The 121896-nt window shown below is 48.5% G+C and overlaps 6 protein-coding genes, 3 long non-coding RNA genes and 1 pseudogene across 12 annotated transcripts; 6 read left to right on the top strand and 4 right to left on the bottom strand.

Moving 5' to 3' along the window:
* Positions 1–334: 334 nt before the first annotated feature.
* LOC120685910 lies at positions 335–27275 on the top strand. The gene is made up of 2 exons (XR_005679867.1): positions 335–957; positions 26952–27275. It is a non-coding gene; the product is annotated as an uncharacterized LOC120685910 (long non-coding RNA).
* Positions 27276–28659: 1384 nt separating this feature from the next.
* Positions 28660–29123, bottom strand: LOC120684675. Its single transcript, XR_005679405.1, has 3 exons — positions 29068–29123; positions 28821–28994; positions 28660–28712 (listed from the first exon to the last, which is right to left on the bottom strand). It is a non-coding gene; the product is annotated as an uncharacterized LOC120684675 (long non-coding RNA).
* A 9020-nt stretch (positions 29124–38143) lies between these two features.
* Positions 38144–38878, bottom strand: LOC120685084. Its single transcript, XM_039966924.1, has 3 exons — positions 38700–38878; positions 38413–38610; positions 38144–38332 (listed from the first exon to the last, which is right to left on the bottom strand). The coding sequence occupies exons 2-3, from the start codon at positions 38527–38529 to the stop codon at positions 38144–38146; spliced, it is 306 nt and encodes a 101-aa protein (XP_039822858.1). The 5' UTR covers positions 38530–38610; positions 38700–38878.
* A 5447-nt stretch (positions 38879–44325) lies between these two features.
* Positions 44326–47679, top strand: LOC120686461 (3-ketoacyl-CoA synthase 6-like). 2 transcript variants are annotated; one of them, XM_039968676.1, is made up of 4 exons: positions 44326–44514; positions 44991–45915; positions 46283–46495; positions 46981–47679. In XM_039968676.1, the coding sequence occupies exons 2-4, from the start codon at positions 45043–45045 to the stop codon at positions 47296–47298; spliced, it is 1404 nt and encodes a 467-aa protein (XP_039824610.1). In that variant the 5' UTR covers positions 44326–44514; positions 44991–45042; the 3' UTR covers positions 47299–47679. The 2 variants fall into 2 exon arrangements, with proteins under 2 accessions (XP_039824610.1, XP_039824609.1); XM_039968675.1 differs by having other exon boundaries at positions 44326–45915.
* Positions 47680–52446: 4767 nt separating this feature from the next.
* LOC120686878 lies at positions 52447–54835 on the top strand. 2 transcript variants are annotated; one of them, XM_039969071.1, is made up of 4 exons: positions 52447–52605; positions 52686–52784; positions 52889–53329; positions 53550–54835. In XM_039969071.1, the coding sequence occupies exons 3-4, from the start codon at positions 53152–53154 to the stop codon at positions 54425–54427; spliced, it is 1056 nt and encodes a 351-aa protein (XP_039825005.1). In that variant the 5' UTR covers positions 52447–52605; positions 52686–52784; positions 52889–53151; the 3' UTR covers positions 54428–54835. The 2 variants fall into 2 exon arrangements, with proteins under 2 accessions (XP_039825005.1, XP_039825006.1); XM_039969072.1 differs by lacking the exon at positions 53550–54835 and having other exon boundaries at positions 52889–53489.
* Positions 54836–58688: 3853 nt separating this feature from the next.
* LOC120686021 lies at positions 58689–60450 on the top strand. Its single transcript, XM_039968180.1, has one exon. The coding sequence runs from the start codon at positions 58827–58829 to the stop codon at positions 60204–60206; it is 1380 nt and encodes a 459-aa protein (XP_039824114.1). The 5' UTR covers positions 58689–58826; the 3' UTR covers positions 60207–60450.
* A 143-nt stretch (positions 60451–60593) lies between these two features.
* On the bottom strand, positions 60594–62800 carry LOC120686020 (hexose carrier protein HEX6-like). Its single transcript, XM_039968179.1, has 3 exons — positions 62464–62800; positions 62048–62373; positions 60594–61886 (listed from the first exon to the last, which is right to left on the bottom strand). The coding sequence occupies exons 1-3, from the start codon at positions 62771–62773 to the stop codon at positions 60822–60824; spliced, it is 1701 nt and encodes a 566-aa protein (XP_039824113.1). The 5' UTR covers positions 62774–62800; the 3' UTR covers positions 60594–60821.
* Positions 62801–63815: 1015 nt separating this feature from the next.
* On the bottom strand, positions 63816–66560 carry LOC120684525 (annotated as a pseudogene).
* Positions 66561–67081: 521 nt separating this feature from the next.
* Positions 67082–69993, top strand: LOC120686838. Of its 2 annotated transcripts, XR_005680404.1 has the most exons (4): positions 67082–67467; positions 67678–67918; positions 68771–68867; positions 69021–69993. It is a non-coding gene; the product is annotated as an uncharacterized LOC120686838 (long non-coding RNA). The 2 variants fall into 2 exon arrangements; XR_005680403.1 differs by having other exon boundaries at positions 67082–67918.
* A 31426-nt stretch (positions 69994–101419) lies between these two features.
* On the top strand, positions 101420–102859 carry LOC120685083. The gene is made up of 2 exons (XM_039966923.1): positions 101420–102612; positions 102826–102859. The coding sequence occupies exons 1-2, from the start codon at positions 101420–101422 to the stop codon at positions 102857–102859; spliced, it is 1227 nt and encodes a 408-aa protein (XP_039822857.1).
* The last annotated feature ends 19037 nt before the right edge of the window (positions 102860–121896 follow it).

The raw sequence follows: 121896 nt of genomic DNA, 5'->3' as shown, positions 1-121896 counted from the left end.
TATTTAGGCGTTACAAATATTTTTTATTTCTCCATGAACTCACCATGGCGCATGCAGTCAGAATATTAGTTGTCTGGTACGATAAAATATCATTAGCCTGTTCCAATAGGTAAGACATGTAGTTTAACACATTTCAGAAAACTTTCTTCACCAGTTGCTATCTCCACAAGAGATGATGTTTGACAGTAGACTATAGTAGTAAGCTAAAAAAAAAAGAGGCTACCAAAACGCGTAATATTTATTTATCAGTTATCTTGTTAGAGCACTGCAGATTTCAGAATCAAGTGTGATCAGTCCAATTTAATCCAGTTCCAAGGACAACTGAACACCAGCTGGTGTTTGTACTAGAGGATTTATGCTATCAAGTGGTTCATATTTTAGCCATATGAATAACTTCAGTTTAGGTAATACCAATATTTTGAATCAGGGAGACTCTGTATACCATATACCATTATTGATGCATCAGGAATAATCACACATCCGAGTTGGAGTGCATGCCTTACATACTGAACCGTGTTTGCCTCCTTAAATAATAGTTTTTTAAACTTCTATTGGTTCTTTCTCCATTGTTGCAACTTATACATTTTCTATATTACCAACTTCATTAGCAACTATGCTCTTTTCAGGTGAGACCTTACTTTGGATGAAGAAGGGCACTAGGATTGAAAGCTCAATATAATTCTAGGTGAGCTTAGCATATGTTCATATCTCAGTCTCAGATTTGAAATCATTATTTGGTTTGTTCACACTGCAATGTGGAATCAGTCTCACTAGGAAGTAGATATTAGTTGTCTTCTCTGATTGCTGGCTTAGGATTGTGATGGCTCTTGTCCAATTTTTAGTTTGTTGCATATCGACAGCCACGAGTTTGTGCATTCCGAATGAAAATTATTATGATGTTCATCTTTGGATCAGGTTGTTGAATTCGGTTATAACTTCAGGGAGACAAGATCTGAGGTGAGCAGCCAACCCCGTTTGGATTAGTAGTTGAAACCTGATGATATGATTACCACCATTGTGCTTCGGCTTAGTGTTTCCCTATATATGATCCCCTTTTGGATTAGTAACCAACTTCCTTTAAATTAGTAGCTGAATCCCTTTGGATTAGATTGGTTACTTTACAGCACATCAATTTGTTTAGTGTTTTTTTGTTGATATGATTACCACTCAAGGAGTTCATGTGTCGCTGCGGGAAATGGGCGACTACTAAACTACTCGATTGCTCATTTGTTGTGCGCTTGATCGGATATGGTCTAGCACGCAAAGACTCGAGGATTTAGACTGGTTCGGGCCGAATGTGCCCTACGTCCAGTATGGGGGGTGGTGTTCTTGCTCTATTGCTCTCGAGCCCGGGTGCTCAAAGTTCAGAGGGGAGCTTACAAGCTGGTCAAGCAGTGTTGAACTTGAACCTCTGGGAGTCCAACGCTTTCCTACGTGGGGGGCTTTTCCTTTTATAGTCCAAGGTAGGGCCCCTATTTACATATATCTAGCGCTGTGTCTTGGCACCGTCGGGGTGTCCTTCGTCCTTGTCAGTCGTCGGGGCCCACTCGATCGGTCGGGAGTGGGCAGGCATGATCCTGGCGATCTTTCTGGGCAAGAGATGACCCTAGCGATCTTCTTGGGCGGCAGGTTGCCCCGATGTTGTCCCATCCCTGCTCAGTCGGGGTGGCCTGGCCACTCGGATGGTTGCTCGGGGGTCACCTCCGGTCTTGTCCATCTGAGCCTATGTCTGCGGGGCTATCTTGTGCCTCTCTCGTGTAGCCCCTGTCAGCTGGACGGCGTGCCCGGCGAGGGGTGCCTTACCGAGGCCTGGCTAGGGGCGTCCGGTCACGCTCGCTGGCGTAATGAGATGGCGTGTAGGGCCAACCATCATTACGACAGGAGGTGGCAGCGTCTGTTGATGCCCCCTCCCGTTGTGTCACAGGGCCCGCGCGAGCGGCACTATCCTCTTGTCAGAGAGTCCTACTGCCTAAGCCCTCTCCGCAAGATAAGGGAAGCTGGCGTCCTGGAGCCTTCACAGGGCCTGTCTTGGTCGGTACGCCTGCTAGGGGGCGCGGCGTTCTTGGAGCGCATGTCCCGGGTCATCCAGCATGATTCTGACCCAGGGTGCTGGGTCGGGGGGCCGCCACGCATCCCGGGAGGTCGGGCTCTCGGAATCGTTGGCTTATGAACGAAGGCAGCCCCTCACGCCGGTTAGTGGGCCATCCCGTTCATGGTCCAGTGAGTCTGCTGGGCCTCCCTTCACACGAGTCGGGTCTGTCAAGGATCCCGGGTTTACACCCCCTTCAGAGGCCCCCGAGCGGCTCTGCAATTTTAATAATCATGGAGCCGCTGAACTCGGTCTTGATGACCCCTGACCGGGGCGTCCCATCCAACTGCGCTCTTAGCTTTCGGCGTGCGCCAGTGCTGGCGTGACGGGGTCTGGCCCGCCTTGATGGCCGGCTGAAGTGCCGTGGAATCTTGAGGCCGGCCGTCGCATCTTATCGCTGTGCCGCGGACGCCTCGTTTTCCCCCGTTCGGGGCTGCCTCCCATTGGTGGGTTGTGCAGCGATCAGGTCCCGAGTGGCGCGGCGGTTGCTTGGTAGGCTGGCACCATTCCGTCGGCATTTAAGAGTGGGATCGATTAGGTGAGGGCTTTTGGTGTACCCCGTTTGGCCAGCCCGCTGACTGCTGGGGCCGTTTGTGCCCACGTTTGCCTATAAATAGGGGTGTCGTGGACACATGGTTCCACACAAGTAAACGGATCATGGAGATCCATTTGGTAGTTCTCTTCCAAATGCCCCACACCCGTCCTCAAGATGAGAGTGGGCATGGCTTACGTTTCTGGTGTTAGAAGAATGGTTGCGAACGGGGGGGGGGGGGGGGGAGGGGGGGTCCTCCTCAGGCGTGAACTCGTCAACGAGTTCATCCCGCCAACCGCTGCCCGGCGCTGAGGAGTTCGAGGGCTTGCTACTGGAGTTAGGCAAGCCAGGCCAATTGTCTGCCAGCTCCCTTGCCAATCGGCGAGGGGGGCTCCCGGCTTCTGGTGGCCTCCTTGGACTCTCCTCGGTGCCGGTCTGGAGACTTGGTGGTGGTGTGGACCTTTCCTGCCACGGGGGTCGCCCCCTGCTTTCTTCTTGCGGTTGCCGCTCCCCCGAGATCTCGGGTGGGCACCTCACGCGTCGGCGACGCGGAGCCGCAGATCCGCTGCCTCGTCTTCTAGCTACAGCTGGAAGGCGGCACAGCTTGGCGCTGTGCTTCGTGGTAGCGGGGGATGGTCACGTGCTCCTCTCTCATCAGGCAGGGTGGTCTTGCAGCCACAATGGGTCTCCGCGCCTCCCTTCAGGGGCGGGCGGCTAGTGTGGTGCGACTGGAAGGCGCCGTTGCCAACGCAAGGAGATCATGGCCCGTCTTCCAGTTGTCTGAGGAAGATACCCAGAAGCAGCGCCGGCGGGGAGTTCGGGCTAACCTCAGCTCCATTAAACTCCCCCTCGTCGGCATCATCTGCCTCTACCTTCGTCAGGGGCTTTTTGGTGCGGTAGATGCTAGGAGAAGGCTTGCGAGGTGCTACAAGAAGTCTTGCGACATTCTTTGGCCATGTCCTCTAGCTTGCCAGGTAGCCGTCGTTGCCTTAGCCCCCTTTTGTTGCTCCCTTAGTGGGAGTAAATGGATTTGATCCATTGTATCCGCTGTTTCCCCGAGTCGAGAACAGCCAGCTTTCGTTTGTTATAACGGCTTCCAGCCAATTGTTGTAAGGAGATGATTGATGAAATAAAGTTAGCCCTAGGGCATTCTTGTTTGTTTATTTTACCGCACTGTCTTTTCGTTTTCGTGCCTCAACGATGAATGACTCCACTGCGACCGGTAGCGATCGGAGGAGGTGAACCCTACCACTTGACCTAGATGGCCTGGAATGCCGGGTTCGGTGAGCTCGGTAGCGGGTACGCCCATTTAAGGACAATCCAAGTGAAGTCCGACCCTGCCGCGGACGATCGGGTCGATGGAGCCCCATTGGGAGCACTCCACTACTCTATAGCCCGCATCCCAGTCAGATACTCGAGCCGTCAGCCAGCTCGCGGGGCCTAGTTGGCCTCCCCTCTGGAGGGGATTCCGTGGGACGCTAGAGGCTGGATCGGACAAGAAAATTTGAGACGATCTGACTGCAGCCGGGGCAGGTCGGGCTTGGGCCGCTTGGTGCTCGTCTTGGTTTTTCTTCCCTGGCTCTTTGAGTCAAGGTGGCGCGGAGCCCTTGGTGGACTGGCCTTCGAACCTTGAGATCGAATTGTGCGGTTGCGATTCGTAGGTGGCATGAAAATGGTTCGCCATCTTCCTTGCAATTGGAAACGAATTGACGATGGGGATTTAATTTAAACTGTGGAATACGCACCCGTGGAGCCGATGCGTCGCGCCGGTTGCCGCGGAGAGGTCCTTTGGTGGCGGCTCGTGTCTCGAGGCGTCGCTTCGCTCGGGAACCGCCGCGGAGTGATGACGATGATCGCCTATTTAACCCCTGCCTCCTGTCGCCTCGTCTCCGTCGACATTATTGCCTGCCAGTTCTCGGAGAAAAAATAGAGAGAAGGAAAAGGCGAAGGCGCAGGGGAAAAGAGGAGGAGGAGTGCTAATTGCCTTCACCGTCGTCGTCGATCTTCTCCCGATGGCTGACGTCAAGCGCCCCCGCGATGAGGGGTTTAGTGCTACACTGCGCGGTCTACCGCGGGTATGCCGCGAGCTCTTCCGGGGGAGGTATTTTTCGACGCTGTCCTCGTTCTTCCGTCCTTGCATTTCACCTTGGTATGTTCGTGATGGTGTTTGCGCGGTGGTAGGGTGCCGTCGATGGGTCCTGGAGCGTGGATCGCAGGACAAGGTGGTGTTGGGCCGTCCGGTGGCCCCGTCGTCTCTGACTCCTCTTCGTCCGACGAGCCTCCGGCGCGGGCGGCGCTGGAGCGTCTGCTGCTGCCGCCGGCGGATCGGCTTCGTCCTCCATCGCGCCGCCGGCGCCGGTCGTCGTGCCGGTCGTCGCGCCGCCGTCGGTCACAGCCATTGTAGCACCGGGCTTGCCCCCGCCGGGCTCGCCCGTAGCGTCCGCCACCTCCTCAGAATCCGGCTCTGCAGAGGTCCACCCGGACATACCAGTTCTGCAGCGGGAGTGCGACTTGGCGCGTGGTCGCTACTCGGCCGCCTCGGTGGAGGTTGAGCACCTGCAGGAGAGCGTGCGGGCGGTCGAGGTGGCTCGGGGGACTGCCGAGGAGGAGGCGCGCGCGGCGAGGGATGCTACCGCTGACGCCCAGGCACGGGCCTTTGGTGAGTTATATTCATGATCGCGCCTCCCGTCCCCTGTTTTTTCTTGCAACTCATACTTTTTACCCGTAGTGCTGGAGGTGGAGTTGGAGGCCCTCCGCCGTGAGGTGACGGACTTGTAACACCGTCTCGGCGAGGTGGAGGACCAACGCGAGGCCCTAGAGGATGGCACGTTCGCTGTCTTCCGTGTGGTGGAGCCGCAGGCGCCCATGTGCGTGGATCAGCTCCATGCCCTCCCCGAGATCATCCGCTCGTCGGTGAGGCTGGGGATCCATCGTGGTGCCGCCGCTGCATTGGCCTCCGTCCGGCTGCGCACTGGGGTGCACCTCGGGGGAATCAACCCCGGCTTCCCGGAGACCTCCAGCGCGGCGGTTCATCGGCATGCCATGCTGGACTTCACCGGGTTCGGGCGGCTCGTCGCGGCAGAGATGGACGTCGACGACCTCCTGTGACGCGGCGCGGACCCGGAGTTGGACGGCCCGTAGGGGCCCGGCGGGACGGCGATGGAGTGTGGCGCCGGCCGGCGGCCAACTTTTTATTTTGTTTAGTTATGAAAAGTATGTAAGTGCTGTGCCCCAAGCCGTTCGTGCGGTCACCGTGTGTGTGGCCCCCTAACTATATTTAATTTCGTGTTTGCTTCTCATTTTTTGCTCCGTTTTCTGTCTCGCTTGGGTTTGTTTATATTTTATTTTTTTTGAAAATGTTTTGGCTTTTGCTTTTCGATTTGGTTACGAGAGTTTCTGTATGTTGCGTGATAAGAGAAAATTGGTGCGTGCGTGCTGGACAGTCCATCCCAGTGAGGCCCCTGAGCGCCTTGATCTGAGAGTGCTCAGGGCAAGGGGCTGTAGAGGCGAGAAACAACAAAAAATGGGATGGTCGAAGACCATGGTCTGGTCCCCGAGCACGTCGAGCCAAATGTGGTTGGGTCGGGGTGCTAGAAACCAGAAAACTAGTGTGTGTGTGTGTGTGTGTGTGTGTGTCTATGTGTGTGAGCATGAAAAAAATGCAGGTGTCCGGCCCTCGAGTGATTCCGGACCAGGAGTGGCCGGTTCGGGATGCCGGGTGAGTGCACTGTGTTGTGTGGGGAGAAAAAATCGACAGGTGTCGGGCCCCCGAGTGATCCGAGCCGGAAGTGGCCGGGTCGGGGCACTTGGACTGAGCCACTAGTGCTTCTTATGGGAAGAAACACCGTAACTATTCTATGTTCCAAGAGTTGGTCAGAATGTTACCGTCGGAGTCTTTTAGCTTGTAGGTGCCTGGTCGTATCACCTCTGCAATGCTATAGGGTCCTTCCCATGGCGCCGAGAGCTTGTGCTTGTCCTTCGTCGACATGACCCGTCGCAGGACCAAATCTCCGACCTATAGTGTCCGCTCCCGTATGTGCCTCTCGTGGTACCTGCGTAAAGTTGTAGCGAGCCGATCTATGTAGTGTTGCTAGCCTTGCTTCCTCTAGGACTTCCATGGCATCTCTTTGGGCTTCGGATGCCATTTCTGGGTCAAAAGCTTTGACTCTTGGCGCACCATAGTCCAGATCGGAAGGCAGCACGGCCTCGGAGCCGTATGTTAAGAAGAAAGGTGTTAGTCCTGTGGACCGGTTAGGTGTGGTTCGCAAGCTCCAGAGTACTGCCGGCAGCTCTTCCACCCAATGACCCACAAACTTTTTGAGCATGTAAAAAATGTGCGGTTTGAGCCCTTGGAGAATTAGGCCGTTAGCTCTTTCTACTTGCCCGTTTGTGCGCGGGTGTCCGACCAATGCCCAGTCGATCCGGATCCTGTATCCTTCCGCGAACTCTTGGAAGTAGTGACCTGTGAAGTTGGTCCTGTTGTCGGTGATGATGGAGTTGGGCACGCCGAATCTGTAAACGATGTCCAAGAAGAACTTGATGGCCTCCTTGGAGTCGATCGTGGTCATCGGTTTTGCCTCTATCCATTTTGTGAACTTGTCGATTGCGACAAATAAGTGGGTGAACCCTCCTGGTGCCTTCTTGAGTGGGTCGATCATGTCTAGACCCTATTGACGCAAAATCAACACACTGGAATCTGGGGGCACCATTCGCCAAGCCTCAGAATGCGGACCAAGCGTGCCAGTCAATTTGACCTGTAAATTGACAAGAAAACAGCAAACCGTCAAATTCAAGAGTGTATCAGTTGGATTTCTGAATCACTCTTACGTGGGGTATCGGCAAGGCTCTGCCGATACAGAAGGCGACAAAAGATCGTGTAAGATAAGCGTGTAATAAAAGTGATCTACTACGGATCGGCAATGAGCTGTCGATGCCGATGAGCAACCAAACGGCTAGATCTAAAAGCCGACACGTGCCAGATAACAATGTACAAACCCATGAATGTATGGATTTGGACAAAGCTAAGCTTATGATTCAATCTAATCAGCTTTATAATGTTTATCGTGATAAATAAGGAGCTTACAGCCGATTAAACAGATCACTAAGCCGGGTCGTTTGTGAATTAATCTAAACGAGAAAATAGCGATGCGCCCAGAGATCAAAGCTTAGATAAATTCGATAAATTTTGAATAGATCTGAACAAAGTGACAGCGATGCGCCCGAAAACTAAAGCTCAGATTTACTTGGTAAACGAAAACTTACCAGCAAACCAAGTCGCTCGAATGTGAGACGTCCTTGATCAGCTTGAAACAGCTCGCAGAAAGAAAAAAGATAGCGAAGCCACCGGCGAGAAAGTAAATAAGTAGTAAAGTTTTGTTTGTTGGATGTGTATCAATCTTTACAATAGTTCGGGGGTCTATATTTATACCCCACGCTAACACAATCATAGCCGATTACGGCAAAGCATGATTCTATTCTAGGGAATAAAAACTACTTCTAAAAATAAGATAACTCTTGCCAAATTGAAGCTAAAATATCTGATTAACTCTCCCCCTCTCCGTTCAGCAAGATCTATGACCGTGGCACACGACCGACCCTCCAAATTCACCGATCGTACAGCGCAGAACCTTTTCTCCTTTGCAACACTCTTCCTTGACACGTGCTAAAATTTGGTGTCATCACATGCCTCCCAATTTCGGAGTAAAAACGTCCTTTTTGCTCTGAAATTAAACCTCATCATGATTACGCTGCCGAACGGTCTTCTCACTTATTGCCGTCTCGCTTCCCGTGTGGGTGGCAAGTAAAAATCTCTTCTTTGCCCTCAACCTTTCACCTTCTCGTCCGCACAACGGGAATTTGTCAATTCATCTCCCGTCTTTTTTCCCATGCGTCCCTCGATTAGACCCAAGAGTAAAGACCATGCCGGTGCACGCAACCGATTCATCTTCCCCACCTTGGGCTATAAATCGCCCCATCGGCACTGTAGTCTCCTCATCGGCCAGAGCTCTCTTTGCCTTACTCTTCTTCAAGCTTCCAAAAACCCTAGCCTCCTTTTTTTTCAAGTCATATGGCCATCAACAAGCGCATCGACGAGGGCTCCTCCGCCGCTCCGTCCCCGTCCGGGGTAAGACCTTGTCTTCTTTTCCGCCAATATACTATTTCCAATTTGCTTCTGACTATCTTTTCTTCTCTGCAGGTACGCCGCCATGGAGCTCCCTCCCAACTTCCGGGTCCTAGATGCAGGTACCCAAGATTACATCTGTGACCACCTCCGCCAGCTCAACGAAGCCCGCCGCGACCTTGACGGGGCACAAACGGATCAGGTCGTCGTCCGCGGTCATCTCACCAACGCCGACACCAGGGCTGCCAGTAAGACTTCCAACCATGTTTTTCCTCAGTAATCTTCTCTAGGCTTCTAATCTATTTCTTCTCAGACCTGGAGTCGCAGGTCCAGAATCTCCTGGACGCCGCCCGAGTCGCCATCGACTCGGTGAATGCTAGGGGGAGCACCGTCGTCGCACGCCTCCGAAACATCCCGGCTCGCGTCACGGAGCTCGCCGAGCAGGGGGTCCACCGGGCGTCGCCAGGGCCATCGCCGTCGTCTCCCACATGTCCGGGGTGGACTACCGGCAATGGGAGCTGGTCTTCCCTGAGCAGGGAGAGGTGCAGAACGCCTTCGATGAACTGGTTGACGATGTCAGCCTTCCCGCCGACACCATCGTCGCCGACGTGAGTCTGGAGGGGGTCATCAGCAACCTCTTCGGAGGCGAGTCAGATTAGGTTGTAGCATGTAACAGCCTTTTCTGGCTCTTTGTAAATATAATCAATGAACTGGCTTCCCCTGTTGACTCCTGGTCTTTTATCTTCGTTGTGCTTTGTACTGATTTCTGTCTTGCAATCGCACCGAACAAACCAACACCTTATTGCGATCCAAAATCAGACAGAAAACCAAGTCAAACCCAAATCATACGTTTTGGATTAGACTTTTTGATCTAAGGGCGATATATGTCATATCGGCTATGAAAACTCTTGAACGCATTGCAACACGATCAAGCCTTTCCTTACTTTTGCGCTAAAGGCGATACACTCTTTGTATCGGCTATTTTGAATCCAACCGATCTCCTCATGTAATCGGTCATGCATCTACCCAAACACTTGGGTAATATTTCTTCAAATATTTGCTATTAAGCGCACTGAAAAACTCTTCTTCTTCTAAAGTTTACAGAATGTATGCATTCCCAGGAACACATCTACTAATCTTGTATGGTCCATCCCAGGAGACCATTTGCCGAATTTGGGATCTTTCGTTCCTATCGGCAGGACTAGTTTTCACACCAAGTCTCCCTGGTCAAAAGATTTGGCCTTAACTTTCTTGTCATACCATCGGCCCACTCTAGCTTTATTAGCTTCGATGCCGATGAGATCATTCAGCCGATGCCCAGCCAAATCTTCCAACTCATCTTTTATCATTGCAGTATAATCATCGGCTGTCAACTGATCTTGGAATGTAACCCGTCTGGAACCAAGTCTAGTTTCCCAAGGAAGTACAGCTTTATGTCCATAAACTAGCTGATGCGGAGACACTTTAGTAGCCCCATGGCAAGACATTCTATAGGCCCACAAAGCTTCATTAACAGTCGTATGCCATCTCTTCGGCTGTTCTTCAATTTTCCTCTTAATCAACTTGATGATCCCTTTATTAGAGGCTTCTGCCTGACCATTGGCTTGAGCATAATATGGAGAAGAATTTAACAATTTAATTCCCACACTTGTAGCAAACTCTCCAAACTCCTCTGAAATAAACATATTGCCTTGATCGATCGTAATAGTTTGCGGAGTACCAAACCGATAAACAATATGTTCCTTCACAAATTCAATCATCTCTTTGGATGTCACCGTCTGCAGAGGAATTGCTTCAACCCATTTGGTGAAATAATCTGTTGCTACTAGTATGAACTTGTGATTTTTACTGGATGGTGGATATATCTGCCCAATCAAATCAATTCCCCATCCTCTAAATGGCCACGGCTTAATGATGGAATTCATAGCCGATGCCGGTGCTCTTTGTACATTTCCAAATTTCTGACACCCTTGATAATCTTTGTAATAATTGAAACAATCTTCTAACATGGTTGGTCAAAAGTATATGTTCCTTCTGATCACCCATTTCATCTTATATGCTGATTGATGCGAACCGCAGACACCCTCATGTATCTCTCCCATCAAGACTTTAGCCTCTTCTTTGTCAAGGCATCTAAGTAAAACTCCATCAATCGTCCAATAATACAACTCCCCTTCAACCAACACATATTTAGTCGCCTGAAATCAGATTCTTCGGATTATTTTCTTGGAGGAATTTTCTAAATATTCCACAATCTCTTTCCTCCAATCATCGGTGGGCAAGTCCAAAGTCATCACACCTTCTATAGGCTGATAACCAGAAGCATGCTGTGCTAGCCGATTAGCATCTTCATTGTAAAGTTTAGGTACATGCTCGATGGTTACTCTCTTGAATTCTTTCAACAATCGGCAGCATTCTTCATGATAAACTCGTAGGATATCATCTTTGCACTCATATATGTCGATCAACTGATTAACCACCAGCATGGAATCCCCAAATATTTCAACTGCATCAGCTACGATTTCTTGTAGCAGCCGAATTCTTTTAAGCAAAGCTTGGTACTCAGTCTGATTATTAGTAGCAGTAGGTTCTATCGAAAAAGACAACTCAAATGTTGCCCCCCGAGGTGACACCAAAACAATGCCAATACTAGATCCAACTCCACATGATGAACCAGCAAAGAATAATATCCATGGAACTAGATCAACAATCTCTAACTCTGGCCCACAATGCTGAACAACAAAATCGGCCATAACCTTTCCCTTAACTGCTTTAGCCGATTCATATCTCAAATCAAACTCAGACAAGGCCAGAATCCACTTTCCAATTCTCCCACTCAGAATCGGCAAAGAGCATATATTTGATAACATCATCTTTGCTTACCACAACACACTCAGCCGATAATAGATAATGTCTAAGCTTGGTAGAAGAAAAGTATAAGCAAAGACATAATCTTTCAATAGGAGAATACCTGGTTTCAGCATCCAAGAGTCTTCTAATGAAATAAATCACATGCTCTTTTTCTTCAAACTCTTGAATAAGGGCCGATCCAATAGCACGCTCATCAGCCGATAAATATAATTTAAATGGCTTGTGCATCTGCGGTGGAACCAACACAGGAGGCGATGTTAGATATTGCTTGATTTCATCCAACACCTTTTGCTGTGCTTCTCCCCATACAAATTCCTGATCGGCCTTCAACTTCAATAAAGGACTGAACGGCTGTATCTTACCAGATAGATTAGCAATAAACCTTCGAATAAAATTAATCTTGCCGATTAGTGATTGAAGTTCAACTTTTGTCTCTGGAGCCACTATTTTATTAATGGTTGTGATAGTCTTCTGAGTAATCTCGATTCCTCTTTCATGTACCATGAACCCAAGGAACTGACCAGCCGACACACCAAATGCACACTTGTTAGGATTCATCTTCAATCCATGTCTTCTGGTACATTTCAAAGCTTTGCGTAGGTCAGCTAAATGCTCTTGGTACCCTTTGGACTTCACAACAACATCATCAATATAAATTTCAACAATCTTGCCGATGATTTCATGGAAGATGTAGTTCATAGCCCTCTGGTATGTTGTCCCAGCATTCTTCAGACCAAAGGTCATGACAATCCATTCGAACAAACCAACATGTCCTGGACAACTGAATGCAGTTTTATTAATATCTTCTTCAGCCATGAATATTTGATTGTATCCAGCATTCCCATCCATGAAACTGATCACTTTATGCCCTACAGCAGCAACCACTAACATATCGTCAACTGGTATTGGGTAACCATCCATCGTCGTAGCTTTGTTGAGATCTCTGAAGTCAATGCACACACGTAGCTTCCCATTCTTTTTATACATAGGAACCATATTGGATATCCATTCAGCATATCTGCATTGCCTGATGAACTTTGCTTCTATCAACTTTGTGATCTCGGCCTTTATGTCTGGTAAGATCTTCAGATTGCACCGTCTTGACCCTTGTTGATGTGGCCGATATCCAGGTTTGATAGGCAAACGATGTTCAACAATAGACCGATCCAAACCTGGCATCTCATAATACTCCCAAGCAAAACAATCTTTGTATTCTTTTAACAGCTTTACCAACTCTTGTTTATACTCAGGATCTAATTTAGCACTAATAAACGTCAGGCTTGGCCTATCTCCATCTCCAATGTCTACTTCCTCCAATGCATCGGCCGACGTGAACCCGTGCCCCAACTTCCCTTCATCTTCTAGGAACTCATCCATTAGGAATGGTTGGGAGAACTGACTGCTTGGATTAGTAGAAGCATGGAGGATACATTGACAGATGTAGCAGATGGCTCTGAATGTTGTCCTCCATCGGCCTTTGGCTTGATACGCCAAACTTCAGATCTGACTCCCCTCCTAGGAGCCTCTCTTCTTTCTTCTTCTAGTGCTTTTGTCTGACGCAGCCTTTGAACTCGTCTCTTCTGTGACCTGGTCAAACCTCTCGGGCACCATCGAGGCTGATCAATATTGTCATGAACAGGCACTCTCTCCGGATCTCTACGGTGAGGGTATTCATCTGGCAGTTGAGCAGCAGCAGCTTGTTCAATCTGCTCATCAGCAGAAATCCTTCCTCATGCAGGATCATGTAGCATGGTCCTACCCCCCCAGCCGATCATGCACTGAAACCCTGCCCCCCCCAGTCGATCATATACAGAGATGTGTCTATCATCACCTCTCTTTCTAATGATCGGCCCTTGAGGCCTCTGGTCGAAACGTGGCTTCTTGAATGACCAGTCTTCACGATAGAATCCGTTGCACTCTGGACAATTATCCACTGTTGGCAGTCAACCCTTCTCCCCAACAGTACACAAAGAAAGGACACTTCCAATGCCCTTCACGTCGTCATGTAGATTCTTCCCTGTACTGTCTACTTTCTTGATCATGCTGGAATTTATTCAACAGCATCTGAGATGTGACCTTCTTCTTAGGCACCACTGATTCCTTTCTCTGTTGTGGCCCCTTACCTTTAGCTTCATCGGCCGTCATCTATGCTTTGGGGTCAACAGCACCAGATTCCTTGGCCGATTGTGATGTGAGCATCTTTGTTTGTAAAGCATTACCCTTCTTTCCAGCATCTACCATGTTTGCTGGAAACATATGCCCATCAATCTTCATCGGCTTCTTAGGTGTTTCAAACTTGAGCCTACCATGCTCTATAGCCGATTGTATTTGCTGACGAAATACCTTGCACTCTTTGGTGTCATGAGATGTCGTATTGTGCCACTTGCAGTACTTGATATTCTTCAACTCTTGATCTGTCGAGATCTTATGGTATGGCTTCAGCTTGATCTGACCCTCTGACAGCAACAGGTTGAAGATCTTGTCAGCCTTGGTAATATCGAACCCATACTTCTCGGGTTCTTTGTTACCGATAGGACATGAGATTGGCTTCTTATTGTTCTGAACCCATTCAGCCGATCCCACCATCTGATCAATATCTGAATTAGAAGAATCTGAGTAGTCAACAAAATTAACCTTTTTCTGGAAGTTGCTCCTCTTCTGTTCATATGGTCTTGCCTCCCCAGTCATCATGTTAGCCTCTTCTATAGAACTCTTGAGAAGCATACTTCTGCTTGATGTGTGGCAGGAGTCCTTGGAAGGCAACCTCTGCTAGCTGTTGATCAGATAGAACCAGACTAAAGCACCGGTTCTTGACATCTCTGAATGAAGGTAGCGATCGATTCATCATTTCTTTGCCTCAAGTTAGTCAGATCGGTCAGCTTCATCTCCTCTACACCAGAGTAGAAGAACTGGTGGAACTGCTTCTCCAGATCGACCCAGTATATGATGGAATTAGCTGGCAATGTAGTGAACCATGTGAAGGCCGATCCAGACAAAGACATAGAGAACAAATGCACTTTTAATGCATCGTGTTGCGTTGCCTCTCTACACTGCACAATGAATCTGTTGATATGTTCCACTGTGGAGACTTCCCCCTGTCCAGAAAATTAGGTGAAATCTGGAAGCTTGTACTTGTGGGCCAATGGTAGTTGATCGTAAGCAGCTGGGTATGGAGTTCTGTACATCAGATTCTGCTGCTTCGGCTTCAAACCAAACTGATCTCTCATAACCTCAGCAATCTTGGATGTCCAGTTGATCTGTTGGCCACTAGCCGATGCTGCCTGTGGTGCTGATGGAGTCAACGGCAAGGTTGCTGATGCTGGCTGGACGTTTGGCGAGGTCATCGGCTGAGCAGCCGGTGGAGCTTGTGTAGGTTGCTGAGGGGTTGATTAGATGGTGATTGGTACAGCACCATCTCATTGCTATGACTATTCTGCGCCGTCTTCTGATTAAGCTGTTGCTGTGCAAAGCTAGGCATATTAGGCACATCCACATGGCGCAGCATACCAGTCGTAAGATCTTGGAAAACCCATGTGACCCCGTTGGCATGAGGGAATCTATTTGCCAGAACTTCTGTTGGAGACTTGGGTTGCAGCATCATCGCCAGATACTCATCGCCAGATACTATTATTGAGGTGTCGGCCATGGAGCCGACATGTTGCTTGGGCTTGCTGGCGAAGGTACTGATGTAGGTGTAACCGCTGGTGCGGTATCTTGAGGCTGAGTCAGCTGTGGAGCCGTCGCACTGCCTTGCTGGTTCATCGACTGAGAAGCCGATGTACTTGACGGCTTCGATGGAGATGGAATCATAAATTCCGGAGGCATACCAAGTCCAGTAGCTAGATTCCAACCAACTGGGTATCCTGACATGAAATTCCCCTGTGCATATGTAGCCATCGGCGTAGCATTGGTGTACACAGGAGGAATCTAAGTTGATGCTACCGTACTGATCGGTAGTGCATCTATGACACCCTCATCAGCCGGAGCTTGAGAATGGATCTGTGACGTCCCAGGAGCCGATCCAATAGGAGAGAAGACCATCTGACTACCCTGATAGTAAGCTGGTCCCACAAAGCCAGGTGTCCCTCTATCTTGTAGCGCCTTGAGCACAGCGTTGTGGACGTGGTTGGCTATGATTGGAGCATGATTTACAAAAGCATGTCCAATCGCCTGATTCATCTGATGAATCATTCTGTCCTTCTGCGCTTCCTCATATGGTACAAAAGTGGGAAAATTGAACTTTTTTATTACCTCTCCACTTCTGTTGGTGCTAAAGGACAGAAGGCACTGCTGCTCAAAAGCATCTGTGATTGCTTTAACTTCTGTCTTGTGTTCTTCCTTCAACTTCTCTTTATCGATCGGGATCTGATTATTTCCCGACACTTCTGCCTTCTCTGACATCTTGATGTTTCTTGTCCCACAGGGCGTGCCAAAAGATGTGTTGACACAAAATCAACACACTGGAATCTGAGAGCACCGTTTGCCAAGCCTCAGAATACGGACCAAGCGTGCTAGTCAATTTGACCTATAAATTGACAAGGAAACAACAAACCGTCAAATTCAAGAGTGTATCGGCTGGATTTCCGAATCACTCTTACGTGGGGTATCGACAAGGCTCTACCGATATAGAAGGCGACAAAAGATCGTGTAAGATAAGCGTGTAATAAAAGCGATCTACTACGGATCGGCAATGAGTTGCCGATGCCGATGAGCAACCAGACGGCTAGATCTAAAAGCCGACACGTGCCAGATAACAAAGTACAAACCCACGAATGTATGGATCTGGACAAAGATAAGCTTATGATTCAATCTAATCGGCTTTATAAGGTTTATCGTGATAAATAAGGAGTTTACAGCCGATTAAATAGATCACTAAGTCGGGTAGTTTGTGAATTAATCTAAACGAGAAAATAGCGATGCGCCCAGAGATCAAAGCTTAGATAAATTTGATAAATTTTGAATAGATCTAAACGAAGCGACAGCGATGCGCCTGGAAGCTAAAGCTCAGATTTACTCGCTAAATGAAAACTTACCAGCAAACCAAGTTGCTCGAATGTGAGACGTCCTTGATCAGCTTGAAAGAGCTCGCAGAAAGAAAAAAGATGGCGAAGCCGCCGGCGAGAAAGTAAATTGCAAGTAGTAAAGTTTTGTTTGTTGGATGTGTATCAATCTTTACAATAGTCCGGGGGTCCATATTTATACCCCACGCTAACACAATCCTAGCCGATTACGGCAAAGCACGATTCTAAAAGGAATAAAAACTACTTCTAAAAATAAGATAACTCTTGCCATACCGAAGCCAAAATATATGATTAACTCTCCCCCTCTCCGTTCAGCAAGATCTTTGACCGTGGCACACGATCGTCCCTCCAAATCCACCGATCGTACAGCGCAGAACTTTTTGTCCTTTGCAACACTTTTCCTTGATACGTGCCAAAATTTGGTGTCAAAATACCCCATATGGCGAATGGCCATATTATGGGGAATGGTGTGAAGGGCTTGGGCTGGCAAGTGGGTTTGTTTGGCGTACAACGGGCAGCCTTTGCATGCACGGACGATTTCTTCCGCGTTGCGCAATGCTGTTGGACAATAGAATCCTTGTCAGAAATCCTTTCTAACCAGGGAGCGTGGTGTCCACAGATCCTGGCGTGTATCCCGAGAAGAAGCTCCTTGCCCTGGGCAATGGGGATGCACTTCATGAGAATGCCAGTCTCGGAGGGGCTGCATTTGTAGAGTTCGCCGTCGATTACAGCGAAGGTTTTGGCTCATTGGGCTACCCGGCGGGCTGCGTTGCATTCCTCTGGGAGGACTTTGTGTAGGAGATAAGCCAATAGGTTGGCTCTCCAGTCCGTGCTGTCTGCCTGGCCTAGGTCAGGTTGGCTCGCTGCCAAGCATAGTCGGCCCCTCGGGTATTTGGTCGGGGGCTGGGTCGGAGGAAGCGTGCCCTGTTTTTTCCGCATGCTCTGTTTCCTCTATTTTTGAACTATTCATAGCTGGCTGCTTCTCTCGCGCTGACGGAGCATTCAGGTCGTTGACAAAAACACCACTGGGCACCGGCTTGCGCTCGGCGGCCATCTTTGTGAGAGCGTCCGCGTCGGGGTTCTGCTTCCGTGGGATGTGGTGGAGCTCCAGACCCCAGAATCTCCCTTCTAGCTTGCGTACTTCCTAGCAGTATGTGTCCATGAGAGGGCTCTCGCAGTTAGAGTTCTTCATGACCTAGTCAATTACCAGCTTGGAGTCGCCATAGACGTACAGACGGGTTGCCCCGATGTCGATGGCTATGCGGAGGCCGCTGATGAGTGCCTCATACTCTGCGATGTTGTTGGATGCAGGGAAATGGAGGCAGACCATGTACTGGAATTGCCTCCTTCTTGGGAGATCAGGACGACCCCGGCCCTCGCGCCGGTTCCCATGACTGATTTGTGAGGTAGAGGGTCCAGTACTCGTGAGGGATTTCTGGGGTCGGGGCTTGAACTTCCATCCACTCGGCGATGAAGTCGGCCAGGGCTTGAGACTTTATAGCCGTGCACGGCACGAACTTGATGTCATACCCCATCAGCTCGACTGCCCATTTAGAAATTCGTCCCACGGCATCGCGGTTGCGAACCACTTCGTCGAGTGGGAATGAGGTGATGACCGACACCTCATGCTCGGTGAAGTAGTGTTGCAGCTTCTTGGCCGCCATGATGACGGCGTAGAGGAGCTTTTGTGTTTGCAGTTATTGTGACTTGGTGTCAGTCAGTACCTCGCTGACGAAATACATGGGGTGTTGGACTTTGAGGGTGTGTCCCTGCTCTTCCCTTTCTACTACCAGAGCGGCGCTGACCACATGGTTAGTGGCTGCCAGGTAGAGCAAAAGGGGTTCGCAGGGATCCGGTGCCATGAGCATCGGTGGAGAGGATAAGAGAGCCTTGAGGCGGTCGAGGGCCGCCTGTGCCTCCTCTGTCCAGACAAAGGTGTCGGATTTCTTGAGGAGTTTGTACAGCGGCAAGCCTCGCTCTCCCAGCCGGGCGATGAACCGGCTGAGCGCTGCTAGGCACCCAGTTAACCTATGGACACCCTTGACACCACAGATGGGTCCCATGTTGGTGATGGCCACGATTTTGTCACGGTTGGCTTCAATGCCACGCTCGGACACCATGTACCCGAGTAGTTTGCCCTTAGGCACACCGAACGTGCATTTCTCGGGGTTCAGTTTGATGTTGAACCTCTTGAGATTTGCGAACGTGGTGCTAAGGGTAGTGACTAGGTCGTCCGCGCGCGGCGTCTTGACGACGATGTAGACCGCGACCGTCGCCCGAGGTGGGTCCAGCCGGTCAGGGTCGAACAGCGGGTTGATCTGGTCGGAGAAGCAGGCTTGCATGCATCGCTGGTATGTTGCTCCAGCGTTCTTGAGACCGAACTGCAATGACATGTAGCAGTATGAGCCGAACGGCGTGACGAAGGTTGTCGCGAGCTGGTCGGATTCCTTCATCGCTATCTGGTGATAGCCCGAGTAAGCGTCTAGAAAGGATAAGATTTTGCATCCGGAGGTGGAGTCGATTATCTGATCTATTCTAGGCAAAGGAAAAGGGTCTTTGGGGCAAGTCTTGTTCAGGCTAGTGTAATCAACACACATCCTCTATTGACCAGTTTTCTTTTTTACAAGGACTGGGTTAGAGAGCCAGTCGGAGTGGTAGACTTCTTTTATGAAGCCATCAGCTAAAAGCTTAGCTATCTCCTCTCCTATGGCCCTGCGCCTCTCGTCGTCGAAGCGGCGCATTCATTGCTAGATGGGCTTGGATCCCGGCAATATGCGGAGCTCATGGTCGGCGACCTCCCTTGGGATGCCCGGCATGTCGGACGGCTTCCAGGCAAAAGTGTCCTTGTTGGCACGGAGGAAGTCGACGAGCGCGTGTTCCTATTTGGCCGACAGCTGGGAGCTGATCTGCACCATCTTGGCTGGATCGGCGTCTGTAGGGTCGAGATGGCGGACTAGAGGGGGGCTGAATAGTCCTTTCTAAAACTAATTGCGCTGGCTAATCGAAACTTATGCAGAATTGAAACTATTCGCTTAGCCAAGACTTCACCCCTCTAACTATGACTCTAAGGCACCTCCAAAAAGATCCTACACAAAGCAAATGGAGTGCCAAGCTATCAAGAGCTCTCCTAACAATTATAATGCCAAGCCACACAAGCCTAAGCACTAGTACTTCACAAACCGGGGAGAGCTCCTACACAATTCTAATGGGCAAAAACACAAAGCCAAACCTAAGTTCACTAGATGCTCAAGGACAAGGATACACAATCCAAATCAAAGAGCTCAACTTGCTTACCTACACAATCTAAGCAAGAGCAACTAATTAAGCTACACAAGCTAGCTAGTTACACTAGGATCTCTACTTCTAGCTACACAAGCAAGAAGATGATTAGCAAGCTACACAAGCTAACTAATCACTAGAGAGCAACTACACAAGCACAAGATATAGATGAAAGTAAATACAAGGCTTGTGATTTGGAGAATGCAAACCACCGAGAAGAGAAGACAAAATTGACACGGTGATTTTTATCCCGAGGTTCACTTGGTTGCCACCAAACTAATCCCCGTTGAGACAAGCTTCAAACTTGCCGCCGATCCTCTTGCTAGTGGTGACTCTCAAGTCACACTATCCCACGTGGAGTGCTCACACCGAGCTCTAGCACATGATCCAGCCGAACCACATGTTGCTCTTCATGTCTCGCTCAACTAGAGTTGCTCTTTGCGGCTCCCGCGGGGTGAGCACAATACCCCTCACAATCTCTTCTCCGAAGCACCGCACAATCTTCTTGCGGGCTTCAACGGAGCCTCTTGCCACCAAGCCGTCTAGGAGGTGGCAACCTCCAAGAGTAACAAGCACACCAGCTTGCAACACGATCACCTAGTGCCACTCGATGCAATCTCTCAAAGCATTCGCACTAGAATCGCTCTCTCAATCGATCGGATGATTACTATCAAGTTAGAGTGAGTAGAGGGCTCTCAAGCACTCTCACAAATGGACACCAAGTCCCCAAGGTGCTCAGCCACCTCAAATGGCCGGCCACACCTTCTATTTATAGAGGGAGGCCCCAAACTAGCCGTTACCTCAAATCCCCGTCGAAACAGAGCACTCGCGGACTGTCCGCCTCACAAAAACTGGATTGTCCGCCATTCAAACCCAACGGCTAGATCTGTAAAGATTATGTGTCAGAGTCGACCATTAGAGCCCTTCGCAGATTGTCCGCGACCAAGGGGCGGACCGTCTGCCATTCAGATACTCCAAACACTCAGAGAGACAGTGTCTCTGGACAAACTTAAAGTTTGAGGGGCGGACCGTCCTCCCTTCACTCTTAAAACCCACCAGAGACCTAACACGTCTCTGGTCAATTTGTTAAGTGACCTGCGGCCCGTCCGTGCCCCTGGGCCGGACCGTCCGCAGTCCAACCATTCAGCCCAAGCCAGAGAAACAACCTCTCTGGACGATTTCTTTAAAACACCTGCGGACTGTCCGCTCCCCAGTGGCGGGCCGTCCACAGTACGGCCTTCAAGCCCAAATAGAGCTGCAACCTCTCTGGACAAAATTGAAATATACTGGCGGACCATCCGCCCAACAGGGCCGGACCATCCGCCCGTCATTTCTTTTTCCCACAAGTTGATCAACAACAACTCCAACACCTTCTCCTTTGCAAATGTGCCAACACCACCACATGAACAACACCATGTGCATGTGTGTTAGCATTTTCACAATCATTTTCAAAGGATTTTACTTGATCTCACCACGCCACTCGATTCTAGCGACATCACAATGTTAGATCGCTCAAGTGGCACTAGATGACTGATATGCAAACAAGTTTGCCCCTCTTGATAGTATGGCCATCTATCCTAAATCCGGTCAATCACTTCTCTACTCAACCTTAGACCGGTGAAATGAAATGCCCTACAAATCATAGCTTTGCCTTGCGCATTCCATTTCATCTCCATTCATCAACTCCATCCTCCAAGTGTTGATGCAACCAATGCACAAACACAATCATGAATGATATGATCCACTCTATATCATCACATGACCTCTTTGGTTCATCGATCTTAACCTTGCCCGCTCTTTACCGTTGCCTCGGTTCATCGGCGCCAAGTCTTGCCCAAGCTTCACAGCCTCGCGGTCCATCGCTTCAAAGCCTTGACTTGCCCTTCTCCATTGCAACCAGTCCATCAAGCCAAGCCTTGTCTTGATCTTCACCACCTTAGTCACATGACTCCATGTCATGACTCATATACAATGAGTTCCTTCATCACACTATATGAGCATAGCATCAACCCTTAGTCATTTCTCCTCCATGGCATATGTTGCTCATACTAGTGTCTTTGTGTGGACTAATCACATGTTTATCTCAACATAAACACTTATAAGTCCACCTAAGTTGTCACTCAATTATCAAAACCAAACAAGGGCCTTTCAGCGTCATCGACCACGACTGACTTGGTCTCATCGTTTGAGATGAAGGCCGGTGTCTGGCTGGGCTTGCAAGGGTCAGGGCAGCACTCGGGAGTGGTGGCGCGAAGCTGGCCAAGCTCAGCCGAGTTCGCCGCAGTGGTGGCGAGGTCGAAGTATTCGCGGCTGCTGATGTAGGCCTGCTCGAAGGAGCCGCTCACTGTGATGACCCCATTCGGGCTCGGCAACTTGAGCTTGAGGTAGGTGTAGTTGGGCACCGCCATGAACTTGGCGTAGGTGGGGCGCCCGAGAATGGCATGGTACGCCCCCTTCTAGTCCACCACCTCAAATGTGAGGGTCTTGGTGTGGAAGTTGGTTTTGCTGCCGAATGTGACCGGCAAGTCGATGTTGCCACCTGGGTACACCTTCATGCCCGGCAGGATGCCGTAGAAGGGGAAGAGAGATTCCCGCAAGCAGGCTCGTGGGATTTCCATGGCTTCCAAAGTGTCCATGTAGAGGATGTTGAGGCAGCTGCCTCCGTCCATTAGCACTTCGGACAGGCGCATGTTGCTGACGACGGGGTCGACGACGAGAGGGTAGCTTCCTGGCCGAGGAATGCTGATCGGATGGTCGTCCTAGTCGAAAATGATGGGCGTGGATGCCCACTTCAACTTTCTAGGAATGGAACTTGTGGCAGCACATACCTCGCGGAGCCGAACCTTCTGCAGTCGCCTGGAACACTCGTCCTCCAGGCTGCCGATGATCACCAAGCACCGATCCACGTCCAGGAACTCTCATTCCGACGGCTTCCCTTTGTCCTGGTCGGTGTCGGGCCGCTTGTTGCGGCCGTCGCCGTCGGTCTTGGCTGTCCTGCGGAGGAGGCGCTTCATCATATCACAATCCTTGAATTTGTGGTTTACCGGGTAGCCATGGTTGGTGCATGGCTTCTCCAGGAGCTGGTTGAAGTGGTCGTTTCTTGGGGGGCGCTTGTCTTGGCGCTCGGTTGCCGCAACCTCGCCAGTGGCGGGAGTTCGACGATTCTTCTTGTTTTTCCTATCCTCGCGGCTTGAGGAAGGCCTGTCGCGGCCATGCCGCTTCGCCTTTGCCGTGTGCTGATCGCGCTCGAAGACGGCCCCGACCGCCTTCTCGCCAGAGGCGTGATTGGTGGCGGTCTCCAGGAGCTCGTGCGTGGTGCGCGGCTTCTGGCACCCCAGTTTGTGGACCAGTGTCTTGCAGTGCGTCCCACTGAGGAATGCGCCGATGATGTCGGCGTCGACGACGCCTGGGAGCGTGTTGCACTGCTTGGAGAAGCGCCGGATGTAGTCGCGCAAGGACTCGCCGGGCTCCTACTTGCAGTTCTTGAGGTCCCAAGAATTTCCAGGGCGCACGTATGTGCCCTGAAAGTTGCCGATGAACACCTTCCGGAGGTATGCCCAGCTACCAATGGAATCGGCGGGCAAGAACTCCAGCCAGGCACGGACGTTCTCTCTCAAGCATATTGGGAGATACTGGATGATGAAGCGGTCCTCGCTTGCTCCTCCGGCCCGACATGCAAGCCGGTAGTCTTCCAACCACACGCCGGGGTTCGTATCTCCAGTATATTTCACGATGTTCACCGGTGGCCGAAAGCGCTGGAGGAAAGACGCCCCCCGGATCGCCCTGGAAAAGGCATTTAGCCCGGTGGGGTTCGGGCTCGGACTCCGGTCGCAGTCCATGTCGGGATCGCAGGGGCGTCCCCCTCGCCGGAGCGGTGAGCGCTCTAGGTTGGGCGCGTATGCCCGCGCGTCTTCTGCTCGGGCGGCCGCGCGGTCGACGTCGGCGTGGTGCCTAGCCTGCTGTCAGCCTTGGATCACGTTGTGTGTGTCGTAGTTAGGACCGACGCGGTCGTGAACCGGTGGCCTCGGCGGGAGAGGGGCAGATGCCGCCGCCGGGGAAGGCGCGCCGCCCATGTCGGAATGCTGTGCTGGTGGGGGTACTGCACCTCGGATTGTTAACTCCCACGGTGACTCGCGCCGCCAGCGGGACACGAGGCAGCGGCCTGTCGGCGGTGCAGCGAGGAGCTCTCCGCTTGCTAGACGGCGGCGAGTTCCACCATGTTTCTCACCTGGCGGTGAAGGTTCCTATGGGCCGGATCCTCCGGCTCTGGCAGCGTCTGCAGAAGGATCACAGCTGCTGCGATGTTCTGGCCCGCACGGAACTCTTGCGGGAGTTGCATGCGGGTGTCGTTGATGATGTCGTGGTTGACCCTGCGTGCACGCTGACGCACTGAACCCACGGGGTTTATCCCTTTTGACTCGGAGGGAGCCCGTGGAGGCTGGTCCACGGGCGGGGGCGTCTGTTGGCGGCGACGAAGGTCTTTGCCGTGGGCCTGCGCGCTGGCGAGTGCGCGCTCGCGGTGGTCCACTGGGGTGTGCGTCTGCTCGAACGGCACCACCTACGGCGGTGGCTAGTTGTCGGCCATAGCACACATGCGCGGCAGCACGGATGTTACCTTCAGGTGGTTGTCTCCCGTGCTGGAGGAATCACTCAGGGGATCCTCGAAGCACAGGAGGTCGTGGACGGAGTCGGGGTAGCTCTCTGTTGTGCCCACGAATTGGGACGTGGGCTGGAACCTTTGGGCGGCCTTGCGCACCTCTCGAGCGTAGACGCTCGCGGCATTGCGTAGACCGAACGGAAGTTGCTCTGAGAACGAGAGGGGTGTCGGGAGCGGAGGTCTGCCCGCGAGCTGTCGAGAGACGTTGGCCAGAGAGAAGAGGACCTGGTTGACGTCCTCAACAGCGGGGTTGGAGGCCATCATGAGTGCGATGCGGCAGAGCACCGCACGGGTTGGATGTGATGGCCTGCGCTTCTTGATGTGCCAGCGAATTGATCGCCGACGCCTCGGATTGCGAGGCTTGGGAGGAGAAACGGGCTCCTCTGCGGCCGCCGGGGCGGCTTCCTCCTCGTGGAGGCGCAGTGCACCGAGCTGGTCGGTGAAGAACTCCAGACTTCCGAAGCGGAGGGTCTGGGAAGGCGGGAATGGTGGAGGCGCCCACGATCCGTCACGGGGGATTGCGGGGAACTCCAGGGAGCCGAAGCGGATCGTCTCGCCACGGCTCGCAGCCGGGGTGGTGAATGGGATGATCGAAACCATCCGATCGCCAAAGCAGTGAACGCACAAAGCGGTCCCCACGGACGGCGCCAAACAGTCGCTGCGGGAAATGGGCGACTACTAAACTACTCGATTGCTCATTTGTTGTGCGCTTGATCGGATATGGTCTAGCACGCAAAGACTCAAGGATTTAGACTGGTTCGGGCCGAATGTGCCCTACATCTAGTACGGGGGGTGGTGTTCTTGCTCTATTGCTCTCGAGCCCAGGTGCTCAAAGTTCAGAGGGGAGGTTACAAGCTGGTCAAGCAGTGTCGAACCTCTGGAATTCCAATCCTTTTCTACATGGGGGGCTTTTCATTTTATAGTCCAAGGTAGGGCCCCCATTTACATATATCTAGTGCTGTGTCTTGGCACCGTCGGGGTGTCCTTCGTCCTTGTCAGTCGTCGGGGCCCACTCGATCGGTCGGGAGTGGGTAGGCTTGATCCTGGCGATCTTCCTGGGCAAGGGATGATCCTTGCGATCTTCTTGGGCAGCGGGGTGCCCCGATGCTGTCCCATCCTGCTCAGTCGGGGCGGCCCGGCCACTTGGATGGTTGCTCGGGGGTCACCTCCGGTCTTGTCCGTCTAAGCCTATGTTTGCGGGGCTATCTTGTGCCTCTCTCGCGTAGCCCCTGTCAGCTGGACGGTGCGCTCGGCGAGGGGTGCCTTACCGAGGCCTGGCCGGGGGCGTCCGGTCACGCCCGCTGGCGTAATGAGATGACGCGCATGGGCAACCATCATTACGACGGCAGCGGGCAGCGTTTGTTGACGCCCCCTCCCATTGTGTCGCGGGGCCCGCGCGAGTGGCGCTGTCCCCTTGTCAGAGAGTCCTGGTGCCTAATCCCTCTACGCAAGATAAGGGGAGCTGGCGTCCTGGAGCCTGCACAGGGCCTGTCTTGGCCGGCACGACTGCTAGGGGGCGCGGCGTTCTTGGAGCGCACATCCCGGGTCGTCTGACATGGTTCTGACCCGGGGCGCTGGGTTGGGGGGCCGCCACGCGTCCCGGGAGGTCGCTCTCGGACTCATTGGCTTAGGAACGAAGGCAGCCCCCCCCCCCCCGGTTAGCGGGCCGTCCCGTTCATGGCCCAGTGAGTCTGCTGGGCCTCCCTTCACACGAGTCGGGCCTGTCAGGGATCCCGGGTTTACACCCCCGTCATCATGATTCTAGCAATTGCAGCATAACTAGGAATCTTTGCTCTGATCAAGATATTTGGTACACTAATCAGTAATAGTTCTAAAATCTATGCTTTTGCTACATCGATAAACCAGTTCTTTCCTTTTAGTAATACTGATAAGGCCTCCTTGCACTGCGTCTGTCTAGGCCTGCTTAAAAAATGTTTAGAAATCTTCAAGGCAATAAAATAAATACATGCAAGTGTGAGCTGAGTAGTTAAAAGAGAGTAGAGAAGGAATTGCCTAGATAGATACAAATAATTTGTAGTATTTTGAACTGCGATCTGATCTGCTTATTCCGATTTGAGCAGTTAAATGAGTCTTATGCTTTTGCTATTTCAACATTTGGACCCAAAGGTACTCGTAATGTGCTATGCCCGTGGTAAATACAATTTTTGCCTTAGCTGATGCTTTTCTTTGTACTTAAGTCCTAGTCTTGTTTGCTGAATTACTTTCTGGTGGATAGGCATCCTTAGCTGTTCTACACTCCTGTGCAGTTCTTAACTGATTGCACATATACTTAAGTCCTAGTCCTGTTTGCTGAATATGTATGTCTCATATTTGGTTAATGGTTGTGTTATGGTACTTATAATTGTTGCCTTTCTTACCAGTGAGCAGGGTTCAGCAGCAAAGTGAGAAAATGGATGACCAGCAAAGTGAGCTAGAAGATTTGAAGATGAAGTTCCAGGAATCTGAAGCAGGAGAATCATAGGGGACAGATTGAAGCTAGAGGAGAGACTTTTTGGCCCTGAGGTCATAGGGCTGTCTTGTCTGTTATCTTTTTGATTTTGGGCTATTTATAGTGACTTGACAAGTAATGTTGGCTATGATATGCATAGGGATCTGATAGTTTTTGGACAAGTGGTATCGGGTTTTAATAAATATTCTGTGAAGTGGCCAGTGTTTTGAATGAATATGTTGTTTTGAATTGATCTGTCCAAATCAAATAATAGGATTGAAAAAATAGGTTCAAATTGATAATTTCAATATTTTATGACGAATCAAATCGTCATAATAGAGATGCCACATGGCACATCTACGGTCATCCAGGCACATAGTTTTGTGACGTTTCTTGGTATTGATTATGATAAACAATGAGTGTCACAAATTAGTGACGACAAAATAATCGTCATAAAATTTATGACAAAAAAAGATGTTTTCGTCGCATAAGGACTTTTATTACATGGTATCGTCGCATAAGGACTTTTATTACATGGTATCGGCGATGAAGCGATTTTCGTCATGCAAGCGTCACAGATTATGAAACATAACGAAAATAGCACTTTCAGCCACTGCTGGAGAAAGGCACATCAGTGCCGCTCACAGGACGGCTTAGTGCCGGTCCCTGTGGCCGGCACTAAATGGCCGGCACTAACGTGACAGACGTTAGTGCCGGCTACTCTGACCGGCACTAACGTGCGTATGTTAGTGCCGGTCCGTAATACCAACCGGCACTAACGTGTCCGAACCCGCCTGAGTCCTGACAGCAAGGTTAGTGCCGGCTGGTATAACTAGCCGGCACTAAATGTTTTTTCTTCTTTATGTTTCTTTTCTTTTCGTTTTTATACATATGGCTATGCGTATTTCTACCGTATGTGACTACATAGTCGTACTATTTGCATTGCACAGTATTATTAGAACAACATATTACACTAATATTATATATATATTTGTCATGTATGGAACACTTAGGAGTTCAAAAGTACATGAGATATTACAAATTATTGCTCACATCAACTATAATAACGTATCAGCTTCCTCGTCGTCGGATCTTCTTTGGCGACGCTTAGATGGAGATCGCCATGAAATTCACCCTTAGGATTTATGACTTCATCGAGTAGAAATCCGCATATAGCTTCTTGAATTGCCCTGATCCGAGCGATTTCAATGAGTTCTTCTTTCATCCGCCAACGCTGTCACATTTTTCGATAAAAACATGAGAATAAAAAATAATGAATTAAAATAATGAGCAGATGTGATTGTGCTCACGTACATTGAATGCCTCCACTGTCATTTGCCCTTTTTCACTTGCAAAAGAGTTGATCCACTCGCATACGTAGTATCCACATAAGTTGTTTCCTTGGCCCTGTCTCCAACACTATGGACAAATGTGAGTTACGATATAAAATTTTTCTGATGTTTATTGCGAATGACATTAGTAGCGAGAGTATATTCATACCAGAAAATCAGTCACCCAATGAAGAGGCTCGATTTCACTTATGGGCAAGCCTATGTGTTTGTGGAGGTAGCGACTCCATGCAGTATTTACCACCTCGATGATATCTTGGTACTTTGATTTATCTTGCCTTAACGAGTCGTACACCAAGACCTTGTGCTCCTCAATCCGAATACAAAGCAATATCCAATGAAAGCTGTGCATATACATACGCATAACCAATTAATGTTGATTATAATAGTTATTAAACAGTATTATTAATACGAAGGGATTGAAAAAAAAAGGCTAACAAAGAACGACTCACTGATGGTTGTATGGCAAGAGAATGAAGGGACACATGCTATTCTTACGCAACCCCCTGTATATAACATTGACTATGTCTCCAGGATTTAGCGCTAGCGATTTCTCGTGTATAATATCGGGGTCGAAGAACCCGACGTTATGGAAGTTCTTCTTTCGGCAAATTTGAATTTTTGACCTACGGGACACAAGAAAAACGGGGATCAGTCAACACACAAGGCTAAAATAATGAAACGAGAGACAATACTTACATGCACCATACACTGACGAGGGACTTGTGAAGGGCATCTTGATGGTATAAATCGTAGAGTGATGCAAACTCGATATATACATCATCTACCCCCCGCCAGAAATGCTCATCTTTAATCCGAGCCGGGAACATCTCTAATTTACTAGCTTTAGATTGCACGGCATACCATTTGTGTAACTCGGCCATTCTCGTTGGTAGGAATGGTAGCAACTCTGGCCATATCAAAGGTTCACCAAGTACAAATTTTTTCTTGCCGCGGGCATTCTGTAGGGCCTCCCCAAGCAATTGAGCCCTTGTTAGATCAGTTTGCAATATCATCCCAGCCATGGTCAACGGATCTCTTGATTCATCGGGATAGTCTTCATGCGGCACTATCAACGGAGGGATCGATTGTTTGGACTGCTCTCCGAGCTGGGGAACGGTCTTTGCATTAATCAGCCGATTCTTGGGGTTGTTGTAGCACTTTCTGATCTGCCGATCATAATCCGACTCTCTTTCTTTCTCCTTGGTGGGATCTTTAATGAAGTGTTTAACAAAGTGTGCCTTTGCAACCGGATCTATTTCTGGCTTCTTGTTCGCAGCCTCCCTCAGTAGCTTGCGCTTCAGCAAGAAAGTTTGAAACGATTATTCTGCCTCTTCCTCTTCTGGAGCCTTCTTTTTCTTCTTTCTTTGCTGCTTTTGAGATGGCTGGACCGAAGGTACCGTGTAAGCCTTCTGTCGCTGACTCTGATTCTGTTGTGCGGCTGGTGATGATGCCGGAATTGGCTCGCTTTGTGCGGCTGGTGATGGTGGATCCATGCTGGGGTCCCGTGCAGGCGGTGGAGAAGGTGGGCCAACACTAGGATTCCTGTCAGCTGGCGTTGGTGATCTTTGCCTTGAGCACCGAGCGGAATCTGTGTCTGCTTGCACCAATCTTATGTCGCACTTTGGCCACGCGATCCATGTGTGTACGGCATGTTGTAGTTCTATTTCTTCAGGACTTATAGGGATCGGGAGGTCCATGTCTTCCCAGCGTTCTTCAGTAATTCGGTCAACAAAGACTCTGGCGAATCCTTCAGGAATCGGCTGGCAATGTATTGTCCCGCACTCTTCTTGGACTTCCGCATAACCCTCAGCACAAACTTTGAGCTTTTTCCCATAAAGAACCAGAAGCTCACATTGGGTCCTAACGGTGATGTCGTCAATGGGGTCCCTCGGCCTGTCGGCACCCAAATTAGGGTGCTCCGTGGAAGCAACACTGCTATGACGCTAAGAAGGGGGGCTGATCTCCACATTGGCAGCTGGTTGGTCCGAGCGTTGCCCAACTGCTGCCTCAAGTGACCTTATCCGGTTTTCTAGGCTATGGATCTTCTCAGCCACTACTGCCTTGCTTCTGCATCGGCTTCGGTAGGTTTCGAGATCTCCGGAAAAGCCATATTTCCATGGAACTACGCCCACGTCTCGGGTCCGTCCAGTGTGTTCCGCATTCCCAAGAGCGTAAGTCAGCTCGTCATTCTCTCTGTTGGGCTGGAAGGTTCCTTCTTCGGTATGCCTCATTGCGTCCTCGAGTCTTTGGGCAGCCTCTCTTAGTACGTCGCTAGTCACAAACATTCCAGTGTCGGGGTCTAGTGTGCCTCCATGAGCATAGAAGTAATACCTTGCTCGTTTGGGCCAACTCAAGGTTTTCGGTACGATTCCTTTTACAATTAAATCATTTTCCATCTTTTCCCATTTCGAAATGGCAACCTTATAACCTCCGGGCCCAAGTCTATGGAAGTTTTTCTTTTTGCTAGCATTCATTTTGCCTTGAATCGAGGCTGCCATGCTGTCAGCACTGTGCTTGTAATTCACGAATTCATTCCACCACTCTCGTTGCTTCTTCCAGACTTTATCAAAATCTGATGTGAGGCCCTTGTTGACAAAGTTTGCCACCAATTTTTTCTTGAACGAGGCGAACTGAATTGCCATCTTCTTAAATGTCCATCCCTTTATTTTGTCAGCTTTGCCTGGGGGAAAGTTGAAGTGCAACGACACCTCTTTCCATAATAAATCTTTCTCTGAATCTGGCACGATATCTTCAGGTCGATCAGAGACTTTATTTCTCTTCCAAAGCTTATACTTTATGGGGACGGATTCCCTAACAAGATATCCCAATTGATTTACAAATGTCGTCTTAATTTGACCAGGGGCTAGTGGCTCGCCGGTTGCTTTGTTGATCTCCGTGATGGTCGTACATCCTACCATCTTCCTCTTGGAGCCACGTTTCCGTTTAGGCTTCGTCGATCCTGATGCCTGAAAGAATCGCAAATTTATCAAGCGGGTTGCTAGCAACTAGTGGACGTCACGGCAGGTATGCGTAACCTTCATAGCCCGCAAGCAAGGGTTCCAGATCGAAAATTATCATGATATTAGGTAACTTATTGACCGAAACATTCATAAGAATTTTTAGCTGGAGCATGACTCCTTACACAAGGACTGAAATCATCAACAAAGCTAGCAACATAACACAAATAGTTCGCAGCTGGGCCGCATGTGTCACAAACAATATCTTGCTCCTAACATATATATTGACAAAACGTTTATCCTGATGCTTGAAAGAATCACTAAACTTTTATACCGCGGCTTCCTCGACATTTTCTTCTTCCTCCCCACTAATATCTTGCTCCTCGTCGCCATGATTATGCAAGTTTAAAAATTGGCTTCCATCGTTCTCGTCCTCATCAAACTCTGGAGCTTCGTACGCAGTACTATCACGAATGAGGTCGTGCATTAACTCGTCTTGGTTGTCCGTAGGATCCATTTCCAGTAACTGAAACAATAAAAAAACAGCAAGTAAATAATATAATGAATCAAAGGTTATCCTGTTTCTTCCTTTTGATTCCTATTTTAGTAAACTAAGCATAAAGCAAGTAAATAATATAATGAATAGTCGTGTTGTATTATAGAAGAGATAAGAGAGAAAACACTCAGATAGTTAGATTCAATTCAGTCAAGCAGTATTTGTATATTTGCACATCTTAATTTTCAAGGTTCAGGTCATGAATTTTTCCTCTTGTTTTTTTGTCCTTTAGGTTTGCAAATGTGAAAGCATCTTATTCCACACCGTACAAAGCTACCAACAGATCTGAGCTTCATTTCAAGTTTAAATTAAAATAACAACTAGAAATAGGTATGTTTTTTTCGACAGACGTCGCACACCATGTAATCAACTAATAATAGTTTAGGTGATTTTGAATAACTAGTGCCTGCAAGCCAGTGCTAGCGTGGAGCATATATAGCAGCCAGGCCACGTTTGTCGATTGGTCGGACTCAACTAGTACTAGTACTCTTTGATACCTGTGATAAATATTATTTTGCACATAGCTGTAAGCCATAAACTAAAATGACAGAGTCTGTAATTTCGGAGAAAAAAATATCCAAGAGGGCAAACCATCTTTTTAGCTTCATATGTTGTTGACGGCAGTTCATTACCCTCAGGAAGCATGTTCTTTACAATCTTTAATAGCTCACCAAATCCCTTATCGGTTACACCATTAGTTGCCTTCCATTTCAGCATCTCCAGCGTGGTACCCAACTTCTTTTGCTCCGGTTTGCAATTAGGGAACAACGGCCTTTTGTGATCCTCCAACATCTTCTCGAACTTTAATGCCTCCTTCACAGTCTCACTGTCTTTCTGTGCATCAAGCAACGCCTGACCTAGCTCGTCAGGTGGCTCCTCTTGTGCAACATTTGCTTCACCCTCGTCCATTGGTTCATCTTGAAAGCCACCTGCTTCATGAATCCATGCCCAATCTGGAAGATTGTTATCACCATCGTCATCTTCTTCATTATCTTCCATCATAACTCCAACTTCGCCGTGCTTAGTCCAAAGGCTATAGTTACTCATGAAACCATTCAGTCCAGGTGATTCCATAGAGTATCTCTTTTTCGGAATTCCTTTTTATTTTCGCAAACACTGCATGAACAACACATTAAACCCTTTGGCGACCTATTTGCCATTGCCGCCTTGAGAAAAGAATCTAAACCCTGAATCCACACCGAGGTGCTCCGGCTTCCGTGCATCCATTGCCGGTCCATCTGTACAAATTAAAAAAAAATCATGCTCATTATCCCTAAAAACAGGTTACTATGATGTAATTCAAAAAATGTAAATGTGTCATAGACCACCTATCTAGTAAATTTAAACTAAATAGCAAAATAAATTGGCACAATAACATATACACATGTCACCATGAAATAATTCAAAAAAACCTCATTCTAAATGTGTGATAGTCAAACTATATAGTAATCATTCTCTAAAAAGCAACAAATCAATTCTACCTTGCTCAATTTAATGAACAAATTAATAAATCATGCTCATTTTTCCTCATCCTTAAAATCCTTAAAATTTTGCATAATAACATATACACATGTCCCCGTGAAATAATTCAAAAAAATTACTCTAAATGTGTCATAGTCAAACTATCTAGAAAACCTTCTCTAAAAAGTAACAAATCGATTCTATTTTACTCAAATTAATGAATAAATTGGAAAATTATGCTCATTTTTCCTCAACCTTAAAATCATTATTTTCTTTATCTAGAAAGCATGAAACAAAGAATAAACACCGTGAAAGAAGAGTGGAAGAAGCTACTAACCTTTGGTGCACTTGGATGGGTGAAATCCTCACAAATTTGGGGGAAAATGGGCAGCACCTCCCCTCTAACACACCATGAGAGAGAGGAGGAGCTCGGCCAAATGAAATGGTCGGGCTGGGGAAGAAGGAGTGCCTGGCTTATACGGGGCAAGTTAGTGCCGGTTGGTGGCTTTAGCCGGCACTAAGTGTGGACGTTTAGTGCCGGCTAGAACTAACAGCCGGCACTAACATGTAATTGACCAAGTTAGTGCCGGCTAGCATTCCCAGCCGGCACTAACGTGGCTTCTGACCGTTGTGGCAGACGGACTGACCGTTGGGGGATGGCACGTTAGTGCCGGCTGGAGTTTCTAGCCGGCACTAACGTGCCCACTTTGTACGGTTCATGCACGTTAGTGCCGGCTCCTATTTGACCGGCACTAACGTGCTGGTACCAAAGTACCATTCTCCAACAGTGAGCGATATAAATGGAATGTCAGAGAAACTCACATGTGTTAGTGTATGCATGCGTACTACGTAGATAGCAACGCTGGAGAAAACGTGCCGGTTTCAGTGCGTGCATAGTCATGCAACGGTACGTAGGATGGAGCAAACAAATGCTTGCACGTGCTGTACAGCATGCGGCCGCTACGGTCGCTTGCATGTGGGACCACGCTGCTCCTCTTCCTTGTTCCTGGACAGGCAGCTCTTGTGCAGTTCTTCTTTTAGAAATGGTACGGTGCCCTTATATATGTTACCTCTCACTACTACAGATTTGGCCTTTTGTCCCGGTTCCAAACTGGCTTTTGTTCCGGTTTTGAAACCGGGACGACATGGCTTCCGGGACAAAAGCCTCGACCCTAAAATTTTTTTGCACCCCGCGGGATTCGATCCCAAGATCTCTTGCCTAGCGTATGGTTTCTTTGCCAACTCACCTAAGTAGTACATATGACTCAGTATATAATAACTTCCTTTTGAATTATCACGTGGAGGGGCCTTTTGTCCCGGGTGGAGCCACCAACCGGGACAAAAGGGTCACCCTTTACTCCGGGTTGGTGTTACCAACCGGGACAAAAGGGTTAGGCCTTTTGTCCATGACCTTTTGTCCCGGTTGGTGGCTCCACCCGGGACAAAAGGCCCCTATCCTCCCGCTGGCCCGGCTAGCCGTTGGACCCGGGACAAAAGCCAACTTTTGTCCCGGGCCCAAAGGCAGCCGGGACAAATGGCCTGAAACAAAGGCCTATTCTGTAGTAGTGTCTGGTACCTAATTAAATCTTGCTGCTTTAATGTGGTTTGTGTCTCCTTAGTGATAAGAGTTTATATGCCTCAGGGTCTTTTGTGGGAAGCATGCATGCGCTTGTATGTCTTGTTTGTTGGCTGTCCTTTTCTGCTCTCATCTCGTTCTACTAGCTAGTTTCTCTGCTTACCGTGGTCCCTTCACCATAATGAGTGTTTAGCTCCTCAAGCACATCAGGCCAGCACGGGGTCCCTCTGGCGGCGGCGGCCGGATCCGCGCCCTCCCGAGCACATCAGGCCAGCAAGGCGACCTGGTGCTTGTGGAGATCCGCCGCAGCCCTTCCCTCCCTCGATTCGACGCGGTGGCGCCCTCCGGCCGGCCCAGGCGCTCGCCGCTGCGTGCAAGGCTGGCCGCACTGGAGCGGGGGCAGCGCGTTGATCCGTCGGCGGCGGTGCGAAGCAAGCTGCGGGGCGGCGCGAAGCTGCGGGATGGGAGCGGTGGCGCGGACGCGAGGCGGTACGGCCGTAGCTTGTGGGATTCGACCCGGCTGGAGCTCCGACTGGATTTGCGCGCGGCCTCGCCGCACATCCTTGCCACGCTCTCCCTCGTCGCGCTCCCCTCGCCGCGCCCCTCTGCCGCGTGTCCTCGCCGCGCGTCCTTGCCGGGTCCTCCCTTCCGCGGCGGGGCTCCGTCCCTCTCTCCCGCGGCGGGTGGCGCGGCCTCGACGGCAGGGCTCCGGAGGCGGCGGAGGTCGTCGACGAGCGCCCCGCGCTGCTGGCCACTAGCGGCGCAACAGAGGGGGAAAATGCGAGAGAGATGGAGGTGAGCAGAATGAGGGGATGGCCAACCTAAGTGCAAGCCACCCTGCACTAGCTGGATACGCTCGATTTGGGCGTTTCTAGCAATGCAGCCTAAGAGAGCACTTTTGCACTGGTGAAGCCAGGCTTAGAGGCCTATGCAGGGATCCAATCACTCGTGAGCTGCATTGTGCAAGCCTGGCTAGGGCCTAAGCCACCTATCCAATCACACCCTTAGTTTCCATCTTTACCAGAAAAGGTATGCGGCATTGCCTCGCAGGCCAGTATGGGACCACTTTATTGTAATACATTTTTTTGTGAAGATATTGTAATACATTTACCTCATTAATAATTTATTTGAGTACAACTTAAGTACAAGTATTGGTTTGCTTGCTGTATTTCCGGAAAATAAAGGCCAACATTAGAGGAAGTGGTTATTCCAATAGATTGCAACTCGTTATATAGTGTATACAATGGTTTCCTAGTATTCAACTCTGAGTGACCAAACTATTCCTGAATGGGAGCACCTAACGAAGATTAGGTTCGATGAGCTTGTTGCACCAGGGGTTCGTAATTGTGCCTGGTTTTTGCGTTACATTAATTAGGCATGTTCGGTGGAGCTACCTGCGGCTAGGACTACGCTTTCCACTAACTGCTAGTTGTGGTAGCAGCTGCAGCGGTAGCCGTATCTAGCACAACCGAACACCACTTGGGTAATATTCACTACCGGAGACCACGAGTTCGCCGTGTGCCCGAGGCACATGGTGAAGAACCGTAAGCACACGGCGAAGACTTCGCCGACGGTGGCCGACGGCAAAGCGCCGACGGCAGCTACAAGGACGGCGAAGCCCTTGTTTGCCATGTGTCAAAAGTCGCGCACACGGCGAACCTTTTCGATGTGTGTATATATAGGCGCACGGCAAAAAAAAGCGAGAAGACGCCGTCCGGGCTAGCTAACGGCGTCGGCGTCTGTTCGCCGTGTGTCTGCACCGTGGACACATGATGAACTTTCAGACTTCACCGTGTGTCCTTGGTTCTGGCACACGGCAAATCAGTAAGTTTCGCCGTGTGCCTAGCTTATGACGCACGGCGAATTATGGTTAGTTCGCCGTGTGCACGTTCTAGGCACACGGCGAACTAGGTTTCCAGGGTAGTCACATGGTCACTTTGCCGTGTGCCTAGTCCCTGGCACAGGCAAAGTGACCAAACAGATCCTATTCTTTTTGTTTTTCACGTATAAAGGACCCCATATCACAACATATATATCACAGGCATTACATATTACATATATATCACAACTAGGCGGAAATAACTTCAAACACATCCAGAAGTCAAATGCAAAGTCCAGAAGTTCACAAATACATATCTAGAAGTTCACAAGTCCATAAATATTGAAATAAACAAGTTTATGGCTGTGGTGGGTCGTCGAACGGTGGGGCGCCGCCGAACTGAGGCGGGAACAACTGCTGTGGGAGCGTCGGTGAGATGCCCGGCGACAATTCTGGCGTATTCGATGCCGCCGATAGATTCTGCAAAAAAAGTAAGATAGTAAATTGCAGGTGAGATAAAAACCAAGTTCTCAAGTTATAATAGAGCACTAAAGGATCAGATGTAGGTCCCCTAAATCGTTAAGTGAGTAATGTAAGTCACAATCTCTAAGTCTAAAGTTCTCTAAGTATCTAATACTTCAAAAAAAACTAAAGGGTTTTCAAAATACTCACCGGAGGAGTAGTAGGAGGAGGAACCATAGGGAATTGCATGGCTGGGATGGGATTACCCATTTGGACAGAAAGACCTCGAATGTAGTTGTACATCTGGGCCGTCTCGGCCGCCTGCTTCTGCTCGTTCTCTTGTCGTATCCTCCTCTCTTCTGCCAGTGCCGCCTCGTACGCCGCCTGTTGCGCTTGCATTTGGTGCTACAATAGTTCATGATAATGTTACAATGCAAAGAAAATATACGTACAAAACGAATGAACTATGAATAAATAAGAAATAACCTGAAGTTCCTGCACTTGGAGCTGCGACGCGGACAGCCGTGGCCGTATGGCCGGGCTATTGGCCGTGCTCCTCGCTAGAATCTGGGAGAGGGTGGGAGTGCTGGCCGTGTCTAAAAGGCCGTCGCCAATGTAGTAGCGCCCATGTTTCTTGCCTCCTCCCACCCTCATAATGACTTCTCCATCAAGGGGCTGGGTCCTCGGATCCCAGTCTGCCCCATGGACCTGTCTTCCCATCTCTATGTACGCCTGGATACGACTGTGGATGGACGGGTTGCTGTACGCCGAGGGCGGGTCGTCAGGGTTGTAGGTGACGTTGGATGTCGCCTTGCCCTTGCGGGCTAGAGCCCATCCCAGGAACGGGGGGCACTCCTGGCCTTCATGTGAGGACGACTGCGAAAAAGGAAGAAGTTGATTACAAATTATGCTGAATTGAACGTTAGATTAGAGAAATGAGTCTATGTAGTGTGTACCCATCTAGCCCTGTACTCGTCGTTGTTGAGGCTGCCTTGATGGTGCGCTAGACCTGGCATCAGCAATCGCCGCTGCCGGCCAGCGTCGTGCAAAGCCTGCCACTCGGGGTCGAACCACTTGTCCACTATGCGCTCCCAGCACACGGTGTCATTACGACACCACCACGCAGGAACCTACACTTGATCAATTGCATGACATGTAAGAAAAGAGACATTTAACGATGTTTTTCGTCTTATAATAAATTTGAACTTACCTGTAAATATTGCTCTCGAGTCAGCTTCAAATCCCTCGCCTCAGACTTCCCGATCTTCTGCTTTAGGAAATGTGCACAATAGTTGATGACGCACTGGACTTGCGCCTCATAATGCATGTCCTTCACGAGTTTAACGCATCGATTGTGAGCCACAATCGCCGCCCGCTCCTCATATCCCTCATCACACCTGTAAAAATCCTGCATATAAAGACGATGGATCATGTCATCATTAACCAAATGTTCAATAAATGTGATGTATTCACCATTTTTTGCCGGGAAAAACTTACCCAGAGCTCGCCCTTTACCCGCTCCGCCTTGTTCTCAAAGGCTCTGCCGCTCCGATCCAACTGATCGTTGTTGGCGGCGATGTAGTGGTCCCACGTCCAGGCCGGCTCGTACCGTCCTTGATAGTGGACCAGGCCTGGGAAGTGCTCCCTGCACAAAAGACCCAGGATGCCGTTGACCTTGCGTTAGTGAGCACCGCCACTGAGGACAGTCCAACTCCTGCAAAAGTGATTAAGAGAAAATATTAGTTTGTACTGTGATTTTCGAGTTAGAAAATGAAAAGGTAGTAATAACATGTCAAATTACTTACATATCCCTGCACTGTTGAATCAGCGGGCGCAAGGAAACAGGTATCGGCCTATCTGGGAGTCGCGAGGGACCTCGCAACCAGACAGCCGGCGTAGAGGTATCCTCGGCCGTGTCCTCCTCCTCAGACGACTCCCCCTCCTCCTGCGCGTTCGCCTGCCACTCCTCCTCCCGCTCCTGGGCAGGCTCCTCCTCCTCCTCCTCCTCCTCCTCCTCCTTAGACGGCGGTACAGGCGAAGGCTCTCGACGCTTCCTGCCTCCACCCTTCCCTCCCCCCTCTTGGGTCCACCCTTCCCTCGACCCTTGCCTCGCCCCAACTCGGAACCCCTATCGGAGCCCTCACCAGCATCCGAGTGTGGCATCATTCTTCTGTACAATGAGGCGATCGATCGTTGAAGTCCGCCGCCCGGCATCTTTCTTCAATCACCTGCAATTAAAAATAGTAAACCAATCAGCACATATATACAAAACGATCTTATAAAGAGAAAGAAAAAATGCGACATAATTAAAAAGTAACATAATTAAAGAAAATAAATCAATTAGTACAGATCATACATGTATTAGAAATAATCATCTTCATCGGGATTAGCGGGATCATATGTCTCATCATCACTATCACGCAAGTCGAGAAGTTCAAGCCCGTGCTCTAAAGGTGGAATTTCATCCTCATTATCATCGCCTAATTGTAATCGCTCAAGTAATTCTAGGTCCTTCGCATTACGAACCTCCTCACCAGCGTCCTCGTTATCAACCATTTCATCATCGTGTACTTCCATTTCGATCACTCCGGTTAAGTCTATCTCAAAATGCCCTTCAAGCCCATCTTCTTGAAAGAACTCCCCGTCATATGTGTTTGGGTCTATATTGTAATCCTCATTATTTGGAATAGGTACTTTACCGTGTGGTGATACCTTGTACACAATGTCCCAACCCATAAGACGATCGTCGGTTTTGCACGGATATGAGAGATAATAAACTTGCGTGGCTTGTTGAGCCACAATATAGACATCGTCTCCTGGATACACTGATGACTGACGAATTTCGACTAGGCCGAGATGAGGGGTCCGTCGCACTTCGTTAGGATCAAACCAATGGCATTTAAATATGACAGGCTTAAGAGGTTTGCAACCATGAAATGTGAGTTCATAGATTTCTTCAATTATGCCATAATACTCGACCCCATCAAGAGCTGTCGTACAAACTCCGGAATTTGTTGTTCTTCGATTGGGCCGACTCTGCTCGTGGCTTTTTGTGTGAAAGCGATATCCATTTACATCATATCCGGAGTATGATAAGACCCTATAGGCACAACCATTGGCAACCTGTCTCAACTCGGGACACATAGACGCATCATTTTGGGCCTGCAGGTAGAAGCATGATGGTTTGTCATACTATTCGCATGGAAAAGGAACTTCAAATGCCTAACAAGCATAATGGTTTGTTATACCTTGTGTTTGAACCAAGAAATGAAATCGGGGGCTCTTTGTCCCGCACCCGACTTAAGAAGGGCGTCAAGTTCCTGCGGGGTTGGAACTCTTCAGCGATGCCAGAATTGTTGAGTAAATTCCCTATATAAACGAGAGGTAAAGGGGGTTGGATACAGAATAGTTAATACTCGAGGAAATAGTTTGTTGAGGACTTACTGTATGTACGGCTCGACTTCCACTAGGTTCGTCAACACATACATCATGATAGTACGCAACTCTTCATTGACCAAGGCCTTAGGAGTCGCACCACTTGCACTTCCAAGTTGCCCTTTGAAGAGGCTGAGGTCCGTTTCATTTTCGCCTTCATTGTAACGAGTGGGTGGATTATGCACACTTGGAAGGGTTTCACCATAGTATTTTGTTGTATAGTTGGAGACCTCATCCAGAATGTATGCTTCTGCAATGGAAGCTTCTATTTTGCATTTATTTTTACATTTGGTTCGAAGGATCTTTTGTTGTCTCTCAATTGAGTAGCACCAACGGCCCTGAACAGGCCCCCCCATCCGTGCCTCATACGGGAGGTGCAAAATCATATGCTGCATCGGATTGAAGAAGCCGGGTGGAAAGATTTTCTCCAACTTACACTCTCCATGATAAGCATATCCATAGAACAGAAATAACACACTTCGACTAACACTCATGCTCAAGCTCAAGGTCAATATATATATAGCATATATCATCACAGGCAATACAATTTTCTACAAGCTTAATCAAGATGTCAACAAGATTATTTAGGTCTTTAAAGCTATCATCTTTTCTCAAGTCATCAATATAGTTATCAAGTTGCATTTCAAGTTGCACTCGCAGGGTATCTGTACTTTCAAGCTACCATGATTAATTGGGCTACCAAATTACCAATCTAGAACATGCACTCGCAGGGTATCTGTACAAGAACACAAGAAGCAAGCTAATTACCTTGCCTTTGCACGCCGCAGCACGACCACGAGGTTCCAGCGGGCGGTGGCAGAGGCAGAATCGCAGTCCCAGACCGCGGCACGCGCTCCCGCCGCAGAGATGTCGCCGGCCGCCGGCTGCCGCCCAGGCGCCCACGGCCCACACCCGCGCGCTCCCAGTCCTGGGCTCGCCGTGCCCCCGGCCACCACCCGTCCGCGCGGCCGCCGCCTGTCCGCTGCCTCGTCGGCCTCCTGGGCCCACCGGCAGGGGCGTGCGCCACGCGCCTCCTCCTACTGGGCCCGTGGGCGGCGGCGCTGGCCAGCGAGCGAGCCCAGCCGCGGCCCGAGGCACAGGAGGCCGACGCAGCCCGGGGCGCGGGCCCTCCGCGCGCGAGCACAGGCGGCGGTGCAGGCACACAGCAGCCGGCCGAGCGCGGCGCGGGCTCTAGCGGCGTGCGGACCGGGCAGCGCAGGGGCGTGGGCGGGTGCTCCCGGGGGCGGCATGGGCGGGGGTCCGGCGGCGTGCGGACCAGGCGGCGCAGGGGCGTGGGTGCGGGTCGAGCAGGTGGGTCTGGCAGCGGCGTGTGCGGGGGCTCCCGGGGGCGGCGTGGGCGGAGCTCCGGCGGCGGCGTGGGCAGGGGTCCGGCGGCGGCGTGGGCGGGGGTCCGGCGGCGGCGGGGCGACGGCGCGGCGCGTGGGGCGAGGTGAAATGCGGGAGTAACTGAGGGAGTGGATGAGGAAGAGGGAGTCCGAAACGGCTAAGTGAGTGGGTGGTTCGCCGTGTGCCAGATCTACGGCGCACGGCGAAGTCAATATTTCGCCGTGTGCCTGATTCAGGGCACACGGCGAAGTAATAAGTTCGCCGTGTACCAAATTCCAGGCACATGGCGAACACGACATTTCTATATTTCATGTATGCAAATGAAACTTGTATTCTTTTAAATTTTTCAATGCCATTTTCCAAATTTGTTTTGAAATTGAAAACAAGACCTTAAAGTTCACTAAAGAACATGAATATAATTTTTTCACTCATGTTAAATCATTATTTCATGTACTAATAGTTCAAATTCAATTTATATCAATTAGAGTTGTATAAATACGTTAAAATTATCAAACGGATCCAAAAAATGCAAAAAATTAACATGAAGTCATTTATGTTCTCTATTGCCCATATAAAAAGTGTAGAAATCAAATTCAAATTTCAACGTGTTTGCCCTACAACCTTATACCGCGTTTTTCTCCGTTACCCAGATCTTCTTCGGGAAAGTTTGAGTTTATAAGCAGCGTACGTGCCAAACACGTGCAGAACTCCCTCAATTTTTTACCATAGATTCTATGTAAGAGAGCATAAGAAATCGACAAATCTCATAATTTTCAGACTTTGTTTGAATTTTATAAAATTTTACAACTATTCGGTTCTACGTTCACGAGAACTTTTTGTGAACACCATTTTCGAAATGACAATGTCAACTACGACATGACCTCTTACTGTGCACTCAGAAACACGAATATCATTTTCTAAGAATTTTCTTCTATTATTTTATGTACTTGCAGTTCAAAATTTGACTCATCCGAAAAATTCGTTTAACAGATACATAATATTTATATATAGTGAACATTACGACAAAAATACCAAACTTTAATACAAAGTACCAAGCAATATCTCAGAAGTGTAGAAAAAAATTTGAGTTTGAAAATTCAAAATTTTCAAACTGTTTGCCGTGTGCCTAGAGAAAGCACACGACGAAGTATACTGTTTGTCGTGTGCCAAGGTGTAGCACACGGCAAATTAGCATGTTTGCCGTGTGCCCCTTGCGGCACATGGCAAAGTTGAGCGCCGTCAACCTCCGCCGCCCCTCCGTCCACCTCCGTACGCCAACTCCGCACGTGAGTGGCACGTGCACGAAGTTTGCCGTGTGCTTTGACGGTGGCACACGGCAAAGATTGTAATATGCCGTGTGTTTTATTTTTGCCGTGGGTTCCATGTATTGGCGCACGGCAAATAGGAAATTTTGCCGTGTGTGTGGTGTTTGCCGTGTGTTTTATTTTGGGCTCACGGCAAAGTGTCTGTTTGCCGTGTGCCCGTATTTTAGCACACGGCAAACTATTTGGCACACGGCATATTACCCGTTTCCGGTAGTGATTTATATGTGGGGTAATATTTATGTGTAGGCAAATATATAATTTTCTACAGCATTGTAAGAGCATCTCCAAGAGTTTCCCTAAAATCTACTTTCTAAATCATCATTTAGAGAGTCATTCAAGTAAAAGTCGTTTTTCATATCTTTGTTATTTTCAACTGCTTTTCTATATCTTTTATATAGTCTAGAGAGCTATCCTTACTTTCCATCTTTGGCTAGTATGAAATCCGGAATTGAGAATATTTATATTTGAATATTCAATTAAAGAGGCTGTGGTAGGGTAAATTTTCATCAAAATCTCTATTCTGATAAATTGGAGGATATGAAGAGTCTCTTGGACACGCTCTAAGGCGGGTAAAATCACTCAATTATTTTATTTCATGCGTCGAACAAGGATGTACTTAGCTTGGTCGTACACTTTTTTTTTCGTCAGGATTTATGTCAATTCGTTATCCCCGTATAGTTTGTTTTGTTCCGAAGTCATTGTTGCACTCTGGAACAACGATCTACGTGGTATTGGCATACAAGGGTTTTTCTGAGCTTGTTTGTATATTTGTGCCTTGTTTAGTTTAGGCCAAATTTTTGGGCATGGAATCTTACAATTTTGGAGTATTAAATAAAGTTTATTTACAAAACTTTTTGCAGGGATTGATTGTAAATCACGAGACGAATCTAATAAGCCTAATTAATTCATGATTAAGCCATAATTAGCAGATGGTTATTGTAGCATCACTGTTGCAAATCATGAATTAAGTAGGCTCATTAGATTTGTCTCGCGTTTTACAGCTCATCCGTGCAAAAAGTAGTGTAAATAGACTTCATTTAGTACTCCATGCATGTGTCTAAACATTCGATGTGATGTTTTTGGGTGTAAAAACTTGATCTAAACAAGGCCTTGGTACAGTGCAGTGGCACTACTTTCACTTTGGAGCTACCTTTTAACCTACATTTACGGCGCTTTGTTGTGGAAGCCAAGTGGATTAACCCATGGTACGTTGTTTTTTTTTTGCATGCAATCATATAAATATTTTATAAATGAATTGTAGAAGCATTTTAAATCTGAAAAGTTTTCGCTATTAAAAAGTTTAAGATTTAGAAATGTTGATAAACTTTCGTTTGCAATGCTTTTAATCTGAAGACTTTCCAGTACGTGTTCAAATTGTAAGTGTATCTTCTATTCTAATGTAATATTTATGCAAGCGAATTATAATAGAGCCTTGAATTTCAAAATTTGTTCTGCAGCAAAGTTGTTGTTTTGGAAATTTTGAGCAATTTTTGCATTCGATACTTTTAAATTCGAAGCCATTTCTATCGGTGTTCTAGTTGTAGGTTCAACAAATCTTATATGAAATAAAAGATGAGCTGAGCATTTTGAAATATAGGTACTAGTACTTTTCAAGGGCCCACTCATGGTTAGTCGTTGCCATCCCACAACTAACCCCCTTCAATTTATGCCCCTTAAATAGTCCTCACTCCCTCCGATCCTCGTACTGAGCTTAACGAATAGAGCCATTCTACATGGCCGTGGTAGCTGCCGCCGCTATGCTTCATCCGAGAGCATGGACACCGGTCGTCAGCTACGGCGGCGAGCTCGCCAGCTCGCTGACTAGTAGCCCAGTTCGCGTCCTGATGGCGGCCGTGATCCTGTGCGCCGGCGCCGTGGCGGTTCTGCGGCGCGCACGCCGGCTGCGGGACGTGTACCTCGTGGACTACGGCTGCTTCCTGGGCGAGCCACAGCACCGGGTGCCGACCGCGACGGCCACGGAGCACGCGCGCCTGATGCCCTACCTCGTCGACGGCGAGAGCCTCGACTTCATGCTCCGGCTGCACGAGCGGTCGGGCATCGGCGAGGAGACCAGTATCCCGGACTCCCTGCGCTACATGCCGCCCGACCGCGGCGTCGCGGCGTCCTGCGCGGAGGCCGAGCTGGTCATCTTCGCCGCCGTCGACAGCGCGCTCGCCCGGGCCGCCCCCGCCCTGCCGCGCGGTGCCGCGGACATCGACGCGCTCGTCGTCGCCTGCAGCTTCACCACGCTGGCGCCCGAGTTCGCGGACCTCGTCGTGAACCGGTACGGCCTGCGCGCCGACGTGCGGACCGTGAACCTGTCCGGGATGGGGTGCAGCGGCGCGCTCATCTGCGTCGGCCTCGCTAAGAACCTCCTGCAGGTGGCGCCGCCGGGGACGCGCGCCCTGGTCGTGACCACCGAGCTCCTGTCGTCGATGTTCTACCCCGGGACCAAGCGCGAGATGCTCGTGCCCAACGTGCTCTTCCGCATGGGCGCCGCCGCCATCGTCATGTCCAACTCGCCGGAACGTGCCCGATTCCGGATCGGCCATGTCGTGCGCACGCTCACCGCCGCGCGGGACAGGGACTACCGCTGCGCGTTCCAGGTACACGTAGGGGAGGACCCAGCATGTATCAACGAAGGTCGAAGGGTATTTAAATGAATACCCATTATTATTAAAAAACTTTACGTGATGACAAACAAAAATAGCTTAAAATTTTTCAATGTTCATGAGAAACAGATTAAAAGCAAAGCTTTTATTATTAAACTGTCACCCTTTTCTTGCAAAGATTTTCATAGCCCTCATACACTCACACACTCAAGCAGTATATATATATTAATATATATATATATAGACACACACTCAAGTCAAATTAAAACCATTTAAGATAATTTATAGTGTCAAATAAACTTTAATTTTTGTACCTTCTAAAAATTTTGAATATCTATATCTCCAAACCTGGGCGCGCCAGGAGGAGGACGACCAGGGAGTGACGGGCATCAACCTCTCCAAGGAGCTGCCGGCCGCCGCCGCCAGGGCGCTCCAGGAAAACCTACTCGCCTTCGCCCCCGCCGTGCTGCCGGCGTCGGAGCTTCTCCGGGTGGCCTTCTCCTCCCTCCGGCGCAAGTTCCTGGGCGAGGCCGCGAAGCGCTACCGGCCGGCGTTCGGGCGGGCGTTCCAGCACATAGTCACAAAGTTCCTGGGTCGATCGGGTCGAGGAACGGGGTCGAGGGTCGAGGGTCGTCATTTTATAAAATTGTGGTACGAATGGGGTATACATCTATGGAACGATAAATTATTATGTGGGACGCGATCCTGATTCATCGGGGTCGATATCTTCGGGTCGATAAAGACAAAAACTATATATGTGCTACTAATGAAGAAATTAATCTGCACAAGCATATAAGAAACATATAAAAGAGTACATTTAGACCATGCTACACGTACTCAGCTCATTGTCTAACAAAAACCACACCAATCCACTGTCCTTAACCTCATTATCCCAACTAAATCTGCTAGCAATGGGGCTGCGACCCCTTTCAAACCGGGACACGATCCAATCTTGAATGGGACACTGACCCTCTTCGACCCCGACCCTCGAATCGGAACGACGTTCCCGGGTCGAGGGACGAGGCATCGACCCCGAATCTTGTGACTATGTTCCAGCACTTCTGCATCCACCCCGGCGGGAGCCGGGTGCTGAACGAGGTGCAGCGGGGACTCGGCCTCTCCGACGGCGACATGGAGGCGTCGCGCATGACGCTGCACCGGTTCGGCAACATGTCCGGCAGCTCGCTGCTGTACGAGCTGGCCTACATCGAGGCCAAGGGCCGGATGAAGAAGGGCGACCGGGTGTGCATGATCGGCTTCAGCCCCGGCATAGACTGCAGCAGCGTGGTGTGCGAGTGCATCAGGCCGGCGGCGCGCCCCGACGACGGACCCTGGGCCGGCTGCATCCACCGCTACCCTGTCCCTTGGAATCTTTAGCCATGGAGATCTTCGTTCGCCACGGGTGGAGATTTGGCAATATATTGTTGAGCTCTTGATGAAGAACTTCTGTTTCAATTCGCTTGGTGTGAACTTTGTTTGCTTGAGACTGTCAAGTCTAGTGAAACTCTGGAATAATCAAACATTCTTGGATGTAGAGACCGGGGTATTTTATTTTCTTAATGATAGAGCTCCCTTTATATAAAAAAGTAGTATCATGTATCATACTTCTCTTTTACATAAGTAGTATCATATAACTTCTTTTACACAGGAGTATACAATAGTTTATTCGTATCGTCTGAGTACTACATTTCAGTCCTGTAAGCTAAATTTGGAGCATGCATGATGCTTTTAATAAAAAATGGAGTACGTTCCTCACAATGGCAGTAATACCAGAAATACAGGTAAAAACAAGTACAGAGTAGTGCGTACATCACTGAATGAACTAGCGGAGTATGGTCTTTCTGGTTGCGGCTTTTTTTTCAGTAATGTTTTCTGGTGCTTTTTTAATGAAGAACTACAGCACGGTGTAAACTTAAGTTTAACCAACTAGCTAGTCAAGCAAACAAAGGAGCAAATAAAGGTTGGCTTAGTGATGTTCAGCTTCTTTCAACTTAGTTAAGCATGAGAGTATGAGACACGTTTGCTAGATAAGAAATACAGGAAGATGCCTAGCTAGTTAAGCATCAGTCACTACCGGAAATCGCTAGTTTGCTGTGTGCCTAAGTTTTTGCCGTGTGTTTTTTGTCGAGCACACGGCAACGATGAAAACGCACGGCAAAATCCACGCTTTACCGTGTGTTTTTTTGGCACACGGCAAAGTATATAGTTTGCCGTGTGTTTTTTTTTTGCACACGGCAAAGTATATAGTTTGCCGTGTGTTTTTTCGGCACACGGTAAAATCATAATTCTTTTTCTCTTCTCACCTCGAAACTTTTTCTACCCTCCACATACAACATGTAGCACTCCATGTTAAAATTTGACATATTTTTAAATCTTTTTGCTATATTTAACAAATTAATTGAATGTCAAGCAATTTTTTGAATTAAGTCAAATTTGAACTACAAATGGTTCAAGTAATAGAATAAAATGAGTGAAAAATGATATTCATGTTATTTAGCCCAGTTTGAGGCCTTACACATGAAATCAAAAGAAATTTTCAACATCTTGTCCAGGAAACACGTCCACGAACGTGTGTCCGAATGATTTGAAATTCTAAAAAAAATAAATGAAGTCTGAAAACCATGAGATTTGTCAATACCTCGTTATATCATATGTGGAGCCAGTGGTAAAAAATTGAGTAGGTTTCGTAATTTTTTCACGTACAATGATTACAAACTAAAACATCATCGAAGAAGAATCAGAGAATTGAGAAGGATGCGGTTAGGTTTGAAGTGAAAGTGACGGTCGAATTTGAGTTCGACTTCGAGAGTTTTTCTACTCTTCACATACAACATGTGGTACTCCATGTTAAAATTTGGTATATTTTTGTATTTATTTGCTATATTTAACTAATTAAACACATTTCAAATATTTTTTGGAAAATAAAACTTTGTTGTGGGCCGGAATTGGGCACGGCAAAGCCAGCCCAAATTCGGCCCATTCGTCGCCGGCCATCAAAACCCTAGCTATATTTCCACCCCCTCCCCCCTTCTCCCTGCCGCCTCCCTCCCCCGGCCCTCGTCGCCGCCTCCCTCTCTCTCAGCCGTCGCCGCCGCCTCCCTCTCTCCTCCTCCTTCTTGCCTCCGCCACCTCCCTCCCTGCCCTCCAAGCCCAGACGGCGGCGCCGGCGCATGGACGCCGGAGGGAGCTCGAGGCCGGACGGCGGGATCTACGGCGGCCTCCTCTACCTCGGCGGCGGTGCATCGGCCTCGAGCACCCTCCGGTGGCGCGGCCTCGAGCTCCCTCCCCGGTGCGCCGAGATCCGCCACGAGCTTTGATCCCTCCACCTGTGCAGCAGCGACGGTCCAGCGGCGCAGTGCGCCGCGCGGAGATCCAGCGGCGACGGCCAGGGGCGCGGCGGTGGTGGCAGTGGGCGGTGGCCGGAGCTGGCGGCGCGGCGACAGCCAGGGACGCGACGGTGGAAGTCCAGCGGTGACGGCCGGGGGTGCGGCGGCCGAGGTCCAGGGGCGTAGCTTCAGAAGTCCGGTGGCGCGGCAACGGTCTGTCGTGTGGTCTTTGCCATGTGTTTCACATGGCAAAAACTTTGCCGTATGGATAATGGACTTTGCAGTGTGCAACTGGCACACGGCAAACTTTGTGTCTCCCGTAGTGAACCCACTAACAGGTCACTCTGCTTCAAACAAGAATAATATATTTCCTCCATGTTCTAATATACAAAACCACTATTAACTTTTCCTGGTGTTTCTTAGCTTTGACCACTATTTTTTTGTTATAATATAGTTGGAATATCTAACAGAAACATGGTATTACTTAGTATTTGTAAGGAAAAGTCTACCTATATGGCTTTTATATTTTGAAACTAATTAAATATGCTTTCAAAACTGACGGGGGGTTGGGGGGGGTGGCTGCCGCAGCAGCCCAGGATGATCCATCCTCCTCACATCAGGCTTTATGGTGGAATGCTCTATGGCAACCGCAAGTTCCTCCGAAGGTGCGTATTTTTCTGTGGCGTGCTATCAACAACTATCTGCCAACTAAAGCTGAACTGAAAGGGTGGCACATTTAAGGAGAGTTTCTACCCTGCTTGTGGTCATCCGGTGGAAGATCTATATCACATTGATGTGCAGTGCCCTCCCGCGAAGCAATTAATTCTTGAAGGTGGCGCATACAATCACAGATTCACAGGATGTAAGCTACCCGACCCGCACCCAGCATCATGGACTTGTGATCTTCTCTCAGCAAAGGTGTGCTCCCAGGCTGATGCAGCTCTCATCATTAGTGGAACTTGGTCACTGTTGAATGGAAGAAACTACAGGAAGCATGGTCGTAGGGAGGAGGAAACGGAGGGACACACAACCACTGCCCTCCTTGGGGATGACGTAGGTGTCTGGCCATCCTCGGACCAAAATATCATTCCTGGAAGAAACCGTCAAAATGACTCGGAGTAATGTTGGTTCCTGATCGAAAACTCTCATGCCCAGTTGCTCATAATAAATCGATGCTGCGACCGGCGAGCGCAACAACGTTGAGTCGCCGACGCAGCCCATTCGAGCCTGCAGGCCGACGGACGGACGTAGCAGTGCAGGACCAATTTCCCGTTCTATTGGACCTTGTTTAGGTGTAACATTCAGAATTCCAAAACTATCACATCCAATTTGCGGTGCAATGCATGAAGTATTATATCCAAAAGAAATAAAAAACTAATTGCATTGTTTGCTTATAAATTGAGAGACGAATCTAATAAGTCTAATTAAGCTGTAATTAAACATTAAACTGCTATAGTAACATATGCTCTAATGACAGATTAATTAGGCTCATTAGATTCGTCTCGCAATTTATAGACAGATTATGTAATTTATTTTGTAATTAATCCATGTTTAATACTTCAAATATGTTCCAGCATATCCAATGTAACATTTGCAGCTTCACTTCTTGGCATCTAAATCGTCAGTTCTTCATTGGTCACCACTCACCAGCATTTCTAATTTAGTTTTTCTATCTATAGTTTAGTAATGGAGAAAATTGAATGTGGAAGATATAATCGAAGACTTCGTTTTCTTCGATGAATTAGACGTTAAACTATCCATGAGAATAATTTATTCTCGAATCCTTTAGCATGAATGTTTATGGTAGTTATATGATGAGGTCTGAATTTATTTGATTATTTGTATTTTAATGTCTAAACATGAGGTCCCATTTATATTTGTTGACCAATAATATTTATTTAGTAGATTAACTAAATAAAGCAAAATGAGCATCATTATGTCTATCCACAAAAGTATTTTAGATTTAGCTTGTAGATTTACCTACTTGCATATAGTTGCACCAGACCTGAATAGTCGGACAAATGAGAAAAAAATCAATGGTATTATACATTTAAAAGTAGACTAGGCAAATATGCTCGTGCGTTATTACAGATAAAATTGATATAAGTATTTGATGGTCGCCTATGCATTAATTTGTAAAAATCAACATAATCGAGTCATGGACGGAAGGCTAGTCCAACTTACATATGAAATGGATTGAGGCACCTGTTAATGGCACAAGGCGAGCTAACCTAAAAATTTAGGTGGAAACATTATATGCTTTATTAGAAATAAGTATAGATGTAGACTAAGAATAATATTCCATCATTTAGTTTTTCCAGATACATATTTTTACAATATATTTAAATAGCAAAGTTTAGGTATCTAGATAAGTCAAAACTAGTAACTGACATGTGGGCCTGCCTCCATATGTGTCCACATCAGCGAAACTCCCTTTCCAAACAGCTAAATAACCAAATATTTGCTGTTTTGATAGCTAGATAATTAAAGATTCCTGATTTGAAAGTTGGATAGTGAAAACCAACCTGCGATAGATTGCTGATAAAAAATGGACCTTTTTCAATCTAATATGGGACATTTGGTAAAAAAAATATATGTTATTGGACTCGTGCATTCAGTGGTAGGCGACGTTCCCGTCGACAACGAGGCGTCAGTGATGACTTCGTCAATCTCAAGGATTTGCTGGCTCGGTCTCCGAAGATGCTCATAGGGTAGGATTTGCGTACGTGTGTTCATAAGGTGTGAGTGTGCGTGCGTTGTGCGTGTCTGAGTTGTACCGTGTAATCTCAAAAAAATTACTCGAATACCAATATTCCATATCCATATCATGAATTCATCTTTGAGTATCTTTAAATCTGGATAGGACTATCTATTTAGTATATGGATTTTTTTCCCGGTAGACAGAGTGACAGAAAATATCTATCCAGCTTTCACCTTAATTATATGTTGTAAACGTATTCTTTCTTCGTCAATAGTAGAGAGATAAGCATCCCTCTTTACTACTAATATGAGAAAAAAATTATCCTAGGAATTATTACAAAATTTCAGCACATAGTATATCTTAATAACATTATTATAGAAAAAATAATATTAAGATAAGAATATAAGTAGTTCCTGTAATACAAAGAAAAATCTTTCTGAGTACGATGGGCCCACATGACAGTCATTGAGGAGCCATCGATCCCTGCTCCCATTTTCTTAATTCCCGATCCCGATACGAGCTCGTCTCCCCCTCTCCCTCCCCTTCCAGAGTTCCATCCCACCCGATCCCACCGCCAGTCCGTCCGGGACTCTCCTCTCCCCAAGACCCCAACGCGAGGAGCCCAGGCGGCCATGGACTCCAGCACAAGGAACTCAGGTTAGAGGCGGCTCCCGAGCCTACACATTTGCATCTCTCATGGTCTGTGCCTTGACTGGTTGTCGGTGGCGGTCGAGCAGGCAAGGTGTTCGACAGAATGCCTCCATGCTCGTCGAACCAAGAAACCCAGCGGCGGCTCGGGTCATGGACGGCGGTGGATTTCGGCGCCGGCACATCTGGTAAGCTCCTTCATCCCTGCATTGTGGGTGCGTTTTCTGCGGTCGTATCGTCTGTGGTGTTTGCTAGAAAGTGTGACCAAAACGGCCGCACTGTGGTTTTGCAGGCGAGGTGTTAGACGAAACACCCCTTAAGAGGTCAAAGCTGGAGACTGACTTGGCGGTGGCCTCGTGGGCGAGCCTCCCGTTGGACATCCTGGTCGCCATTATGGGCCTCCTCCCGTGCTTCGCAGACTGAGCGAGCGTGGGCGCCGTGTGCCGCCACTGGCGCTCCGTCGGGTGCTCCAACATCCTGCTCGGCCTGCACCCTCCGCTGCCGGTGCTGGTTCTTCCCAGGTTCAGGCTCTGGTGCTTGTGTTCTGGGGTGCCGATGAGGGCCACTTGGCGCGTCCAGATGCCGCAGGAGGTGGCAGCAGATGATGTCCGCTGTGTTGGCTCTTTCCAAGGATGGCTTGTGGGCGTGGCTCCTGTCAATGATCGTGGGGCCTATTACAGAAAATTCGATGGCGAGTGCTTCATGGTGAATGCTTTCTCACACAAAGTGGTGCGTCTGCCACCAGTGGCGAATCTAGAATTTGGATTTAGGGGGGGCTGATCTTCCTCTTCTTCTTCCTTCACCCTCTCTTTTCCTTCTTCTTCTTCCTCATTTTCCTCTTCCTCCTCTTGATTCATGCTTGAAAATTGTAGGCGGGCTTTGGGGGGGGCTCCATGGGTTGCATTGGAGTAGGGGGGCTGGAGCACCCCCAGCACACCCCTGGCTCCGCCGCTGTCTGCCACATCTGAGCACTTTCAAGCATGGGCTTTCTGGTTACTCTCATAAGGCTCTCCCCATTATCCCGGTCAACAATGGCTTCGGTGAGGTGTACTTCACAACCAATGACACATATACAATGTCGCTCCGCAAAGTGGTACTATCTGCTTCACCTGACTCAGGGTCCAAGTGCATCGTGGTTGCGTCATCATTCCACACCATTACACATACAGTTGCTCTCTGGCAACCTGGGATGAAGTCTTGGCATGTTTGCGATGGCCTCCCAATTGTTGGGCCCAAAGATTTTGCCTTCTACCAGGGGAAGCTGTACGTGCTCTTGAGGTTCATTCCACGTCTCTATGCCTTTGAACTCAAGGAGGATGATCGTGGGGTCGTTGTCTCTCGTGTTGAGCATTGTGGGATTGAGCCACTTCATGAACACCGTGTTCAGGATCCTGGTTTATTGAGTTGCAATATTGTGGTGTGGCGTGGCAACCTATTATTAATCATCAGAAGGTATGATACTACTGATAGGTTCGGTCCCAAGCGCGCCCTTCATCAAGTTGAAGTGTTTGCACTGGACTTCAGCACAAACCCTTGTGGACTCACAGAGATACACAGCTTTGATGGTGATAGTATCTTTGTTGACTCATGCGGCTGCAATTCCTTTCCTGCTGGTCTGTATGATGGAGTTGAAGGTGACCTTGTCTACTTTGTCGATCAGTATAGTAAATATGAGTATGAGGGCGATTGTTTCAACCCTTCTTATGATACATTTGTGTACAATGTGAGAAATGGTACAACAAGGCCTTTTGCTGTCAAGTTATCACCACATAACTTTGGGGCACCAAGGGGTAAGCTCGATGTCCCGTTGTGGTTGCTAACCTCCAAATGAGCTGCTGCTGAGCAAATCTGTTTAGGCGCTTTTGGTGCAGCCTTTTGCTGCCTGCGTTCTGAATATTATGGTGCTGCCGTGTGGCATCTCCATTTCTAGCTGCATATGTTATGAGGGATGTCAGAATTGTAGAACTATAATTCTTGAATGCTCATATGTCTCCAGTGCTTCTACATGCAGAGTGTTAAGTGGCACATCTGATGTTGTTCTGTTTCTCTTTTCTGCTTTCTATGTCAGTGAATACACCAGTGCTGTCTATGACTGTATGTGTATGAAGCATTGCTGGAATATTATGCTAAGAGTGGTGGCATGCTGTCTCTTTGAGCGTGATCTAATCAGATAAAGATATTGTGTAAATGGTTGGAATAAACTTGCTTCCTTTTTGTAATAGAACAGGACATTGCCATATTAATATGAATCATGAGTACATAAATCTTTTTTTTTCCAAAGCGGTTGGTTTGGTTCATACTAATTAAAAGTGAATATTGTTCTGTCATGCTCTACTGAATCATTCACCTGTTCATAAAAATGCCAACGATATTCAAACTAGAATCGAATCACACTGGCATGGAAGCAAATGTAAAAAAAAGGTACGTTATCTACTTTGTTCCTGATTATTGCACCCCTCGTGATAGATTTGTGTACGACATGAGAGAGAGGGTGGTATGATGAAGCCCTTGCTGTCGAATTATTAGGTTGCAACTTTGCAGGAACTTGAGTTCAATGGGCAGCTGATTTCATTTTGTTGGTCCTGGCAAATGGACACACCAGCAACCCACCACGATTGGACCCGGGGATATTTTTGCTGGAGACACTACTATAAAAGAGCCAATCAGCACTGGTTGCTATGCTAAGGGCCTTAGGTACCGATTCTTGAAACCAGTACTATGAAACCGGGACTAACAGTCTCGGCCTTCGTCACTAGGTAAAAACAACGGGTACCTAAGGCTCTCTTTGGTACCGGATGGAACCTTCATCTAGTATCAAAGTATTTTTTGTTAAAAAATATATTAAACCGGGAAGAGGCTCGCAGACATGTGATTTTTTCACGTGAAATACGCATGTGCAACCTCTTGCCTTGTGCGTAGCTTCCTTACCATCTCATCACACAACAATTGTGATTGAGAGGGAGATATTTTTGTTTTGAAGTAACCAGTGGAGAACCTTTAGGTATCACCCGGTACCAAATTGTTGTGTGATGGGTATCGGATGGTATCAGCCTTTGGTATCGAGTGGTGTTACCAACACCACTAGGTACTAAAGGATCTCCTTAGGCTGTCCACAATGGCAAGAGCAAGAGCAAATTTGCTCTTGCCTCGTTTCCCACGCCCTCTCTGTCTACAGTGCCAAACAGTACATCTACAGTGCCAAACAGTAGATTTACTCCTCCATTTCCTCCTATCGCTGTGGACGGTCTTAGGCTCCCATCCATCCCAAAAGTACCAGCATGAAGAAAAACGGGTACCAATGCTACTTTTGGGTGGACCTTTCGCTTGTTTTCTACTAGTGAGAAGCATGGGCCAGCTACCAGGTGCGGTTGTGCCAACAGCGCATATGGCAGCAGACCGTGCCGTCTCCAGAGCTTCAGATATTGGAACCTTGCGAAACGGCTTTAGCCCGGTTGATGGATGGCCGGATGTGGTCTCACTAGCTCGGGAGTTCCAGCTCCCGTTTCGCGCAAAAAAAAAATTGCATGTTCTCATAGGCGATGGGCCATTGTGTACGGATAGAGCAGGGCCGAGGCAGACGTTTGTAGATCTTGTCTCGAAGCCTCTTCATCTGAGGCAAAGGTAGCTCAATGTTAGAGAAGATCTTGACGCTAAAGGAAGCCGATCTTGCACTTGGCTCGAATGAACTGGCCGCTCCCGAAAAGAGAAAGGAGACTGATCTTGATGTAATGGCCAATTGGCAATGCTCTAAATTGAACTCTAAATGAACTTGGTTAGGGCTTTGAACTGTAAGGGCAGAGTGATTTTTCCAATAAAGACTCTGTGGATAATTTGAATGCAGAGCTCCCAACTACGAAGCTCTTTTCTAGAGCGAGTCAACAATTTGTGGATCCTTCTGGTGAAATAAATGTAGTATTAGTCCAACCAATGTTCGAGGATTCTCTTCATCTTACACGAGAATGTCTCCTTAATACCACGGCACGGGGACGTCCCCCCCCCCCCCCCCCCCCCCCACACACACACCCCCCCAACCCCAACCCCAACCCCAACCGCGCAGGTCAACTACATTTTTTTCAGCTATTGGACCCCTGAATATTCTCTTCTGCAACTGACCGATTGCTTTGGATGAAGTCTGAGTGGGTGAACTTTGCATGATGGAGAAGTAACCATTGCGTGGTTTACTCCCTCGTGAATCATGAGTATGGAAACGTACAACATATGACTCATGAGTGTATCAACGTCCAACTTGTGATACAGGGTGAAATCTATCACAATTCAGTTCTTGCTACTTTGCCCTTTATAAATTTGATTGAGTTCACAGGCTCACAGCTCTATACCCAGTGTGAAATGTGGTGGCAAAATAACATGGCTTCTCAATAGACACTTAAAGATGGTGGTGGAAACCGTAGAGCACAGCTCATTTGATCAGCTCCAATAACTTGTGCAAAGGCGCCGAGAGCCTTGCTTTTGTCTGTCTCCAGGAAATTTCATTCAACATTTTACATTTCTATTTCATAAAGAAAGGTGTGTTCCAAACACATCAAACACAGTCTTTCCCACTCACGACACGGTAGTAGGTGGCAAAAAATCATTACCCACCGCCGACCATTTCCACCACATTCGTACAGTTCGAATATGGAAAGGTGATGTAGGGCTCCATTTGGATGTCAATATTGGAGGGTACGATATTGAGTTGAGTTCAATACCAAATCAACCATTGATTCGAATTCAGTTGTTCGGAAGACCACTAAAAGAAGTCTCAAAAGCAGCTAAATTCAATTTATGTTTAGATGTACACAACCCTAGGATTACCATTTTGGCATGGCAGATGATCAATAGTCCAAGGCGAGCACAATGACCCTCCTCACCCCTTGTGCACGAGTTCTCATCTAGCCGACGAAAGAAGCCTACCATGGATGCAAGGAAGAAGAGAAGGGGGCCGCGACTGTGGCTGTGAGGAGGAAGAAGAGGGAGCCGCAGCCATGGGAAATTCTCATGATATTTTTATGCATTTTTCTCAAACTAGAAAAATAATAATTAAAGTAATCTAATATATTATTTTAGTGTAGGACTTGAAGTCATTTATCATGATGCAAAATTGGGGGAAAATAACTCAAATTATATAAGGAGATAAAATAGAAGAATTTCATTAGGGAACAAAACGAACCAATCCATATTTCACGTAGGAAAAAGTCTACACAACCCCTACCTATCGGCAGTCGCCTACTTAACCCCCAACCTATAAAATTGGGTATTTCACACCCCAACTTTTCCAAAATCGGACAAATAACTGGACACATAACACTAACACTGCAGTGAGTCTCATAGTGAAAACATAAAAAAGATTGTGTGCAATTTAGAACCCATGATTGGTTCATGTTTTTCTTCTATTACATGTGAGCGCAAAGACGCTTACATTACACTTTATAATAGTTTCTTTAAAAGAGAGGAGTAGGAATTTTTGTCGTACTTGTTTTATTGTTCGGTCTCTACAAACTTAGCAGTATTGAAACAAAGATACGTACAAAGTATGATAATCACAACACAATCATGAAAATTCCTTTCTCTAATGAGACTGCTGGCCAACAAGACAGAGAACGGCAGTAGGGGACCCACGAGTGCAACTATGAAAAATGGGACCCACGGGTGCAAGAAGCCCTGCGGAGGCGGGGATGGACGCTGACGCCAACACCTTACTCCCCCCTGTATTTTGCTGCGTATGCTAGGGAGTGTGCACTCTGTTTTTTCGAACGAAGTATTTTAGTTGCACTGTGAAAACAACATGACAAAATATTTTTTAAACCATAACAAGATAATTTCTGTTCTGGAGTTCTCGATGCAAAAATAGACTGGCTTTTGTCCGAAAACAAATTTAAAAATTTAAACGGACACGATATATATGAACCACATGATCGTTGCAGCATGGAGCTTAGCCATGTTTCAAGTTTTCATTTTGAAAATTATGAAGGTACAAGTTAAAGGTAGTAATAATATTGTAAAAGAATGGAATTATGACGGGTGCAAATTTTGGTACAATTTTCCTTTCCAATAAAGATAGCGGGCCACAGGCCAGGGACTGAAGAGCAGCCAAGGCCCACGAGTCAGTCCAACAAGCAGCACCGCATCCTTGCCCTTTTTCACCTCGACTTCCCAGGGGCAAAGGATCCGGGACAAGCGGCTCATCTTCCCAGGGGCAAGGATCCCAGGCGCCGCGGCACCCTCCGGCGGCCATGGATCCGGGCAGAGGAGGCCCAGGACCGAGTCGAGACCCACCCCTACACGTCCGCACCCCTCCCTGGCGCCGGGGCGCGCCTTCACTGCCGTCGCCGTCGGTGGCCTTGGTGCAGGCAAGGCGTTCGACGGAATGTCCCACGTCTCCTGAGCCTCCAGGGCCCCAGCGCGGATCGTGGGCGGACCTCCCGGCCGACATCCTCGGCCTCGTGGTCGGCCGCTTCCCCCGCGCCGACGACCGCGCCAGGCTGCGCTCCGCCTGCCGCGCGTGGCGCGCTGCGGCGCGCGCCCACGGGCGGCCGCCGCCGCCGCTCCCGCTGCTCGTGCTCTCCGACTTCGCCTTCTCCTGCTTCTGCGCCGACGGGGCCATGACGGGCGCGCGGAGCATCCCGTTGCCCTCACGGGAGATGGCGGTGGACGTTCGCTGCGTCGGCGCCTTCCAAGGGTGGCTTGCCGGCGTGCAGCTCAATAAAGGTCGCTACTTTGGTGACGGCCGGTGCTTCTTGATGGACGCCTTCTCCCGGGATGTTGTCTGGCTTCCGCCACCTTCAGTAGCCACCCATTCCATTGACCAGTACAGCAGATCTCTCCCCATCGCCAATGGCTTCGGTGCGGTGCATTGCACAGTTAATGCCGCACAGTATGTGATGTCGTTCTGCAAGGTGGTCTTGTCCTCGTCACCCGACCCTGGCTCCAGGTGTGTTGTGGCTGCCATCTCTGTGCACAGGAGTGCTGCTAAGCTTGCTCTGTGGCGGCCTGGGATGACGTCGTGGTGCGTGTGCCATGGAGGCTGCATTAGTAAGTTCAGTGATATCACCTTGTACCAGGGGAAGGTATACATGTTCAGCAAGGTCACCTTGAACCTCTCTGTCTTTGACATCTCCGAAGATGACAGTGGCCTGATGGTTTCTCGAGTCGAGCGCTGTGTGATCAAAGTGCCTGAGGTCCAGGGTAGCTATGGACAGAGGTGGAACATGGTTGAGTGGCATGGGAAGCTGTTGCTGATTGTGACATACCTAGGTGCAGAAGGCTGGCACAACATTTGTAAGATTGGGGTATTTGAGATGGACTTGAGCACAAACCATTTCAGATTATCTGAGATTAACAGCTTGGATGGCGACTGCATTTTCATCAGCCCATGCAGCAGCAACTCATTCCATGTGTGTCAGTATGATGGAGTCGAAGATGATCTTATCTACTTCGTTGATGGTGGGCCTGGTGGCCTCTTCCCTGCTAAAAATGGACCCCCTTTTCATAGATTTGTGTACAGCATGAGGGATGGTACCATGGCACCATTTGCTACAGAAATACCAGATGCGAGCCTCCAGGCACTTGATGGCAGTCTGATGAATCCAACATGGCTTTTTCCTTCCGAATGAACTGGTGCAGATCAAATCTAGTCCTAATGAGTATGAATAGATAAGAAGCCCGCTTATGCTTGTTGTGAGGCGCCAGGCTGTTCTGTTTGTGACTGAGAACATGTGTATGCTGTTGTTTCATGTATGATTCCGGTCATGCTTGTCTGAATTTGACGGCTTTTAGTATTTAACTTATATGCGCACTTCCTTTTAAAATTCCTTTGTAGATTGTTAGTGGCTATGCATTGTTGTGTTTTAACTTGAATTTGGCGATGGCATCTTTTGCCCAGGAATTGAATCTCTGCACTTTAGCCTGAATTTGTGCTGTGTGATGCACCTCGTGCTTACTCTAGTTTCAATCTCTGTTACATGTCTGAATATAGAAGATCATGTTTTGTTGGTCTAGCCTTTGATGATGCATTATGATATCTCTGTCTATATATCCAGTTTGAATACTACAATCAGCAGATTCTTGTGGCTAGTTGGACAACTCATGCAGTTTCTGTAAGAGCTTAATGAATTCTTCATGTGAGATGAACACCAGAATGCATTAGCTCTTTCCTGGCCCTCCGATCTACAACCCAGATGAATTTGCACAGCCCAGAGTTTGTACTGTTCATCTAGCTAGAGTTTTTTTCACAGCTTGTCGCTTGCCTGCGATTCATCCACACCCACAACCCTCCCCCAGAACCAGTGCTCCCTCCACACCTTGCCGACCTGCTCGATGGGCATCCCCTTCGTCTCCGGCAAGAACAGGTACACGAAGCCCGTCATCACCACGATCCAGCCGGCGAAGAAGAAGAAGAGCCACGCCCTCATCCGGCACAGCATGGCGAGGAACCCCTGCGCGACGAAGATGGTGAACACGAACCCGGACGCCACCGTCACGCTCTGGCCTGCCGACCGGATCTCCAGCGGGAACACCTCGGTGGGCACCAGCCACGTCATGGGGCCCCACGACCAGCTGTAGCCTGCCACGTACACGCCGATGAGCACGAACAGCGCCGCCGCGTAGCCCCGGCTCATGCCGCCCTCGTCGCCGAGCTCCACCGCCAAGATGGCGCCGATCAGCAGCTCGGAGGCCAGCATCTGGAGGCTGCCGGCGATGAGCAGCGTGCGCCGCCCGAACCGGTCGATGGCGAACATGAACACCACCGTCGACGCCGTGTAGATCGCCACCGTGATGATCGTCGAGAGCAGGGCCAGGCTCTCGCCCATGCCGACCGTGCGGAGCAGCACCGGCGCGTAGAACCCGACGGCGTTGATCCCGGTGAGCTGCGTGAACGCCGGCATCAGCACGGCGATCGCGAGCTGCGGCCGGTACCTTGGCTGCGAGAGGATCAGCCGGAGGCCATCGCCGCCGGCGCCGCTCGCCGCGACGATGTCGTCGAGTTCGGCGTCGACGGCGTCGGTGCCTCTGATCCTCTGCAGCAGCGCTCGCACCTTGCCGCGGTCCGCGCCCTGCTGCACGAGGCTGTTGGGCGTCTCCGGCAGGAAGACGGCGCCCAGCGTGAAGAACGCGGCGGGGACGCCGGCCAGGCCCAGCGACAGCCTCCAGCCCCAGCCGCCGGTGAGCTTGTCGGCGCCGTAGTTGATGACGTTCGCGGCGAGAGATCCCAGACACAGGGTGAGCTGGAAGCCGTTGCTGAATGCTCCTCGGAATCGTGCAGGGGCCATTTCAGACAGGTACAAAAGCACTGCCTGCAGAATTCGTTTCAAGAATCTAAATTGTTTATTTCTCCAAATTAGTTTGATATTTGATAATGACATCGACATATATAGTTGATTTGAATTCAAATTGATTTCTCTTTCTTTTTACAGAATCTTCTGGGGGAAAAGAAATCTAAGGCACTTATTCTGACCTGATTGGCGAAGCCAAGACCGACGCCGAGCAGCGCCCTGCCGAGGATGGCCATGTATACGTTCACGGCGCCGCCGCTGACCGCCGCGCCGGCGAGGAACGCCACCCCGCCGACGATCATGGACGGCCGGCGCCCGCGCCTGGCCGTGAACCACGACGAGAGGAGCATCGCGGTGAGCAGGCCGGCGATGTACAGCGACGAGGTGAAGAGCGTCAACAGCTGGCTGTCGAACTTGCAGTAGTTGCTGACGCGCACGTCGCCGTGCATCCGCCGGTACACGTCCGGGAAGAACTCCCTGAGGAACGGCCCCATGGATGACACGCCGCCTGGTGTACAAGTGCAAAACCCTTCACAATCAGTCACTCCAAAGGTGAAGAACTCACCAGATTTTGTGACATGGCCATGGAGCATGGTACCTGAGGTCCCGAGGTCGTAGCCGAAGATGGCGCCGCCCAAGGCCGCCGTGACACAGGACAGCACCACGAACAAGGTGATCCTCCCGCCGTACTGCCGATCATCGCCGCCGCCGCTGCCGGCAGCATCGACGAGACCGACGGCCATGGTCCACAGCTGGTGGTGAGCTCGGTCAGTGAGGCTTCGGGCCCATGCTCTTTGGACTCTGTTGACCAGCTGCTGGCTGCTGTTGCCATTTGCAGTCAAGCTTTGATGCGCCATTGTTTGGAGCTTTGTATGTGCCGGCCGTCGGCAACCTGTTTGTTTATGCATTTTTGTACGAATTTTCCCAGGCGGCGCTTGACTTATTGGTTGCAAGAGTTTACGCCATAATCATGATCACACACGTCGTTGTAGTGCCTTCAAAAATATCTGAAAACTGAGAAGTTTTTCTTTCCCATTACTTCAATTATATCGTTCATTTTTTGTCACTTTCATCCTACTGTATATATGTACTCCGCCACTACATGGCAAGGGTATATGACAATATTCATATCCAATATGTATATTTGACCACTAATCATTTTAAATATATGTGTATGAAATTCAATAGAATTGTGAAATCATGAGAAAGTTTCAAGCCATATATACAAATATGATTTTGCATGTTCTCAAAATAAATATCTTACTCATTCTGGCTCCAAATATAAGTCTAAGGATATCGGCGCGGTCTATAAATATATATGAAAATATATTCCCTTGTTATCATGAATAATACAGTTGTAACATTCAAAATTTGTTCCACAAAGAAAGAATGCAATTGTGGATATCATACTAGCTTGGTGGGCCCATCGTATTTAAGCCCTGCACGGTTGCTAGGATTAGCAATATATTGTGTTATTAGGTCAGTCTCAATGGGGTTTTATGGAGAGTTTTATAATATTAAATTCTATACCACATCACCAATTTTGCTGATCACATGGTGAGGAGAGAGAGAGGAGGAAGTTTCAAAGATGAGTTTCATCCTCATAAAACTCAGTCGGCACAGCTATCTAGTTCTCAGTCTTGGTAAATGTGCTATGAAATTGTGCATTGAGACTGACCTTAATGGGAATAGGATTCAAGTAGTTTACTTGCTCATGTAAATTAATGGTAATTACTTACGAGCATCAAAGTCATTAGGGCCTCCAAAGAAAATCCTAAAATTTGCCCTTTTTATAAGAGGTAGGGACTTTTTATATAAGGGATAAATATCATGGTGATGAGCCTGGCTTATGCTATCAATTTAGAATTAATTAAGTTGGTGATGATTAAAGCTAGAAAAAGTTTTGACTTCTATAACAATGTTAAATAGACATAAATTTTGGATTAGAAATATAAAATATTGTAGATAGTAAAATCTCAAAAGTTTGGCTACATCGTATAAATCTCATCAGACCAACTTAACAATTCAGTGCACTGTGAAAATGTACAGTATAACATCTAGTTCCAAAAGTCCTTCAAAAGGATCAAATATTGAATATCCTTGTCTTAAAAAATACTCCACAGCAGAAGCCTTTTTTTTACAGCTTCTCACTTGTGTGTGCTTCATCCGCCCCTAGTACCCTTTCTCCAGAACCAGTGCTCCGCCCAGACCTTGTCAATCTGCTCGATGGGCAGCCCCTTGGTCTCCGGCAAGAGGAGGTAGACGAACGCCGTCATCACCGCGATCCACCCGCCGAAGAAGAAGAAGAGCCACGCCTTCATCCGGCACAGCATGGCGAGGAAGTACTGCGCGACGAGGATGGTGAACACGAAGCCCGACGCCACCGTGACGCTCTGCCCGGCGGACCGGACCTCCAGCGGGAAGACCTCGCTGGGCACCAGCCAGCTCAGCGGGCCCCATGACCACCCGAAGCCCGCCGAGTAGACGCCGATGAGCAGGAGGAGAGCCAGCGCGTAGGCCCTGCCGAGCCCGCCCTCGTCGCCGAGCTTCGCGGCCATGACGGCGCCGATGAGCACCTCGGCGGCGAGCATCTGCGCGCCGCCGGTGAGGAGGAGCGTCCGCCTCCCGAAGCGGTCGGCCGCGAACATGGAGGCGAGCGTCGCGGCGGAGGAGATGACGACCAGCGCGATGGTGGACAGCAGCGACGGTACCGGCCATGCCGATGCTGCGCAGCAGCACCGGCGCGTAGAACCCGATGGCGTTGATCCCGGTGAGCTGCGCGAAGGACGGGATCTGGACGGTTATGGCCAGCTGCGGACGGTACCGCCGCCGCGTCAGGAGCAGCCGCAGCCCGCCGGCGCCGCGCTCGACGATGTCGTCGAACTCGGCGTCGACGGCGTCGGTGCCCCTGATCTTCTGCAGCAGCGCCCGCACCTCGCCGCGGCCCTTGCCCTGCTGGACGAGGCTGTTGGGTGTCTCCGGCAGGAAGACCGCGCCGGCGGTAAGCAGCGCGGCGGGGACGGCGGTCAGGCCCAGCGAGAGCCTCCAGCCCCACCCCGCCGCGATCTTCGCGGCGCCGTAGTTGACGACCGTCGCGAGGAGAGCTCCCAGGCACAGGCTGAGCTGGAAGCCGTTGCTGAACATCCCCCGGTAGCGCGCCGGCGCCATCTCGGACAGGTACAGCGGCACGGCCTGGTTGACGAACCCAAGGGCGTGTTGGAAATAAACCCAGCGCGATCGTGTTCACGGCTGGGGGGGGTGCGTGTGTGCGTGTGTGTGCGCGCGGGTGTGAGCTCGGGTCCGGCCGTGTGTGCACGCCGGGACGAGCGGAATGCGATCATGTGCGGCGATCGTCGTGGCGTGAGTGGAGTCGAGATCGGGGGTGATCGAGCTCGTTCGTGCGAGCCGTTGAGGTAGTTAGAGCGCCTTGCGAGCCGTTGAGGTAGTTAGAGCGCCCGCATTGGCCGCAGCGTCTCTGTTCCGTGGCGTGCGCGCAGCGAGCGCATCGTGGGCGCCATGGCAGAGCCACGCGGGCCGATCGGCGATGATGGAGGGCTGCGCGTGGTCGTGGGCGCGTCCGTCCGGCTATATAGCCTCCTTGTAACCCCTAGATCATGCTACCGCGGTGAATTGGAAAACGGCGTTCGGCGCCGAGCGTTTGAGCGCGAAGTTCCCCTGTGTCACTGTTCATCTTCTTCTTCCCGCCGAGACAAATTCGTCGCGTGTGTGAGTGAGTTCGTCCAGCGATCGGTTCGGTGAGCTTGAGTGTGAGCTGGTGCGTCGATTGCGCACCAATTTCCTGGCCGGGGATCGCCGGAAGAGTGAGTTCACCGTCGACCCCCCGGCGGAGCTCTGTTCGCCGTCTTCGCGGTGCAAGGCTGAGCTCCAACACGCCGACGCCGAGCAGCGCGCGGCCGAGGATGGCCATGGACACGTTGGCGGCGCCACCGCACCGCCGCCGAGGACCATGGACGTGCGGCGCCCGCGGCGCGCCGTGACCCGCGACGCGAGGAGCACGGCGGTTAGCAGGCCGGCGACGTAGAGCGAGGAGGTGAAGAGCGTCAGCAGCTGGCTGTCGAACCGGCAGTAGTTGCCGGCGCGCGCGGCGCCGCCGGCCTTCATCCGGCGGTACACGTCCGGGAAGAAGTCGCGCAGGAACGGGTCCATGGACGACACGCCGCCCACGGTGCCGACGTCGTAGCCGAAGATGGCGCCGCCCATGGCCACCGTGACGCAGGACAGCGCCACGAAGCACGAACGCCGTGACCCCGCCGCCGTACCGCCGCCCCGCGTCCTCGCCGCTGCCAGCGCTGGCGGCCGTGAAACCACCGACGGCCATGGTCGCGCCGCGGGGAGCTAAGCGCTGAGCTTCGTTAGCTCGCGGTACGGACGTCGCGGGGAGCGCGCCCGCACGGTGACTGAACTCTCGTGCTGATCTTCCAGGGACGTGCAGTGATGCCGTTTCAAACTTGGGAGCTGTCGCTAGCGCTGCAAAAAATGGAAAGCTTACTCTACTGTTGAGTGCGTGTTTGCAGCATAAAGATGAGATATCAGGGAAGCAGATGCCAACATGGCCATCAGGGTATCGGAAGCAGAAAGGGAAATACAGAGCAATCAGGAGGGAAAGCAGATGCCAAACTGCTTTTTTCCATCGTGCTTATGCCACGGTCCGATTCCGGCGCAGTCATATCAAAACTTTGGTGACTTTTTTCCCCAAACATACAGTACAGACAAAAACACTCACAAACACACACCCACATCTATGAATACACATAAACAATTCTACTCCTATAAGCACCTTCTAGAGACAACGTGGAATTCCACATCTCATGGTGCCAAAGCTGAGGCCCTCACTGCCTACTTCTCCATCCTCTGGACGAAAATACTGCACCGACTTGGAACTTCGATATCAATCGGAATGGTTAAAACCTGCCACTGTTTGCTCTCCTCCCCGCATTTCACGTGAAAAATAGGACGCGTGGCGTTCATCCAGAGCTTTCGCTACTTTGCAAAAAAGTTCTTCTCTTTTTTAAAATTTACAGATCAATCCAGTATGCCGGAATGTACAGTACCCACGTTCATAAATTTTTCATGCAGATACTCAATGTAATATTTATTATCAAGCAAAGAAGAATGTTGTCGTATTTGCAAAACACCCCAATGTACTTTTTCGTTTACCCCCTCCCGCAGCCCCGAACCCTAGCCCTCTCCTCCTGCTCTTGCTCCCCGCTGCGGCCCTCCCCCTCCCTCTCTGCTCTCTCCCTCCGCGCCGCCGCCTCCCCTCCCTTTCTCCCTCTCTGCCAGCCTTGGTCGCCCCTCCCCGCCGGCGCTCCTCCTGCCTTCTGCCGCCGCTCGCTACCATAGGATCCAGATCCGGCGCGAGTTTGGCTGGGAGGGAGAGGAGGCGATCTTGGCTAGATCCGCGATGGCCTGGCAGCTCGGGAGCCGCGCGGCTCCTCGACCTCCTCGACGTGGCTGACACCGGCTTCAATGCACGGGCAGCGCTCCCCTCGCCGCGGCCACCGCCGCACTCCGCGTCACCTCTTCTATAGCCCCGATGACCGTATGCCCCTCCGTGCGGAGCTCGCGTCTTGGAGATAGAGTAATCTTTGATCCATGTTTTCTTCTTGTACAACCACGATAAGCATTGGATCTGACTCCAATCTTCCCTTGCGGTGGGCTATGGCCCTGTGCTTTCCCTCTCCATGGCCTAGCACATCCGCTCCGGCCCCATGGTTCCGACTGTAGCGGCGCTCCCCGTATCCTGCCCCCGCCGGTCCTGACACCTCTCCGGCAACGTTGGCCTCCGCAGGCTCACGCGCAAGCAGCCTCGCGTAGGCACCGGTGCGACGGTGCCAAAGGACAGGATAAATACAACGCCCTCCATGGCTATGGCCTACAGTGGCCTTCACCTGGCATGGTGCCCTCGAGTTGCAGCTTCTTGCCGGCCAAGTGGAGCTACTGGCCAATGGCGGGGAAGAGATCGTGTAGTCCCGCTGCCGCAGTTGACGCCCCTTTGCCAACTATCGTGTGTGGAGTCCAATAATGCTAAGGTTAGCTAAGAATCATCGTAATCTGTTTGTTCCAATGGTGTACATCAGTAATAGATTATAGGAATGGGGACATGTTAGTGCAATAGAAAGAATTATATAAATACAAAAAAAAATTCAGTTATGTTTGCTTCTTGTTTTAATTGCCTTGAGTTATTTCAGACATTGAGGTGCAGAGGAGATTTCTTCAGATATATATACTTTAGGATAACATGAGTGCGGCATTCTATAAAATGGGAACAGTTTGATGGCAGATAGACCTGGGTGGAGAATGACCCTTGTATAATATATCGTATATGTTATCTTTCTGTGGAAAGGGTACCTGTTATTTTCTTGATAATAAATCGCATCATTTCAAAGCTTTTATCACATATCTATAGGCTGCTTAAGCAAGGAAACCTAGAAATATTTCATTGTATTAAGGCATCCTATGCTAATAACAACAGTGTTGATTATTTGTTGTGTTTGAATCAATGTTCTTATGGCGTCGCCTAGGCGTCGCCTAGGCGACAAGGCGCTCCCCTGTTTTAGCCCGCCTAGGCGTTTTAGCCCGCCTAGGCGGCTAGGCGGTGGTGACTTGCCACAACTCGCCTTAACGCCGTAAGAACATTGGTTTGAATACTCTTCTAAATTCACATTTTACTGAGGGCACATTTAATGTTTGAATACTCTTATAAACTCACACTTTACTGTGGGCACATTTAGTCTTAAATATATGCTATTCTGCTAGCATAATGTGGTAGGAAAATGATAGTTGACTCCAAGTTGTCACTTTGCAATCTCCAAATTATATAGGAAATTATACTATCATGTCCTCTATGCAAAAATGATTTCCTTCTTTCACCAAACTTTCAGGCTTTGATAGTTGTTCTGATAACATATCCAAGAATGTTGATTAAGATCATCTGGAAGAATGAGCTACTCAGCGCTAGCGCCCCCGGGGCATGAGCAGGTATGTGTCCCCTCTCCCCCTCCTCACTTCCCAATGGCACTGTCTTGCTTGTACAACTCGTTGGGCCTCTAGGTCTTTTTGATTCCTGCTAATTCGAACTCTAGGTCCAGCAAACAGACGACGTGATCTTTGTTGGGTTGCTGAAAATTTCAGGTGTCGCGCCTTGCTGGGTATTATTGTCTCCTGGAGCTACTCTGGTCGGTCGTGATGGACCAGATAGCACTAGAGATTCTCTTGGCCTCCTTTCTTCTTAAGCATGCTATATTTTTTGTTAAATTAGGTGTGACAACTGGAATCATGTTCTCTTCTGGTTGATAAATTAAATTGGATGTTTTGGTGCAGAAATAAAAAAAAGTCATAGTTACCGATTACCATCTTTCTTTATAAATGTCTTGCTCTTTCAGGTGTCTTTGCTACTTCTTTTAATTGCTGAACTATTTCAGACATTCAGGAGCACATGAGATTTGTTCAGACATCTATCCTTAGCTCCTCAAGTACTTGCAAACAACTTGAGAATTGTGCATACTCATGCTGCCCTAATGGAACATTCAAACTAAAGAATGTTCACTTGCACCACATGGATATATTGTGAGGATTTCCTGTTTTTAAAAATTAAATATTGTATATGTTCGTCCATCAGATGAGCAATTGTATATGTTCAACTGATGACTTCTTTACTTTTTGCCATTCACATTGGTGCACAGGAAAATACAGTACACAAGAAAGAGGTTGGCCTCACTAAAATGATAATTTTAATATTAGTTTGCCCAAAAAAAGTATACTGGAAACAACTACTCTATCAAATGAGTTTTGTTAATGTATACAGGGGCTCCAAGTTTTATGAGGTCTAGAACTGAATAGTTTTTTGTGCCTGTACATATTGATGACAAATTTACTTCATTCAATTTATTTGTACGCAGCAGGTGAAGGTGATCATGTTCTGTCCATTTGATTCCGGAATCTCATTACATATGCCTACAGTGGGAAGAAACTCATATTGGTGTATTTCTATTTCTACATATGCCATTGAATACTGGATATCAGCATTATATACTCAGAAATTTCTGCTTCAAAGTATCATGGCATACATGTTGATTATATTGATGAGCTACAACATGATTTTATTTCTCCTGCTTGAAGTTCCATGAAACCAGTAAACTGTGTTTACAGTTTAATACTAAATCCACTTTCACTTATCTTTTTGTCTGATTACCCTGTCAGCGTGTAACGAACATGGCACCATTTATGCCATTTCGAGTGATTTTGGTGATCGAATGACAACGCAATCAATGGGACTAAAGATTTTGTTAAGTGAACATTTCTAGATCCCAGGGATGAAGTAAAAAGGGTCATGCAAAGCAAAACACGAAGAAAGAACTCAAAGAAACGCTGAATTGGACGAGTTCTACTGAAATCAGTAGCACTGGAAGAACCGATGCATACAACATCGGTGCATCCGATGGTTGTCGGAAGATCCGACGCCCTGGCTATGGCACAAGCCTGTGCGCCTCTGGAGATCAAGTGAAGAAAGAAGTGAAGCACCGGATGAACCGACGGTGTCAAGAGAGGCATCGGTGCATTCAACGTACTATGTTCCAGAGACGTTGTCAAGCGTGCAGCAGCCAAGCCTTCAGCACCGGTTGAACCAGTGGTGCGTCGGAGCAAGGCGTCGGTGCAATGACGTCAGCAAGGGCAACTGCTACTTGATGATCAAGAGGCACCGGTTGAACCGACACTAAGTCATCGATTAAACCGGTGGTTGCCAACTCAGCTGCAGAAGTGTCAGAGCTGCCAACAGCTACTTCAGAGCGCAGAGTGACCAGAAGAACCGACGCCCTATGCATCGGAAGTTCCGATGCCTACGCAAAAACTGGCTCACGGCTAGTAACGGCTAGTTCGAGTTGGTGGTCTATATATATGAGCTCCCCTAGCCATTTGAAGTTTGCTGGAGTTGCTGAACATCCCACACACACCCAAGAACATCTCCAAGCCATCCAAGAGCATAAAGATCAAATCCTTAGTCCTTAGCACAAGCTTTGTGAGTGTTAGTGCAAGGTTAGCTCTTGAGTGAGTGATCAAGCAAGGTTTAGATCCTTGTGCTGTGGTTCTAGAGTGAACCATTCTTGTATCTTGGTGCGCCGGCCATCCTTGGAGGTTTGTAACACCCGTATTTTCAAATTAGGAGCCTAAATAAATTTAATTAGGTTTGTTAAAGGTTCGATAAGAGTTTGTTTAATTTATTTTGATTTTAGAGCATTTGTCGGGAATTAAATAAAATATTTAGCCATAAAATAAATGTAAGGAAAATAGGTTTGTGCATCTCATGCTGGTTTGCATTTTTATTTGCTTGTTGTTCAACTTAAATTCAAATCTTTGAGTTTGAATTTAAATTGAAAGTGTTGAATCGTTTCAGAAAATGAAAAGGGTTTTCTTTTTCCCCCTCACCCCTTTCAGCCCGGCCCACCTTTTCTTTTTCTTCCTTTCTCCTTTTTCCTGCGGTCCGTTTTTCTGCCCAGCCGTTTTCCACGCCGGCCCGTTTCCCCGCCTCTTGGCCTAACCGGCCCAGCGCCCCCTCCCCTCCCTATCTCACCGCCAGGTGGGCCCCGCCCGTCGGGACCGTCTTCCTCCCAGACCGAGCCGGACTCAGGATCGAGTCCGACCCGGCCACGCGCGCCGCAGCGTTTCCCTTGGGCCCGCACGATAAGGCCCGCGCTCCGCTCCTATAAAAGCAACCCCGTGCGTCCCCCTGGAACCCTAAACCCGAAGCTGCAGCCGCCGCCTTCGCGAAACCTAGCTTGCGCCACCATTGCTGTGCCAGAGCTCGGAGCCCCGCGTCGTGCAGCCGTCCCGCTTCGCCTTCTCGCCGACATCACAGCCCCGAAGCTTCGCGTCGAGGTGAGGGAGCTCTCCAGCTCCGTTTTCCTTCTCCCTCTCGCTCTGTTCGCCCGCTTTAGCTCGCCGGCGCCGCAGCTCCGCGTGCGCCGCCGCAAGCCGCTCCGCTGCCCTAGCGCCCTCCCAAACCCCCTAATTGAGTTCGCGAACTCGCGAGCTCGCTAACCGTGCAAGCCGCGCTCGAAAAGAGCCCCGGACGGCCGTTCCGGCCAAGTTCGGCCATCCCGCCGCCGCGTACGCCTCGCCGCCGGTCGTTTGCGCCGCCACCGGCGCCGCCGCTCAGCCCAACCTTCGGTGACCGTCGGATCTAAATCAAACGGACTAGATTAGATCCCATGCAAGTCAACTAAGTTAGAACCGGTCAACCATGGTCTTTTTGCACTTAAGCCCCTCTATTTTTCCAAAATTAACCCGCCGTCCACTGCTATTGAAAAGTATTTACGGAAAAGCCCTTTCTTTTATGTTCTAGCCCCTGCGTATAAGGTTTAATTATGTTTTGGTCCTTAGATCTTGTTTTAGCCATAACTTTCTCGTTTTAGATCCGTTTTCGATGATCTTGATGCTCACGCGATCGTTGCAATGAGTAGAATAGTTTAGTAACCTCTTTCTGTACTGTATATGTTGTCTGGTGTACTGTTTCTTATTGTTTGTACTTGTTTGTTTGTATGTGCGTGTGCGATGCGATAGACGATCCGCAGTTCGAGGAGCAGCAGCAAGATCAAGGCTTCGGAGGACCGGACTAGCAGCAGTTTGAGGAAGGCAAGTGGACCCTTGATCATGTTTTTGACCCATGAAATCACCAAATTTATCACATTTACTTTTATGTACATGCATGTGTCTATAATATGATGGGAACCGAGTTAAGGACATGCCTAGTATTGTTTACCTTATTCCTTGATCAACTTCGGTTTAATTTCATGTTGGGTAGCTATGCTAGTTGCTATAATTTGGGTTATGGTTGGTTAATGATGATACAAATGTTATACTTGTTTTATCCCATGTTCATGATGCTTAATGTTGTTAATCAAGAATATATGATTTAATTGGAACATGGAGAACCACCCAGGAAAACAGTGCAACCACAATACTATATGGCTCTGGTCTTGGCTAAGTAAATAGATGATCTATATGTCGTGCTGGGGCGTTTGATTGGTGGATTTTTCGGGTTATCGTGCTTTGAGGAGCGGGTGAAGGAAGCTTCGTCTTCTGAGGCACCGCAGAAAAAGGGACCAGTGCGTACATATAGTGATTCTTTGGAAAAGCCTCGTAGTGAATCCCTAGCCACTCACCAAAGGAAGTGTTTAAGGGCTTTGCAAACCCGGGCGACATGGGAAACACGAATTGTGGGTAAAGTGTACAACCTCTGCAGAGTGTAAAACTAACCGGTTAGCCGTGCTCACGGTCAAGAGCGGCTTGGACCCTCACATGATAATTGAACTTGAAGTTGATCTAAATCGATGATCTAATTTATGGTTAATTGTTGTGTATCTTTATATATGCTTATCTTGTGGGTTTAATGGTATATACTTATATCTAGCTAATGCTTGCAAATAAAATATAATCAACTAAAATTGCTGAGTGCAGTTAAACCATGTCAGCTATTCCTTGAATTAGCCTTGCATATATATTATAGTTGTTTCCCTGCCAGTTGTTGAGTACCAATCATAAGTGTACTCACCCTTGCATACTTGCTGCTCAGACCATAATAACAACTGTCCGGAGTTTCCAGAAGACTTCGAGGACTTCTAGGCGTATGTCTCCCAGTCATCTGCCTGTGCTGAAGAAGATTCCGCTGCTACTCTATAGACGTTTACTTATTCGCTTAAGACATTCGGTTTTTTAATAAAGTCTTTAATACTCTCTTTACGCTTGCACTAGTTGTGATATTCACTTTATGGTTAACCATATGTGTGTAAACTGATCCTAGCGCACATATGAGATGCATTCGGTTTGCCTTCATAAACCGGGTGTTACAGAAGTGGTATCAAAGCAGTGTTGACTATAGGACGTTAGCCTAGATAGAAATGGTCGAAAATTAAGGTCTATCTTGCTTAGTAGCCATGCTCTTTCATGCTTATTTGCTTAATCCTTATTGATAGCTTTTGTCTCATCCTTGATCGCATACTTGTCATTTCTTTCAAGTATGTTCTAAAACCTTTATATCATGTTCTTCAGATGGCCAGAACCAGGCAGACAGCACGCAAGAGCACTGGAGGTCGTCCCTTCGCCCGTCGTACCGTTCCTGCACCCGCTGAGCCAGTACCCGCCCCAGCGCCTGCTCCAGTGCCAGCTCAGCCGGAGGAAGAGGTTGAGGAAGTGCCCGGGAGGGATTACTTCTTTGATGAAGATCAAGAAGGCAACATCCGGGAAGTTGATGCGGACGGAAACATACAGCCATCTCTATCGTCGCCAACGCCAGCACACGATCTAGGCCCGCCACTGGCCTACTACGAAGCTCAGGTTCCAGCGACCGCCGTCGCTGGAGGAGGAGAAGAGGAGGAGCCCCTGGAGATGTCAGAGGATGAAGCCCCAGCACCGCCACCTGCACCTCCTGCTCCAGCAGATTCAGCACCTGCACCAGCTGGAGGAGATCCGGAAGGCCCAGAGGACACGGACGACGAGGATGATGATGAAGATGATCAGGATGATGACCCGCCAGAAGAAAGGACACCATACTGTGTCTACACCTCATTCCACGAGGAGGGTCACTTTCCCCTTTGTTGTCGGTCGAAACCCACCGGCGAGCAGCGACAGGCAACACGAAGAGCCGGGAGGTCGCCGGGGCGCTGCCAGGCACTGCTCCCTCGTCGACAGCCCGCAATTCCGTCACGCACCCAGAGATTCCGTGGAAAGCCGGGCGTGCCACCTGACCTATACCCGATCAGGAGGGTGCGGACGTGCTCCAAACAGTTTCCTGCATACAAAGACACGTGTAAACGTAAGTCCGAGCCGTGGCCGGCTCCCCGGGAAGACTCTTGCATCGGCTTTAAAGAGCCGATCGAGCCCCGGTGTCAGGTTGGATCTGTTTGCATCTGGATGTGATAAATAAAGCAAATAACTGAAAAGCTGCTTCAATTAAATCTAACTAATCTAATCCACGATGGTAACAGCTTCACTGCTAGATCGGAACATCCTACACGTGACTAGGCCTAATGAACGTAACTGACAACTAAACCATAACCCAAAACAGAGGCCTAATAACTAGCAAGAGCCGATTCCCGGAACAATCCCTATCAGGGCTAAGATAAATCATCTACTACACCACCGGATCGTCCAACCCGTTTGCAAGGCCTAACCTATTAGATATTACGCAAACTCTTAAGATAAGAGCAAACCATAACAGATCAGATCTATTAAACTTAAAAGAAGCAGGGTGTTGCCTCTGTGCAACTAATTCTATGCAACAAGAACTAGCATAAGATTAAAATGTGACTGCACAGAGACAACATGATATTCGTAGACGATAAGCAACGAAGCACAATAGATCTGCTAAAAGCCATGCTACGAACATCAAGATAACTAGTACTACTCGCCATAAAAAATGCTTCAGTACGAGTAATACCAAGATAAAAGTAAGAACAACGCTGCCCTGATCGCAAGAAGCGATCAGGGCAGCATGGCACTTACTTGGATGAAACCCTAGGATTAGGGGTGGCGATGCGCCGAGAGTTGTTGTTTGCGAGACGTGATGACGCTCTCTCTTCATGAATAACATAGGGTACATATTTATAGTCCGGAGACTTGGGAAACAATCTAAACTAATCTTGTCCCGATCGGACTCTATCTCTAATCTTAAACTAAATCTAAGGATACATGGCCCATGTGGCCCAGATGCTCACGCAGGAGCCGATTTACAAGTCTTCTCCAATCTTCTGCTTTAAGCCCATCTTGCTTTCGGCCCATAAATTAATTCTGTTAATTTATGGCAATAACACATGCCCCCTGGTTTTGGCAATGATAGTTCTAAAACCAATCCGTCGCTTCATCTTCCCGTTAATGCTCATTAAACACACTGCATCCACCAAGGAAGACGCAACATCTCTGCCACTGGCTCCTCGTAGAACGTGAAACTGCCGATCCGTCTTCCATCTTTTCACTATTTAACCTCACCCCGAATCGGCTCTTCTTCACGGCAAAACTCCTTCTTCTTCCCAAAGCCAGTAGCGCAGAAAAACCCCAATCCTCCAGCACCAGCAATGGCGATCTCTTCTTCCTCTGGCTCCAACTCCTTTGGAGACTCCTCTTCTTCCTCTTCTCCCTCTTCCTCTTCTTCCCTTTCCGCCTCCTCCATTGATCCTATCTCAGAGAGCCGAGAGCCGAGAGCCGACCCCTGAATGGGACCCAACAGCAGCCTACGAGGCGCTGGCTCCTCTGCACTGGGATGCAGAGGAGTTCGACTTCGGGGTCGCCTCCGAGGAGGACGAACCCATGACTGAGGGAGAGGAAGACCTCCAGTTCCTGTTCCAAGAGGAACTGGAGAGCAGCGAAGATGACGCCTTCTCCTGGGAAGGAGCCGACTCCTCCGAAGAGATCGGCTCCTCTTCCAGCGACGACACGGCGACAGGAGGAAACCCCCACCAATTCCTCAAAGCCCCCACGGAGGGAAGCAGCGGCAGCGGCGGGCGAAGCAGCAGCAGTGCCGAGGACGACGGCAACAGCAGCAGCGACGACGGCGATGACGACGATGACGATGGCGGAGACGCACCGTCGCGAAGCCCGAAGCGTCGTAGGCATTCAGACACCTACGACTGGTAGATGTAGGTAGCATCGTAGGGGTAGGATCACAAAGCCGAAGGATTATTTCCTTTGTAAAATCGGCTTTCCTTGTAATGATCTCGTAGCAATGAAATCAATTTCCTTTAATTTCGTGTGTCTTTGTTTACTTCCCAAAAAGCCGATGGCAACGCATCAGGCTTCTATAAATATCCAAGAGCCGACGAAATTCAAACTAGAAGCAACCCGCACAAGAGTAGAATATCAATTCTAGCTTGAACCGAACTCGATGAACCCTCAAATTCGAGCGTAATTCGAAAACCAAGCTCTACAAATTCGAGCAAGAACTCTCCAAGCAGTCGGAATTCGAATCAGAACCCACAGCAACCAAACCCTAAGTCAACAGATCTGAACCATGGCAGATTCTGCGGCTCAAACGACAAGCTCTGCAATCGATGAAGCGGCAATCTGCGGCCTGAAGGTAACATTCGGCCTAATCCTTTAGTTTTCTTCAGCTTACCAAGCCTCTGAAACACTAAACTCTGAAACATGACACCATATGCATACTTCTGAATTTCTGAACTTCAGGTGTCAGACATCCTTCTACCGCATCCCTCCAATCCAAAATCTTTCTGTCTTGGCCCACAAACCTATGAAAACCCAATAGATTTGATCTCTTGTGAAGCAAATAGGATCCCTTTTGTGAGTCAAAACATCGATCTGAACCTCTGGGCCGACTGCTTGAGAGCCTGGCCTAATCCCCCTGAGAGCTGAATTACATGGTATAACAGAGTAGCAAAAACTTATATGCCCTTGTGGCAGGATTTGAACATAGCCGATGCACTTAGCTTATCGCTGTCATCCCTTAACAAAGATGAAAATCTTCTGAAAACCATCGGCTATTTCTGGTCTGATGCTCTGAACTGCTTCTTCTTTGGTCATGGACCCATGACCATTACTCTGCTAGATGTTACCATGATCACTGGCCTAGACATTAGTTCTCCTAATCCTGCTGCTCACAAAATGGCAGAAGTCCCCTTCAAACTTTCTTCCAAGGTTAACTGCACAAACTGGGGCACTTACATGAATCAGCACATGAAAACAAAAGGTCCAGTGACTGAGAAGGAACACACAGCCTTCTTTAGCTCCAACTAAGAACTATCTTCCCTTGGCCTATCACCTGGCCCATGGCAATCACACCGGCCTAGGCAAACTCTTCCTTAGAGAAATTTACAGATATCTCCATTTGATGACATCTAACCTGCTTAACCACAAGAAACTGAGAACTGGAGGCCCTTGGTGGTTTATTCAGTTGTGGGCACAACTGTACTTCCAGCACCATATTCCCAACTTCCAAGACCTGACCAAGAACTCTTTCCCTGATGAAAGTGGCAAACCAATTAGATGTACTAGCTATGACCAAGCTTTATTCAGCCTTCTTGGCAGTAAATTGAACTCAGCAGATGCAGCAAACTGGTTCAGAGTCTTCTACAAAGGACTAGATAATCCTCTCTACTTCTCATTTACTGAATCTGAATCCTTTGAGAACCCAACTGCCTTCAGATTAGACAACTTTGCTGATGACGACAGCACTCGGCATCTGTATTCTTTGATGATTCGACCTGGCTTCCTTCCCGTTGGCATCAGCACCTCTAATAGAATTATCAAGCCAGGTTATGAATCTTACCAACCAGTTATAGCAGCTCGGCAATTTGGCCTAGGATAGGTCCCTCCCCACTTCCATATTCACCACTTGGTGGAGAGCAGAGCCGATCTACCTGATGGTCTCAACAGCTCAAGATGCTACAGCATGTTCGATGATCTCCACATTCCAATACCAGCCGATCTGTCCTTCACCTCCTCATCAATCGGCTTCAGCACATGGTGGGGAATGTGGAAAACACATGTATTCAGAAAAGCTCTAGGCCCTCGACTGCAGTAAATTGATCCTGAATATGTGATCCCCGAGGAAGAGGTACTGAATTTATGCATTTTGCCCTTTCTAGATCATCCATCCTTCCACTCGTCTAATTCCTACTCACCCTGTTTGCAGCAACAAGATGGTCCAGAACCTATGACCAGCAACGGGGAGCCATTCCACTTTCTTCCAACTGCTCCTAATGTACTCTTCTGCAAAGGATCACCAACAATGAAGAAAGTGATAATGACTGTTCAGCCAGACTTACTTCAGTCGGCTTCCAAACAAAGACAAACTTCTGCAAGCGTTGCCCCCTGAGTCTTCACCAATAAAATGAAGATGATCGCGAGGCGAGTGATCAAGAAACCAGCACCAGCTTCTCCGAGTCCATCAGAGTCCAACACCAACCAGGTAACTCATCTTTCTGAAACTTCTTCTTTATTTCATACATATGTACTCTGGTTGACCGTAATTCTATTTCCAGGACGCAGCCGAAGAAACCCCCAATGTAGAAAGCCTGGAACAACATGAGATGGCTGCAACTCCTGATACACTGATGGATGCAAACGAGGAACAAACCGATAGAGTCGATGTTCTTGATGTCACCACAAGCTCTAACAGGACGATTGTTCCTGAACCGCCCAACACTTCTTCTTCAGAACAGGTAACATTACAAAACCAATTCTGAACCAGCCGATAGCTCCACAAATGCATCTTGCTCTAACTCCAGATATGTCCATAGGATTTTGACATTTCAGGTTTACTTTCCTTTGACCCGGCATCAATGGGTCTGACTGTCCCTGGAGCAGAGACATCATCTTTGCAGCAATCAGCTAACTTGGCACATCAGCTTCAACTCATCAAGGATCTACTATCTGCTCTGATCACTGCCCTGGTTGATGATTCCAGCAAGATAAAGAACATCTTCGAGCAAATAGAATCCCAACTCCCAGATCCATTGCAAATCAAGCTCTGGCCAGCCAGCAACCTTCCATTCTTTCGGATAGAAGTGAATAAAGCACAACAAAGGATGGAAGCACGTCGCTCTCAAGCTTCTCTGAAAGCTGACATTACCCAAAAGTGCAAGGCCCTCAACCAGAAGAAGGCAACTCTAGATATCAAAGCTGACTGTGTCTGCCAACATGAACCGACTCGACCTCCTGAAGAAAGAATTGGTGGAACTCGAAGAAAAAGTCCGCACCACCAAGGAACTCATCCAGGCCGAAGAAGCTTCCATTGCAAACTTTAAACAAGAAACCCAGGAAATAGCTGAGCAGATACAAGCAGAGTTTGCAGAGATAAGCACCTTGAGTCGGCAAATAGTAACAGGCGATGGCAAGGATGACGAAGCAATCATAGCACGAGCAAACACTGTCCGCACAGAAGCCATCCACGCCATAGAAGAATTCCTAAACCAATAGATAGGCTCAAGAAACAATTAGTACTGCCTGTTAACCTAAAACTTGTAACTGTTTTAAAAACATCTTAAGTCGATGGTTACACATCGGCTGTTCGCTTCTCATATATATTTTTACTAGCCAACTCAAAGTGTTGGCTTCTTCTGTCCTCTTTTTTTTTTACTGGCCAACTCAATGTGTTGGCCTGTCATGATTTTTTTTACTAGCCAACTCAACATGTTGGCCTTTCATGATTTTTTTTACTGGCCAACTCAACGTGTTGGCCTTTTCATGATTACAGCCAGATGGATTTCATCGGCTCTTGTTACTCGCTTTCCCACATGCTCGGGAAATACTTCTTGAGATGTTGACCATTGACAGCGACAGGAAACTTGACACCGTCCAATTCCTCGAGCATGTATGCATTCCCAGGCAAAACCTGATTAACCTTGTACGGCCCGTGCCAAGTTGGAGACCACTTGCCATATTTTCTATCTTTAGTTCCCAATGGCAATACTGCCTCCCAAACCAAATCTCCAACCTGGAAATTCTTTGGCTTGACTTTCTTGTTGTACGCACGAGCAACTTTTGCCTTATTTTCCTTGATCTTCTCCAATGACCAAAGCCTTAGCTCTATCAGGTCCTCCACGTTGTCATTCATCAAGGCTGCATACTGTTCAGTTGTCAGATCATTCTGGAACTCGACACGCCTTGATCCGGCCGTGATCTCCCAAGGTAACACAGCGTCTTGGCCATAGACTAAATGGTACGGCGTCGTCTTGGTGGACCCATGACATGAAATACGATATGCCCACAAAGCTTCTGATAACACCTCATGCTAGCGCCTAGGATATTCATCGATCTTTCTCTTTATGAGCTTGATGAGGCTCTGGTTGGATGCTTCAGCCTGTCCATTAGCTTGGGCATAATATGGAGATGATCTGATCAGCTTAATTCCCATGTCATCGGCAAACTTCCTGAACTCCTCTGATATAAAGACCGATCCTCCATCGGTCGTAATAGTTTGAGGAATGCCGAACCTGTGAATGATGTGTTCTTTGACAAAGCTGATCACATCTTTTGACACTACTGACCTCATGGGTACGGCCTCCACCCACTTTGTGAAATAATCTGTGGCAGCTAAGACCCATTGGTGACCCTTGCTAGACGACGGGTTGATCTGACCAATCATGTCCATGGCCCAACCTTTGAATGGCCACGGTTTGATAATAGGATTCATTACTGATGCTGGCACTATCTGAATTTTGCCAAACCTCTGACATGCCTGACACCCTTTGTAATATTTGAAACAATCTTCAAGCATAGTGGGCCAGTAATAACCCAATCGCCTAATCAGCCACTTCATCTTATGAGCCAATTGATGAGTACCGCAGGCTCCTTCATGAACCTCATGCAAGAGCCGATTTGACTCTGAAGGTCCCAGACATTTAAGCAGTAGTCCTTCCAAGGTCCTGTAGAACATGTCATCCCCTATCAGAACATACTTCATGGCCTTGAGTCTTATCCTTCTGGGTGCCCCCCGAGCCGAATCCTTCAAATAATTGAAGATATCGGCTCTCCAGTCTCCGGGTTCTAGAAACTGAACCTCCACGTCAACTCCATCGGCTGTCTCCCTGTAGCCAGAAGCCATATGTGCCAAATCATTGGCTTCATTGTTCAGAGTCCTGCGTATCCAGTGGAAATTGATGTACCTAAATTGTGACATCAACTCACGGCACTGCATCCATATCGGAAAAAGAGCCTCGCTCTCACATCTATATTCCTCCGTGAGCTGAGAAATCACCAGCTTTGAATCTCCAAAAATTTCCACTGCTTCTGCACCAGCTTCGAGGAGTAGTTCCATCCCTTTGCGAACGGCTTCATATTCCACCAAATTATTGGTGCATGGGGCAGTCATTCTGATGGAAAAGGAGTAAGTCGCACCACGAGGCGAGACCAACAGAATTCCGACACCGCACCCATCATCACAAGCCGATCCGTCGAAGAACATAGCCCAAGCATGAATAAATAATGCAGCAATATCAGTGCTGATCCTGTCTGCAACAAGATCCGCCAGTGCTTGTCCTTTGACCGCTTTTGCAAGCTGATACCGAATATCGAACTCTGACAATGCAAACATCCATTTTCCAAGCCGGCCTTTCAGGACAGGAGCCGACAGCATGTGCTTTATGACATCCGATTTGCATATGACAATTGTTTCCACCGAGAGCAAAATATGACGAAGCTTTGTACATGTAAAGTATAAGCAAAGGCAAAGCTTCTCGATTTCAGGATAGCTGGTCTTGGCGTTTAACATGCGTCTGCTGAGGTAGAAAACCACCCTCTCCTGGCCGTTGTGCTTCTGGACTAACACCGAAGCAATGGAAGTGTAACCCATGGATAGGTACACGTAAAACGGCCTATCTTGCTGAGGAGGAACCAACACTGGAGGCTTTGACAAATATTCTTTGATTTCATCGAAAGCTTGCTGCTGTTCTGCCCCCCAGCGAAACTCGTCATCGGATTTGATCTTTACTAAACCCATGAACGGTTCGATGCGCCCAGACAGATTAGAAATAAATCGTCTGACAAAGTTAATTTTACCGATGAGCTTCTGCAACTCTTTCTTCGTGGTAGGCGGCTTCATCGTCTTTACAGCTTCTTGACTCTTCAGGCCGATCTTGATTCCCCGTTCATGCACTAGGAATCCCAGAAATTGACCGGCCAATACTCTAAAGGCACATTTCTTTGGGTTCATTTTGAGCCCAAACCTTCGAGTCCGTTCCAAAACTTGGCGCAGATCTTCTAGATGCCCCCCAGCTGATTTGGACTTGACCACGACGTCATCAATATAGATCTCTACCAGTTTGCCGATGAGATCATGAAAAATATAATTCATGGCACGTTGGTACGTTGCACCTGTATTTTTCAGTCCGAAGGTCATTACCAAGTACTCGAACAAGCCGACCGCGCCTGGTACCCTGAACGCGGTCTTGTTCACATCTTCTAGGGCCATGAAGATCTGGTTGTAGCCGGCATTACCGTCCATAAAACTCATCATTTTGTGGCCGACAGCTGCATTGATCAATGTCTCTGCAACAGGGATCGGGTATTCGTCCTTTGGCGTCGCTCTATTGAGATCTCTAAAATCGACGCAGACACGCCATCGGCCATCCTTCTTTTGTACCGGTACCACGCTAGAGATCCATTCTGCATACCGGCACGGCCTGATGAACCCTGCATCCAGCATCTTCTCCACCTCTTTCTTGACTTCTTCTAGGACTTCGGCCTTCATCTGACGTGCTCGTTGCTGAAACGGCCGAAACCCTTTCTTGAGCGGGAGCCGATGCTCGACGATGCTTCTATCCAGACCGGGCATCTCGGTGTAGTCCCATGCAAAACAGTCTCGGTACTCTTTCGGTAGTGCAATCATCTCCTCACGTAAGACCGGATCCAACTTCTTGCTGATAAATGTCGGCCGTGGCTTATCCCCAGGACCGATGTCAACTTCTTCCAAATCATCAGCTGACGTGAACCCGTATCCGAGCTTGCCGTCGTCTGAAAAACCAGCTGCGAACGCAGGCGAGTCCACGTTATCCTCAAGATCAGCGACAAACACAGGGAGATGACAAGAAAAATTATTTGGCCAACCGCACGGGTTGGCCGCTTCCATAATTCCATTATCATTCGAAACCAAATAGTCAATGAGTGGCCAACTGCCAGAGCAGGCCATCGTGTGTACATGATGTAACAATTCCGAACCCAAACATGATTTTTCTATTTTTTGGGGCCGGTCGCTGGGACCGGCCTCTCTAACTCTATTACATACCGTGGCATGCCAGGATGCGTCTACTCTGTGAGGCCATTTGATAAGACCAGCCTCAGTCCGTTTTTTGTCGCCTCGATCCGATCACAGTCTTCCAGGGCGATCCCTGAGATCGGCTCTTGTCCTTCCGCATCCCAGGCGTTCATGTCTACAAGCGAGACTTCGCTGGAATCGTCTGCAGGGACCATTTCTACTTCATCGCCGTCCCATTGGACGAGGTACTGATGCATTGTGGAAGGGATACAACAGTTGGCGTGAATCCAATCCCTCCCGAGCAATACTGTGTACGTACTTTTGCTGTTGACGATGAAGAACGAAGTCGGGATCGTCTTGCGGCCCACTGTCAACTCCACATAAAGAACCCCCATTGCCTCTGATGGTTGTCCGTTGAAGTCATTGAGCATCACATTGGTCTTGATCAGATCGGCAGAAGAACAACCCAATCGGCGTAGCACAGAGTACGGCATCAGGTTGACTGCGGCGCCAGTGTCGACCAACATCCTGTTCACAGGCTTGCCGTTGTTGAAGCCCTTGAGATACAATCCCTTCAAGTGCTTGTATCTTTTCTCCTTGGGCTTCTCGAAGATGATTGGCTGTGGGCCGAGATCCAGCTGTGCAACAGGCAAGTCCTCCGATTGGGGTGCTCGAAACTCCGATGGGAGCACGAACACCATGTTCACATCAGCTGATGGCTTCTCATCGGCTTTTGTCTGCTTGGGGCGCCACTCTTTTCTGGGAGGGCACCTTTCCTCCCTTCGCGGTCGCCTGACTTGCTCCGCGAGATCTGGACGCGCCTTCCTCAGCACGTCAAGGTACTTTGCTTCTGCCTCTTCCAGATTGCGCAAGCGCTGCACTCTGCGCGTTTGCGAGCGATTAAGCCCGTCAGGACACCACCGTGGACGATGGTACCTGTCTTCTTCTTCTGGCTCGGAATCACCCCTGGATGGCCACCTCACACGGTCATCATGATGTGTTCTGGGCCCTAAGCGCTGGAACACCGATGTTTCGTCCTGCTGGCGTCTTCGAGGCCTGCACTCCAAGCAATCATCTATAGTAGGCAATCGGCTCATGCCGGAATTCCAACAGTACCTGAAGAACGGGCAATGCCAGTGGTTGCGTATAGCCTGGCATCTCCCCAGTGTCCTTCCTGAGCGGTGCTCGTACTCATCCTCTTCCGATTCGTATCAGCGGCACAACTTGTACTGGTATTTGTATTTTTCTAGAAGCCGATTGGAAGCTGGAAGCTGGTTGCGGATGTGACGCACTTGCTCTTCAGTCACATGCTGCTGATCCAGCTTGCGTTCATCCTGCGACCGTTTGCCAGAAGCGGCCTCTCTCCTCTGCTTGTCATGGCGGCGCATGGGTCCCACCAAGTTGATCTGGAATGCCGAATCCTGGCCCTTGGATCCGAAATCTGACAGCTCCACCATGTTAGCTTGTGGGAAGGGCATCGTGTCAACCTTCATCGTGTGTTGAGCCAGGATTAATCGGCCTTGCTCGATAGCCGATTGTATCTGACGACGTAGCTCCTTGCATTCACCCGTGGAATGAGTGAACGAGTGGTGCCATTTGCAGTACAGTCTTCCCTGCAGCTCTTGTGCTGTCGGTAACTTGTGATTCTCTGGGAGCTTCAGCTGTTTTTCTTTGAGGAGCAGATCAAATATCTGCTCTGCTTTGGTCACGTCGAAGTCGAAGCCCTTCACAAGCCCCTGCTGTTTGACCCACTTGCACGACCACTTCTTGCTCCTCGCCAGAGTCATCAGATTCACCCTCCTGGGCCATGTTTACATGGCGCTTGAACTTGTCCTGGTACAGCTCAGGATGGTAATGTTCGTATGTTGTAAGCTTCTGCACCAAGTGTGCCAGAGATGTGAACTCCAACTGAAAAGCCGCATCCTTGATCGGCATAGCGAGTCCCAGGACAGCCAGATCGACTGCCTTCCTTCTCTGTGATGTGCGACGAGTAGCATCGGTTCTTGACCTCCCTGAAGCGCTGTATGTATTCTGACACAGTCTCTCCTCGCTTCTGCCTGACTTGGGCGAGGTCAGCAATTCCAGCTTCAGTAGCCTCCGAGTGGTACTGGGTATGGAATTGATCTTCAAGCTGCCTCCAAGTTCGAATCGAATCCGGAGCCAGTGATGCATACCATCCAAAAGCTGGGCCTGTAAGAGATTGGCCAAAGAACTGGACCCTCAACGGATCCGACACTGAGATCATCCCAAGCTGCGTTAAGTATCGGCTCACATTCTCTATGGAGCTGGCTCCTTCTGACCCGTTGAATTTGGTGAACTCAGGGAGCCGATACTTGGGTGGCAATGGGATCAAGTCATAGTCACTTGGATACGGCTTGGAATAGCCGATCGCTTTCCTCTTGGGCAGGATGCCGAACTGGTCTCTCAGTATTGCACTGACCTGCTCCACACTAAGAACTCCTGGGGCCAATGGCTCAGCACTCGGCCCAGTAGCGTACTTTGCCAGCCACGCTTGTTTCTTCGCGTCTGCTCCAGAAGCTCCTGGGTTTACCATCTGCACCGAGCGTGTTGGATTGACGCTGTCAGGGATGTAGGCGCACGTGTAGCCGTGCGGGATCTCCTTGGGTGGCTCGGTGAGGAATTGGCCTTCTCCAGGATCACCGTTAATCTTGTGGACGACGTAGATCGGCGAATTTTGTGGTTTTGGAGCCGCAAATGAGAACGGCAATACCGGTCTAGAATGCAGTGCAGCTTCCTCTGTGTGACTCCCCAGGGTTAGCCTCGATGGAGAGTACTGGTTCTTGATTATCTCCTGGATGACGCGATGCGCCATGCGCTCGAGTTCGTTCATCAGGCTCTAAGAGTGCCGATGAAATGCATAGGCCACCATGTAGTTCATCTCCTGACGCAGGGCTCTGGTGCGCTCTTCTGATGGCACAGACAGATCTACGTTGTCGAGAGCGCCTTCTGGTGAGAACCCCTTCCACCTGATGCCATGGTTGCGGGTCCTCTCAAAAGAGCCGATGAGATCGGCTTCCAGCAGAGCTTTGATCTCATCATACTTCTTCTTGTGTTCAGGAGAGAGCTCTTCATACGTGACGGGCTTGGGAGCGGGTTCTTGATCTTGAGCTCCAATCATTGTTGCAGTGGATGTTGTTGCCGAGAAGCGTCCCACCGGGCGTGCTTGAATGTGTTGTCGGTCGAAACCCACCGGCGAGCAGCGACAGGCAACACGAAGAGCCGGGAGGTCGCTGGGGCGCTGGCAGGCACTGCTCCCTCATCGACGGCCCGCAATTCCGTCACGCGCCCAGAGATTCCGTGGAAAGCCGGGCGTGCCACCTGACCTATACCCGATCAGGAGGGTGCAGACGTGCTCCAAACAGTTTCCTGCATACAAAGACACGTGTAAACGTAAGTCCGAGCCGTGGTCGGCTCCCCGGGACGACTCTTGCATCGACTTTAAAGAGCCGATCGAGCCCCGGTGTCAGGTTGGATCTGTTTGCATCCGGATGTGATAAATAAAGCAAATAACTGAAAAGCTACTTCAATTAAATCTAACTAATCTAATCCATGATGGTAGCAGCTTCACTGCTAGATCGGAACATCCTACACGTGAGTAGGCCTAATGAACGTAACAGACAACTAAACCATAACCCAAAACAGAGGCCTAATAACTAGCAAGAGCCGATTCCCGGAACAATCCCTATCAGGGCTAAGATAAAGCATCTACTACACCACCGGATCGTCCAACCTGTTTGCAAGGCCTAACCTATCAGATATTACGCAAACTCTTAAGATAAGAGCAAACCATAACAGATCAGATCTATTAAACTTAAAAGAAGCAGGGTGTTGCCTCTGTGCAACTAATTCTATGCAACAAGAACTAGTATAAGATTAAAACGTGACTGCACAGAGACAACATGATATTCGTAGACGATAAGCAACGAAGCACAATAGATCTGCTAAAAGCCATGCTACGAACATCAAGATAACTAGTACTACTCGCCATAAAAAACGCTTCAGTACGAGTAATACCAAGATAAAAGTAAGAACAACGCTGCCCTGATCGCAAGAAGCGATCAGGGCAGCATGGCGCTTACTTGGATGAAACCCTAGGATTAGGGGTGGCGATGCGCCGAGAGTTGTTGTTTGCGAGACATGATGACGCTCTCTCTTCATGAATAACATAGGGTACATATTTATAGTCCGGAGACTTGGGAAACAATCTAAACTAATCTTGTCCTGATCGGACTCTATCTCTAATCTTAAACTAAATCTAAGGATACATGGCCCATGTGGCCCAAATGCTCACGCAGGAGCCGATTTACAAGTCTTCTTCAATCTTCTGCTTTAAGCCTATCTTGCTTTCGGATCATAAATTAATTCTGTTAATTTATGGCGATAACACCCTTCTACTTCAGGACGTGCTGGAAGAGCTTCACAACCCCGTGGCACCCATGTACGAGACAAGGCACTATGAAGACCCAGCGCTCGGTGACTACTACGTCACTCGGGTCCACATAAGAGTGGATACTGGGTCCCGAGGCATGATGACCATCTCCGCACACGACTCCTCCACACCCATGGCGACCTACCGTGCCTCAGTCAGCTATGCCGTCAGGAGGGCTCTCTCGTCTCTCAACCACACCAACCGCCGAGACTTGGAGAACTCAAACTATCAGCATCTTCCTTGCCGTGCTCATGGGACAGAGTATACGGAGTTGACACTTGGAGAAGACGAGGAGACCCGCGTCAATGTCATAGTGCGAGCTCTCGCCTGAGTCGACACGGACTTAAGGAGCGTCATCAACCAGCTGGACGACACCCAAGATCGACTGAGAGAAGCTCACCACAGGATTCGCCAGCTAGAGGCCCAGCTTGCAGGAGAGGCACCTCCACCTGTTCCAGAGGAGGATCCCCCGCTTCCCGCCTTGTCACCCCCGCGCAAGAGGCTTCGTTTCGGCGACCGTGGCTACCAGAACCGTTTCTATTAGATGATAGGCTTAAGAGTTTAGGTTGAGTCTTGTAAAGAGTCTTTTTTTTTGTAATCGCTAGTTCGTGAATGTTTGTTTAAGTGTGTTAGTTAATCAGTGTATTTCAATGCTTGGTTTTGTGAACATTTGTGAGTTGGTTTTTTGTAATGATTGCGGTGTAATTATGGAGTGATGACCATAATTGCACCAAGTTTTTAATAAAGTTAGCTAGTTAGTAAAGCTTGGGGTTATCTATTTTATTTTATATTGTCTCTATCTCATCCTTGCACCTATATTTTACCATGATTATTTCATGAGTCTTACTTGTCTAACCGGTCAGATGGTGAACACCAGGTCTGGATCAGGAGTTGATCAGCCACCAGTGCAGCGTCAGAGAAGAGGCAACAACCAGCAACCCAACAACATGAGTGGAGGCAACAACCAGAACAATGGGCCACCGCCGCCACCACCAGTAGGGATGGAACAGTTCCTTGCTGCGCAGACACAGCTGTTGCCTCAAATGGCCAACGCCATGGCCAATCTACAAGCTCAAGCGAACCAAGCTCCAGTTTCACAGCCGTCACAGAGAGATCGCCACCGTGATTTCATGAGTCACAGACCTCCTACTTTCTCCCACTCACCAGATCCTCTTCACGCCGATGACTGGCTCAAGACCATTGAGAAGATGTTGAACATAGTTCAGTGTACAGACAGGGAGAAGGTACTGTATGCTGCAGGTAGATTGGAGGGAACTGCAGCAGACTGGTGGGATGTTATACCACTGCCCATGTTGATCAAAACACCATCACCTAGGAAGAGTTCAGGACTCAATTCAGAGAGCACCACATACCTGAGGGTTTGATGAAGCTGAAGAGGCAGGAATTCCTAGCTCTGAAGCAAGCTGGAATGTCCGTAAGTGAGTATCGGGACAAGTTCATCCGGCTGTCCCGCTATGCCTCCGCAGACGTGGCCACAGATGGGCAGAAGCAGGACTACTTCAGGCTAGGTTTGGTTGCACCCATCAGATATCAGTTGTTGGTGCACAGGTTTGAAAGCTTCCAGAAACTGGTGGACAATGCCATCTCCGTGGAGAATGCTCGCAAGGAGATGGGCGAGCAGAAGCAGAAGTTCGAGTCACAAGGCCAGTCTAGCAACTCGCGCCCGCGCTTTGGACCCCCACAAGGAAACCAGATTCGCCCAGGAGGACAGAATGCCAACTTCGGGCAGAACCAGTATCAGTACCCGCGCCAAGTTTAGCAGAATCAACATAATCAGCAGTCGGTGCAATGCTTCAACCCCCAGCAGACCGTCAGAACACTCCTGCCGGTACTCCTGTGAGGAACAACAACACAGCCCCTACTGGGTCCACCATGTGTTTCAGGTGTGGTGGACATGGTCACTATGCCAACCGTTGTCCCAATCCTCCTCAGAACACTCCTGCTCAGAACAACGCTAGCGGACAGAGGCAGACTACGCAGCAGCAGCCCAGGAACAACAATCAGACCCCGCAGAGCAACAGAGGACGACAGAACTACATCCACGGCAGGGTCAACCACGTGGCTGCAGACACCGCTCAGGAGTCTCAGGACGCTGTATTCGGCATGTTCTTAGTCAACTCAGCCCCTGCATCAGTTTTATTCGATTCTGGAGCATCGCATACTTTTATATCTACTCAATACATGGCCAAGCACTCCATACCGCTTTGCACCATGCCTAGAGCTATGCTAGTAAACTCACCCGGGGGAAATATGAGAGCTATGTACCAGTGCCACAGAATTAAAATTCAGATTATGGGTAGAGAGTTTGATGCAAGACCTATAGTTCTGGATTCGGATGGAATTGATGTTATCCTTGGGATGGACTGGTTAACCAAGCACGATGCTGTTATTCAATGTGCCAAGAGATCAGTGCTCCTTACCAGCCCAGCAGGTGAGAGGTTTGAGTTTGTTGCAACCCCTCCAACACCAGCAGATTGTACGGTGAACCAGATGAAGGCTGCTCTAATAGAGGACATCAGGATAGCATGAGAGTACTCATATGTGTTCCCCGATGACTTGCCAGGTATGCCACCTGAACGTGACATTGAGTTCATTATAGATCTTTTACCTGGTACTACACCTATTGCTAAGAGACCATATAGGATGTCCGCTGGTGAACTAGAAGAACTTAAGAAACAATTAAAGGAATTGTTAGATAAGAAATTTATTCGTGCTAGTTCATCGCCATGGGGAGCCCCAGTGATCTTTGTGGACAAGAAGGATGGTACACAGAGGATGTGTGGGGACTACAGGTCATTAAATGAAGTTACCATCAAGAACAAGTATCCGTTGCCTCGTATAGAAGATTTGTTTGACCAGCTGAGAGGAGCCAAGGTATTCTCCAAGATCGATCTGTGGTCTGGGTATCACCAGTTGAGGATACGACCGTCGGATATTCCTAAGACCACTTTCACTACCATATATGGGTTGTATGAATATACGGTTATGTCATTCGGGTTGACCTATGCACCAGCTTACTTTATGTACTTGATGAATAAGGTGTTTATGGAGTATCTCGACAAGTTCGTAGTGGTGTTCATTGATGATATATTAGTGTACTCCAAGAATGAGGAAGAACATGAGGAACATTTGAGGCTTGTTTTGCAGAAGCTCAGGGAGAAGCAGTTGTATGCTAAGTTCAGCAAATGTGAATTCTGGTTGAATGAGGTTTCATTTCTTGGTCATGTCATCACAGATGGAGGAATTGCAGTTGATCCCAGCAAGGTCAGAGATGTGTTGAAGTGGGAACCACCTCAGACAGTGTCAGAAATCCGGAGTTTCTTAGGACTCGCAGGCTACTACAGAAGATTTATAGAAGGCTTCTCCAAGATAGTGAAACCCCTTACCTCACTACTGGAGAAAGGAAAAGAGTTTGTATGGTCAGATGAGTGCCAAGCCAGTTTTGAGGAATTGAGGAGACGATTGACCACAGCACCAGTGTTGGCTATGCCGGATATCCACAAGAGCTTTGATATATATTATGATGCATCCCGGCAAGGACTAGGTTGTGTGCTGATGCAAGAGGGACATGTGATTGCTTATGCGTCTCGTCAGTTGAGGAAGCATGAGCAGAATTATCCCACTCATGACTTGGAATTAGCAGCCGTGGTACATGCTTTGAAGATATGGAGGCATTATCTGTTGGGACATAGATGTCAGATATATACTGATCACAAGAGTCTAAAATACATCTTCACTCAGAATGACCTCAACCTGAGACAGAGAAGATTGTTAGAGCTCATAAAGGACTTTGATTTGGAGATATACTATCACCCCTGAAAGGCTAATGTGGTTGCTGATGCTTTGAGCCGCAAGAGCCATGTAAATGCAATGAGAGTCAGCCAGCTGCCTCAAGAATTGTGTTGGGAGTTTGAGAAACTCAACCTTGATTTTGTTGGTCACACTGAGGGAATCACTATAGAAGTCGAGCCGACTCTTGAGCAAGAGGTACGGAAGGGTCAGCTTAAGGATGATAAAATCAAAGAGATCAAGGAGCTGATAAAAAGAGACAAGGTACCTGATTTTACTGAGGATGAACATGGAACCGTGTGGTTCAGAAAGAGGATATGTGTGCCAGAGGTGGATCACCTACGAGAAAAGATTCTAAAGGAAGCCCATGATTCAGCCTATTCGATTCACCCAGGCAGTACCAAGATGTACCAGGACTTGAAAGAAAGATATTGGTGGTATGGCATGAAGCGTGATGTTGCAGCTCACGTGGCCATATGTGATGTGTGTCAGAGAGTCAAGGCGGAACACCAGAGGCCAGCAGGTTTGTTGCAACCATTGAAAATACCAGAATGGAAATGGGAAGAAATTGGTATGGATTTCATTGTGGGGTTACCACGTACAAAGGATGGCTATGATTCAATATGGGTTATTGTGGATAGGTTGACAAAGGTAGCTCACTTCATTCCAGTGAAGACTACTTACTCGGGAGCCAAACTGGCAGAGCTATACATATCCAGGATTGTCTTCCTACATGGGGTACCTAAGAAGATTGTGTCCGACAGAGGTACTCAGTTCATGTCTCGGTTTTGGCAGAAGTTGCATGAGTCAATGGATACGAAGCTGAACTTCAGCTCAGCTTATCACCCGCAGACAGATGGGCAGACAGAAAGGACCAATCAGGTGTTAGAGGATATGCTTAGAGCTTGTGCTCTAAAGCACGGAGGCAGTTGGGATAAGAGCTTGCCGTACGCAGAGTTTTCATACAACAACAGTTACCAGGCCAGCTTGAAGATGGCACCGTTTGAGGCATTATATGGAAGGAAGTGCAGGACTCCACTATATTGGAGTGAGACGGGAGAAAGCCAGTTGTTCGGCCCAGAGATCATCAAAGAGGCCGAACGACAAGTACAGATTGTCAGAGAGAATCTGAAAGTGGCACAGTCGAGGCAGAAGAGCTATGCAGACAAGGGACGTAGGGAGTTGATCTTTGAAGAAGGAGATTTTGTGTATCTCAAAGTGTCACCTATCAGAGGTTTGCGCAGATTCAAAGTTAAGGGAAAGTTGTCACCTCGTTACATCGGACCATTCAAGATCTTGGCCCGGAAGGGTGAAGTAGCTTATGAGCTAGAGCTACCGGCCCGATTGTCCGATGTGCACAATGTGTTCCATATATCTCAGTTGAGAAAGTGTTTGAGGGTGCCAGAGGAGGAATTGCCACTGGAGGAACTGAATGTGCAAGATGATCTGACTTATACTGAGTATCCGGGCAAAATTCTGGACACGTTAGAGAGGATTACTCGGAGTAAGAGGATACGGATGTGTAAGGTTCAGTGGAGTCATCATGCAGAGGATGAGGCTACTTGGGAAAGAGAAGATGAGTTACAGGCAGAATTCCCTCAGCTCTTTGCTAGCCCAGCTGAATCTCGAGGACGAGATTCCTTTTAAGGGGGGTAGGTTTGTAAAACCCGTATTTTCAAATTAGGAGCCTAAATAAATTTAATTAGGTTTGTTAAAGGTTCGATAAGAGTTTGTTTAATTTATTTTGATTTTAGAGCATTTGTCGGGAATTAAATAAAATATTTAGCCATAAAATAAATGTAAGGAAAATAGGTTTGTGCATCTCATGATGGTTTGCATTTTTATTTTGCTTGTTGTTCAACTTAAATTCAAATCTTTGAGCTTGAATTTAAATTGAAAGTGTTGAATCGTTTCAGAAAATGAAAAGGGTTTTCTTTTTCCCCCTCACCCCTTTCAGCCCGGCCCACCTTTTCTTTTTCTTCCTTTCTCCTTTTTCCTGCGTCCCGTTTTTTAGCCCAGCCTTTTTCCATGCCGGCCCGTTTCCCCGCCTCTTGGCCCAACCGGCCCAGCGCCCCTCCCCTCCCTGTCTCACCGCCAGGCGGGCCCCGCCTGACGGGACCGTCTTCCTCCCCGACTGAGCCGGACTCAGGCTCGAGTCCGACCCGGCCACGTGCGCCGCCGCATTTCCCTTGGGCCCGCACGCCAAGGCCCGCGCTCCGCTCCTATAAAAGCAACCCCGCGTGCCCCCCTGGAACCCTAAACCCGAAGCCGTAGCCGCCGCCTTCGCGAAACCTAGCTCGCACCGCCATTGCTGTGCCAGAGCTCGGAGCCCCGCGTCGCGCAGCCGCCCCGCTTCGCCTTCTCGACGACATCACAGCCCCAAAGCTTCGCGTCGAGGTGAGGGAGCTCTCCAGCTCCGTTTTCCTTCTCCCTCTCGCTCTGTTCGCCCGCTTTAGCTCGCCGGTGCCGCAGCTCCGCGTGCACCGCCGCAAGCCGCTCCGCTGCCCTAGCGCCCTCCCAAACCCCCCTAATTGAGTTCGCGAACTCGCGAGCTCGCTAACCGTGCAACCCGCGCTCGAAAAGAGCCCCGGACGGCCGTTCCGGCCAAGTCCGGCCATCCCGCCGTCGCGTACGCCTCGCCGCCGGTCGTTTGCGCCGCCGCCAGCGCCGCCGCTCAGCCCCAACCCTCAGTGACCGTCGGATCTAAATCAAACGGACTAGATTAGATCCCATCCAAGTCAACTAAGTTAGAACCGGTCAACCATGGTCTTTTTGCACTTAAGCCCCTCTATTTTTCCAAAATTAACCCGCCGTCCACTGTTGTTGAAAAGTATTTACGGAAAAGCCCTTTCTTTTATGTTCTAGCCCCTGCGTATAAGGTTTAATTATGTTTTGGTCCTTAGATCTTGTTTTAGTCATAACTTTCTCGTTTTAGATCCGTTTTCGATGATCTTTACGCTCACGCGATCGTTGAAACGAGTAGAACAGTTTAGTAACCTCTTTCTTTACTGTTTATGTTGTCTGGTGTACTGTTTCTTATTGTTTGTACTTGTTTGTTTGTATGTGCGTGTGCGATGCGATAGACGATCCGTAGTTCGAGGAGCAGCAGCAAGATCAAGGTTTCGGAGGACCGGACCAGCAACAGTTTAAGGAAGGCAAGTGGACCCTTGATCATGTTTTTGACCCATGAAATCACCAAATTTATCACATTTACTTTTATGTACATGCATGTGTCTATAATATGATGGGAACCGAGTTAAGGACATGCCTAGTATTGTTTACCTTATTCCTTGATCAACTTGGGTTTAATTTCATGTTGGGTAGCTATGCTAGTTGCTATACTTTGGGTTATGGTTGGTTAATGATGATACAAATGTTATACTTGTTTTATCCCATGTTCATGATGCTTAATGTTGTTAATCAAGAATATATGATTTAATTGGAACATGGAGAACCACCCAGGAAAACAGTGCAACCACAATACTATATGGCTCTGGTCTTGGCTAAGTAACTAGATGATCTATATGTCGTGCTGGGGCGTTTGATTGGTGGATTTTTTGGGTTACCGTGCTTTGAAGAGCGGGTGAAGGAAGCTTCGTCTTCTGAGGCACCGCAGAAAAAGGGACCAGTGCGTACATATAGTGATTCTTTGGAAAAGCCTCGTAGTGAATCCCTAGCCACTCACCAAAGGAAGTGTTTAAGGGCTTTGCAAACTCGGGCGACATGGGAAACACGAATTGTGGGTAAAGTGTACAACCTCTGCAGAGTGTAAAACTAACCGGTTAGCCGTGCTCACGGTCAAGAGCGGCTTGGACCCTCACATGATAATTAAACTTGAAGTTGATCTAAATCGATGATCTAATTTATGGTTAATTGTTGTTTATCTTTATATATGCTTATCTTGTGGGTTTAATGGTATATACTTATATCTAGCTAATGCTTGCTAATGAAATATAATCAACTAAAATTGCTAAGTGCAGTTAAACGTGTTAGCTATTCCTTGAATTAGCCTTGCATATATATTATAGTTGTTTCCCTGCCACTTGTTGAGTACCAACCATAAGTGTACCCACCCTTGCATACTTGCTGCTCAGACCATAATAACAACTGTCCGGAGTTTCCAGAAGACTTCGAGGACTTCTAGGCGTATGTCTCCCAGTCATCTGCCTGTGCTGAAGAAGATTCCGCTGCTACTCTATAGACGTTTACTTATTCGCTTAAGACATTCGGTTTTTCAATAAAGTCTTTAATACTCTCTTTATGCTTACACTAGTTGTGATATTCACTTTATGGTTAATCATATGTGTGTAAACTGATCCTGGCGCACATATGAGATGCATTCGGTTTGCCTTCATAAACCGGGTGTTACAGCTTTGGTGGCTCGCCGGCAAGTCTACGACCCTCCGGCTTGGTGTGGAGCGGCGTTGACAACATTGTGCGGGGGACGGAGACTCCTCCTTCGTGGGTAATCTCCCTTAGTTAAGATCGGGATCAAGGTGGCCGTGATTGTGTTCACGGAAGAGACTTGATTGCTGGGAATCGATACTCTTCGTGAGTGCTTCAACAACGTGGACGTAGGGGCGCCTTTGTGGCAAGCCGAACCACGGGATATATCCTCGTGTCGAGAGTTCGCTTTCTCTCATCCCTCTCTTTTAGCTTCTGCATTTCATATTGCAACTTGTGTGCCTTTACTTTCTTAGTGTAGTATCTTGCTAGGATTGGCTATGAGAATGTTGTTGTAGAATCATGTGATTATCTCATTGCCAAGGAAAATGATGAGCTCAAGCAAGAAGTGGAAAGGCTCATGAAGGACTTGTATAGATTGAAGGGCAAAGGCATAGAGAGCAATGTCCAACCTTCTCAAGATAACCGTGAAGACATGGTGAAGAAGCTTGAGAAGGAGTCCACCATGACTTGCTCAAAGTGCCACAAAGAAGGCCACAAGTCCAACAAGTGTCCTCAACCAAGGAAGAAGCTTCCGGATGAGAAGAACAAGAAGAAGCTCACAATCAAGAGTTCTCTCATCTACACCAAGCCCAACCGAAGGAACAAAAGCAATAGCACCTCCTATGTGATCAAAAAGAAGACCAATGGCAAGGTGGTTGCTCACAAGGTTGGGAAGAAGGAAAGGAGTTGGAACCACTCTATTTGGGTTCCCAAGGACATCATCACTAATATGAAGGGGCCTCAAATGGTGTGGGTTCCAAAGGAGACTTAAAGCCAAGGACGGCTTCAGGGGATTTGGAGGCTTAGCTTACAAGTTGAAGTGAAGGTTCAAGCCAATACAAGCTAAGCTCACAACTTGGACTTTTGTTGCCCAAGTCCTCCATAAGGTAATGGTAGCTAGATTTTAATTCAAGTATCATGTAGCTCCATTGCTTTTGCTAGGTTGGTTGCATACATTGCATCTCCTAGTGTTATATATGGTGGGTTGCTTGTGTCATGACTCTAACCCATGAGCAACCTACATAGTTTGATAAGTGTGTAGAAAGCTACACAAAGTTGCCCTTCATGGTACATGCATCTCATGAGGTATGTATTTCACATGTGTACCATGAACACAAGCTATAGGGTAAACTTCCTAATTGTGTCAAAATCAATGTGCATATATTTACTTGGTGATTCAAACACTAAATGCACATATTTAGGGGGAGTTCATCCTATGGCTTGTGATTTTGAGACCAACATGTTTCCAAGTTTATCTTTTGTAGTCTCACGATGGAGTTAACACTCTAAGAGAATGTTATTCACGATTAATGTGAACAAACAACTCTATAAGAGTGATTAGATAAATTGTGCTTTCATGCATATTGAGTCATGCTCTATTGAACTTAAATGCTCATATCTAAGTTATAGGCTATGTGCTCATACATTTGCTTAACCTTGGTGTACCAAGTGCTCCTTATTTAAAGACTTTCATTTGGTTGCAAGTCACTTTCAATTGGTACATGCAAGGTAAACAAAATTCCCCGGAGGTATGCGAGGTTCTAAACTCATTCAATTGATATCATTGTCAAACCTTTATTATTTTAGAGCTACCTCCGTGCATGATATGATCTAAGCTTTCTTGTTGAATCTTTTAGTTGTACACTTGATTTTCACATTATCATGTTGTGTACACACTTGTGGAAAGCTTAGCTCATGTCATGCTAGTTTCGTGATTTTGTGATCCACCATAGTAAATTTTCAATTGGTATCTTCATTGATATCATACAATTGGATCATAAGTCATGAAACTAACTCCCTAGGCTACTAATCTTATCTTGAGCTATATTGTTTTGCAAGACCTTTTAGGTGATTTGATTCCAAAGGGGGAGAAATGTGGATCAAAGCAAGGCATATTTCCAACAAAGGGGGAGATATGTTCCCAAAAAGGAAAAGTATATTAAAAAGGAGGAAAAATGCCGATTGGATCAAGTCAACATATGAGACAAGAGTAGCAAATAGGAGGAGGAACAAAGGGGGATCATGGTTTTAGGGGGAGGCCAAACCGTCATTGGATGATGGTAAGCATCCAAATAAGTGTAAGTGGTTAAATTTGTCAATTCTTGCAAATTTTATGCTTGCTTTGATTGTGTTGTCATCAATCACCAAAAAAGGGGAGATTGTAACGAACATGGCACCATTTATGCCATTTCGAGTGATTTTGGAGATCGAATGACAACGTAATCAATGGGACTAATGATTTTGTTAAGTGAACATTTCTAGATCCCAGGGATGAAGTAAAAAGGCCATGCAAAGCAAAACACGAAGAAAGAACTCAAAGAAATGAAGAATTGGACGAGTTCTACTGAAATCAGTAGCACCGGAAGAACCGATGCATATAACATCGGTGCATCCGATGGTTGTCGGAAGATCCGACGCCCTGGCTTTGGCACAAGCCTGTGCGCCTCTGGAGATCAAGTGAAGAAAGAAGTGAAGCACCGAATGAACTGACGGTGTCAAGAGAGGCATCGGTGCATTCAACGTACTATGTTCCAGAGATGTTGTAAAGCTTGCAACAGCCAAGCCTTCAGCATCGGTTGAACCGGTGGTACGTCGGAGCAACGCGTCGGTGCAATGACGTCAGCAAGGGCAACGGCTACATGAAGATCAAGATGCACCGATTGAAACGACACTAAGTCATCGGTTAAATCGGTGGTTGCCAACTCAGCTGCAGAAGTGTCAGAGCTGCCAACGGCTACTTCAGAGCGCAGAGTGACCGGAAGAACCGACGCCCTTTGCATCGGAAGTTCTGATGCCTACGCAGAAACTGGCTAACGGCTAGTTCGAGTTCGTGGTCTATATATATGAGCTCCCCCAGCCATTTGAAGTTTGCTGGAGTTGCTGAACATCCCACACACACCCAAGAACATCTCCAAGCCATCCAAGAGCATAAAGATCAAATCCTTAGTCCTTAGCACAAGCTTTGTGAGTGTTAGTGCAAGGTTAGCTCTTGAGTGAGTGATCAAGCAAGGTTTAGATCCTTGTGCTGTGGTTCTAGAGTGAACCATTCTTGTATCTTGGTGCGCCGGCCATCCTTGGAGCTTTGGTGGCTCGCCGGCAAGTCTACGACCCTCCGGCTTGGTGTGGAGCGGCGTTGACGATATTGTGCAGGGGACGGAGACCCCTCCTTCGTGAGTAATCTCCCTTAGTGAAGATTGGGATCAAGGTGACCGTGATTGTGTTCACGGAAGAGACTTGATTGCCGGGAAGCGACTCTTTGTGAGTGCTTCAACAACGTGGACGTAGGGGCGCCTTTGTGGCAAGCCGAACCAAGGGATATATCCTCGTGTTGAGAGTTCGCTTTCTCTCATCCCTCTCTTTTAGTTTCCGCATTTCATATTACAACTTGTGTGCCTTTACTTTCTTAGTGTAGTATCTTGTTAGGATTGACTATAGGTTGCAAAACTCTTTTGGGATGAGGGTTTCACACTAAGGTGAACCGTAGTTGCACATCTAAATAGCTTATTTTAGTTTAAATTTTGTGCAAACTAGTTGGAGCCATAGGTCAAGATATTTAGAGTGCCTAATTCACCCCCTCCCCCTCTTAGGCTAGAGCACCCGATCGCTTTCACAGCGGATGTTTGGTCAAGATGCCCATGAATTTCAGCCAGATCTGCAATGCTTCTCTGTCTTCCGCTCAAGCCGGTGTGCCTGGATATGTGTAGTATTTGGCTTCAAGTTTGAGATGTTCACCATAATTATATCGGCAATCATATTTATGTTATTCTTGATAGAGCGCACAATGCGCGCCGAATGTTAGTATCTACAGCAGCTCTCCACATGTGGATCTTAGCCATCATCTAGCAGCACCTTTTACAAGCCTAGAAGCCAAACTCGCCATCAGCCAAATGAACCAAAATAGTGCAGACTTACATTGGTTCCTATGCTGCTGCTTGGGAAACAGTGGCACCGAAAATCCTTGAGTTTGTTCATGGTTTTGCTAATGGCCAGGTGGACCATGACAGCATCAACAAAATATACATTGGGTTGCTGCCAAAAAAACAAACCTGGAGCTATCATGCTAGGAGATTACCGTCTGATTTGTTGAAGGACGGGGATGGACGACCAGAGGGGGAGTGAATGTGAGTCCTTACAAAAAAAATCCAAATTCAATCCGATATGCCTCTCTTCTGACTGCCAAGGTGACACAAGCCAGATTGTGACGAGCTCATCCTAGAAATGACTGTGAAACTAAATACAATGCGGAATCGGCAATTCACCAAGGTGTCGAAAAAGCTGTTTCCAAAAAAAACTTGCAATTGAACTTTCTTCACTAAGCGAGGCAATAATTCAGCAATGATTAGCAAAGCTCAAAAACAAGCGGAAGCAAAAGCTTAACGAAAAAGCCGATCAAGAGCCTCACCAAAAATATTAGAACTAATCACCACAAAAGATTCCTCTTAGCTAAGCATGCGACGACTAACAATTAACACTAGTCAATTGAGCATGCAAAGATGAACAAGTGAATAGTAGGATCAAGTACAAATTAACTCAAAGTAACAAAGAAAGCCCGTGGCCTTGAGCTGCAAAGCTCGGCCTTGGCCCACGTGCAGCTGCAAAGCACACGTGGCATTGCCGGCCTGCTAGCCGCGCGTGGGCTTGGGCTGCGCGCCTCTGATTGCAGCGCGCGGGCTGGTGCTCCTTGGGCCAGGGGCCCAGCCCCCGCAGGGCTGCACCGGCCTGCCTTGGCCTCGCGCCGGGATGGGCCGCCCTGTGCGAAGAACGCGGCGGCGACGCCGGCTAGGCCAAGCGACAGCCTCCGTCCCCAGCCGCCGGTCATCTAGTCGGCGCCGTAGCTGATGGCGTTGCTGAATGCTCCTCGGTATCGTGCAGGGGCCATTTCCCCCACTGCCTGCAGGCTGCAACGGCAACGCTGATTCGGAGTCGGAGTTGGGATGGGATTTCCCGAGCACGACACGACGTAGCCTCTCGCCTCCCGCTATAAATCAAGCCGACCTAATCAAAAGGAAAAAAAAAAGAAAAGAAAGAAAGAAACCGACCGCGTGACGTAATAGAGTCGGGCCGTCGGCGCACAATATTTCCCCCACCTGCACCGCCGGCGCTGCCGCCGCCGCCGGGTACGTCGCCATGGAACAGGCAACGGAGGGCGGATCCGGCTCCGGCTCCGGCGTTAACGCCGGCCGCGATTGGTCCGGCTTGCCGGAGGAGCTGCTGGTCAGCTTCCTGCTGGCGATGGACGTCCCCGGCGCCGTCCGCTCCGGCGCGGTCTGCACCTCCTGGAACGCGGCGTACGCCGCCTTCCGCCGGCTCCGCGCGCCGTCGCCGAGGCAGCCCCCGTGCCTTCTCTACGCCAGTGACTCCCTTGCCCCCGGCGCCGCCGCGCTCCACTGCGTGGCCACCGGCGCCACGCTGCGGATCCCCTTCCCGCGGGCCCCGCTTGCCCGCCGGCCCCTGCTGGGCTCCGGCCACGGCTGGGTGGTCACCGCCGACGAGGCCTCCAACCTGCACCTCGTCAACCCCGTCACGGGCGCCCAGGCCGCGCTCCTGCCGGTCACCGCGCTCCACAACGTCAAGATGGGCACGGACGAGCGGGGCGGCCCCGCGTACACCGTCTACGACGAGCCGGGCCCCAACTCCAAGCCGCCGATCATCCTGGAGATCGGCCGGGCGCACGAGTACCTGTACCACCGGGTGGTGCTCTCGACCAGCCCCTCCGCCAGCCGCGCCTGCGTTGTTGTCCTCCTGCACATGCCAATGGGTAAGATATCCTTCACCAAGCTCGGCGACGACCGCTGGACCTTGTTCTCGCCGTGTGAGGGCACCGGGCTCCCGTGGAAGTGCTTCTACAAGGACGCCATGTACAGTGACGTTGACGGCTTGTTCTACCTTCTCCTGATCAATGCCTCCATAGTTAGCTTGGACCTCAATGGGTCCTCGCCGGTGGCTCGCATGATCCTCGACAACGTGTCAGGCACGGGCACTCGGGCCAAGTACCTAGTTCAGACACCGGCGGGTGACTTCTTGCAAGCTTGGAGGTTGAAGGACTATGTCGACTCGCCAACACCAGTGGACATTCCGCAAGAATACATGGACGAGGAAGAAGGCCAGGACCCATATGTAGAGCTCAACACCGTTGATATAGAGATCTACAAGGTTGACCTCCATGGTCAGAAGCTGGAGTTGATGAAGGGTTTGCCGGACTATGCGTTGTTTCTCGGCTTTAATGCCTCGATGTGCCTACCAATTAAGGATTTTGACGGATTAAAAGCGAATTGTGTTTACATAACCGACGACTCCCCGGAGTATGTGAATCTTCTGAAGTATAATCGGCGGGAAGTTGGGATTTGGAGTATGGCGGAGCAAAGCATGTCCAAACTTGTTGATGTCGCACCAGTTCTTTGTCCTTGGCTGAATTGGCCATCTCCTATTTGGATAAAACCCTCCTTTCTCTGAGTAGGTGGAGATTGTTGGAAAATTGTTGCCTTTCTTTTGTTTCCGAATAATTGTGATTATTGTCTTTTCTATTCAAACAGTTGTGACAATTTATTTAAGAAGTACACTTTCTAAGTGTCTTTGATGTCAAATCTTATTAAACCGATTTAGTATTTTTTGAAAGATTGTTTCTTTTCAGTTTATCATCCACATGTGAATGTTATTGTTTACGTTTAGAAAAGAAATCATTCTTCTCCAGTTTATTAAGCAACTAAGAGGGCTCTCTTTCACTTTTCAACAGGACGCGCCGGATTTTGTTTACTATATTTTATGAATCGTGTGCTAAATTATTAAATGTGTAGTCTTGGTTAAGTAGTGCTTGGTTGCTGAAGGATGCTAAATTGTAAAATTATTAATGGTAAAATTCGTATTTATTAGGCTTATCTTCTCAATAAATATATAATTTTTAAAAATACTAAGTTCTCGTCTCACTACGTAAGAAACACGGATTTGTAACGGGCACGGATGGCCCTTCAGTAACGGTCATCGCAATCGTTACTGTTATCGGGTTACTAATGACAGTATAAAGGTAACGGGCACTTAACTAAGCCCGTTACAAAAAGCACTTAACTCTTGCGTTACCCACATCACTGAATCGTAACGTGCACTTAACTAAGCCCGTTACAAAAAGCACTTAACTCTTGCGTTTTCTGTGGGCCCACAGAGCAAACTCGTAACGGGCGTCATACAAAAACCGTTACAAAAACTTATAATTTGTAACGCACCTTTAACAAAGACCGTTACCTTTCATTATATAGGTAACTGTGGTTTTACTGCGCCCGTTACAATATATTGTTACCCATGACCAAAGCGTGTCTTACATGGACCCACTGGTCATATTTGATAACGGTCGACATCAAAAGCCCGTTACGATAATGTCATATAGGTAACGTCCTTTTGCTAATGCCCGTTACCAACAAGTGTTACCCATGACCAAAGCGTCTTTTTCTGATCCCACTAGTCAGAATTGGTAACGGTGCTTAACATAAGCCCGTTACTGAAATATCATATATGTAACCCTTATTTTTTAATACCCGTTATAAATAGATGTTACCCATAACCATGCGTCTCTTTCTGGTCCCACTTGTCAGTTTCCGTAATGGTGTATTCTAAACGTTGTTACAACAATGTAGTATAGGTAATGATTTTTTAGTGCCCGTTACGAACTAGTGTTACCCATGTCCGAAGCGTCGCTTTGTGGGCCCACTGTTCAGTTGTTGTAACCGTTGTTCTGTGAAGCCCGTTACCTATTATTATATAGGTAATGCACATTATTTGAGGCCCATTTCAAGCTCGGTGGCGTTTGTAACATGCTTTAGTTAATGCCCGTTACATATATTTGTGCCACCCCACAAGCATTGGCCTCTTTTCTGGCTGCATCCTGAAACCAGCCAGGATTTGGCAGCCACCAGCAAACATCACAGATCACACATCAAGCACACACACACACACACACACACACACACACACACACACACACACACACACACACATATATATATATATATATATATATATATATAGACACACACACATCAAGCACATATATATACACGTCAAGCACATATATAGATACACATGTACACATCAAGAATGAAAGTTACAAGTTTCAGGTTTATGACTACAGGTTACAGGTTACAAGTTACAAGTTTCAAGGACACAGTTCTGAGCATCTAGAATAAACTCACGCGGCATCTGCTGGACCATCATAGAAGCTGCCCTTTGGGTCGATGATCTCCTTAAGAATGAATTCACACAACATCTCCTGGACCATCCTTAGTGCTGCTTGATATGTCTGTTTGCTAGGTTTATAATCCTGCATAATACAATTTTTGAGAATACTAGTAAATATCAGTTTCTGAAATCAAATGGAGAATAGGAGTAGAGACAAGGCTGATCAGTATATATACTTACATAAGCCTTTTTCACCATGCACATGTCATAGAGTAGCTCGTACATGTTCAATGCAACATAGAATCCACACGCCGTGCTCCCCAACGGCTGCTGAGCGCACTGCATGAAAAAGGTACCAAAATGACAAATTTAAGGCAGTACCAAACACATAATGAAGGCACCAAAAAGAAAAACCTCGTTGTTACCGGAATATCTGTCTTGCGCGTGAGTTTAGGTTAGTTTTTTGAATTTTTTTCATCTTAGGATCAATGTCATTCTTTTTCCATCATTAAGGCCTTGAGCATGGCGTCGCGCTTCACCTTCATTAAGGCATTCGTCATCGCCTTCATTAAGGCCTTCCTCACCATGCTTGTTCCAACACATGTAATTCTTTTTGAGTCTACGTGTGATCAAATGATGGAAAATATTGTCCCGTTGTCCGAACTTCTTCTAGTTGAGACACTCAACAAAGGGGCAATGCATTGTAGGCACACCCCGATTTCTCATGTCCACCTCTGCTTGAGCAAGACAACCATTAACCCCACTTAGGAACGTCTCCCAAACTCGGGGCTGTCTATACATCCAAGTCCGATCAACTGCCATCTACAAGTTAAATAAATAAATTATTTTGAAAGAAATAATATATCTTCATAGAATTATTATCAAGTAGATTACACACAAGATGTTTTGTTGATTTCATTTTCGTCAAATTTGTACTATGAAACAAAGTGTTACAAAGGCTTCAGCAACAACTTGAAAACATGGATCAACATGACAACATGAGTATTTGTGGTGCTGATGGTTGCATTTTATAAATATTTATTCTACTAGAGATTTGCTAAATTCATGGATCAATAAGAAAACATGAGGCTCAAATTCCATACCCTCTCATGGATCAACTTTAATTCATGGATCAACTTGAAAACATGGATCAACATGACAACATGAGGCTCAAATTCCATACCCTCTCAAATTCCATACACTGCTGTAGGTGCAGTGGGGAGGGTACACGGTGGCGTGCCTGAGCCACGTGGTGGAGCCAAGTGCAGCCGGAGGGGTGGTAGTTGCAGTAGAGGCGCTGGTGGTCGGCAATCGCGGCAGAGCAGCGGCGCTCGCCGGTGGTGGAGCCAGAGGGCCCGGGAGAGCAGAGGCACCGCCGGCGGTCGCAGTAGAGCAGAGGCGCCGGCGGGCATAGCAGAGCAGCAGAGCAGAGGAGCCGGAGTGCCAGCAGTCGCAGCAGAGGCTCCGCCGGCGGGCGCAGCGGCGGTAGTCGCAGCGGCGAAGGACCGCCGGCGCCGGGTGGACGCCCGCCAGCTGCCGCAGAGAGAGGCCAGCTGTGATGCTACAGTGAGGCACGTCAATCATTGCTACAGTGCTCCACGTCAATTATTGCTACAATGCAAGTAGGTTTGTAATGGGCGTTAAGTGACCTACGTAACGGGTTCTCCACCACGTTACAAAAATATAACATCGGTAACGGCCTTTAAAGACCGTTACTCATGTTTGTGCCATTCATAACGGTTATTAACCAACCGTTCCGGTTATTGGTATTTTTAGTAACGGACATTAAGCAACTGTTACATATAGTGACCTCATTCGTAACGGTTCTGTTTATAGACCATTACGGGCCAAAACCTTGTAACGACCGTTTTAGATGCCCATTACCATTGTGAATTATCAGTAACGGGCGTTGTGGTGGCGTGGCCGGGCTCGGGCCTGCCAGGATTATTGGTAACTCGCGTTGTTTGCGGTCCGTTACAACTGTGATTCTCTGTAACGGGCTTCTAGCACCCGTTACCAACGCCGTATTACCTATTTGAGGTTTTCACATAGTGTCTATTAGATTTTCAAATTATACAAGCCATATAGTACATGCTTCTCCGATCCACTAGTTGATGCAAAAGGAAGAAAAAAGGGTCTTGCGGAACTGTCCTCTAGCGATGATAGTAGCAAACGGTAATTCATGTAACTCAGCTTTCAAACCTCATAGCACAATCACCAAAAGGGCGCCACCAAGGTTTCTAGTGTCTTTAGCCTAACACAAACACTCTGACTGACTGGTGGGCCCAAGAGAATCACGCCGTCCAAACCCCTCGGTCCCAGGCCCACCCACACCAACAACCTCTCATCGTCCTCCCGCAATCTCGTATTCTCGTTCCACGAGGAGCTCACTGCGGCGGCCACCACCGCCACCGGGCCCATCACCCTCCTCCACGGCATCACCATAAAACCCGCCTCCGCACCTTGGCCTCCACGCCTCCCCTGAAACCAAAACCGCCGAGCTCTCCCCCCAGGATCGCCGCAATGTTTCCCTGAAAACCTCCCATGCACGTCCGCCCCGCCATCTCCACCTCCACCGCCTTGCCGCGCATAGTTGATGGACGATGATGTCGTGGAGGAGCATCTCGCCGCCACCGCCGCCGCGCAGCTGATGAACTTACTTGATGGTTGATTTGATGAGCACGAGCACGAGTAATAGGGTCAAGTGATGCTGGCAAGATGTATGTGCTGATGTAGGTGTGGATGTATCGTTGGTATTGATATCCTCATCAAGGGCGGCGGCGGCCGTCGGGGGTTGGGGAGGCGATGGCGCAGGAGTCCTATGGGGTCATGACGTGGCGGTGCGGCTGAGAAGGGTGGGTGAGGGTCACGACGGAGGAGGGGGTGGGGGCGCAGGAGTCCCTCCTGCGGGTCGTGACCCAGCGGCGCGGTGCAAAAGGGGGGGGGGGCGCGTGTCATGGCAGCACGGGAGGAGGTGGCTCGGAACGACGCGAAGGTGCCGCCTCTACAAGAGGGGAGTGTGGTGCATGCGGCAGCAGCCGGCAGGGAGGTAGGAGCGCGCGGGGCACTGGAACGGAGACGGGGTGGCGTGAGTGTGCAAGGCAACCGTCGGGCTCGGGCAGGAGGACCGCAAGAAGGTTGCGGGGGCGGCGGGGGTGCGAGGCGAGGCAGATTGGGTGGAGGGTCAAGATCGAACTGGGAGACCATCGGGAGATGGGTAGTTGGCAGACTCACGGGAAGGTGAATTCATCCAAGCAGTAACGTCTATTTTGTTTTTTAAGTACTCCTTCCGTTCCAAATTATAAGTGTTTGACTTTTTTTTAAATTTGACCACTCATATTATTCAAACATTTGTGCAAAATATCACTTCTTTAGTTGTGGTTTGCTTTATCAACATATGTTCTTCAAGAATGACTTAAAATTGACTATATTTGCACAAAACTTTTGAATAAGATAAGTTGTCAAATTTGGTGTCAAAAAAGTCAAACAACCTGTAATTTGAAATGGAGGGAGTAGTAGAGATGCAAAAGGTAAGCAACCCTCATGTGAATTCGATGAAAAAATTTAGTTGAACTAGGAATATATCTATATCTATCTATCTATCTATATTTATATCTATACTACAAAGATCAAAAATAATTGAATATCTTTGTTACTCAGATCGGGTCCACGGTATCCCTCACGCCGGACCCACCTGTCGGGGCTGAGGGAGGTGGGAGGGGTGGAGACCCATAGAAACTGGATGTTAGGCGATGTTTCTGCCAAAAACTTATTTTTTTCCTCACCGGCGTTTTTCTTACCCGCCCGCGTACCCGTTCGTTTAGACATCAGTCCTGCGCTTGCCTTCTCCCCTCGCTGCGCGCATGCCACTGCCGGACACGCCCGCACGCCGCGTACGCCCCGACCAGCGCGGTCCCGACGAGCCCATCGCCCCGTGCCCCAACCCTGACGGCTGCCGCGCGCGTGCCCCCACGTAAACGCCAGCACCGTCGCAGGGAGCCGCGGAGCGGAGCGGAGCAGGACGGGGAACGCATGGGGCCCTGGCGGGGGAAGGTCCGCGCGGCGGAGGCACGCGCAGGCCACGAGCGCGAGACACGGCGGGGGCAGGCCCGCGCGGCGGAGGCATGTGCAGGCCGCAAGCGCGAGACACGGAGTGGAGACGGCGGTGGCGCGGATGGTGGCGAGGTGGGCGCGGTCGGGGTGTGGGTGATTGGACCCGCCATACCCCTCACGCTGGACCCACGTGTTGGGGTTGAGGAGGTAGGAGGGAGGTTAAAATCATGAGTTGAAGAGTGTTTCCGTCGTACCCCTCACGCTGGTACCCGTGGCGCCTACTCCCTCTGTTTTTTCCTCTTCCTCAATACCTTGCATTCTGTTCTTTATTTTCGCGGAACTACCACCGCGCACGCACCACGCCGCCATCTCTGCCTATCCTTGCCGGGAACATATCTGGTGCAAACCACAACTTTGTGAAAATCCGTGCAAACCATGACAAAAAAAGTCGTCTAAATTCACTAAAAAAATCACACATGTAGATCATATGATGATATATAATATTATAAAATATCTTATTCAAACTCGACTTCGTTTGTGAGATATAAAAATAACAAATTTCAAACCAAAAAGCTGTACACATGATTTGTTAGAAATTTATTATTTTTATATCTCACAAACGAAGTCGAGTTTGGATAAAATATTTTACAGATTGTGTATCATCATATCATCTACATGTGTGATTTTTTTGGTGAATTTAGACGATCTTTTTGCCGTGATTTGCACAGATTTTCACAAAAGCTATGGTTTGCACTAATAGTTCCCATCCTTGCCGCAAGGCGTCTCGAATGCATGCACCACCGCTGGAGGCGGCCACTGCTGGGAAGCCGGAGCAAACAACCTCACACTAGACCTGGGCATCCTCCGGGCCGGGTCGGGTTCGGGTCGGGCCAATAAAAGCCTGGTGTTTCTTCTAGCGGCCCGTGCCCGACCCGACCCGGTGGCCGGGCCGTAAAATTGAGCCCGCACCCGACTCGACAGCCAGTCGGGTCGGGTCGGGTTCGGGTCGGGCCAGGCCGGGCCTATGTAAAATGTCGGGTTTCTTCGGGTTTCGGGTCAAAATTTTTAACCCGTGCCCGGCCCGTCAGTCATACCGGGTCAAAAATTTTGACCCGAGCCCACCCATCAAACTCTTCGGGTCGAGTCGAGTCGGGCTATTTTCGGACGGATTGGGTCGGGTCCGTCGGGTCGGGCAGCCCATGCCCAGGTCTACCTCACACACATGGAAAAACCGAGCGGGGCGGCCGCCCCGGCCCCCCAATTCCAAGGGGGCCGATCAGGGCGATGATCAGGTATACCTTGGTGTCTCTGAATTGGATCGTATTTTAGGGGCCATTGGAGGGAGACGTTCACGCCGCCGTCACGCATACGCGTCGAGCCTTCAACTCACTGAGAGTTCATGGAACGCCGTCCGACGCTCTCACGCCGGGAAATCGATTCACCAAGGCTTGTTTAGATGCACCTCGTAAAATTTTTAAAAAGGAATTTTTTCACATTTGAAATATTAAATATAGACTAATTACAAAATTAATTATAAATTCCATCCGTAAATTGCGAGACGAATCTAATAAGCCTACTTAATCCGTCATTAGTATATATTTACTATAGCAATTTAATATCTAATCATGGTCTAATTAGACTCATTAGATTCGTCTCGTAATTTACAAGCAAACTATGTAATTAGTTTTTTATTTCATCTAAATTTAATACTCCATGCATATAAGATTTTCATTCGATGTGATAGTTTTGAAATTTTGAATTTTACATTTAAACAAGGGGCAAGTCACCAAGGATGCTGTCTGCATGCCTGTCTCCTCCCTATGAACTGCGATCCTGCCTGTCCGTCGGCCGAATAGGTGACAGTCCGTGACTCGAGTTCGTGTTTACCTCTTTGGATAAGCGATCAGCAGTTATCTCCCATATCTGACTCTCCAATCCTGTCATACTTCAATTTTTCAGCACGACGGAACACAGCATACATCAAGGAGACGCTCTACTAATTTTGTTTTTTTTATTTTCAGTACGCGGCACTGTCATGTCATAAAAAAATCCATCTTTCATTCAGTGAGAAATGGAAGAAAAGGAAACAATGATATAAGTCGTACAGTAACAAAGAGGGACCATTGATAATTTTTTAAGAGTAACACAAGCACTTCAAGAAATCGAGATGAGCTAGCTGGCGTTCCTTTTGATAATAACAACTTGAGTAACCATTAGTACATATCTTATTATCTCGTACAGAAAGGGCAATTCTAGCTATGATGAACAACCCAGTTTCTTATTGATATCTATTACCTAATATGGATATTTTCTCTATGGACATTTAGTCTTTATATGGCAACATCATCAATATTTTATTATAAATCATAATAACTGTTATTACTATTAAAGTGCCCCTGGTTTTTCAGTTCACCCTGTACCACTAAAACCTTTTTTTATGCAAACTACGGCGGACCCGTTGGGTCAGCCTGAACAAATGTATTAAAAAGGCAACAACTTAACAGTAGCAATTACAGGTAGGAGACTTGCTCAAAAGGCAAATTTAAAGATTACATAAAAGGAAGGAGCTCCAATTTTCTAAACAAAGTTTATCTATAGGAGAAGAAACTCGGTTCCTTTGAAAGGATCGAGGCCCAAAAAAGTGTTGAATTGGGACTTTTTCAATTTTCTATAAGTCCTTAACCTAAACTAGTGTTGCCCAATCTACAAAGGTTGATCCTATCAACTAGAGCACACTAGCATCATCAATCTAAGTAGGATAACACACTAACATGTTTATCTTCCTTAGAGTTAATCATACTAACAAATATGTAACTTAGTCAATGGAAACAAACTAGCATGATAACTTCTAGGCAAGAGACTTAACAAGTACAAGAGATATGAAATGCTAGTAAAGTAAATGAGAGGGACACGGAACAACCGGATTTTTTCCCGTGGTATCGAGGAGTTGACGCTCCCACTAATCCACGTTGGAGCACCCACTAAGGGTATCGCTCCTTTGCATCACCAAGAAGCAAGTCTCCACTAAGAATGCACTTTCTTCATCTCCGGAATGCCGAGCTTCACACCATGTACAATCTCCTTCTCTTAGGGCTCTCACAATCTCCAAGAGCTCACCAAGAATCACCCGATCACCAAGATCGTCTAGGTGCCATCAAACACCAAGAGTAACAAGCTCTCAAGGCTTCACTTGGCCTTCACTGAGATGACCCTAAGCACTAGCACACTTGCTACTCAAGGAATGGTTGAATTCTTCAGGTTTGGATCACTTGCAAGCACTAGATCTTCATTCGATAGCTCCAAACACTTCTCTTCTCTTCTCCAGGGTGGCCTCAGGTATTCAATGCGCCAAAGGCATCATAAATGAGCCAGGGGGTCGACTTATATAGAGTGGAGAAGCATCCCTAGCCTCATAAATGAGCCAGGGGGTCGACTTATATAGAGTGGAGAAGCATCCCTAGCCGTTGGGAGTAAACTGTCCAAAAGTCGTAGGCACCGGTTAGACCGCAGCCCTGGCACCGGTGTAACCGGTCACTCTAAATCCAAATAGTAGTCGTTGACAATCTGACAGAGTGCACAGATTGACAGAATTGCACCGGTCCTTGCTCCTTTGTGTCACCGGTTGCTGAAGGGTATTTGAGTTCCAGTCAAACAGAGCCTCTGATCATTAGTATAGTGAATGCACCGGTGCTTCCATTTCATGCCACCGGTGCAACCGGTGCTGAAGAACACTTTTCACCCCCAAATACATGCTCTTTGAAGAATAGTACCATGAATAGACCGGTGCTAAAACACGTAGCACCGGTGTAACCGGTGATACTCTGATTTTCTTCACTCGACCCAGTTGCACAGTCCGGTTGAACCGGAGTTAAGGCACCGGTGCAACCGGTCACCTTTGGATGCACCGGTGCAGGACCACCGGTGTAACCGGTGCAACTGATTTTGTCTGAATTCAGCTAAGTTGATTTGGAATTGTTTCTTTTTTCGACCTTCTGTTCTTCCAAGTATTTTCTTGAGTTCTTTTGAGCTGTCTTGGGCTGAATTTAGCAAGTGTGCATCGTTTCTAAGGCCAAATCAATTTGAGTCAAGCTACTAACCCGAGAACTCCTTTAATAGTACGATCACAAACTAAAAACTATAAAACTCAAGCTAAATCAAGTGTCCTTCATCTCCTTGTGACACTTGAATCTAGAAGGGTCCTTATCCTTGAAAATTGAGTCCGTGAAACGTTTGATCATGAATTTTGAGGGGTCTCCTTTCACATTTCATATGAGACTTAACTTGTAAATAATATTTCCTTGAAAACACACGTTAGTCGCATACGGTTGTCATTAATCACCGAAACTTACTGATAGCATCTACGGGCCTAGATGCGCTTCATTCCTCCAAAGAAGCAAGTCAGAGGAGCAACATTAAAGTGTGACATCAATAGGCTCCAAAACATGATCGAAGACTTTTGCATTTCTACACTTCCAAATGTTCCATAGAAGGGCTCCTAAAACCTCAGGACCGCCTCTGGCCAGCATGGATGGACAGGCGCTCCCGCTCCCCACGCACTGCCGGAAGCTTCACAAATAGGGCGCGCTAGGAGCAAGCCGCCTGATAAAGAAAGAATGTTGACATGATCAATTACTAATTTTTCCCCATGCTTTTGATCTCTAAAAAATTAGACGAATATTGGTATTAATATTATTTATTGCATTATTATTGAAAGGCCCTAACCTCTAAATCATTGTAAGTACCTCATAATGTGAGTGTTCTTTCAGGTGTTCACAATATGATTGGGAGGGCCTACAAAAGTCCGGAGAAAGCATCAACACTTGGCAATACTATTCCTCTTATTATTAGAATGCAGGAAAATCATGCTCAATTTTCTGCTGCATATGTACAAGTGTCCTGAAAGCTTAATGTGAGCCCATCAGATTTCCTTAACTTTACTGTAGCAGCTGAGAGCATAATGACCTTAGGTGATTTTATCTCCGGTCAGTTTGTTCTGACCTCATGGTATTTGTTTTGTTGGCTTGTATGGTTATGCACCTTCACCAGCTACATTATGTTTTTTTATAATATATGAATATGAATGACAAGTATGAGCGATCCAAAATCTCAGAGTCTCTTGAGTTTTTCTTTCAAAATTAAGTGTTTTATAATATATGAACGACAAGTATAATGGATTCAAAGTCTTGTTTTTTTTCTTCAAAATACATGCGTGCTGCACATACACTTTACTAGTCATCCAAAAAATTCAGCAGCTATATATGAACATTATTATGAAAAATAATTAAATAAATATTTATTAAGAACAATTTCTTTAAATATAGTGAGAAATATTTTTCGAGCAAGATGGACCCAAAGGACATTCACTAAGCAGCCGGCGACCACTTTTGGCCACTTTTCTGCCCCACCTGCTAGCTCAAAAAAAAAGAAAACGAAAGAAAAAACTCGTCTCCGCGTCTCCCCATCTGGCTCCAGGCCACCCGATCCATGCCGCCCCTAGTCTGACCGGGACTCTCCTCTCCCCGACGCGAGGAGCCCGGCCGGCAATGGACTCCGGAACTAGAAGCTCAGGTGAGAGTCAGCTCCCGAGCCTACACTTAATTTGCATCTCTCATGGGTCTGTGCCGTGACTGGCGTTGATCCCGCTGAGCTGCGTGAACGCCGGCATCGACACGGCAATCACGAGCTGCGGCTGGTACCCTGGCTGCGAGAGGATCAGCCGCAGGCCGTTGTCGCCGCCTCCTCCCCGCGCCACGCCGCTCGCCGCGACGATATCGTCTAGCTCATCGACGCTGTCCTTGTCGCGGTCCTCACCCTGCTCCACGAGGCTGACAAGAAGATGGCGCCCAGTGTGAAGAACGCGGCGGGCGACGCCGGCCAGGCCAAGGCCCAGATCTTTCTGGTGCGACTTCCGCATCAATGCGGTGGCGAACCAGTTGTCGCATGTATCGCACTTGGACCGCTTGCCGTCTTTGCCGTAGACATGGCGATGCAGAGACCGGTAGTGATTTTCGAGACCTCTCCCTGCTCCGACAAAACCAGCGAGCATGGGATCCTTCCCGCCGATGAAGAGGTCGTGCATACACTGCACACAAGGCTGACGCCCCCTTGGTGCTGCGTCAAACGCTCGACGGAGCACCTCGACGAACTGGGCCCTAGGTGAGGTAGGGGATGCGGCAGCAGCGGCAGGCTACGCGGCTGCGGCGGTGGCAGGGACATCCTCGTCCATCTGCTGTCTGCGGTGAGGCGGTGGTGGTGGAGGCGGGCGGGAGGGTGGGCGGGTACGCGCGCTAGGGGGTTTGGATGTAGCTCTACAAATGCTTGCAAACTAAATTATACCTACATCAATCTATTCTTATGAGCAAAATTAATATTATCTACATCACTCCAAACCACCACCACATACCAATCCAGCCCAAACATTTCAGCTCATAATGTAATAAACTATTTCCCCTCTGCCCTATCCTTGGCCTCCATGCCTCCATGCCTCATGTGCGCGCCCGCCCGCCCGACAATGCAAGCAAGCGGTTGATATGTTCAAAATAGCCGGCTTTGGGAGAGGATAAGGCAGGATATCCATCTTTAGCTCTAAAGGCTAAATCCGCTAATAGCCCACTATATCCCGCTATAGCCGCTAAGGATTATTTAGCTAGCTAAACCATATAATTAATCTTTATTTATTGTTAGTTTAGTATTTGTTGAGAACTCGGTGTCTCTAACTTGATACCGATTTCCGAGAAATGGTACCAAAATAGTATGATACCATTTATTCCGCAGACCCTATACCCACATTGTACCAACAAAACCTTCACCTAGACACCGGTATGAGAGACCAACTCTATTATTTTTCACATTAACTTAGTACAATACAAGAACCTTATACTCTTTATGTGACTACCCTACCATAACACTACCACTCTACATGACAATCTTGCCATCTTCTAGACCTCTTCTCCCATACTATGGCAAGAGGGGAGGGGAGCACCCCTATTTATAGGACTCCATGGCTCATATTGTTTTTCCATGTGTCTATCTTCTATACACTTCCTACAAAATATCCAAATTTAGAATTTTCTTCATACTTATCTAACCATACAAATATCTAGTTTGTAGAATATTCCATATTTTACCATGAAGCATGGCAATCATGGTTCATGCATACTCTATAACCTTCTAGAAACTTCTCACACGTATGCATTTCTATTTTCAACAGTATTGAACTGCATCATTTACAAAACTTAATATTTCATCAGTGATCTAATGAGGGAATGAAGCTCTAGATGTACTTCACTGCATGGTGTAATGAATTTTGTGACCTATATCTATTTGATTTGATGTTCTCAACATATAAATTCTGAATTCAATTACTTAGTTTGCAAAACCTCTAAATGAGATTAGCGGGAGCTATATCCCACTATAGCCTTCTCTTAGCCTTTGAAAAACTGACCACTAAACATCTTAGCCCATTATTTTGCTAAGTGCAAGACCTGCCACAACTGGTTCCCCACCGCATCAGTGTGAAGAGCTCACTAAAAGGATCTCGGGCACTAGGGACCATGACAGCGACATGGACACGTCGCTCGCCCATGCCCACCGCGACCTCGTGTTCCACTACGTCACCACCGTGCGCGCGGCCCGCGGCGTGGGCAGCCTGGAGGACCGCCTTGCCGCGGCAGCAGCGCACCTCCACGTCGCTCTGGAAGCACTCGACACTGCACGCTGTCTCGCCCCGGACTGCGTCGACATCGCCGCCACACTCGGCGATGTGCTTGCGGCCACCCGGATGTACGCGGACACCGAGGCCGAGTTCCGCCGCGCGCTGAGCATCCCGAACCTGTCCGACCCGGCCCTCCACAACACCTATGAGCGCGACCTGGCCTTCATGGCCAAGCTAGTAGAGGAGGCTAGGGAGGGAACCCGCGCTTCCTACGTCCGCTCCTCGACAGTCCAGCGGGTGCTCGAGGCCGGCAAGCTGCTCGGCGCCGAGGAGGGGAGCAAGCGCGGCAAGCTCGTCGCCAAGACCTTCCCGAACCTGGTGCACACGCAGTACATCCAGGCTGTGTACATGGAGTCATGGACATGCCATTTAACCGATGCCTACATAGAAAAGTCGACAACGGCTATAAATGGCTAGTTCGACTTGGCGGTTTATATATATGCCTTCCCCCAGTCATTTTGGAGTTACTATAGTCTAGAGGAACCCCATACACACCAGAGAAACATCTCCAAGTCATCCAAGAGCACATTGATCAAATCCATAGGTTTAGCACAAGCTTTGTGAGTTAGAGTGCTAGGCTAGATCAAGTTTGAGTGTGAGAGCAAGGTGTTGTACCATGTGTGTTGTGCTTGAGAGCATCTCAAGCTTGTATTTCGGTGTGCCAGCCCCTAGGAGCTTTGCGGCTCGCCAGCTACATCTTCGACCCTCCGGTTTGGTGTGGAGCCGCATCGACGACTTTGTGTGGGGGATATGTAGACCCCCATCATTCGTGGAGAAGCTCTTTTGTTGAAAGACGTGCCAAGGTGACTGGGAACTTTGCGCAAGCCTTGGTGGCGTTGCCTTAGTGGCATGTCAAGGTGTCCCCGGAAGAGACTTGGTGGCCGAGAAGCGATACTCTTGATTGAGTGCTTCAACAACATGGAGTAGGAGTGGTTTTGTGCCTAACCGAACCACGGGATAAATCTCGCGGCAAGAGTTTGCTTCCTCTCATCCCTACTTAAGCTTCTGCATGTCTTATTGCAACTTGTGTGCCATAACATTCTTAGTATAGATCAAGCAAGGTGTGGCGATAGGTTGCGTAACTCATTTGAGAGAAGGGTTTTGCACTAGAAGAACCTTAGTTGTACATCTAGATAGTTTGTTTTAGTTCAAATTTATGTGCAAACTAGTTGGAGCCTTAGGTTAAGATTTTAAGTTATCTAATTCACCCCCTCCCTCTCTTAGGCCATGGGCACCCGGTTCCGTTCAATTGGTATCAAAGCCAGAACTCACTTCTTTCATAAAGAAAGGCAACTCCATTGGCAATTTGTGTATACCGGCTCATAGGATCGGTTAGGCTTCACCGCCTAGTGAGTTAGCTTATTTGAGAAGGGATGGATTCATTAGGACCTCCTCCACTATTCGACGGCACGGGCTTCCAACGATGGAAGATTTTAATCCAATCCCATCTCCAAGCTAACGGCTTAAATGTTTGAAGAGTAGTGAGTGATGGGATGAAAAATAATGGTCAACAAGAGAAGCAACATGATGTTATTGCAAAATGTGTAATACTAACTTCTCTTTATGACAATGTGTTCAATCGTGTGTTTGCTTGTGAAAATGCTAAGGATCTATTGTCAGTGTTTACCGCCAAGCCTGCTCAGGGATACCCTTAGCAGTAAAGTTTGTAGGCAGGGATCGACTGCTCTGGAACTCGATGGTGCAAGGAACACAAAGATTTAGACAGGTTCGGGCCGCGAGTTGCTTAATACCCTACGTCCTGTGTGGTGGTTTGTATTGCCTTAGGTGTTGAACATTGTTTGGAGAGGGTCCCTGCTCGCCCTTATATATCCGGGGGGATATGGTTACATGGAAAGTCCTAGCCGAGTACAGTTGGAGTCCTACTACTATAACACAATCGGGTAGTTTTCTTTGTACTGCAGTTCTACGCCTATTCGGGTAGTTACAAAAGAAGTAAGGTACATCCATAAGCTATCCCTTACTCTAGAACATTCTATGCCTATAAGCAGTCCCGCTGCCCCGGGTCTGACAAGCCTCCAAGCTCTTCGTAGCCGAGTCCTACAGGTGTCGAGTACTTGGCTGGGCGTCTTCGAGTACTTCAAGTAGTCAGCACATCCTTCTGGTTGTTTCTGGGCCTCCCTTTAGATACGTCGAGTAGTCCTCCAAGTACTTCCGATTGCTTCGAGGCTGTGAGGTTCTCCAGCCCTAAAATCTTGATCATATATGGTGCGCAAAGTACTCGCGCTCAATATGGAGTAGCCCCCGAGCCTTAGGTTGAATCGCAGAATCAGGTTGAGGGTCACTTCAGTCTTTTTCTTTCTTTATTTTCCAAAAAAATTGAAAAATAAATCTCTGATGCACATATCCCGCAGCCCCCGAGCCTTAAATCAAAATCCCTTATGCTGCGGGTAGCCCCCGAGCTAATATTTGAAATTAAGGATTTAAGACGTGGCATCAGATTTTATTCTTCAGAATATTTGCAGGATTCATCAGATCCGGTATCCGAAAAGACCTCTTTTTCGGGTAAAATCCCAAAAAATGATACAATTGAATACGCCACACTGATTGCACCCAAAATAACTTCAGAAATAAAGCCCGAGATGTACGGCTCTTTACTGTGTGCTCACATGGGATGTTACTGTATGGAGAATCTGCATTATTGCATCCTTGAATGCGTCAATGAATGCGTCCATGAATGCTGTCACTGTAGCGTCATGGGTTGTCCTCCAATAGTGTCCCTTGTGGCTATAAAAGGCGGGAGAGAGGCCCTTGCCAGAAGCACCAATGTATAGCAGCCATGGCCTATCCTTGGTGTTCTTGCTCTCGCCCACCTAAAGTTTGTGGAGTCCTTTCTAGCAAAAGATGCTAGAAGAGAACTTGCGAGTGACCAGAAAAGTCCCTGCTACCTCATCCTGTCACTCCCATGCTCTCATTGGATCCATTCTGGACATCATGTCCTTGCATCTTCCAATGAGACAGGTTCTCAGTGGACTGGTTGAGTTTTGTTGTGTCACATCCTTGGGATTGCCTGTTTCTGGGTGCCCAAAAACTGACATCTCTGGTAAGGAGACTTAATCTTGTCACAACGTATTCAGGGAGGAGCACTACTACAATTTTTATTTTCGGAGACGTGCCTTTTTGATTTTTGGAGGCATTTTTCGGAAACGCCTCAAAGCTATTGTCACTGTAAATGGAACATTTTTAGAGGCGTTCTTGTGCACGCCTCTGTTAATCCAAAAAAAATAAAAAAATAGGCGAGCCCGCCGAGCCCATCTAGCCTCGGCTAGTCCATCTAACGCTGCGCCGCCGCCCGCCGCGCCACCGTCGGCCGCTCACGCGCGGCCGCCCCGCGCCACCACCCGAGCGCCGCCGCCTGCTGCATCGCGCCACCACCGCTAGGGTTCGCGGACGCTCGCGGGCCGCGACCGCTCGGGGCCACGTCGCGCCGACGTTGCTCGGCCTGCCACGTCGCTCGGGGCCGTGTCACGCCGCCACCACCGCTAGCCTGCCGCGTCACTCGGGGCCGCGTCGCACCGCCGCCGCTTGGGCCCGCCGCCAGTGCTCGCCCGCCGCCGCTCGAGCCCAGCTATCGCCGGATCCGGGCCCGCCGCTGCCAGATCCGGCCGCCGGCCGACCTCTGCGCGGGACGGAGTGAGTGGAGGGAGAGGGGGGAGGGAGCGCCATGCGTGGGAGGGGATGGAGGGAGGAGACAGAGGGAGTGAGGGAGGAGAGAGATAGTGAGGGAGAAAAAAGGTTAGGGTTTTGCGAACTGGGCATTTTGGATTATTATTGGGCCCGACCTATTTACTAAGGCGGACATGTATAACGCAAACACCTCAGAAAATGGAAGTATTAACTGAGGCGGACATGTATAACACAAACGCCTCAGTTAATCGATTTTCTAAGGTGGTTTTCGTAATTGCCTCAGTTAATAGGAAATGAACGCCTCTGTTAATGCTAGGCATTAACAGAGGCATTTTCTTTTTGTGTACGCCTCAGAGCCCTTTTTCAATTTCCTCGCAAAATCTAGAATTGTAGTAGTGGGGAAGGAGAAATTTCTCCGCAAGATGATACAAGAGGACTTGCGAGGTGATTACTGTAATCTGCCTCCATACTCTTGAAACTTTTCTCCCAGAATATGAGTATCATTATTTCCTTGATGGGAATAACAAGTTTGTACTTTGTCACGGCCTCGGGCCGATTTAGCTGCAACAGGCTTTTCAGGAAGCCAAGAAGTGTGCGTGCAGACCCGAGTCATTGTAAAGTTAGTTAGGAAGAAGTACTCGAGTTGTAATATCGAGTAGTTGTACTATGTCGAGTACTTTCCTTGTTCTGGAATATAATCCCAGTCGAGGAAAGAAGAGTCGAGTAGTTGACTAGGGATGGGAGTATTTTCTTTTTCCAGAATATAATCTTAGAAAAAGGAATGTCTCAAAAAATCCCATTTTTTCCTCGACTTGCAACTGATTGTTAGCCTTCTGAGTGTTTTACCATATTGCCACCGCCATTATAAAATAAAATGGTAACTAGGTTTTACCCCACCGGCCACCATTCACTTTCGCTGTTAGATCTGTTCTTGCCTTCCAGCCCCCAGATCTACATTTCTTGCTTCTCCTTGCTTCTCAACTTCGCCTTAGGGTTTCCATCAGTATATGCGCGTGAAGCGCTCTATGGATTTTCGAATGGCACCAGTCAAGCAAGGGGAAGGGTGCGGCTGCAGAGCCGGCCCATGAAGAAGGATGGAACACAAGTAAGTGCTCTGAAGCTGACCTAGAAACTTTAGTTTCAGCTGGTCTTTTGGTTCCCAGATCTGTTGTCCAATGGCGTCCTGCCTTGGGCAAAGATCATCCATATGAAAATACGGGAGAAATTGTTGCTTTTGCACCTTATTTGGAACGGGGATTGGGGTTTCCTTGTTTGTTTTTCTTTTTTGGGCTCCTGTGTTATTACAGGATCCAGCTCCATCACTTGACCCCCAATTCCTTTGTTCGCATTTCAATCTTCGTACATTTCCGCGAAGCTTTTCTGGGCATCGTGCCCCATTTTGAGCTCTTTCGATTCTTTTTCCACTTGAAACCGCAGCCAGATTCCTAAGTTTTAGATGTAGTTGGCGATGCGGGTCTTCAGCTTAGACAGGGGAAAGACAATGTTTACATCCCCTATAAGCTTAGCAATAAAGTAATCGACTGGAAACCTAGGTGGTTCTATGTAGAAAACCAGTGGGAAAGTATCCCATCGATTACTCCAGGCCCTCCAATTCAGTGGCCTGAATGGAATAAGAAACCAGTCGACGAGAGCCAAATTCCTGAGCTACTCGCGCGTATTGCCAACCTTAGGCAAAAGAATGTGACTGGAGAAGCAGTCATGTTCGACTGGTTGAAGAGAAGAATCCAGCCGCTGTAGGATCGGGAAACGCTTGGTTTCCAGTATCAGGGAACATATGACTCATCAAGATACTCGGAGGAAGAGATCTCGGATGTGGAGGTATTTAGTCGAGTTCAGCGACTGATAAGGGATGTAAAGAAAGTTCCCTTTGTTCCTGAAACATTTTCAGCAGCGAATTCTCCGAAGCATGTACTAGATAAGAGTAGTCGATGTATAGTAATCGAGTACTTTACCTTAGTGTGATTCTGATAGAATTTGCTTTCTGTAGGAGGATGTGGAGCGCTTT

This window comes from Panicum virgatum, chromosome 8N, assembly GCF_016808335.1.
Source record: "Panicum virgatum strain AP13 chromosome 8N, P.virgatum_v5, whole genome shotgun sequence".
NCBI classification, from domain to species: Eukaryota; Viridiplantae; Streptophyta; class Magnoliopsida; order Poales; family Poaceae; genus Panicum; species Panicum virgatum.
The sequence above is the reverse complement of the archived record's forward strand: the minus strand, read 5'-3'. Positions and strand labels throughout refer to the sequence as shown.

Coding starts and splice junctions, on each gene's coding strand:
- LOC120685084 (XM_039966924.1), bottom strand. CDS start 38,529: ATGCATTATGAGGCGCAAGTCCAGTGCGTCATCAACTATTGTGCACAT. Junction 38,333..38,412: donor CTCGAGAGCAATATTTACAG/GTAAGTTCAAAT, acceptor GATCAAGTGTAG/GTTCCTGCGTGGTGGTGTCG.
- LOC120686461 (XM_039968676.1), top strand. CDS start 45,043: ATGGCCGTGGTAGCTGCCGCCGCTATGCTTCATCCGAGAGCATGGACA. Junction 45,916..46,282: donor ACTACCGCTGCGCGTTCCAG/GTACACGTAGGG, acceptor TGGGCGCGCCAG/GAGGAGGACGACCAGGGAGT. Junction 46,496..46,980: donor TCGGGCGGGCGTTCCAGCAC/ATAGTCACAAAG, acceptor ATGTTCCAGCAC/TTCTGCATCCACCCCGGCGG.
- LOC120686878 (XM_039969071.1), top strand. CDS start 53,152: ATGAGGGCCACTTGGCGCGTCCAGATGCCGCAGGAGGTGGCAGCAGAT. Junction 53,330..53,549: donor TTTCTCACACAAAGTGGTGC/GTCTGCCACCAG, acceptor GGCTCCGCCGCT/GTCTGCCACATCTGAGCACT.
- LOC120686021 (XM_039968180.1), top strand. CDS start 58,827: ATGGATCCGGGCAGAGGAGGCCCAGGACCGAGTCGAGACCCACCCCTA.
- LOC120686020 (XM_039968179.1), bottom strand. CDS start 62,773: ATGCATAAACAAACAGGTTGCCGACGGCCGGCACATACAAAGCTCCAA. Junction 62,374..62,463: donor CTACGACCTCGGGACCTCAG/GTACCATGCTCC, acceptor CTTGTACACCAG/GCGGCGTGTCATCCATGGGG. Junction 61,887..62,047: donor GTCTTGGCTTCGCCAATCAG/GTCAGAATAAGT, acceptor CGAATTCTGCAG/GCAGTGCTTTTGTACCTGTC.
- LOC120685083 (XM_039966923.1), top strand. CDS start 101,420: ATGGAACAGGCAACGGAGGGCGGATCCGGCTCCGGCTCCGGCGTTAAC. Junction 102,613..102,825: donor GAGTATGTGAATCTTCTGAA/GTATAATCGGCG, acceptor CTATTCAAACAG/TTGTGACAATTTATTTAAGA.